Source organism: Saccopteryx bilineata, chromosome 1 (assembly GCF_036850765.1).
Source record: "Saccopteryx bilineata isolate mSacBil1 chromosome 1, mSacBil1_pri_phased_curated, whole genome shotgun sequence".
NCBI classification, from domain to species: domain Eukaryota; kingdom Metazoa; phylum Chordata; class Mammalia; order Chiroptera; family Emballonuridae; genus Saccopteryx; species Saccopteryx bilineata.
Window position 1 is genome coordinate 24,804,663 of NC_089490.1, and position 144,179 is coordinate 24,948,841.

A 144,179-nucleotide genomic window follows, 5' to 3' on the forward strand; every position below is an offset into this window, starting at 1 on the left:
ACTTTCTAGTTAGAATGCAAAATCTTTGAGAATAAGGACTGTATGACAGTTTTATTTTATTTTTTTTGGTTTGCTTAGTAGGAGACAATGAACATAATACTCAAATATTTGTTAATTGGAAAAGGCACACTATATTTATGGTTTCAATACAATACAGACAACACATATATCTTGTTTAGGTGTACATATTAAATTATTTTCTTTTCTCCTTTTTGTCTTCTAATTGTGACTGACAACTCTTGTTATAAAGAGTTTTTATGAAACATTTTTAGAAGGCATAAAAGACCCCAGGCAGGGTAGCCCAGTTAGAATGTACCCCATATGCCAAGGTTGTGGTTCAGTCCCGGTCAGGGCACATGTAAGAATCAACCAATGAATACATACAACAAATCAATGTTCCTTTCTCTCCCTTCCGCTCTCTCTTTATACAAGTAAACAGAAACCATAAAGGAATTAAAAGATGACAAAAGCAGGCCCATAGGAGATAGCAAGAATGTATATCTACAAGGCAGCTACAATGTGCCACACACTGTGCTTTGCACAGTAATGATATTTTTTTGAAAGACTCAAGAAATTGAAGTCCAGGGGTGTTAGTTAATTTAAAGGTTCCACAAAAAGTCAATGGCTGTGCTGAGTTCCAGAAACCTACATCTGCCTGGTTTCAAAGGGCAAGGCAGTTTCAATATTGGATGATTGTTAGAATTAAATGACATATTTTCTTTTAAAACAGCTCTAGACACAGAAGTTGGCATTCAACAAATGTTGCTATCACACACCTGTCTGGGGATTGGGTATACTTAAATAAAACGGGAGAAAACGCTGGCTGAATTAATTCTACTCTTTTCTAACTCTACGGAAGGCTGTCTGATTACAGTAATCGACGACAGCAAAAATATTTAGCAATATTTTAAATCATGAATAACCCCAACCGGCATCATGTAACAAATTATACTTTTAAAAGAGGGATTTAAAATTTGTCTTAAGTTGACAAAGACTAAAGCAAGTCAATAACTTATTCCTGTAAAATAAAATATATTTTGTGCTTCGCTTTTTTTGTTGTTTGTTTCTTGTTTTTGTGTTTGTTTTTCTTTAGGAAAAAATGCTTCTGATTTGTAAAGAACTTAAGGTAAACTGCGGGGTGCCCATAGCAGGCCTCCAAAGGTGAAAAGCAAGCGGGTCTATTTGGCCGACTCTGATCTTTTCGGTCCCCAGAACCTGCAGCTCTGCAACAACCGTATCGCTGCCTCGGAAAGTGGGGCAACCCAGGTTCCCTTCGCTTATCAGCAAAAACTTTGTATTCATCTGAGGCGACAAACCATACAAAACCTTCCTCCCAGCTGTTCCAAACAAACTTGAGCGCGGAGGGCTAGCCACAGTTGCTGCAGCTTCCTCCTGCCTCCGCTCGCCGCACCTGGACGCGGGCGGCGTGCGACCCCCGGCCGTGACGTCATCGCACCTGGCACCAGCCCGAGGGCCCGGTGGAGAGCCGAGCTGGCCCCAGCGGGGCGGGAGGGCCAGGGAGAGCGAGGGGTTCTCGCGAGATTTGCCTCCTCCCGGGCCCGGCTCCCGACACCTTCCCGGCCTCTGCCCGGGTCTCCACCTCAGTGTTCGGCGTCGCGTTGTAGAACCGCAGGCGTAGCAGGAGAGGCGAGGGGCGGGCTCTCGGGCTCGGCCGGCGCTCCGGGTTGGAGGCCGCGCCTAGACGGACGGGCAGGCCCCGCCCCCCTGCGGGAGCGACCCAGGGTGGGAAAGCCGCTGTCTGGGCGGGCGTGGGAGGACCCTGCCGCCGCCGGGGCTCTGGCGGAGCCCAGACGCCGGCCGCCGCCGCCTCTTCCTCGCGGGCCGCGCTGACGAGATTGTCGGAGGAGCGCCGCAGGCCGATGGAGGCACCTCCTCGCCCCGTCTGAGCTCAGGAGGGGCGAGAGCGGGGCGCAGGGCCCGCCTCCTGCCGCCAGAGCGGCGGCGCGAGCAGCTGGAGGAGGAGAGGCGGCGCCGGGCTTCTCCCCGCCGGGGCCCCCAGCATGGGTAAGAGACTCGGGGCGCTTCCCGCCGGCCGCCGGCCCTCCGGGCTCGGGAAGGCGGATCCCCTGCTCGGTCTCCGCCGCGAGGGGCCGGGGCGGGGGGCGGCCCCGCGGAGAGAGCGGTCCCGCGCGCCCCTGCCTCCCGTCCCCGCCTTTCCGGCTCCCAGGAAAGGTGAGCGCGTGGGGTGGGGGCGCCGTCCCGCCGCGCGCCCCCCGCCCCGCGCGCCCGGCCCCTGCCTCTCCCCCGTGGGGGAGGGGGGTCGAAAAACTTGACCAAGTCGCACTTTCAACTTCTTTCTCTTCTGCGAGGCTTTGTATAGATAGGCTTTTAGAGAAGTTTTATGTGTTTTTTTTTCTTAAATGGATGTAAGAAAATGCAAACTTTCCCCGGTGCTAAAACTTGCCAGGGGTGCCTCGAGGACAGGGGAGCTTGATTGAGTATTTCTTTCCTCCGCTTCCACCTAGGCGAGTATGTTGGCATTTAAATATCAAATCTCCGAGGACTGGGTTGGGGTTTGATAGGATTTCTGTGTCGAACCCTCTGAGAAGCAGTTTCCTGTTTGCAGTGAGACTTCCTTGCTCGAGGAGGGAAAAGTACAAGGCCTTATATGTTACTCTGTGCTTTTCAAGTTTCGTTGGGACCGAGAGAAAGCCGTCTGATGCCGCCCGATTTGAAAGGGAGTTTTGTTGAGCAGTTGTAACAATTCTATTGATAATGAAGTGCCGCTAGGCTCTCTCTCCCTCCCCCCCCCCCCCCCGATCCTTTAAAAGTTAAAAGCAGTTTGAAAGAGCTGCCTTTTTTTTTTTTTTTAAATCAAAGCGTGCCACCTTAAATGTGCGTCACCAGAAGGCATAAGCATGTTCTGTCGGTCATCTGGATTTTGGTTTTGTAGAATAAATAAGGAGATGCTATCACTTCTTGCTGTGAGAGTGGGTACTGCTTCATACCAACAAACTATTAACCGAAATTAGTAATTTATGAAACTACCAAGTTATTTAGAAACAGGACAGATGCAAACTACTGCTGATGTGGCACCTTCTGCCCACACACTGTTTTGTGGGAGATGCTTTAAGCATAGTTAGTGTTCGTGGACACTCGCCCTGCTCTATGTTTCCTTAGGCTTTCTACTTGTATTGTATGTTCCCCACCTCCCCCTAGCTTTCAGGTAGTTTTGTACACAAAGTGCTCTTGAACTCAAACAGTAAAACTTTTGGTATTTGGAACTTTCTTTCTAATTGATTTGTTGAGCTTACTAGGTAATTGAGGGTTTATTCTTTTAAGCATCAAACTATAAAACCATTTTAATTTGCACGGAATGAAAATCATAGTAAAATCAAATATGTAATTATCTATTGATTGATTGGTTTTAAAAAGAGAGGAAGGCTGAGAGAGAAACATCAATTTCTCATTCCATTTATGCCTTCATTGGTTGATTCTTTTTTTTTTTTTTCATTTTAGAAAGGAGAGAGAGAGGGAGAGAGAGAGAGAGGAGAGAGACAGAGAGAGAAGGGGGGCAGGAGCAGGAAACATCAACTCCCATATGTGCCTTGACCAGGCAAGCCCAGGGTTTCGAACCGGCGACCTCAGCATTTCCAGGTCAATGCTTTATCCACTGCGCCACCACAGGTCAGGCATTGGTTGATTCTTGTATGTGCACTGACTGGGAATCGAACCTGCAACATTGGAATATTGGGATGACACTCTAACCAACAGCTACCTGGCCAGCGCTGTACTTCTTTTCTGTCTTGAATAGGATACAGAATACAGTTAAACAACTTGATGACCTAGGGTCATAATTTCTGATCCCTCAGGCATTGTGCTGTCTTGAGTATCTGTTGATTGTATCATATATAGGATTGTTGATCAGATTCCTTTTCCTTTGCATTTTAAAGTTATTTAAATAAGTGCTTTTCTGCTTTGCTGTTGGGGGTGCGTGGCACTGAGATCAGTGTCCCCTCTCACCAACTCTGTTCGCTGATATTTCTACAGGTGTGGAAATCATAGTCATATTTGTAGCTCTGGATAAGGGAAACATAAAGTAGACTCTATAGACTGTGTGAGCGCCTCTCTTGACAAAAGTAAATGAGTATCAATACTTGGACATTAGAGTATCTATTTTGATTTTCCACAGGCCTTTTCTTAGTGACTTCTTTGCTATGCTCGGTTGCTGGTTGCTGTGTTGTGGTTAGGTGAGTTGCCAGACTGTCTTGGTAAAGTGTGATGGTTGCATACTCTCACCTTGATTACCCAGAATGTGTTTTCAAGGTTGATTTTTTGGGGGCATTTGTAGTTAATTTTTTTTTTAACTGAGAGGAGAGACAGAGGGACAGGCAGGGACAAACAGACAAGAATGGAGTGAGATGAGGAGCATCAGCTTGTTGCCGCACTTGAGGTGTTCATTGGTTGCTTTCTGATGTGTGCCTTGAGGGGGGGGGGCACGCTTCAGCTGAGCCAGTGACCCCTTGCTCAAGCCAGCGACCATGGGTTCATATCTATGATCCCATGCTCAAGCTGGATGAGGCTGTGCTCAAGCCAGTGACCTCGGGGTTTCGAACATGAGTCCTTGTCCTCAGCATCCCAGGTTGATGCTCTATCCACTGTGCCACTGCCTGGTCAGGCTGTAGTTATTTTTTGTAAGTTATTTGTCAGATATTTCCATACAAATGTATACTTTAAATTTATTGTTCGTGTAATAATTCATATTAAAATTACTAGAATCATTTAAAGCAGGGGAAGTCAACCTTTTTATACATATCGCCCACTTTTGTATCTCTGTTAGTAGTAAAATTTTCTAACCACCCACCGGTTCCACAGTAATGGTGATTTATAAAGTAGGGAAGTAACTTTACTTTATAAAATTTATAAAGCAGAGTTACAGCAAGTTAAAGCATATAATAATAATTACTTACCAAGTACTTTATGTCGGATTTTCACTAAGTTTGGCAGAATAAATCTTTATAAAACAACTTACTATAGTTAAATCTATCTTTTTATTTATACTTTGGTTGCTCTGCTACCGCCCACCTTGAAAGCTGGAACTAATTAATCCAAGCTGGACTAGTGGGCGGCGGTAGGGACCAGGTTGACTACCACTGATTTAAAGAGAGTTTCCTCTTATAATAGAAATTTCATTTGCTTGGTTTTGTTATCAGATTTTAGTTCTATGATTTAAGATTACAGCCTAACCTGTTTACATTGTATCTTATCTGGTTTGTCACAAAATGAAAAAAATCTTTAATTGTTTGGGAATAGTTTGGTGTCTCTGAAGTGATGGGTCCTACATTTCCGTGTTCTAGCTAGAGAGTTAGGAGTACAGGCTCTGGACTGGGACTGCTTTAAGATCACATCCCAGCCCTTCACCTACTGGCTGTTGTGATTAAGTTACTTAACTTCTCTGTTCTTCAGTTTCTTAATCTATAAATGGTATTAAAAATATCAACTTCAAAGGTTGTTGGCTACCCCTGCTTTAAATAATTCTAGTAATTTTAATATGAATTATTACATAATAAGGAGGATTGAATGAGCTAATACTTTTAAAGTGCTTAGATAGAGCCAGTGCTGATTATTTTCATTTTCAAAGGATTTTCTTAATTCTTGCACCAACTTGACAAAACCAGTTCTCAATTTTGACTTTGGTTAGAAGCACCATCTTGTATATAAAGGACCAGGTGGTTTTCTGCTAATGCAGAAATCACATTTTATGTATTGTATCTTTACAAATGTAATGTAGGAAGATACTTTCAATATTGGATACACTGTGAGAAAGTCCATTATTGATAGTAGGTTTAGTAGTTTAGGAAAAACTAAGTAGGGTGAGTATAAGTACAGACTTATGTATTTTATGTTAAACTAAAGCCTTGTGTTTAGTTTTTACATCACAAATATATCATAAAGAAGTTTGAGGTATTATGTGTGAAAGGATTTGGGGAGAGCTTTAAGGAGATAGAAAGTCTACTTATTTTTCTTATTTCAAAAGTACAGATCTGCATTTTGAGTGGAATAAGATGGAATGCAAATGGTACAAAGTGTTACTATGTGTGAACTTTTACTTTTGACTGAACCTCTTAATTTTTGTTAATGTTATGAACTTTTGGTTTAAATTATTTTTTATAAGCTTACATATATAACAAGTCAGTATGTTTAAATTATGAGATCGTTTTAATGGACAAAAATATGCAGTTGATTTAGAAATGATATAACACTTACATAATAGAGTGATTTATTACTTTATTGCACTATTTGGAGAAAGTCTTGAGTCATACAAATAAGTAGTAGCAACTGGAAATTGTGTGCTACTGGGTCAATCAAAGGGTTGCAGAATCTTTTTAATTGAATGAAGGCTTTACCTCAGTTAATCTAATTAGAACATGAAGGGGGCAATATTAGGAACATTTTGTTTCAAAGTTGGGATTTCTAGCAAATCTAATGATCAGTTGTATTCTGATTAATTGATGTCCTCAGAGTCAGGTTTTTTCTAAGTAGTTATAATTCCATAAAATCACATTAAGGGTGAAAATTCACATTTGTATAATTTTATATTTTCCCACAGAAACTAGCCTAAAGTTTGCCATGTTATCTCTCTAAATGAGAGATTTACAGAATAAAATGTTGTCATTAATTTAATAAGATCTGAATTTTAAAGCATTTAACATAAATATATAAAACATGAAATGCTTTTGGTTCATTCTATATTGCCAATCAAAAATACCTCCAAAATTTTATTGATGCATAATCCAAATTTGTGACTTTTTTCTCCCTAGCCATAGACTATCCTCCCTATTAACTGTATTTTAAGTGTGATAAATGTTTAATTTTTTAATGTATATGAAGATATGGTGTCTTGTCAAGAGCCTGAAGATAGGCAAGGAAAGAGGTAATGATTTTTGATTTGATGAAAATAGGACAGAATTGCAGATCTGCTTCTTGGGTAGACTGGTGAAGCAAGTTGTGAGAGATTAGAAAGTTTCAGTTGTATTCAGAAAAAAAAAGGGGCAAATAAAACCTAATACAGCCTAACTAGTGTTGGTGCAGTGGAGAGAGCGTCAGCCTGAGACACTGAGGTCGCTAGTGTGAGCGAGAGATCATCCAGCTTGAGTGCAGGCTCACCAGTTTGAGCACAGGGTTGCCGGCTTGAGAGTTGGATTATAGGCATGATCCCAGGGTCACTGGCTTGAGCTCAAAGGTCACTGGTTTAAAGCCCAAGGTCACTGGCCTGAGCAAGGGTCACTGGCTTGGCTGGAGCCCTTTCTCCATCAATGAACAACTAAAAGTGCCACAACCAGAAACTGATGCTTCTCTCTCTTCCTGCCTGTGCATGCCTGCCTCCCCCCACCCCCTTTCTCTTTCAAAAAAAAAAAGAAATACAGGGTGGGACAAAAGTAGATTTACAGTTGTATCCATTTTCTATTACAGTAGTTAATTAATAAGTAATAATACAAGAACAAACTCTGGCCTGGCCCGTGGGCACAGTAGATAGAGCTCTAAACTGGAACACTGAGGTTGTCGGTTTGAAACCCTGGGCTTGCCTGATCAAGGCACACATGACAAGCAACCAGTTAACAGCTAGGGTGAAGCAACTACTTCTCATCACACCCCTTCCTCCGTAAAATCAATAAGTAAAGTCTTTTTTTAAGTTTTTATTTTTATTTAGTGAGAAGAGGGGAGGCAGAGACAGACTCCCACATGCGCCCTGACCTGGATCCACCTGGCAAGCCCACTAGGGGGTGATGCTCTGCCCATTTGGGGCCCTTGTTCTGTTGCAGCCAGAGCCATTTTTTTAATAGTGCCTGAGGTGGAGGCCATGGAGCCATCCTCAGTGCCTGGAGCCAACTCACTTCAATCAAGCCATGGCTGCAGGTGGGGGGGGGGGGGAGAGAGAAAGAAAGAGAAAAAGAGAGAGAAAGAAAAGTGAGAGGAGGAGGGGTGAAGAAGCAGATAGGCATTTCTCCTTTGTGCCCTGACTGGGAATTGAACCAGGACATCCACATACCGGGCCGTCGCTCTACCACTGAGCAAACTGGCCAGGGCAATAAATAAAATCTTTAAAAAAAAAAGAGAGAATAAACTCTGTTTTACAAGTAGGTTTACTGTTGTGAGTGCATGAAATGTTTCTTTTATTATTATTTATTAATCAGTATTTTTCTTTTTAATGTTTATTTTATTGATTTTAGAAGGAGGGAAGGGGAGAGAGAGAGAGATAGGAATGTCAGTCCATTCTTGTATGTGTTCTGACCAGGAGTTGGACTGGCAACTTCTGTACCTCTGGCCAACCCTCTACCGATCGGGCTATCCTGCCAGGGCTAATATTTTTTTTTCCATTTGAACAACTCTAAACCTACTTTTGCCCCACTCTTTATATTATTGAAATTTAGGTCAATTGGGTAATCATTTTTTGTTTTAAAGACTATTCATTTTAGAGAGAGGAGAGAGAGAGAAGAGGGGGAGAAGCAGGAAGCTTCGACTCCCATATGTGCTTGACCAGGCAAGCCCAGGGTTTGAACTGGTGATCTCAGTGTTCTAGGTCAACACTTTATCCACTGCGCCACCACAGGCCAGGCCTAAATTGGGTAATCTTTATTGAGCTATGACTTGCTTAGTTGTAGGATTTGATATCCCGCTAATAGGCAGATTGACCTCAAGCAGGACGTATGTCTTTGTCAGGGGGGGAGAGGCCAGAAAATGGGTCTGGGAAATCTGGATGGGTGTTCATCCTTATTTAGCTACAGTCTGCCTGTCAGCATGAGGGCTGTTTGTAGTCAAAGGCAGTGGTGTATGGATGGAGCCGGCCACCTTGGTGTGGGAGTGGGATGTGTGGTGGTTGGTAGCAGGCACTGGGTAGCAGTTCAGATTGGCATCTTGGGGAAGTGAGGAGGAACATGGGTTTGGCAGTAGGCCTTGAAGACCTAGCCACAAGGAAGCAAAACCAGAGAGGGTCCAGATTTCTCATGGAGATAAAAGGTCGATATTTGCTTCCAGGATGAGCTTGGTTATTGGAATTGTTTAAGATGAGACAAACAGTAAAACTGACAAGATGCTGGACTCCTATATAGATCTGATCTTGGGACTACATTAGTTGTCTACATTAGTAGTTGGATCTATAAATGTGGTATAAATGGCCCTGGATAAGTGGGATGAAATGAGATCCTCTTATCTAAATGTTCGAGGATATTCCCTGGTCACAGTTTAGTCCTCCCTTTGTTTTATTCGGTCCTAGGTATTTAATGTCTGCTTTTCTTTGCTGCTTTTTTTCACCTGAGTCATGTCCTTTCAGACTCAGTGCAAAACATAAAGTTTCAGTATACCCTTCAGTTTCGGAAACAAGCACAATCCTTAACAGTGTTAAGTGTTCATAATTGCCAACATAATAAACACACAAAGAAGGCATAAGAAACTTGAAAGTACTGCTATTTGTTGGTCCGTTGGTTTCACTGAGGTAGTGTTAGGTAGGTATTAGAAAAATGTCTCTCTCTCTCTCTCAGTAGAATGGACTTGTCTTTTTAGTCCTCCCTCACACTTGCCCATCTCGTTCCTCGCAGCTGTTTTTTGGGTTTATGTTAGGTACATAGATGTTCAGCTAGTTGAGAGCCCTCTGTTACCACCAGTAAGTAGATAGAATTCCCTTCATTATCTTACTCTGGCTTTTCTGACCTGAAACTGTGCTATATGTGATACTTTTCATTTTTCAGTCATAACCTTGGCTTTTCGCCCAAGTGAGGTAGGCACTTTCCTCTGGGCTCCTAAATGCTTCTTGGAGCTAAATTTGACATTGCCTCTGTTTTGTTTTGGTTTGGATTTTGTTTGTTAGGTTCTGAAAGTCTCAGGTGTCTGGATGTTCTACTCTTTTATGGTTTTCATCCAGCCAGAAACATACCAGTTGTTTGTACTTAAAGGAGCTTTTACTCTAAGAAGAAACACTCCTTTTAAAAAATTCATTATTCTAAATTGTTATCTAGCCTAAGTTGTTGATCCAGTGTCAGGTATGGCAGCATCATTGACTCATTCTTTCCTAGAACCTACTTATGTCATATCAGTCCTTTCTAGTGCGTCCAGCAGACTTACATTTCACAATCTTTCAAATTTTATATACTTTGCTAAGCTTGCCATCATGATCCCATTCTGTTTCTCAGATTTGTAAGACAGAGATAACTAGCATGGGATCCTAAATTCTAGTGTCTATTTTAGTGCTGTTTTATCTTCAGGTCTATTTATGTTCAGGTAATTAATTGCAAGGCAATGACTGTGTGGCATCTAATCACCAGGAGTTTCTAGTAGAAAAATAATAGAGTATGGTAACAGTAACGAACAGTTACCACCAACATTAAAAGAAATGTTTTAACAAATCATTAAGAAAAGGAGCATTAGATGAGAGATTAATCAAGAATTTGCATTATTGTGAACAATGTGATTAATACCATGCTAATGAGAAGTAGGGGGTTGGGCATATTAGAATCATCTGGATTTTTAAAAAATTTCCACAACCCCTGGAAATTGTGATGTAAATGTTCCTGCCTCTCTTTTCCTCCAGTGGTTGATGAGTGTCATGAATATGATGGGATGGTTTATAGTGCTGCGATAGGATTAAAACTTAATTGGAATCCAAACAAAAGAGGAAATATGTGGTACATTGAAAGAATATATAATATGTTAAGTCAGATATGCAGGAGAAGCATAAGGAAGATCAGGATATACCGTATTTTCCATGTATAAGATGCACCTTTCCCTGAAAAATTTGGGGTCTAAAAACTGAGTGCATCTTATACAGTGGTTGTAGATCAGGGGTCCCCAAACTTTTTACACAGGGGGCCAGTTCACTATCCCTCAGACCGTTGGAGGGCCGGACTATAAAAAAAACTATGAACAAATTCCTATGCACACTGCACATATCTTATTTTAAAGTAAAAAAACAAAACGGGAACAAATACAATATTTAAAATAAAGAACAAGTAAATTTAAATCAACAAACTGACCAATATTTCAATGGGAACTATGCTCCTCTCACTGACCACCAATGAAAGAGGTACCCTTCCAGAAGTGCGGTGGGGGCCGGATAAATGGCGTAAGGGGGCCGCGTGTGGCCCGCGGGCCGTAGTTTGGGGACCCCTGTTGTAGATTTTTTTACTTGCATTTAAGAAGTGTGGCATTTCAAATGCCATAGATGGAACTGAGTCAGGCAATATATGAGACAGTGATTGGTTATCAGACACAGATGACAATCTAATGCAGGGGTCGGGAACCTATGGCTCGCAGGCCAGGTGTGGCTCTTTTGATGGCTGCACCTGGCTCGCAGATAAATCTTTAATTAAAAAATAATAACGTTAAAAATATAAAACATTCTCATATATTACAATCCATTCATTTCCTACCGCTCCTGTTCATGGTTGCAGGTGGCTGGAGCCAATCACAGCTGTCCTCTGGGACAACAACAAATTTTTATTGCATAATGCGTAATGTACACAGGTCGTTGTATGGCTCTCACGGAATTACATTTTAAAATATGTGGCGTTCATGGCTCTCTCGGCCAGAAAGGTTCCTGACCCCTGGTCTAATGTATGGGAGTTTTGACAGTGATGAGGAGTTGTATGAATTTTATGATGAATAAAACTTGAGTTCAATAACTTTTTGTAACACATTTTCTTTTTCAAATTTTGGGCCCCCAAATTAAGGTGCGTCTTATACATGGGCACGTCTTATACATGGGGAAATACGGTCAATTTCTACATTAGAAAGGAAATAGGATTTGTTCACCTCTCCTTAGTTTGACCAGTCACATAGTGAGTACTTGGTGGTAACCAAGATATTTTTTTTCCTACACCTGGCACTGAGTCTTTAGAGTGAAGCATGCCTTTAGTTGAACTAATGTCTTTAAGATCCTTTTATTTTAAATATTTAAACTCTCTTAATCTTTTTAGTATCTATGTTTTAGTGTCCTAGTACTGAGGAGGCTAAAAATGTACTGCACCTAACATTTAGACTAACTATTCTAACAGTGTCACTCTTTCTGTCTGACTCCTTGGAGCTTTAAACCCCTTTAGTAGAGAAGCAGTGATCTGGGATATCAAGCATCTTGTCAGTGGTCTGCTGATTGCCTACTCTATGTACATTACATTGATGTTAAATGCTTCTAGTAAATAAAGTGAAAATCGTCTGTGTTGAAAGATGAGACATTTCTATACGTTTAGTCTAACAGTTTATCTTGTTAAATTTAGGCATAAGAATTAATTTGCTTTAAAAAGTTTGTCTTACCTGACCAGGTGGTGGTGCAGTGGATAGAGCATTGGTCTGGGACCCTGAGGACCCAGATTCAAAATCCTGAAGTCGCTGGCTTGAGCATGGGCTCATCAACTTGAGCACGGGGTTGCTGGCTTGAGCGTGGGATCATAAATGTGACCCAAAGCTTGTTGGCTTGAGCAAGGGGTCACTGGTTCGGCTGGAGTCCCTCCTATACCACCCCCATCAAGGCATGTATGAGAAAGCAATCAGTGAACTGAGATGCTATAACTATGAGTTGATGCTTCCCATCTCTCTCCCTTATTGTTTGTCCCTGTCTGTTCCTCCCTCCTTCCCTACCTCCCTACCCCCCATTCACTTAAAAAAAAGTTTGTCTTAATTTAAACAATGTTTGTTGAACTGTAAAATTATACTATCTTCAGTGGGTGCTGTGAAGCAAATATACTATGTTCTTAGAAACATACTGAGTTGATAAATTACATGCCAATAAATTTACTATTATCTATGTTAAAAATAAAAAGAAACAGGTGAAATTAACTTTAATATATTGGACATTTTGGGTTAAAGGAACTTATTTCAACCTATATGCAATATAAAATATTAATAAGATAGTTTGCATATTCTGTTTTTGAAATCTGGCATATTTTATGTTTACATAACATCTCCGGCTATCTGCTTGCTATTCAGGTGCTTAGACTCTGGCTGCTGGTTACCAGTTTGACAGTGCAGTCTTAGAATATAAGTCTTACAGATTTGTTGTGAATCTAATGAGAGTATGTGTGAAATGATTTTTAAAATATGCAATTTTAAATTGTTATAAGAAATTGCACTATTAGCATTTTTTAATGATAAATCACTTTGTCTTTATGTGTTTAATTCTGTATTAGATATTTGATTAGTGATGATTTTCTTCTTTTTTAAGCAAGAAAGAGAGAGAGTGACAGACAGACAGGAAGGGAAAGAGATGAGAAGCATCAATTCTTCGTTGTGTCTCCTTAGTTGTTCATTGATTGCTTTCTCATATGTGCCTTGATCTCATGAGGGGCTCTAGCCAGACCAGTGACCCTTTGCTCAAGCTGGCGACCTTGGGTTTCAAGCTAGTGACTTTGGGCTCAAGCCAGCAACCTTGGGCTTCAAGCCAGTCACCTTTGGGAGCAAGCCAATGACTCTGGGATCATGTCTACGATCCTGCACTCAAGCCGGATGAGCCCGCTCTCAAGCCAGTGACCTTAGGGTTTTGAACCTGGAACCTCAGTGTCCCAGGTTGACGCTCTATCCACTGTGCCAACTCTGGTCAGGCTGAACTCTGGTCAGGCTGACATTTCTATTTCTTTTTGATCAGCTATAAGCCATATCCCACACTGATTTTCTTCCCCCAAGAAAATAATTATAATTTTTTTTTTTTTTTTACAGAGAGTCAGAGTGAGGGATAGACAGGGACAGACAGACAGGAATGGAGAGATGAGAAGCATCAATCATTAGATTTTCGTTGCGTATTGCGACACCTTAGTTGTTCATTGATTGCTTTCTTATATGTGCCTTGACCACGGGCCTTCAGCAGACCAAGTAACCCCTTGCTTGAGCTAGCAACCTTGGGTCTAAGCTGGTGAATTTTTGCTCAAACCAGATGAGCCCACACTCAAGCTGGCGACGTCGGGGTCTCGAACCTGGGTCTTCGACATCCCAGTCCGATGCTCTATCCACTGCGCCACTGCCTGGTCAGGTGAAAATAATTATAATTTTATCACATTAATAAATATTTTGTTTTAAATTTGACATATGTTTCTTTAGGTCTTATGTATCAATCAGTTAAGATAGAAGCACTTAAACTAAAAAGGTGGACCAGACCCTTGCACTCCAGTTGTCTAATCATTGCTGAGGAGATTGCAGTATAACATTGTAATAGGTGTTAATATGTAGAGAATATTAAGTAGTACTGTTTACAGAATAGTTTTAAGTATTTTATAGACATTATCTCATTTAATTCAGCAAATTATACATGTTGGGTAGTGTTATTTTTCTTATTTCACAGGATAGGAAAGAAGCACAGAAGTAGTAAGTAATTAGTTCTCAATCCTGTTTCAGTGTTTGTACTTTTAACCACTATAAAGTGTGGGACAAACTCCTACCTCTTCCTCGGAGAGGTGTTGTTGGGTTACAGATAATAGGCTGGCTTTCTCTCTCTCTCCCTCTCTCTCTCTCTCTCTCTCTCTCTCTCTCTCTTTCCTTCATCCTTCCCCTCCCCTTCCTCCTCCCCCCTCCCCTCCCGTCCCTTCTCCTCCCTTCCTTTCCCCTCCCTCCTTTCCTCTCCCCATTGCTTTCTGTGAGAAGATGAAGGATAGAGAGACAGACTGCCTCATCGCTCCTACTGAAATCTACCCAGGAACCCCCATCTGGGGCCACTGCTAAAATCAACTGAACTGTCCTCAGCACCTGGGACCAACACTTAAACTAATTAAGCCTCTGACTGTGAGAGGGGGAGAGGAAAGGGAAGAGAAGCAGATGGTTGCTTCTCATGTGTGCCCTGACCAGGGATCGAACCCAGGACCTCTGCACACTTGGTTGACGCTCTATCCACTGAGTCAACCTGCCAGGGCCAAGATGTTCTTTTATAATTTTTTTTTGTTGCACTTCAGTTTGGGAAGCTTCTGTTGACCTATCTTCAAGCTTACTGATACTATCCTTGTCAGTGTCTAGTCTGCTGATTGACCTACTAGTGGCATCCTTTATTTCTGTTAGTGTTTTTGATTTCTGGTATTTCTACTCAGTTTCTTCTTAGAGTTTTCATCTGCTTACTTTACCCACTGTTCTTGCATGTTGTTGTTTTTTTACATTACCATTCATAACATATTAATCATAGTTACTTTAAATTTCCTGCATGATTCCAAAATATGTTTTATACTTGAGTTCAGCTCTGATACTTGCTTTGTCTTTGCCTCTTTCTTGCCTTTTAAAAGCATGATTATAATTTTATTGTTGAAAGTTGGACAGTGATGTATTAGGTATTAGGTAAGAGGAGCTGAGGTAAATATATATGTCTTTAATATAAGGTTTTATATTAATCTGGCTAGAAGTTATACTTTAATATTAGCTTGAGCCATAGATGCCAAAAGCTTCAAGTTCCTTTGGTGTTCTCGTTTTTGTCTGTCTTGCTGTATTTAGGTTTCTCTAAGAACTCTTTCTTGGATAGTGTCTGCATTGTGCAGCTCTTTTAGCAGTGACTAAGTCTTGTCATATCGGAGCCCTGTTGCTGTGGTAGTAAGATGTAGGGGAGAGGAAGCGTCCTATCATGTTAGAATTAAATCTCAAATTTTTAGTGGACCTGTGTCCTGGGATTGTAACCATTACAAGTCTTTCTTAGTCTCCCCACTCCCCTCCTTTACAAGACGAAATGGTAAGGAGGAGCTGGAATCTGAGAAATGCCTTTTCCACAGATGGGATAGGTCCCTGATAACTTCTCCTCTGTTCTCCTCCATGGAGAGTAGGTTTTTGTTATGGAGAATGCTTGGTTTGGGGTTATTTCACAGTGATTCCTTTTCCCTTCCCTCTTGCCAGAACTACAAAGACATCTTTTTTCTTTCTTTCTTTCTTTTTTTTGTGGTGACAGAGACAGAGAGAGTTAGAGAGAGGGACAGATAGGGACAGATAGGAAGGGAGAGAGATGAGAAACATCAATTCTTCGTTGCAGCTCCTTAGTTGATTGCTTTCTTATGTGTGCCTTGACGGGGGCGGGGGGGGGGTTACAGCAGACCGAGTGATCCCTTGCTGGAGCCAGCGACCTTGAGCTCAAGCTGGTGACCTCAGAGTCTGGAATCTGGGTCCTCCACATCCCAGTCCGATGCTCTATCCACTGCTCCACCACCTATGTCAGGCTACAAAGACAACTTTATGGGCTCTTCACTGTGATAAACTGATGGGGTTCCTGGAACTTAAACCCACAAAACTATGGGGCCCTCCTAAGAGTACAGTCCCCCAGAAGTTTCCCACTTTGACGATATTCCACACTCAGCCTCCAGGAAATCATTAAAATTACCATTTAAGTGTGCTGCGTTGACTTTTTGTCCCTAAAATGGTAATGTTCAAGTTCTTATCCTTGGTAAGTATGAGTATGATGTTATTTGAAAAAAAAGAGCCTTTGAGGATGTAACTAAGGACCTGAACATGGTGGTGTGGCAGGGGTGTTAGACTGGTGGAGTCAGATCAGAACTTTGTTTAGCAGTCTCTGAACTTGAGTTCTGGCTAGGAAAGGATTCGGAGCCAGGACTCAAAATATAAGAGAAAGTTTAGAAAGTCACAGAGGTAGAAGAACTGGGCTTTAGGAAACAAGTTACAGATGCAGAAGAGAGGGTCCTTGGAGCTTAGCAGAAAGGAAGAACTGTGAGGGGAGGGGAAAAGCGTGGGCATGCTCCTTGTAGGGAGAGCACACATGATCCTTTGTCCTAAAGGATCTTAAGGGTGGATAGTTTAGGGGCGCTCCCACGTGAGGATCTCAAAAGAATATTCACCAGCTCTTCAGGTGTGTCCATTGATTGGTTGTGGTCTCCACTGGTTGGTCCTTAATTAATGTAGCTAGTGGTGAGGTCAGCCGTGGAGTCACTTGTCTGGTTTTTCTGCTTTTCTGGGCCTGGAGCTGAAACACAACTGAGGTGTGGCCTATAGTTCTTATTTTGGTGACCTTCTGTACCTCACCCATCATCCTTGCTCTGCTCACGTCAGTCTAAGTGCCTACGACAATATCATGGATCCTAGGTTTGGGATCGGCCATGAATCTAATGGCTGGTGTCCTTATTAAGAGTGAGGAGAGGTAGATCTGAGACAGGTATTTAAGGGGAAGGCATGTACAGATAGAGGCTGGAGGTTGGTATTATGTAAGCCAAGGAATTCCAGAGATTGCTGGCAGGTCCCAGAAGCCGAGATAGAGGTGTGGAGCAATTTTTCTGTAGTGTCTTCAGAAAGATCCAGCCCTGCTGTATACCTTGGCTTTGTGCTCTGGCCTCCAGAGCTATAACTGTAAGAAAACAATGTTGTGTTTTAACTCACCTAGTTTGTGTTAGGTTGTTACGACAGCCCTGGAAAACTGCTAACGTTCCTCCCAATTACTGTTTTCTGTGGTTTCTAGTGGAGGTGATCTTGTGACTCTCTGAATATGCCTGTCTCTCTATATCTTCTTAAATTAAAAAAAAAATTTTTAGATTTTATTTATTGATTATAGAGAGAATGTCTATATATAGAGAAAGGTGGGGTTGGGGTTGGGGGAGTGAGAAGCATCAACTCCTAGTTGCTTCTTGTATATGCCTTGACCAGGCAAGCCCTGGGCTTCGAACTGGCGACCTCAGTATTCTAGGTCAACACCATTCACTGCGCCACCACAGGTCATGCTCTCCATAACTTGAAGTGATGGTTTGCCTTTGTCTTCAGTTCTCTGATGGGTCCAAGGAAAGTCATTGATTTTCAGTTTGTTTAGCTTTTTACATGTTGGAGCTGAAACTATTGTGGTTTTTTTTGTTTAGCATTATTATTATTATTATTATTATTATGTGTGTGTGTGACAGAGACAGAGAGGGACAGATAGGAACAGCAGACTGGAAGGGAGAGAGATGAGAAGCATCAATTCTTCGTTGAGGCACCTTAGTTGTTCATTGATTGCTTTCTCATATGTGCCTTGATGGGGGTGGGGGGCTACAGCAAACAGTGACCCCTTGTTCAAACTGGTGACCTCAGTGTTTCAAACCTGGGTCCTCTGCATCCCAGTCTGATGCTCTATCCATTGCACCACTGCCTGTTCAGGCTGTTTAGCATTATTATACTCAGTTATTTTAGTGATAACCACATTCTTTTTATTTATTTAAGTGAGAGGAGGGGAAATTGTGAGACAGACTCTCTCGGGCGTCTTGAAGGGGAGCCACCTGCAACCCCTTCTAAGACTGATACTGGAACCAACCAAGCTATTTTTAGCACCTGAGGCTGACTAGCTCAGACCAACAGAGCTATCCTCAAGTGCCTGGGGCCAACACTTGAACCAGTTGAGCCACTGGCTGTGGGAGGGGAAGAGGGAGAGAAGGGAGAGAATGAGGGGATGAGAAGCAGATGGTCACTTCTCCTGTGTGGCTTGACCAGGAATCAAACCTGGGACATCCACACGCTGGGCTGACACTCTATCACTAAGCCAACTTGCCAGGGCCTCTTCTTATTTTTTAGCAAGAGTAGTGAGAAAGAAAGAAAGGGACAGACAGATAGGAAGGAAGAGAGATGAGAAGCATCAACTTGTTGGGGCATTTTAGTTCGTTGATTGCTTTCTCGTATGGCTTTGACTAGGGGCGGGGGGGCTCCAGCTGAGCCAGTGATCCCTTGCTTAATCAAGCGACCTTTGGGCTCAAGCCCAAAGTGACCATGAAATCATGTCTGTGATCCCATGCTCAAGCCAGTGAACCTGCACTCAAGCCTGATGAGCCCACACTTAAACTGGTGACCTTGAGGTTTCCAACCTGAGTCCTCAGCGTCCCAGTCCCACCGCTTGGTCAGGCTGTCTTTCGTTTTAAAACGAAGGCTAGAAATGATTCAGCTTAGTAAGGAAGGCATTTTGAAAGCCAGGATACGCCGAAAGCTATTCCTCTTGTGCTAGTTTGCCACATTATGAATGCAAAGGAAGAGTTCTTGAAGGAAATTAAAATTGCTACTCAAGTGAACACACAAATGATAAAAAAAAGCGAAAACAACCTTACTGATGTAATGGACAAAGTTTTAGTGATCTGGATAGAAGACCAAACCAGCCATAACATTCTTTCAAGTGGAAGCCTAACTCAGAACCAGTCCCTAGCTCTCCAGTTCCCTGAAGGCTGAGAGAGGTGAGGGAGCTGCAGAAGAGAAGTTTGATGCCAGTGGTGGGTCATGAAGTTTAAGGAAAGAAGCCATCTTTCATAACAAAGGAGCAAGGTGAAGCAGCAAGTGCAGATGTAGAAGCTTTATAGCAAATTATCCAGAGATCTAGCTAAGGTAATTAATGAAGATTGGTTATATAAACAACAGATTTTTCCATGTACATGAAGGAACTTTGTATTGGAACAAGATGCCATCTAGGTTTTTAATAAAGAGAAGTCAGTGCCTATGACTCTTGTTAGGAGCTAAAGCAGCAGGTGACTTTAAGCTGAAGTCATTGGTCATTTACTATTATAAAAATTCTAGGGCCCTCAGCCCTGGCCGGCTGGCTCAGTGGTAGAGCGTCTGCCAGGCGTGTGGAAGTCTCGGGTTCAATTTCCGGCCAGGGCACACAGGAGAAGTGCCCATCTGTTTCTCTACCCTTCCCCCTCTCCCTTCTATCTCTTCCCCTCCCACAGCCAAGGCTCCACTGGAGCAAAGTTGACCCCGGCACTAAGAATGGCTCCCATTGCATTGGAGCAATGCCCCAGAGGGGCTGAGCATCGCCCCCTGGTGGGCATGCCGGGTGGATCCCAGTCAAGTGTATGCGGGAGTCTGTCTGGCTCCCCGTCCCACACACTGCTTCTCACTTCCAAAAAATACCAAAAAATAAATAAATAAAAATTCTAGGGCCCTTAAGAATTATGCTAACTCTGCCTGTGCTCTATAAAAGGAACAATGAAACCTGGATGACATATCTGTTTACAACATGGTTTACTGAATATTTTCAGCCCATTATTGAGACATACTGCTCAGAAAAAAATTTCTTTTAAATTACTACTGCTCATTCACAATGCACCTTGTTACCCAAGACTTCTGATGGAGATGTACAATGAGATTAATGTACTTGCAGACATAAAAACACATGTTCATCTAGTAGGTAGCCCATGGGTCAAGGAGTAATTAAAAAAAATCTTTTTCCCCATTGATGGAGTGGGGGAGGGGGGAGAGAGAGAGAGAGAGAGAGAGAGAGAAGCATCAACTTGTTCCACTTAGTTGTGTACTCATTGATTGCTTTTTTTTTTTTTTTTTTTTGTATTTTTCTGAAGCTGGAAACGTGGAGAGACAGACTCCCGCATGTGCCCAACCGGGATCCACCCGGCATACCCACCAGGGGGCGACACTCTGCCCACCAGGGGGCGATGCTCTGCCCCTCCGGGGCGTCGTTCTGTTGTGACCAGAGCCACTGTAGCGCCTGGGGCAGAGGCCAAGGAGCCATCCCCAGCACCCGGGCCATCTTTGCTCCAATGGAGCCTTGGCTGCGGGAGGGGAAGAGAGAGACAGAGGAAGGAGAGGGGGAGGGGTGGAGAAGCAGATGGGCGCTTCTCCTGTGTGCCCTGGCTTGGAATCCAACCCGGGACTTCTGCACGCCAGGCCAACGCTCTACCACTGAGCCAAACGGCCAGGGCCTCATTGATTGCTTTTTTTTTTTTTTTTTCATTTTTCTGAAGCTGGAAACAGGGAGAGACAGTCAGACAGACTCCCGCATGCGCCCGACCGGGATCCACCTGGCACGCCCACCAGGGGCGACGCTCTGCCCACCAGGGGGCGATGCTCTGCCCATCCTGGGCGTCGCCATGTTGCGACCAGAGCCACTCTAGCGCCTGGGGCAGAGGCCACAGAGCCATCCCCAGCGCCCAGGCCATCTTTGCTCCAATGGAGCCTTGGCTGCGGGAGGGGACGAGAGAGACAGAGAGGAAGGTGCGGCGGAGGGGTGGAGAAGCAAATGGGCGCTTCTCCTGTGTGCCCTGGCCAGGAATCGAACCCGGGTCCTCCGCACGCTAGGCCGACGCTCTACCGCTGAGCCAACCGGCCAGGGCTCATTGATTGCTTTTAATAGGTGCTTTGACCAGGGATTAAACCCGCAGCCTCTGGCATACCAGGTTGACACTTTATCCACTGAACCACCTGGCTAGGGCTGTCAAGGAGTAATTTTGACTTTCAAGTCTTAATTAATACTTAAGGAGTACCTTTTGTAAGGCTATATATAGCTGCCATGGATAGTGGTTGTTCTGATGGAGCTGGGCAAAGTAAGTTGGAACCTTCTGGAAATAATTCATTTTAGATGTCATTAGAAACATTCTTAATTCATGGGAAGAAGTCAAAATATCAGCATCAACAGGAGTTTGGAAGAAGTTAACTGCAACCAACATCGGTGACTTTGGTTCAAATTTTTAAAACTTTTAAATAATCTTGTAGAAATGTTAGAAGTACAGCACAAAGAAGTTTTTTCCTGACTGATAAGTTTTTTTCTGAATATTTTAGTACGTATTTTCTACAAACCAGGACCTTTTCCTACTAACCATAGAATTTAAGAAATTAACATTTATTTATCTATGTATGGCTCATGGTTTCTGACTTTATTCAGTGGAGTATATTGTTACTGTCATTACTTATTTTGATGCTCAAAGTTTTCCTGATATGGCCAATAGGAGCCTTCTTAATATTACTTCTCTGTTCTTTGGCATCACATCATCTTTTCTTGGGACCTTCTTTGCTTTCTGGCACAACTCTTATGTCCCATGCTTATTTTGTACTTTTCCTGTCTTAGCCATAGAATTGCCCATATTCTCAAGGATTTCTGGTCCCTTTTAGTAAAAAGGTGATTAGGAACTCTGTGTTGATAAGATTTGGAGGTTTTTGTTTGTTTGTTTTTGAGACTTAGAGTTTTATTTTAGTAGGTGGGGAGCTGCCCATGGCTCTGCAGACCTTTAAGTTTTGGAAATCAATAGTTACTTCTTTAAAAAACCAGCACTCATCCTTAGTAGATATACTGGTTTCCCCAAACTATGTGTGTGTGTTTAAGTGTAGCCCTTTAGTTTTTTGCCTTAGCAGAAAAGTGCCTGCTTACTTACCATTATTGTCTTCAAGCTATTGTGGTTGATTAGTGTCAGCTCTTTCATATGAAGATTAATTTCCCTATTTTCAGTTCTATATTTCCCATGAGCTGTCCATTTCTGAATTTCTAGCCTTTCTGGAGTTCTGCAGAGCAGGTTGGTATCTCATTTATACTTAAGTTCTCTGAGCTTCCTATCCTGGCTTTATTAATTATAGATCTGTTTTCACAAATTAAAAAAAATACCTAGCTGGCTTCTTCCTAAGGTTGGGATGTTTCCAGCTGCAGATAGAAATACTGACTAAAATACACATAAATGTTAAGCTAAAGCTACTTCAACAGCAAGGTATTATAATTCTGGGGTTGGTTAATTTAGCGAAAATCAAACTCACTTTCATCTTTCTTTTTTTTTTTTTAAGTGAGAGGAGGGTGATAGTGAGATACATTCCCGCATGTACCTCGACTGGGATCCACCCAGCAACCCCTGACTGGAGCTGATGCTTTAATCAACTAAGCTATTTTTAGCACCTGATGCTAAGCTGGGACCAGCTGAGCTATCTATCCTCAGCACCGGGGCTGTTTGAACCAATTGAGCCACTGGCTGCAGGAGGGGGAGAGGGAGAGAAGGGGAAAGGGAAGGGGCAAAAAGCAGATGGTCGCTTCTCCTGTGTGCCCTGACCAGAAATCTGACCCAGGGCATTCATGTTTCAGACCAGCACTTTATCCACTGAGCCAACTGGCCAGGGCCCACTTTCATCTTTCTTTTCTTTCATCCTAATCATACCTGTTCATTATCTTATCAAATAGTTATAGCAGTTTTGGGCATTACGTTCTCACTGAAGAGCATCCAAAGTCTGCAGGAGGACATTCCTTCTTTATGTTTCATATTTAAGGTGAAATAAAACCTTTCCAAAACTCTTGCTCACATCTTTTTGTGTGTGTATGTGTATTTTTCTGAAGTTGGAAACGGGGAGGAGTCAGACAGACTCCCACATGCGCCCAACTGGGATCCACCCGGCATGCCCACCAGGGGGGCAATGCTCTGTTGCAACCAGAGCCATTCTAGCGCCTGAGGCAGAGGCCACAAAGCCATCCTCAGCGCCCGGGCCAACTTTGCTCCAGTGGAGCCTTGGCTGCGGGAGGGGAAGAGAGAGACAGAGAGGAAGGAGAGGGGGAGGGGTGGAGAAGCAAATGGGTGCTTCTCCTGTGTGCCCTGGCCGGGAATCAAACCTGGGACTCCCGCATGCCAGGCCAACGCTCTACCACTGAGCCAACTGGCCAGGGCCTCTTGCTCACATCTTATTGGTCAGAATCCATCCATCACATGCATATTTGAAAACCCATCAGAGAATGTGTGTGTGTGTGTATGTGTAACTATTACAAATCAGCTATCTTTAGACCTTTGCCTCTTTGACCAGCAGCATTAGGTGTCCTGGGATCTACTTAATTACAGTCTGCATTGAAACAAGATCCTCTAAGTCAACAAGATGGCTTCTGCAAGAAAATAAGAAGACTTGATTATACATTAGTATTTGAGAAGTACTGGTCTTGACTAGTCAAGAATCGACCCCCTAGGACTGAGAGAAGTCTCACTTGTAAAAGTACAGGGTCTCCCAATACCTGAACAGTTAGGTTCAGTGAGAAGGGAAGGCGGGGATTCGGTTTGGGAATAGCTATTCGTTTGGCAGCCGACCATGTGCCCATTCCCTTTTCCTTTTTTTGTTGTAGGTTTTGCATGTATACGATCTTATTTTTATGGGAGGAAGAAAGATGAATGGAGGTATGGCTAGTCTGCTATCTGAGTAGGAAATCAGTTACTGCTTTTTTTTATTGAGACCTATAAAATATTAATGGTATGCATAAATCATGTTCTTTAATCTAAAATCTTAAAAGGAGGTAAAAAATGGATCCTTATTAACCTTCATTTAGAGGGTACTCATTTTATATCGTTCTGTAACAATATTGCCACAACCTTAGCAGTTTGCGTGTCGAGGTGGCACTCTAACCAGCCGAGCTATCTGGCCAGGGCAAACTTAGCAGTTTAAACAATGTACAGTTGTGCCTTGGCCAGTGTCATAGTAGATAGATTGTCGTCCCAGAGTGCCAAGGTCACAGGTTTGATCCCATGGTCGCCAGTTTGATCCCGGGTCACAGGTTTGAACCCTGGTCAGGGCACATCTGAAAAGCATTCAGTGGATGCACAACTGAGTTGATGCTTCTTTCTGTCTCTCGTTTCTACCTGTTTCTTCCTTCTCTCTCAAAATGTCCATGTATTATCTCAGTGATTTTGTGACTTAGCAGTCAAGGTGTTGTTTAGGTTTGGGCTTTCCACTGGCATCATTCAGTTCCCTGCGGGCTGTTGGAATGTGGACCTCAGTGTTTTTCTGGCTTTCAGCTGTAGACCTCCCTCAGATGCTTGCACATGGCCCTTGCCACGGGCCAGCTCACAGCATAGCAGCTTGCATCTCCAAAGCCAGCAAATGAGTTCCCCAGGAACCTGGACATTATACTCTTAGGTCGTCACATTCAGTACATCCTGTTTGTCATATTCTGTTGGTTAGAAGTCAGGTCGTGTTCACATTGAAGAAGAGGGGATTACACAAGGACATAGTCATTGTGTCAAAGGATGGGATCACGGGAAACAACTTAGAATTTGTCTTTCCCTAAACACAAAAAGTATGTAAGTATAAGAGCAACTGATGACATGAATTATATACATTGTATTGAGCCTTCTACTTAAAAGTTGTACTATGCTTTATACTAAGATAATCAAGAAATTTGCTGATGTAGCCAAATATTTTAAATCATTGAGGTAAGCCTTGATCTGTTTGTAATATTAATTGTTGTTAAACAGGCTCCTTAGATTAGTAATATGGTTAATAGTATCTTATGAGTTAAGTTTTAGACATTAATTTACTTTTTTCATTTTTAGTTGACTATATTGTGGAGTTTGACTATGACGCTGTACATGATGATGAGTTAACTATTCGAGTTGGGGAGATCATCAGGAATGTGAGGAAACTGCAGGAGGAAGGATGGCTGGAAGGAGAACTCAATGGAAGAAGGGGAATGTTTCCTGACAATTTTGTTAGGGTAAGTATTTTCAGTTAAACTTTTAGCTGTTGCTTAATGAGATTTAATCTTTAACATTATAACTTAATGAATGTTATACAGATATATATGTAACTAATATGTTTTAAAAGAATTTTCACTTTGCAGAATTTTAAAAACTAGAGATCCAAGTATCTTCATGATAGATGTCCTTGTTTCTTGGTGTCCTGGTAGATAACAATACTGTGTGTCTGTATGTATCTGTATGTGTCTACCTGTCTGTCTTTTTAATAAATAAGTAATAGTGTGCATGTGGGTAGCACTTCATAATTTACAAGAAGTTTTGCTATGAAATTCTTATTTGAGCCTGACCTATGGTGGCGCAGTGGATAAAGCGTTGACCTGCAATGCTGAGGTTGCTGGTTAGAAACCCTGGGCTTGCCTGGTCAAGGCACATATGGGAGTTGATGCTTCCTGCTCCTCCCCCCTTCTCTCTCTTTCTCTCTCACCTCATTAAAATAAATAAAGAAATTCTTATTTGAGCCTTCAAAAGTCTTGTGAAGTAAGTCAGGCAGATGATAGCTCCAGTATAAATATGGTGGCATAGACTGAGAGGTTAAGTGATTTTTAAATTTTTATTTTATTTATTTTTTTGTTTACAATGTTTATTTTTAGGTAATGCAAAATTTAGGTACAGGGAAATGCATACAAAGTGGGTACTTTTACTATTAAAAATTTACATACAGAATTCAGTTGTTTTTTTTTTTAATCCCAGACTTTTTAAAAAAAAAATTTTTTTTTTATTCATCTTACAGAGGACAGAGAGAGAGAGACAGAGAGAGAGAAGAGAGACAGAGAGAGAGAAGGGGGGAGGAGCTGGAAGCATCAACTCCCATATGTGCCTTGACCAGGCAAGCCCAGGGTTTCGAACTGGCGACCTCAGCATTTCCAGGTCGACGCTCTATCCACTGCGCCACCACAGGTCAGAATTCAGTTTTTTAGGCTTACATATCTATGAGGTTTTTTTGGGGGGGTTTTTTTCTGTATTTTTCTGAAGCCGGAAACGGAGAGAGGCAGTCAGACAGACTCCCACATGCGCCCGACCGGGATCCACCCGGCACGCCCACCAGGGGGCTCTGCCCCTCCGGGCGTTGCTCTGTTGCAGCCAGAGCCACTCTAGCGCCTGGGACAGAGGCAGAGGCCGAGGAGCCATCCCCAGCGCCCGGACCATCTTTGCTCCAGTGGAGCCTTGGCTGCGGGAGGGGAAGAGAGAGACAGAGAGGAAGGAGAGGGGGAGGGGTGGAGAAGCAGATGGGCGCTTCTCCTGTGTGCCCTGGCTGAGAATCGAACCCGGGACTTCTGCACGCCAGGCTGACGCTCTACCACTGAGCCAACCGGCCAGGGCCCATATCTATGAGTTTTAACATACGCATATAAGCATCTTATGAACCACCTCCATAAACAGGATACAGAATAATTCCTACATCTAGTCAGACCCATAGCTAATATAATACACAGAATCTGAACTATAATCCAGGACTGCATGCTTATAACAAAGCAAGCTAGAGAAAACAGAATGTTATTACTAAATCATAAGGAAGAGAACATACTTTTATAGTACTTATTGAAAAAAAATGTGTGTTTAAGTGGACCTGCACTGTTCAAGTTATATTCAAATGCGTGTCGTTCAAGGGTCAGTGAATATTGAAGTAAGAGAACACTGGCTTTATGCAGTTCCAATTGTATGCTGGTATATAGTTCAACACTGGAGATGACCTATTGTGGGACTTCATTTTGACATGTATTTTACAGTCCTGTTTCAGTACAGCTAATACTAGAACTTGAGTTTATTGAACTACCTGCTAAAAGAAGACACAATTTGAGTATGCTAGGTATTAGAGGGAAGCTCAGTCTGGGATTAAAAATTAGCCACAGAATTGAGAGTTGGAGACATCAGTATGAACTCATATTTAGTTTACAATATGTGCAGATACATATGGAAATAATTTTATATGTGTGTTTATGTTTGAGTTAGTACACATACATCTACTTCTCAGCTCTTTCTGCTGAGAGGGTCTAGAAGCTGTGACATGCCAGTAGATACCCAGATCTTGATTTCTAAGTATTATTCTCCAGCCTGACCTGTGGTGGCACAGTGGAAAAGCATCATCAACCTGGAACGTTGAGGTTGCCGGTTCGAAACCCTGGGCTTCCTGGTTGAGGCACATATCAGAAGCAGCTACTGCCCTGGCCGGTTGGCTCAGCGGTAGAGCGTCGGCCTAGCGTGCGGAGGACCCGGGTTCGATTCCCGGCCAGGGCACATAGGAGAAGCGCCCATTTGCTTCTCCACCCCTCCGCCGCGCTTTCCTCTCTGTCTCTCTCTTCCCCTCCCGCAGCCAAGGCTCCATTGGAGCAAAGATGGCCCGGGCGCTGGGCATGACTCTGTGGCCTATGCCTCAGGCGCTAGAGTGGCTCTGGTCGCAATATGGCGATGCCCAGGATGGGCAGAGCATCGCCCCCTGGGGGGCAGAGCACCGCCCCTGGTGGGCGTGCCGGGTGGATCCCGGTCGGGCGCATGCGGGAGTCTGTCTGACTGTCTCTCCCTGTTTCCAGCTTCAGAAAAATGGAAAAAAAAAAAAAAAAAAAGAAGCAGCTACTACTGCTTCCCACTTTTCCTCCACCTTTTTCTCTTTCTCTCTCTCCTCTCTAAAATCAATAAATAAAATATTAAATATATATTTTATTCTACAATAAATAAAAGCAGGCTTCCTTGGTGAAATACATAATTTTAGGGCTGGAGCAAGGAAAATACAAGATGACACTAGAGCATCTAGTAGTGACAGATGCTAAGGAAGTGCTCGAAAAAGCAAAACGATGGACCCATGTCAGAGCAGCACAGGGGCCAGCCTGAAAGATTCCCCGTGCCCGGAGCTGGAGCAGGGTGAGCAGCAAAGTGACCTGCTGTGTGATTATTATCCAGAGTAAAACAGAAATATACCTGAGCCTGTGCTGATACAAAAAAATGCTTCAGTAAGTAAATAAATGGGGGGAAGGGATAAATCTACAAAGTCATTCTAAAGATGTGTCGATACTTCTCCCTACACCCTTACAACTCAACCTCTGCCCCTTCAGAGTCATCCCTCAGATGTGGGCTGGACTCAAGAGTAGGTGGAAGAAAAAAACAGTGACTGTCCAATGGAGAGACCTGCCAGATAGAACCTTCAGCGAGTGGAAAGGCTAACATGAGTTATAAATTAAGTTGATAATATATATCTCCTTTACCTCTGTGAAGTAGGTCAGGCATAAACCCATTACCCCATTCCAAACTTGAGAAAAAACATCAGACAAACCTAAATTGAGCAGCATTCTACAAAATACCTGACCCGTACTCTTCAAAAATTTCAAGGCCATGGAAAGTAAAGAAAGACTAAAACTGATGTTGACCAGAGGGGAGGGGACTAAGGAGACATGAAGACCAAATGCATTGTGGTATCCTGTATTGGATTCTGGAACAGAAAAAGAATGATACTGCCTGACCTGTGGTGGCGCAGTAGATAAGGCATCGGCCTGGACCTGAGTCGAAGGGGGGGGGGGTTAAAAAAGAACTCGCCTGACCAGGCGGTGGCGCAGTGAATAGAGCATTGGACTGGGATGCGGAGGACCCAGGTTCAGGACCCCGAGGTCACCGGCTTGAGCGGGGGCTCATCTGGTTTGAGCAAAAAGCTCACCAGCTTGGACCCAGGGTCGCTGGCTCGAGCAAGGGGTTGCTCCATCTGCTGGAGACCCGTGGTCAAGGCACATATGAGAGAGCAATCAATGAACAACTAAGGTGTTGAAATGCACAACAAAAAACTAATAATTGACGCTGCTCATCTCTTCATTCCTGTCTATCCCTCTCTCTGACTCTCTCTCTGTCTCTGTAAAAAAAAAAAAAGAAAAAAAAAAAAAGAATCAACTCATAGTTGCATCACTTCAGCTGTTCATTGATTGCCTCTCATATGTGTCTTGACCAGGGGACTCGAGCTGAGCCAGTGAACTCTTGCTCAAGCCAGTGCCTTGGGCCCAAGCCAAACAATCATGGGATCATGTCTGTGATCCCACTCTCAGGCCAGCAATCCCCCACTCAAGCTGGTGAGCCTGCACTCATGCTAGCAACCTCGGGGTTTCGAACCTGGGTCCTCAGTGTCCCCAGTTGATGCTCTGTCCATTGCGCCACTGCCTGGTCAGGGTGCCACAACATGTTTTATAACACTAGTTAGCTAATAAGTGATTGATAAATACTGCATACATAGTAGAGAAATTGCTGCATCCTAGGGCAGTGGTTGGCAAACTGTGGCTTGTGAGCCACATGCAGCTCTTTGACCCCTTGAGTGTGGCTCTTCCACAAAATACCACATGCGGGCGCTCCCTCGATAAAGAATGTACCTACCTATATAGTTTAAGTTTAAAAAATTTGGCTCTCAAAAGAAATTTCAATCGTTGTACTGTTGATATTTGGCTCTGTTGACTAATGAGTTTGTCGACCACTGGCCTAGGGTATGCACATGCTCATCTACTAAATTTTGTTAGATTTCTCACTATGTAATACCAATTTAAACTTCTGCCAGTAGTGAAAGAAGAGTACCTTTCTCAAATTTTCACTACCATTTGAATCTAACAGATTTTGGAGGGGAGGAGGGAAGAGACAGGGAGCCTAATATTACATATCTATAGTAGTATCACCATTTTTTTTTTTTTTTTTTTAAGTGAGAGGGGGTGAGACAGAGACAGACTCCTGCATCCACCCAGCAAGTTCACTAGGGGGCGATGCTATGCCCATCTGGGGCCCTTGTTCTGTTGCACCCAGAGCCATTCTAGCACCTGAGGCAGAGGCCATGGAGCCATCCTCAGTGCTTGAGGTCAACTCACTCTAATCAAGCCATGGCTGCAGGAGGAGAGGAGAAGAGAGAGAGAAGCGAGAGGGGGAGGGGTGGGGAAGCAGATGGGCACTTCTTCTGTGTGCCCTGGCCAGGAATCGAACCCAGGACATCCACATGCCGGGCCGATGCTTACCACTGAGCAAACGAGCCAGGGCCACCAGTTTTCATTGTTTCATTTTCCTAATTATTAATTAAGTTCATCATCTTTTCAGATTTAATGGCCATTTAAATTTCTTTTCTTGTGTGTATATAGGTTTGTTCAGATATTTCCGTTTTTCTATTGCATTCTTGTTCATTTTCTCATTAACTTGCTATAGTGCTCTTTTATTTTAATTAATTTTGAGAGAGAAGGAGGGAGGGAAGCATCAATTTGTTATTCCACTTATTTATGTACTCATTGGTTGATTTCTTGTATATGACCTGACTGGTTCAAACCCACAATCTTGGCATTGGATAACGCTCCCAGCCAGGGTTTAATGTTATTGTAAATACTAGTCTTTTGTTTTTTTCTGCTTATGTGTTTTTTATCCTTCTTAAGCACGTTTTGTGACTTGTTTAAGTATAACTTGGGAGCAGAGATAGCTTAAAGATATACTTCTTTGGCCCTGGCCTGTTGGCTCAGTGGTAGAGTGTTGGCCTGGTGTGCAGGAGTCCCGGGTTCGATTCCCAGCCAGGGCACACAGGAGATGCACCCATCTGCTTCTCCACCCCTCCCCCTCTCCTTCCTCTCTGTCTCTCTCTTCCCCTCCTGCAGCCAAGGCTCCATTGGAGCAAAGTTGGCCCGGGTGCTGAGGATGGCTTTGTGGCCTCTGCCTCAGGCGCTAGAATGGCTCTGATTGAGGCAGAGCAACGCCCCAAGATGGGCAGAGCATCGCCCCCTGGTGGGCATGCTGGGTGGATCCCGGTCGGGCGCATGCATGCAGGAGTCTGTCTGACTGCCTCTCCGTTTCCAACTTCGGAAGAATACCAAAAAGAAAAAAAGATATACTTCTTTGAGGTTTGTTGTTTTTTCTTGTGATAGAGACAGAGAGAGGGACAGATAGGGACAGACAGACAGGAAGTAAGAAAGATGAGAAGCATCAATTTTTCATTGCAGTACCTTAGTTGTTCATTGATTGCTTTCTCATATGTGCCTTGATGGGGGGCTACAGCAGACAAAATGACCCTTTGCTCAAGCCAGTGACCTTGGGTTCAGGCTGGTGAGCTTTGCTCAAATCAGATGAGCCCATGCTCAAGCCGGCGACCTTGGGATTTTGAACATGGGTCCTCTGTGTCCCAGTCCTTCACTCTATCCACTGCACTACCGCCTGGTCAGGCTACACTTCTTTGAGTTTATTCGTATTTTTTGGTTTAAAGCTTTAATTTTTAGTATCAGTCTTGCTTTCCTTTTTGTATATATATGATTTGGGTACTAATTCTTTCTGCATGTAAAGCTATAAAATAATTACACTTCCTCATCGATCTATACTGTTAAGCCTTAAGTCAAAATTAAGGAGAAACATGCTAGTTTATTAGATCTTTTACATTCTCAACTTCAGTGTTTTGGACTAAAGAGTCAAATGTCTGATTTATTTGCTGGTGTAAATTTTGAGATTCAATATTAGTGTCTGTGTTGATATTTGACACTGCCATTGGACTTGTTACTTTGAAATTGAGATAAATAAACACTGCAATAAACAAATAACAATTGACTATGAAGTGTTTTGTGGTATGGTGGGAAAAGTATTTCCCACTTCTTCTTTAATTGGGGGAGAAGACAGCATGGAAACAAGAGGACAAATGGTAATGCCTTACTGAGGATAGCTTGGTCGATTGGAGCATCAGCCCCAGGTGGGGGTTACCAGGTAGATCCTGTTGGGGCACATGCGGGAAGTCTGTCTCTATCTCCCCTCCTCTCACTTAAAAATTGTAATGTGTTATATGACTGAATGCCAAATGTGTCGTAAAGATGATGGGTGTTACAGGATCTTGGGAAAATATTATTTAGAAAATATTGTTAAAAGTAATGAATTGGCCTTTAAAGATATGAAGTTAGATAAATATTCATTATAGTCTATGTCTGGCAAAGGCAAAAGATGTTTTATGGTAAAAATAATTAGATGGACTATTTCAGCTCAATAAAAGTTTTCATATTGGATCGTAATGGTATTTGAGGCCAAAAGTATGGATTAAAGCCAGTGGTACAGTACACTTTGAATATTTTTTAAAGGTAATGTGAGTGAGAAGTTTTAAACAGGAGAGAGTTGATGCTATAAACTATAATAATAGAGATCAGAGTTTTTGTAGTGAGAATGGGAATGAAGAGATAGTAGGCTAATAATACCTTTTATTTGTGTTAATACTTTACATGTTCACATAAAATTTCTCATATTTTTGAGAGTTAGATAGGGAATGTATCATTCTTGCCTAAAGTTATATTGGTAATAAATAGTAGGGTAAGTAGAAGATAGCTCTATGATAGGCGAGCGTAAGGCTATTTTTACGTGAGAAATGTAGTGTATATGGTATGTGCTGATTAGTGGAGATACATAATCCTTTTATAGCTTTCTGTACTTTTGAGACTCTAGGGACAAAGTGCTATGAATCTTAGCCATTGAAATTCTTCAGTAGCGTCAGTGTAGTTAAAAGATGTTTGAAATACAAAACTAAAAATTCTTTTGATAATCTTCAGAAATGACCCTGGATAAAGAAAAATCAAAATGCTTCCTCAGATTGCAATATATGGAAACTTTTTTTTTTTTTCAAAAATAGACTTGAGATTTTTTAAAAAGGCATTTGACGTAAGGGTATTTCTAAGATTAAAATGGAATGGAAATATGCAAAAAATGTAAAAATAATATGACTTAGGAAATGAAACAGGGCTTGCAATATTCCTGTAAAATTATCTTTAAATAATTTTATAAAGTGGAATCATTCAGATTTACTCATATTCTTCTGCCATCCCTAGAAATTCTAGAGAAGTTTTTACTGTACAAGTTAAAGGAAAAGTTTTTATTGTATAAATTAAGGGAATTAGAAGGCCCAGTGTATCGGGATAGCTTACACTGTAGTGCCAACATCAGAATCTCAGTGATAGCCGACACAAAGAAAGAATACGTGCTTTGGGATGCCCATGGCGCCAGCTAGCGCATCTCTGCGGGCATCGACGCCGAAGTGGTGCTGCTGGCCGGGCGAGTACCCGCTGCAGCTGCTGCTGTGGGCAAGCAGGTCGGGACCAGGCCTTCCTCAGCGCGTGTGCTACCTGCTGCCCTCCTTTGGTCGCCTTCGGTCCCCCGTGTTCAGGCCCATGAAGGTGGTCATAAATGACAACATTATGAAAGTCAAACTGTGTTAGCACTGACCCGCTAAGTTCCAGACCCTGCGGAACATCCTGAGGGTGCAGAGGATGGAGTCAAGTGGTCCAAAGTGGGGGCCACACTGGTGCTGATGTGGAGGAGAAGAGGCTGACTCATCCAGGCCTCCCTCCACAGCACCTGCGACAGGGAGCAGGACGAGCACCGCCCCAGCCCCAGCGGCTCGTGCAGATCGTCCAGGCAGCTCTGTATGAGCACCCTGTGAGTTCAGCTTCCCCGACACGCTCTCCAGGGGCCAGAGCGTACGTGAAAAAGGAGGGTGCCAGTCCACCTTCTTTCTGGTCAACCACACGGCTACCATTGACATCATCAAGGTGAATGTGGAGCTCAATGACAAGAGGTAGGCCTGTGCCTGGCGGGCCTACGCAGACCACCTGCCCGCCGACACTCATGGAAACAGACAAATCGATTCATTGTGAATGAAGCTGGCAGGCTGCCCCTGGCTTGTGTCCCCCAGAGAAGCCTATAGAACCTGGCTGGCATCTGCAGGGGGTGACCCTGGCTTTTAAAAAGTCATTTTTGGGGTTCTGTTTTAATGTAGTAATAGATAACAGTCCTACTTCTGAACTGCCTTTGAATTTCACAGAAGCACAGACTTCATTTCAGTGTGGTAAAATCAATTCAGGTTGCTAATCTGGTCCTAAGCATTTTGGTTTTGTCTCCCCCACGGAGCATGACTCTGGGGAAGCCTTGTCGTACACCTTTCTTTAAATATAAGCACATGTCCTTCTAGGAATCTAGTAGCATAGTATTTTGGGTATTTTAAGGACCATGAGGAGTTTGATTTGAAATTATACAAGACCCCTGTTATGGATTTCATTTATTTATTTATTTTGAGAGAGTGAGAGAGTAGAGAGAGACAGATGAGGAGCACCAGTTGCATTGCTCATAGTTGCATTGCTTTAGTTGTTCATTGATTGCTTCTCATTTTGCCTTGACTGAGGGAGCTTAAGCCTAGCCAGCAACCTTGGGATCACGTTGATGATCCCATACTCAAGCCGGCGACCCTGTGCTCACGCTGGCGAGCTTGCACCCAAGCCAGCGACCTTGGGGCTTGGAATATGGGACCTCAGCATCCCAGGTTGATGCTCTGTCCACTGCGCCATCACCAGTCAGGCTATGGAATTTTTTTTAAAAAAACAAACTGATGTGTATTCTCCTGTGGTTGCATGGCACAGTCTCACAGCACTGTTATTATAGGCCCTGCTTTCTTATTTTTTCTACACAGCTTTTATTTTATAGCTGAAAACAGCCAGCAATCCTTTGATGACCGTGACCAAGGGAACTTTATTATAAAGCTGTCAAGCACAAGTTGACCAGAGATGACTATATTTACATTCTTCTGCATAATTATTTTTTTCGGAGCCAGGTTTTGCAACCTAAGAGAATACCTAACCTGTGTATTCTTTCAAGGCGCAGTGAGTCCTCCAGATGCTGAGACCCGAGGAAACGCCTCCCTGCCTTAACTGTCCTTCCTGGTGCTCAAGAGAGCAGAGTTTTTGAAAGTGTGGGGTCAGTAGAGGAACACCCAACAAATTGATGTGTGTTAAGACCCAGTAAGGAACACTTGATAATTATGCAGAAGCTAATTCTTTTTTTTTTTTTTAAAGAACTCCATTCCTTTATTTATTTATTTATTTATTTATTTATTTATTTATTTATTTATTTTTACAGAGACAGAGAGAGAGTCAGAGAGAGGGATAGACAAGGACAGACAGACAGGAACGGAGAGATGAGAAGCATCAATCATTAGTTTTTCATTGCGCATTGCAACACCTTAATTGTTCATTGATTGCTTTCTCATATGTGCCTTGACCGCGGGCCTTCAGCAGACCGAGTAACCCCTTGCTTGCGCCAGCGACCTTGGGCTCAAGCTGGTGAGCTTTTGCTCAAACCAGATGAGCCCTCACTCAAGCTCTGGAGATCTTGGGGTCTCGAACCTGGGTCTTCCGCATCCCAGTCCGACGCTCTATCTACTGCGCCAACACCCGGTTAGGCCAGAAACTAATTCTTAATAAACAAAATATCTATTTTGGAATCACACAGAAAAAGAAAGTATATGCTTACATGCAAAATTTACTCCAGTTAGTGACTTGTGTTAGATATAAGTAAACTATGAGCATTTTTCTTAATTGCAAATAAGATTAATAGTAACTTTAGGACCAAGAAGGGATATTTCTCAGTAAGCTGTCCTTGAAACATGTAGTTTTCATCAGCCACATGTCTTCTTGCAGCAATTTGTAAGATTTTAAATGTGTCCCGATTTCTAATTGTCCTTTCTTAAAAGTGATTAACATTTTAAAGGGCAATTAGAAACGTTCTACCTGATTTACCTATTTTTATTATTAACACTTGATTTGACAGTACTTGGCATATAATAGGCACTAAAAAAAATCCTATATATTTGCTAAATAAATAATTTAGCTGACTTTCTTCTCCCATTTCCCCATTCCAAATGGATGGATAGTTCCTGAGCAAGAAAGTAACAGGATGAAATAATAAACTCCACCATATAGCTACATGCAAGACATATACACACATAATCGTAGCATATGATTATAGCAGAGTTTTTTTGTTTGTTTTTTCTTTTTTTTTTTCTTCAAAGAAATTCAAGATACAGTTGTTTTTTTATTCATTTTAGAGAGGAGAGGGAGAGACAGAGAGAGAGAGAGAGAGAGAGAAGGGGAGAGGAGCTGGAAGCATCAACTCCCTATGTGCCTTGACCAGGCAAGCCCAGGGTTTCGAACCGGTGACCTCAGCATTTCCAGGTCGATGCTTTATCCACTGTGCCACCACAGGTCAGGCTATAGCCGAGTTTTTTTATTTTTTTCCATTGATGAGTCTCTTCAGTGCCCTTGGTAAGAAACTAAATTTCCATGATACCTTCTATTGAGCTATCTTAAACTAAGGTCAGTAGCAATATGGTGGCATATCTTCCCCTATACCACGCCTCTTGATTGTTTTATTCTTTTTGATTTGCTATTCATTCATTTGTTCAAATATATATATATATATATACCGAGGTTCTGTGTGCTAGGACTTTTTATAGATGCTAGGGATACAGTTGAGTAAAAGGTAATTTTCCTCTTCATGAGCTTATATTTTAATGGTGGGGGAAAACAGACAAGTGAGAAAAAATAAATGAAATGGACAAAGATAATTTTTGATAGTCATGGGTGCTTTGAAAGAAAAGAGTGAGGGGTGGTGGGATGGAAATGGCATTGATGGTTTAAGTTGGGTGTGCTGGGATAGCACCTCTGAAGTTATTTGGCCAGTAAAGCACAGAAGAGTGCAGAGGAGATACGGAATTGACTCCCTCTGAGAAGGATTCTTGAAAGTAGAGTAAGATAGGCTCAATGTGATGGTTGTGGTTGCTAACTACTGTACTGAAGGTATTTCAAGAAGATAGCATGGCACTGTGAAAGGTACGTGGCCATTGGGATTAGGATGTATAGACCTCTGTTTGATTCTTCTATCATCTCCTCCATTACCCACATGCACACACCTACCCTGTGTGCTTCCTAAAGATGCTTCACTCTAGAGCAGTGTTTTCAACCACTGGTCCGCAGTCCAGTGGCGGTCCACAAAAGAGTTAACTCCTGGCCTGACCTGTGGTGGTGCAGTGGATAAAGCGTCGACCTGGAAATGCTGAGATCGCCGGTTCGAAACCCTGGGTTTGCCTGGTCAAGGCACATATGGGAGTTGATGCTTCCTGCTCCTCCCCCCATATCTCTCTCTCTCTCTCTCTCTCTCTCTCTCTCCTCTCTAAAATAAATAAATAAAATTAAAAAAAAAAAAGTTAACTCCTGCTGTTGTACGAAGATTATAGACTTGATGATCTTAGTCGAATTCGCTTATGCTCGGTGATACCTGCCTTAGTGGCCCCAGAATAATTCTCCTATTTTCACTAGTCCCAAGTGTAAAAAGGTTGCACACCACTGCTCTAGAGCATATGTTTCTTCCTAGGTGAAAATGGGAAGTCCTACCTGTTTGGGTTGTTGGTAGGAATTTGATTATGTGTGTGTGTATATGTCTTGCATGTAGCTATATGGTGGAGTTTATTATTTCATCCTGTTACTTTCTTGCTCAGGAACTATCCATCCATTTTGGAATGGGGAAATGGGAGAAGAAAGTCAGCCAAATTATTTATTTAGCAAATATATAGGATTTTTTTTAGTGCCTATTATATGCCAAGTACTGTCAAATCAAGTGTTAATAATAAAAATAGGTAAATCAGGTAGAACGTTTCTAATTGCCCTTTAAAATGTTAATCGTTTTTAAGAAAGGACAAAAATGAAGTAATTTAAATGAGAAAATACAGGACAAGAAGTTAGCTTGATGAGCCTATGTCCCTAGGGGAATACTCTTATTTTGGTGGTAGTGATAGTGTTAGTACAAATCAAGTTTATTTAAACGTAGGCTGACTTGCTGAGAAACTAGTCAGTGGTTCTCAAACTTTTTGAAGTCGGGACATTTAAAATCTTACAAATAATTGTAGATGCACTGTATACAAACTTCTGAGAAATGTGTTATAATAATTAAGTCAAATATTAAAGAAAAATATATAAAGTCCAAGCATGCTTTTGTAATAAATGAAATAAATATTACAAAATTAAATTTATTCTGACATTAAAAAACATTTTTATGTTACATTTTTTGACTTATGCTTTTTAGAATTCATAAAAAAGAGCGGTGAGAAAAAGTTATCTTTTTATATATATAGATACATTCTTAGTAAGATTTAGTAAATTCGGCAGGTCCCAGCACAAATGTTTTAAGTTTTTTCATTCTTGTATTTATGAGAAACATGAGCCTGATGTGTCCTAGCGATTTCTTCAATGTTTTGGCATATATTTGAAAGGCAAACTCTCATTTCCTCGTCAATACATTGAAGACTTCCTCTCTTTTTACTCTTAATTTTGTTGAATGCAGAAAACCCCCCCATACATATCGTCTTAACTTTACACCAAACAAAGGATAGAAGAAACTTGCCTCCATTCTTTCCAGGGAACATGGGGTGTAGTGTAAACAGTCCAGCACCACAGTTTAACAGCCTTTTGCAACCTAATCAGGCAAGTGAGGTGCGGGGTTGGGCAGACTGTCAGCTTATAGCCAATTCCCCACACCTCTGTCCCCCAAAAATCTAAACTCCAAAAACCCTGTTGGTTTTTTGGTTCCCAACAGGCACATATTTCTCTGGAATACCATAGGGCACGCTTGAAAATCTTCTAGGGCACATACTTTGAGAACCACTGAACTAGACAATCAAAAAGCTTTGAATGTGTTAGGATTTGTGTAAGCTCTGGTTCCTTAGAGTAACACTAATTGTGAATTTTCTGTGTAAGTAGTCTTATATTTGAAGAAAAATGTTGTAGAAATGATTTTTCTTGTTATTGAGTCCTTTGTAAAGGAAAAGGTAGTTCTTAGAAGATGAGGAGGCTAAAATACAATGCCTTTGGAAGATTGCTTCAGTGACTAAGGAGATGAGAAAGCAGATACCTCTGAAAATTCATTATTAAAGCTGAGGATTGTGTTCAAGTTATGATAGAAGTGGTAAAAATGTATTTTAAAAAAATTGAGGGGGATGCATTCGGGGCGACACTAGAATCTATGTAAACACAATAAATTAAAATCAATTAAAAAATCAAGATTGGTTGAGGACCTTGGATGGAAATCTAAACTTTATATTTAACTAAAGAGGGAACCTGTGCTGAATAAAAAAAGAAAAATGAATTATGTCCACGGCCAGTTCCCCACTTGGCCTCCATTGAAACTTGGAGTGGGGCAGGGTGGGGAAGCTTCTTGTTAGTTCTGGGTGCCCTAGGAGTTCAGGCTCCAGCTGTCCTCCGCTGAGACCCTCCCTGCTGGAGGCACAGGTGTGCTTCAGTGTTGCCTTGTGGTCTGCACTGCCAGGGCTCATTCCTGTCTGGCTTGGAGCAGAGTCCTGGCTTTGCATCTGGCCACGCCCTAGCTGAGGACACGGGGTCCCGGTGGTAGTTGGGGTGCCTTGTCACATACAGCCTTGTGAGGGTGGAAGTCTAGGCTCCCTACCTGCTTTTGCTGGCGTGGGTGGGCATAGGATGATAGTTGTTTGTTTGTTTATTTTCTGTGATATTTTACTGCAGTAGAGTGGAAATTTTCTTAAGAGCTTTCTGTCTTGCTAGGCCACCCTTTTCTTGGAGCTTTTTCCCCTTTCTGCCTGTTGGCATGTACAGGTGCTAGGGTGCCAGCTTCTCCAGTACTTTGGCTGGAATATATGAGGCGAAAAGACAACTCAGTGAACTAATTAACCAGGGTCAAAAGAACTTGGTCTCTTGGCATGTGCCATCTTCTCTCTTCCACTTTTCACAACACTTTTTTTTTTTTTTTAATTTAGTGATTATTTAATTGATTTTTAGAGAGAGGGGAGAGAGAGAGAAGGGGGAGGAGCAGGAAGCATCAACTCCCATATGTGCCTTGACCAGGCAAGCCCAGGGTTTCGAACCAGCAACCTCAGTGTTCCAGGTCGACGCTTTATCCCACTGCGCCACCACAGGTCAGGCCCCACAATACTTTTATATGTATATACTTCACACACACACACACACACACACACACACACACACACACTTGTTGATGTCCCAAGTTTTTAGCTGTACTTAGTGGGAGGAATAGGAAGTACTTCTATCTTTCCATAAGGGGAACTCTGGGTGGTGTACGAATAGTTTTTTTTTAAAAGCTTTTATAAAGTGCTCAGTAAAATGTAATATTAGTTATCATTAACACAAGAATAGATTAGCATTCAGTAAAAGGGTAATAAGCACAGTGATACCTTTATTTTCTTTCATGACTTGCTTCCGAAGTTTAAGATAACAAATGAAAGTAGCTAACAGTGCAGTTGACTAGTTGTAGGCATTTAGTGAATGTTAGTGAACTCTGCACACTGATGAGTTCTGTATATGGTGGAGTGCATAGTTTGATTACCGAGTGAGTCAGAGGAAGTTGGGTGGGGAGGGAGGAGGAGGAGCACCAATGCAGAAGGCACAGTTGGTAGTTGTTACAAGTAGTGAACAGCAGGCAGTCATGGGGAAAGCAGAGAAATATTAAAGAGCATCAGCAGGACAGTAGTTTGGGTAGGGAATGCTCACCTTTGAGCTTCAAAGCAGCTATCTTGTCTAAGAAACTTTCTTGTGTTCTTTATACGGATCTTGGAGGTGTACTACAAGTTTTTGTCTGATCTGTTGCTGTTACGGTGATTTTACTTGAGTGCTTTAAAAAACAAGTGGATATGTTCATAGAAGATGTCTCAGGTGTTGGTAAGTGAATTGTTATATTTAAACATTTTAAATGAAATTTTGAACCATTTTCAAAAGTCCTTGGAACTTGATAAACTGTTTTTAGACTTTTTGATATAAAAGGAAACAAGTTATTCACTCGTACTACAGGAAGTTGATAAGTAAAATAATTTGGATTTTTTTCTTTGTTTTGACCTGAACTTCTAGCAACTTTTTTTGCATTTAGAATAAAATATTTAAATTGAATCTGCTGTTCTTTTTTTTTAAATGAAAATTTGACAATTTACATTTTAAAATGTCATTTTATTTTTAGATTCCATAGATTACGTGGTTAAGGAAACATTAGATCTATAAATGTATTTAAAAATCTTTTTTAAAGCTTCTTTAAAAATATTAGCAATACAGGATAAAATTATCTGATGTACATGGCTACTATGGAAAGGGTCTTCGTGATTTTTTTTTTAAGTTTTTCTTTTTCTAGAAGAATGATTGCATTTTTAAATCTGTCGGTAGTTCACCGTTTCCTTAAGAATTATTAGAGTGAAGGAAATGACAATATGATTTTTTATGACTTTTAATTTTTTTAATCCCTTTATGAAAACTATTAATTTGCTTAGGGAAAACCCCAGTGATGTTTTCAAGTATTAGATGTTTTGGTTTCTTTAATAAAACAACAGTTCAGGAAGCTAACTTTAAATCAGGAGAACATCATTTGGTGTTTGATTTACTTTCATTAACAGGAAACACAGTACAAGAGAAAACAACTCAGAATACTATGTAAATGCAAGACAACTTTTATTTGCTTATTGGGAATTACAGTGAAAATAGCAGATACAATGCAAAAGTTGTATGTAGTTATTTATGATAGATCATAGTACATTTTCTGTTATGTCTTGTAAAACATTAACTATACTTTACACACTGATTAAAAGCAGTTTGTTTTGTGTCAGGTTACTTTTGATGATATTATGAATCCCATATGCACTACATTCATTGAGTTAAGAGAAATAATTTTTTTTTACATTTAAAAAATTCTTTATTTTATATTTTTTTTGTGGCAGAGACAGAGAGAGAGAGTCATAGAGAGGGACAGATAGGGACAGACAGGCAGGAAGGGAGGGAGATGAGAAACCTCAATTCTTCGTTGCGGTTCCTTAATTGATCATTGATTGCTTTCTCATATGTGCCTTGACCGTGGGGCTACAGCAGACCAAGTGACCCCTTGCTCAAGCCAGTGACCATGGGCTCAAGCTGGTAAGCCTTGCTCAAACCAGATAAGCCCGCGCTCAAGCTGGCGACCTCAGGGTCTCGAACCTGGGTCCTCCGCATCTCAGTCCATCACTCTATCCACTGTGCCACCATCTGGTCAGGCTTAAATTTTTATTGATTTTAATTTATAGTGTTTACATAGATTCGAGTGTCCCACCGAATATATCTCCCTCCCACCCCCATGTTACCCTCGACATCTCCCTTGCCACCCTCCCCTTATTGCCTTCCCCTCTTCCTTCCAGGATTTGCTTTCCTGCTCTCTATAATGCTGTTGTTTATATATAATTTCGCTAATCTCTTTCCCTTCTCTGATCCCATCCTCTCACCTCCCTTCCCTCTGTCTGCTTTCCCTCTGGTCCCTTTGATCCCGCCTCTACCTCTATTCCGCTCCTTAGTTCACATTGTTCATTAGATCCCTCAAATGAGTGAGGTCATATGATATTTTTCTTTCTCTGCCTGGCTTATTTCACTTAGCATAATAGTTTCCAGGTCCATCCATGTTGTTGCAAAAAGTAAGATTTCCTTCTTTTTCAAGGCCACGTAGTATTCCATTGTATATATGTACCACAATTTAAAAAAAAAATTTTGTTTATTTATTATAGAGAGGGGGGGGGGGAGCAGGAAGCATCAACTCCCATATGTGCCTTGACCAGGCAAGCCCAGAGTTTTGAACTGGCAACCTCAGCGTTTCCAGGTTGACGCTTTATCCACTGCACCACCACAGGTCAGGCATGTACCACAGCTTTTTAATCCACTCGTCCACTGATGGACACTTGGGCTGTTTATAGATCTTCGCTATTGTAAACAATGCTGCAGTAAACATGGGGTGCATTTCTCCTTTTGAATCAGTGATTTGGTATTCTTAGGATATATTCCTAAAAGTGGGATGGCTAGGTCAAAAGGCAGTTCCATTTTTAATTTCTTGAGGAATCTCCATACTGTTTTCCACAGTGGCTGCACCAGTCTGCATTCCCACCAGCAGTGCAGGAGGGTTCCCTTTTCTCCACATCCTTGCCAGCACTTATTCTGTGTTGTTTTGTTGATGAGCACCATTCTGACTGGTGTGAGGTGGTATCTCATTGTGGTTTTAATGTGCATGGAGAAATAATACAGATAATGCTATAAAAGATGTATAAGGATTTAGATTTAGTAATGTGTGCTCATAAAACTAAGATCTTTCTAAATGCCCAGAATAATTTGACATTCAGTGCTGTTGTTATTTGTGGACACACGAAGTATTTTATTAAAAATCACTGAAGTAATAATACATGTTGAAACAAAATTCAAGCATTGTAAAAGGATCTATTATAAAAGTATGTACATTTCTTTTTTTTAACAATGCTGCCTCAGTCTCCTACTTTTAAGAATTTGGTAGCTATTTTATAGATTGTTTTCTATAGGAAATCTTTTAAGCTAGATTATTTGTACTCTCATCCCCCTTTATTTTCTACTTTTCACATCATAAATTTAAAGTTGAGACATTATGATAAAAATCATGTTAGTGTTTACCGGGGACTTAGCTGGAAAGTGAAAATTTCTCCACTTAAAGGAATGAATTTCTTTTGGTTCTGCTATTGTAATAATGTAAACCAGGAGAGCTTAATGACCAGACCGGGGCTGCAGAAGTTTTCCTGGTTTGCCTTTCGTCATTCAGATCAGTACTCAGTGCCCGCTTGTCAGTGTCATCAGTGGCCTCCAGGAGTCTATCAGCCTTGAGAGAGAGATCTCCATGTAGGCCTGTGTCTTTTTTTTAATTTTAGATAGAGAAAAATCAATTTATTGTTCCACTTTCTTTTATTTTATTTTTTTAGAGTGTGTGTGTGTGTGTTGTGTGTTAGAGAGAGAGGCAGGAAGGGAGAGAGAATGAGAAGCATCAACTCATAGTTGTGTCACATTAGTTGTTCACTGATTGCTTCACATACATGCCTTGATGGGTGTGGGGCTTCAGCTGAGCCAGCAACCATGGGATCATATCTATGATGCCACTCTCAAGCTGGTGAGCCTGTGCTCAAACCAGTGACCTCAGGGTTTTGAGTTGGGACCTCAGGGTCCCAGGTCTACGCTCTATCCACTGTGCCACCACCAGTCACACCATTGATTGATTCTTGTGTATACCCTGAGCAGAGATTGAACCCACAACCTTGGCATTATTGGGATGATGCTCTAACCAACTTAGCTGTATGGCTAGGGCAGGCTTGGTGTCTCTTGATTCATAGATAGACTGTCCCTTATCCCCTGCCATTCTCACCCTAAAACCCCTTCGTCCTAGGGCTGAAAGCACAAATAGCATTAATTTTCTTTTTTTTTTTAAGTTAGAAGTGGGGAGATAGACAGATTCCTGCATGCGCCCTGACCGGATCCATCTAGCAACCCCCTTCTGGGGATGATGTTCAAATCAGCCGAGCTAACCTCAGCACCCGGGGCTGGTGCTCCAACCAGTTGAGCCACTGGCTGCAGGAGAAGAGAGAGAGCGAGAGAGAGAAAGGGAAGAGGGAGAGGAAGAGAAGCAGATGGTCGCCTCTCCTGTGTGCCCTGACCGGGAATCCAACCCCAGACTTCCACACTCTGGGCTGATGCTCCACCCACTGACCCAACTGGCCAGGGCTAAATAGCATTTTTTTAAAAATTAAAATTAGTGTGAAAAATGTGACCATTGTAAACTATTAGGGTATTTTCAGTTCATTTCCATCAGTGTGTGCATCTGAAAGAATATGGGTAAGAGAAGATTTCCTCAGTGTGGTTTCTTCTCCACTTCACTTGGCTGTTAGTGTTTGTGACAGAAGGGAAGGAGTGGGATGCCAGTGAATGTACACAGCTCCCCCACCCCTCTCACACTCTCCCCTGCGAATGGGAGGTGCAGTGGAAATGGGGGCCCTTTATTCAAACTGGAGAGAGAGCAGTACATGAAGAATACCTTATTTGGGAGAGGAGAGAGTAAGTTGTCCTCCTTTATTATATTTTTGCTGTTTTCCTTTTTTATTTATTTATTTTTTACAGAGACAGAGAGCAAGTCAGAGAGAGGGATAGACAGGGACAGACAGGAATGGAGAGAGATGAGAAGCATCAATCATTAGTTTTTCATTGCGCGTTGCAACACCTTAGTTGTTCATTGATTGCTTTCTCATATGTGCCTTGACCGCGGGTCTTCAGCAGACCGAGTAACCCCCTGCTGGAGCCAGCGACCTTGGGTTCAAGCTGGTGGGCTTTTGCTCAAACCAGATGAGCCTGGGTTCAAGCTGGCGACCTCGGGGTCTCGAACCTGGGTCCTCAGCATCCCAGTCCGGCGCTCTATCCACTGCGCCACCGCCTGGTCAGGCCTGTTTTCCTTTTTTAAAAAATTATTAACTTTTTAAAACTGTTAGGGTTTCTATTTTTTACTTTTATTTATTTATTTTTGTATTTTTCTTTTTTTATTTATTTATTTTTTAATTTATTCATTTTAGAGGAGGGAGGGAGAGAGAGAGAGAGAGAGAGAGAGAGAGAGAGAGAGAGAGAAAGGGGGGAGGAGCAGGAAGCATCAACTCCCATATGTGCCTTGACCAGGCAAGCCCAGGGTTTTGAACTGGTGACCTCAGCATTCCAGGTCGACGCTTTATCCACTGCGCCACCACAGGTCAGGCTTATTAACTTTTTATTTAAAAAATTTTTTATTGCATTTATTGGGTGACATTGGTAAATAAAATCATGTAGGTTTCAGGTGCATGTTTTCTTTAATTCTGATATGTTATAATTAAGAAACTACACATTAATTTCATATTAAGGAGATTTTTCTCTATTGGTGATTTTACTTTGCACTTGTTATTTTATGTGAGTGTGAACATCCAGTTTAATTAAATCTGGGTCATTACTTATATACTATCACTTATATTCCACAGAGCAAAAGGTTTAGGGATGGGGTTAACAATTGTGTTAGGTTGGGCCTGACCTGTGGAACGCTGGGGTTGCTGGTTGGGAACCCCAGGCTTGCCCTGTCAAGGCACATATGGGAGAGTTGATGCTTCCTGCTCCCCACCCAACTCCACCCCATGCCCTTTCTCTCTTTTCTCTCTCTCTCTCTCTCTCTCTCTCAAAAAATCAATAAATGCTTTTAAAAAATTGTGTTAGGTTGGATACCTTTTTTTTAAATGTGGGTCTAATGTTGATGCAGTCAAAGGTGAAACAGCGTGTGGATATCAAATGCAGGGGGTCCTTGGGTTACGCCCAGTTCTGTTCCTATGACAGTGATATAACCCAAATATTGATGTAAGTTGAAATACACCCTAGCCTAAGTCACCAAACTAGTTTGCCCACATAGTAAGTACTATGTTAATGGCATAAGCTGAAATACAAGTCAATTTTTAATTTATTTTATTATTATTCTTTTTTTTTTGTATTTTTCTGAGGTGTGAAGCAGGGAGGCAGAGAGAGACTCCCACATGCACCTGACTGGGATCCACCCGGCTTGCCACTGGAGAGCGATCTCTGCCCATCTGGGGTGTTGCTCTGTTGCAGCCAGAGCCATACTAGCACCTGAGGCGGAGGCCACAGAGCTGTCCTCAAGTGCCTGGGCCAACTTTGCTCCCACGGAGACTTGGCTGTGGGAAGGGGAGAGAGAGACAGAGAGGAAGGAGAGTGGGAGGGGTGGAGAAGCAGTTGGGCGCTTCTCCCATGTGCCCTGGCCAGGAATCAAACTCGGACTTCCACACGCCGGGCCAACGTTCTACCGCTGAGCCAAACAGCCAGGGACTAACACATGTTAATTTTTTAAAGTTTATATGGGAGTGAGCTTCATAAATTCAAAACTGTCATAACCTGCAGACCCCCGTAAACATGAACTCTTACATTCCTTATTATTTAGTGATGTCACTTTCCCATATCTTCTGATTTATGCTCCTGTAAAATTGGAGGTTTCAGTTCTATGTGACACATTTTGGAAATTCTTAATGTAAAATTAAAATAATTAAGTATATTCCCTAATTTTAATCAGCATTAACATCTGTAACTGTTTAGGAATTTAGTGTTTAGATAACCTGTTTCTTTCACTTAGGAATCAAGAAGCCCTTGCCCTTTTATCTGGTTATCTATTCTTTGTGACCTTTGAGTCTATGATATAGGAGTTAATTGATTTCTATTTTCAGGTCATGGTCGTGCACTGGGCATGATCAGATAACCAAATTATTTTATAGATCTATTACAACATGAAGGAATGGTGTCTGAATTTTGTTGATCTTCTTTTAAGTACCTGTTTTGAGTTAATGCAATCAGTTAAGTATCTTTGATTATCTTAATAGATGAAGAATAATTATATTCACTTCAATCTTTTTTAGCTTCTTCATTTGCTTGTATTTCTCATCTTTAATTTGCTACTTCTTACCACTTGTCTATGAAATAAAACCAATCAATAAAGTATATTATCTGTTTGGAAATTATCCCTGTTGTATTTTTTCTTGGAGAATTTTGGACTGACATTGCTGTGTGGGAGGTTCTTCTCCTTTGTGGAATGAGACTGATAGTTCTTTTCAGTTTGCTTTTTAAGTCCTCTCTGAGGACTCTTTTTTTTTTTTTTTTTTTTTAAAGCAATTCTTTTTTTTTTTTTAATTTTATTTATTCATTTTTTAGAGATGAGAGAGAGAGACAGAGAGAGAGAGAGAGAGAGAGAGAGAGAAGGGGGGAGGAGCTGGAAGCATCAACTCCCATATGTGCCTTGACCAAGCAAGCCCAGGGTTTCGAACCGGCGACCTCAGCATTTCCAGGTCGACGCTTTATCCACTGCGCCACCACAGGTCAGGCCTGAGGACTCTTTTTATTGGATCTCCTGAAATCATTTTCAGAGTCAGGAAAGGAAGTGAAGTTGGTAGAAAATGGATGCTACAATGTTAATATGTATTTTATTTACTGGCTGATAAAGTAGAAGACAGTGAAGGGCAGAAGAAGAAAGAAATGCTGGAAGCCTTACTGACACTTCATAGATACTCAATAAAATCTGCTGTTGAAGATGATAGCCAAAGAGTAACTTGGAAGTACTGTGTGTCCAGGAACTAGAAAAGAAGAGGTTGGTAAGAGAGGGGAAAGGAAGAGAGAGAAAGAGAAAAGTGGGTGCCTGGTGGTAGATTGTATCAGGAAGAGGTGGGGGAGGAGACCAGTGCAAACTTTATTTGTAATTCTTTTTTTTTTTTTTTTAAGTGAGAGGAGGTAATATAGTAGTAAGACAGACTCCTGCATGTGCTGGACTGCGATCCACTCAGCAACTCCTGTCTGCGGCCAATGTCAAACCACCCCAGCTATCCTTAGTTTCTGAGGCTGACGCTTGGACCAGTCCAGCAATCCTCAGCACCTAGGCCAACACTTGAACCAGTGGAGCTACTGGGTGTGAGAGGAGAAGAGGGAAAGAACGGGGAGAGGGAGGAGAAGAGAAGCAGATGGTCACTTCTCCTGTGTGTCCTGACTGAGGATTGAACCCGGGACATCCGTATGCTGGGTTTATGCTCTATAAACCATTGAGCAAACTGGCCAGGACCTTTATTTGTAATTTTACTTATAGCCTCAAGGCCATTTAGTACTTGTGGGATAACAGCTTAGTTGGCACTGTGTATTTGGAACCTGAGTTTCTCCTATTTAGGGTAGAGAGAGAGAGAGAGTGAGTGTGTGTGTGTGTGTGTGTGTGTAAATATAATTTTAGTTTGCTTCTCCCTTTCGTTTTGAATCTTTTGTCCTCAGATTTATTATTTTTAATATTCATGGATATGATTGTTTCAAAAAATTTTGAAGGTTCTTAAAATGTTTCTAGATCTTGAGCAATATGTTGTAAATTGATTTTTTTTAGAAATAGGAAACATTGTCTCAGTTATATATATATTTATTTATGTAATTTTTATTAAGAGATAACATAAATATCTTAAGTTTTATAGCTTGTAAACAGGATAGTACCAAAGATTTGTACCCAAGTCATTTGTCTCCTGAACCTGTAGTTCTAATTATATTAGCTTAAAGGGCTACTTTCCTAGAATAAGATTTGATTGAAAAGCTTTTGTATTAGAAAGCAGTAATAGCTGTCAGATACAACTTATTTTTGTTTTAAATTTTTCCATTGATTTAAGAGGTAGGAGAGAGAAAGAAGCATCAACTCATTGTTCCAATTAATTGTTCCATTTAGTTGTGCACTTATTGGTTGTATCTCGTATGAGCCCTGACCCAGGATCGAACCCATGACTTCAGTGTGCCAGATCAACAATCTGTCTACTGAGGCACCTGGCCAGGGTTGACTTTCATTTATTATTTTATATATGGAGGTAGCTCATGAGATAGAAGAAACCAAAATGAATACTCTTTGACATGTTGAGTTTATAACTACCAGTCCTTACATAGATTTTGTGTTTGTTATCAGTTTGAAAAATACTCAGTGCAGTCTGAAAACTGAGATTTTCAATTGTTGATGTGTCATATAGTAAGAGCAAAATGAAGTATTTTTTCTTAAGTGCATTACCTATAAAAATGAAGGAAGCTGTCTATATTGTAAAGTATTTTGTCTTCTATAATTTATAGTTTAATAATTTTTCACAACTCTCCACCAACCTGTTTTCCTAAAATGCAAAACCTTTATTCTCCTTGCATAAATGATATGCATAGTTTAAAAAAAAAAAAAGCAAATATCAAATAGTTTTGAAATAGTATAAAGGAGTCAAAATTACTTGAAATTCTTATCAGTTAGAGCAGGGGTCTCAAACTCAACTCAGCATGTGGGCCGCAGAGCAAGATCACAGCCGTTGGGCGGGCCGCACTAGGTCTACAAAAGGCAACTGTTATGCAACACTTTTCTCACTGCAGTTGAAAACAAAAAAAAAAATCAGTACAACAAGCACAATCGTACATGCAGTTTACTCAGTGTCCCAAAACGACCAGAAACTGTAGTTCGCATCACAACTGCTGTTAACTAAGCTAATATCTAGCTAGGATGCTAGAGAAATGAAAAATACAAGTAGGCCCCTAGGCTTACTTAATTTTATCCAAAATATTTTGAACTTCGTGGATTAGTCTGCGGGCCGCACAAAATTGTTCAGCGGGCCGCGAGTTTGAGACCCCTGAGTTAGAGAGTAACATCTGGTTAGTGTTGCGATAGACACAGACACCTAGAGATAGAAATTCTTTAACTTTGTATGTGAAAAATATCTTCTGGATAGTGATTCACTTTTTTTAATGGTTAATTTTAATATCAAATTATTGATATTAAATAGAACATTAAGTTACACTATTAAATAAATTATTGAATAATATATTCAGTATTAAATTTAATGAACAATAGAAATTATTGATTCTAATATCAGATATGTGAAGTAGGAATTCAGTTCAATTTCCTCCACCCTAAATATGGACCATTAGTTTTACAAGCACCATCTATTTTAAGGTTAAGTTTTTTTCTCATTTTTTGTCTATTACAAATCAAATTTATGATTTTTTAATTTTGTTTCATTTATCAGTATATCTGTTTTTATGCTAGTACCACACTGTCTAATATACAGTGTCACATAGTTTTCTTTTATAGCCATTAAAAAGAAAAGGCCCCCTCACTTTTCCCTGAAGTACTCTGGCTATTCTAGGCCTTTTGTTCTTCTATACAAATTTAGAACCTATTTTATTACATTGCTCTCCCAAATCTGGGAGATATTTTTGGAATTGCATTGCACCATTACATCAGTTTTAGGTAGAATTGATATCTTTGTGATACTGAGTTTTTAAAATCGCCAAACATGGCATAACTTCCCTTTTGTCTTATGTCTTCCAATAAACTTAATACTTCTTTTCATGAAGATTTGCCACCTTTTGTTAGCCTCTTATGTAGAACAGGGGTCATCAAACGATGGCCCACTGACCAAATCCGAACACCGCCTGTTTTTGTATTGTCTGTGAGCCAGGAATGCTAAGAATTTTATAAATGGTTGGAAAAAAATCAAAAGAACAACTTTTAATGACGTGAACAATATGAAATTGAAATTTTAGTGTTTGTAAATAAAATTTCATTGGCTTATAGCTATGCCCATTCATTTAAGTATGAGTCTGCTCTGCACTACAAATGGCAGAGTCCATTATTTCAACAGAGATTGGAGGGCCCACAGATTTTAACGTCTTTTACTATTTGACCCTTTATAGAAACTTTGTCTACCCCGAGTTTGTTTATGTATTTCAGGGTGAATGTGTGTGTTAGGGTGGAGGTGGTGTTTCATCCTCCTCTTCTTTACCTGTGTCTCCAATTTTGATAAGACTTAAACTCATAATGAGCCACTGTTGCCAAAGTGTGCTGCATTCTTTAAATTTGTGTGGGCAGAGAAAAAGGTTGCAAACTGTTGATATGTTTTATATAATAATCACTGTACCTGTGTTTTGCTATTTCACATTTGAGAATTTAATAAAATTAACTTATTTTCATATTTACTGATTTCCCCTTTTATAGGAAATTAAGAGAGAGACAGAATCCAAAGATGACCATTTGCCTGTCAAACGGGAAAGGCATGGGAATGTAGCAAGTCTTGTACAACGAATAAGCACCTATGGACTACCAGCTGGAGGAATTCAGCCACATCCACAAACTAAAAACATTAAGAAGAGTATGTAAATAATTTCTTTACTGTTAAATTAATTCAGAATAGAGGATGTCTTGTAGCTGTACATAAATGATGTTAAGAAAAATGATCTCAATTTTTTTGCAGCCTAGTGCAGAGACTTCCACTTACTCTCATGTTACCGGGCGTTGGTCCATGTAGTCATTCTTCATAAGATGGTTAGTACGAGGTGCCGACAACTCTGTGGGAATTATAAATTAGAACATGAGGCTTTGTTTTATTATTAGTGTTATAGGCTGTGTTGAATAGTTAACACTGCCTTAAATTTATTTCAATGCATTTTATTTAATATGCTTACCCTTAAACAATATTGATAGGTGGTGGAATTTTGATAGTACTTTTCTTTAGTGGTTAGACATCTGAATATAACCATGCAATTTTCCAAGGTGATTGGCCCAGTAGAAAGACATTTACATATTTAGTACTCTGTAAATATGTTGGGGGAATAGTTTAGCCTAGAGAGCACCACATTTGAAATCAGACATGAGTTGAAATCTGTCTTATTACCTTAGATCAGTGATCCCCAACCTTTTTTGGGCCACGGACCGGTTTAATGTCAGAAAATATTTTCACGGACCGGCCTTTAGGGTGGGATGGATAAATGTATCACGTGACTGAGACAAGCGTCAAGAGTGAGTCTTAGACGGATGTAACAGAGGGAATCTGGTCATTTTTAAAAAATAAAACATCGTTCAGACTTAAATATAAATAAAACGGAAATAATGTAAGTTATTTATTCTTTCTCTGCGGACCGGCACCAAATGGCCCACGGACCAGTACTGGTCCACGGCCCAGGGGTTGGGGACCACTACCTTTGATCATTCAAATGCTAGAGTTTTACAGTATTTTTGCTGCTGGTGAGAAAAGTGGTTAATAAAACCTAATATTGCTCTTCTCAAAAAGCTTGACGCATTGGGAAAGATATAAAAAAACGTTAAACATTAAACCTGGACAAAGAAGTGCAACAGTTATGGGAACTGATAGCTTTTTTTTTTTTAAGACTTTATTGATTTTTTTTAGAGAAGAGAGAGAGAGAAAGATGGAGGAGCAGGAAGCAATAACTTGTAGTATGTAGTTGCTTCTCGGATATGCCTTGTTGGGCAAGCCCGGGGTCTTGAACCAGCAACCTCAGCATTGAAGGTGGACACTTGATCCACTGTGCCACCACAGGTCAGGCTTAGATAGCATAGTAAAGTAGTAAAACATGACACCCCTTGAGAGATTGAATACTGATTACTGTGTTTAGTTTCATTTAATAAGTAGTAAATAAATGCATTTATCAGTGTCTTTGATATTATGGTTTTCAGATTCTTTGCAGTACCAAATAGTCCACAATAAAGAAATTTTGTTTACATATACCTGTTACTTTCTATGTTATTTATTGTCTGTGAAGTTTCAGGAAACCTGTACTTTCACTCTTTGAATATTCTCATAAAACAAAACCAGATTTTCATAAAAATGAAACAAATTTCTTGACACTGAGACAGACCAATTAAAGAGTTTTATGTGTTCTTTGTGTCCCATAATTGCAATGTACAAACAATAATTAGATATTCGTACTGTTTTCAGTCCACTGGCTGAAGGTAGACAATTTCCGTAATTCTGATTGTCCTGGACCCTTAAATTGTTTGTTTAGAGATTGGGGGACAGATAACACAGTATGTCCACATCCTACAGGTAAAGCTTTATGTAGAATTTCTATTCACCAAGAGAATTTTTAGACCCTCAGAGGGCTATTTATGACCTTTGTCTACTGTAAAATCCATTTACCACTTTCACTATCTCAACTGCACTATAGAGAGACAAAAAAGTTTCTAATTAAAGGCTAGATAAAGGGCTGCAAGGTTATGAATATTTTATTTTGTCTTCTAATAGAAAAGGACACTAAATTTTACCTTTCTCGAGAACATGGGTCATAATTCTTATTCTTGTAAGGAAGAAAAACATTCTGTAGTTGGTGCCAGGAGGCTTAGGGTTTTTCTTTTTAAAATTTTATTTATTTTTTACAGAGACAGAGAGTGAGTCAGAGAGAGGGACAGACAGGAACGGAGAGAGATGAGAAGCATTAATCATTAGTTTTTCATTGCGTGTTGCAACACCTTAGTTGTTCATTGATTGCTTTCTCATATATGCCTTGACTGCGGGCCTTCAGCAGACCAAGTAACCCCTTGCTGGAGTCAGCGACCTTGAGTTCAAGCTGGTGGGCTTTTCCTCAAACCAGATGAGCCCGCACTCAAGCTGGCGACCTCAAGGTCTCGAACCCGGGTCCTCTGAATCCCAGTCCGACGCTCTATCCACTGTGCCACCGCCTGGTCAGGCTTAGGGTTTTTCTTAAGGTCCTCTGTCACTTGTTTTCATGTGCCCGGGCCACAAGGACTAAATTGTTCGCTTGGTGCTAGCTAACATTTAAAACATGGTACAGGTTGGTTTTGCTTTCAGATTGCTTTTCCAGGAAAAGCAAACTTGTTTTTGTTTTTTTAATCTGATTTTTTTTCATTACTGTTAGTTTGTATCATATCCTTAATTCACAAAATAGACTAGTTTCTTAAAATGGATAGTTGCAATGTTAAGTAGTAGTGGATACTACTAGTATTAATAAAATATATATATTTTAAAAACCTTATGGCCATGGCCAGGTAGCTCGGTTGGAACATCGTCCCGATATGTGAAGGTTGCAGGTCCAGTCCCTAATCAGGGCACATACAAGAATCAACCAATGACATCATGAATAAGTGGAACCAAAAAAAATCAGTGTTTCTCTCTCTCTCCCTCCCTCTCTCTGTAAAATCGATAAATTTCAAAAAAATGTAAAATCATTGTAAAAGTTGATGGTGATAAACACAGCAGATTGATGAATATTCTATTTAAATCTGCCGAGTCAAGTGAATCTGCATGTGTTGAATTTTGTATAAGCAGCTAAAAAGGACATGTTCAAATCAATAGTGTGATTGTTGAATATCTGGAAACTGTACTGGTAGCCTCCTTTTTTTTTTTTTTTTTTTTTTGTAATCTCCAAAGCCAAAACAGTGTTGGCATTTTTGTGAGTCTAGCCATGAAGCCATTGACACTTTGCTTTGTGTGCAAGTTAAGCATGACGACTTTGGTCAAACAAACCAGATTTTCTAGGGCTAGCACAGAGTAATGTTTTCTAGGACAAAGTTGACTCTTATAAGTTTATTAGATATTTCACTTTATATGTGAGAAAAAATGGACGTTGGATGTTAATCTACTCTTGGCAGTTGTGAGGAAATGTATCAGGGCTTGTAACTTGTATTTCTTATAGCGGAAACTGCAGAAGTGATTTTCCATCTAGTTAATAATTGTTTTGTATATAAAAGATACACTGAGGTTGATACTGATAGGTCACTAGTAGTCATGCAGAAATAAGTGATATTGTTACATGAAGAGTTAGTTGACTAGAATGCCTGTCTACACAGTGCTTAATTCCCCATAAAGTTGGTAGCAGATAATATGCCTCCTGATTTTGAGTCAGCACTGAAGAAAGTAATGAAAATTCTGAATACTATCAGAATACAATACATCTTTACAGCTTACATTTTAAAAAACAACAACAAACGATTGTATTAGTTCAGGCTCCGATCTTTGACATTAATGTTCTAACTCATAGGGAGAAAAAGTCTCATTCAAATGACTTCTTCCCAGGTACAGCCTCTCAAGTGAATGGGATAGGATGTTCTAACTTTGTTATATTTTGAAAATTTTAAAAATTGACAGAGAGTTGAAGAATAATTGTGCAGTGAATATAGTATTCATTTAAGTTTGCTGTTAATATTTTGTCACATTGGCTTTATCTCTATGTCTATATACATACATAGATACATTTTTAAAAACTGAGTCAGTTTAGTATATGTTGTAGACATGATACTGCATCCCTAGTCATTAGCTTTTTCTTCATGATAGTGAAAATAATATTTTCTAAGATTTTGATTGTCTTAATCAAAAGTCGTATATCTCAGTAGGACAGCTAGAATCTTGAACAGCTTGAATCTTTCATTTAATGGCCTAAGTATTATGATTTTTTATTGCTGAGGGTAAGAAAGAATATTTACAGAAGATTCAGCCATGTGACTAAATCATTGTGTTTTTAACTTTTGATGGATTTTTGGGGGGATTATAGAATTCCAGATAGAATTGCTTCCTTTAGAAGATCCATTGATATAAGCAAGTGTATTTTCAGGGAACAAAAATTCAACATTGCTAGACTGCATGAGCCATGTTAAAGCACTGCAGTCTGTGAAGGAGGCAACATGATGATATAGGGCAGGGGTCCCCAAACTTTTTATACAGGGGGCCAGTTCACTGTCCCTCAGACTGTTGGAGGGCCGGACTATAAAAAAAGCTATGAACAAATCCCTGTGCACACTGCACATATCTTATTTTAAAGTAAAAAAACAAAACGGGAACAAATACAATATTTAAAATAAAGAACAAGTAAATTTAAATCAACAAACTGACCAGTATTTCAATGGGAACTATGGGCCTGCTTTTGGCTAATGAGATGGTCAATGTCCGGTTCCATATTTGTCACTGCTAGCTGTAACAAGTGATATGACGCGCTTCCGGAGCCCTGACGCGTGTGTCCCGCTTCACTGGAAGTAGTACTGTACGTGAGCGACGCTGCGCTTTGCGGCACCACCACATACTGTGCTCCTCTCACTGACCACCAATGAAAGAGGTGCCCCTTGCGGAAGTGCGACGGGGGGCTGGATAAATGGCCTCGGGGCTGCATGCGGGCCAGCACCATAGTTTGGGGACCCCTGATATAGGGGAAGATAACAGGCTTCAGAGTCAGAAGTCACTGTAACTAGTCTTGCCTGTCTTTAGCTCTGTGCTCTTAAGCAAGGTATTTAACTTCTGAGTTCCTGTTTCTCTGGTAAAATGATGCTAGTACATTCATGTGGTCTGTTGTGTGGGAGATGTTTGTGAGAAGTTTAGACTAGTACTGGTGCATAAAAGACATGAAATTTGTCCCTGCTTTTGTTGTTCCTCCTTTATTCTCTTCCTTGTTAATACGTCTACTTATACTATTTAAAAAGATTTCTTGATATAGTATTGTAAGAGATCTGAAAATTTATATGGAAATTATTTGTAATAAAATACTAGTTGCGATTTTTTAAAAATTAATTTTATCATTCTTTTATTGCCAACTCTGCTATTATATGCATTGTTTTATATTTTTAGTGCTTAGCAGAAGTTTTGATACATTGTAGCACTTAAGTAAATATTTATTAATATGTGTGGGCATTGATTATGCCTTTTGAAAATGTGAAAAATCTGAAAATTCCTCTAGTTTTGCTGCCAATTAATGAGTTCTATAGAGGCAGTCACGTCAACTTAGAAGTGAACTATATGGAAATAAAAATGTGAAAAAAATTTTTTAGAATATGTGATTTGCATTTTGTAATAATAGAGGCTATTTAGAAGTTTTTATTTAATGTGGCTCTTTTCTTTGAAAAATGAATAATTTTGCAGCCTACGTTGGAAAAAAACACTTAGTAGAGAATTATGTTTAATATGAGAAAGAAAAATTAAGGTTTTTGGTTAAAATATAACTAGGCTGCTTAAAGGTAATTTATCTGCTTGGGGATGGGGGACTAATTAATACTCTTTTTTACTTTAAATTATTTTTAAAAGATACATATATTCATTAAAAAGCAAGCTACATTTTTTTAAAGGCCTAAGATTATCAGAAAGATACAAAAGATTTTCTATGACATGCACCCTGAACAGAATAGTTTTTTCTTCTTCTTTTCCAAGTGAGAGGAGGGGAGATAGAGAGACAGACTCCTCCTGCATGTGCCCCAAACAGGATTCACCTGGCAGCCTCATCTGTGGCTAATGCTCTACTGGTCTGGGACCAGGCCCCTAACTGACTATTTTTAGCTCCTGAGGCAGAGGCTCTGTGGAGCCATCCTCAGTGCCTGGGACTGATGTGCTTGAACCAATCGAGCCATTACTGTAGAGGATGGGGGGGGGGAAGAGAAGTGGGGAGGGAGAGGGAGAAAGGGAGAGAGAGAAGGGGAGGGGAGGGGCGGAGAAGCAGATGGTTACCTCTCCTGTGATTCCTGACTGGGAATCAATCCCTGGACATCCACACACCGGGCTGATGCTCTACTACTGAGCCAACTTGCCAGGGCCAAAATAGATTTTTCTTTTTAATAATATAGATCATTTTCCCCTCATTTATGAAGTGCTAACTGCAAAGTACTCATTTATAAACACATTTTCTTCTTCCTTTTTTTTTTAGTGAGAGGTGGGGAGGGGAAGGGAGGGAGGGAGAGAGATGAGAAGCATCAACTTGTAGTTGCATCACTTTAGTTGTTCATTGCTTCTTATACATGCCTTGACTATGGGGGGGGGGGGCTCCAGCCGAGCCAGTGACTCCTTGCTAAACCCAGCGACCATGGGATCATGTTTATGATCCCACGCTCAAGTCAGTGACCCCACACTCAAGCTAGTGAGCCTGCGCTTAAGCCAACGACCTAGGGATTTTGAACCTGGGACATCTTGCCAGTGCACCACCAGCAGTCAAGTTGAACACTTTTTTTTTTTTAAGGTAAGAAGAGGGGAGATAGGCAGACTCCCACATGCACCCCAACCAGGATCCTCACCAGTCAACCCTATCTGGGGATGATGCTTGAGGACCCAGCTATTTTTAGCACCTAAGGCTGACACACTTGGATCAACTGAGCTAACCTCTGTGCCAGGGCCACACTGGAGCCACTGGATGTGGGAGGGGAATAGAGAGAGAAGGGTGAGAGGGAGGGGGATAGAAGCAGATAGTCACTTCTTCTGTGTACCCTGACCAGGAATCGAACCCAGGACATCCATATACCGAGCTGACGCTCTATCCACTGAGCCACTGGCCAGGGCCAGACACATTTTCTTAAGGTCACTTCAACAACTTGAACAACTTGCAAATGTATTTTGGGAATATAGTTATTTCTAGTTTAAGAGATGAGATGTTTTCCTACAGTATACGTAAAGTCACTATATTTCAATTATTACTTGAAATTATTCTGAGATGTTGGTTGCAGTGATCTTTTGTTTTGGGAGTTCAGCTGGAGTTATTTTTTTGTGTTAATTTCTTAGCTAGCTCTGTAAATTGTCAGAGCTGAGGTAACCCCCTTCTCATGATGTGCCCAAAGAAGAACAGCTTCAGTTTTGCTGTTTTTGCCTCCAGCAATGTTTCAGGCTCTAGGACCCATTTGTTCATCGTTTTGATGGTCAAGGGACTCCATACATGTTGCTTTTCTTCAATGTCATATTTCAAATGAATCAATTTTTTTAATAGGCCTTTTTCACTGTCCAACTTTCACATTTGTAGATAGTAATTTAGAATATGAGAGTGTGGATGATCTTAGCCTTGGTTTCTAATAACACATCTTTGCTTTTGATGATTTTTCCTAATTCTTCCATTGCTGCCCTTCCAAGTCTCAGCCTGCTCTTGATTTTTTTGAGTAGCAAGAAGCAATTCTTTAATCAATCATACTTGGTCATCTACTCATAGCTGCTTTAATGATTCACTTTTAAAGATGGAGTGAATCTGAATTCTCAATTGTTAAGAGTTTAAAAGAAGTTGAGAACCACAAACCTGGATGGTTATTATAAATGGTCATTACTTGTCTGAGTAAATGAAGCCTGTTTGAGAAGCTAAGGTAAAATTATTTTTATCTTTACCTATATGAGTTTGATTTTTGTCTGTCAGAAAACAGCTATAAAAAAAGATAAATACCTTTTAGGTTTCTGCATTCCCCCCCCCTTTTTTTTAACACATATTCTTAAATTAGTGCCTTTTAAGTATTCCTTGACTTTGATCAGGAAGTAGTCTGAAAATCACTGGCTTAGAGGACTTGAATGTGATACACTTGTACAAACAAGTGTCTTTTATTGTCTGTATTTCTAGTCTCAAAACTGGCAGTGGATATGTTACTTTTGTATAATTAGTGGGATCAGATACATACATGATTTCATTGCTGTGAGCCTTATACCTTATTTGTAGTTGGTTTGAATTTATTTTGGGGTGAATTGATTATAATGTGGGAGCAAGGTGGAAAGCTAACCAGAACTGAGTATGGTTAGCTGCTTAGAATGCTTACATGTTCTGTTTTTGTTCATGTATGTAAATCCTATGACAAGCATACTGTGAAAACAAAGGTGCTTTTGTTTGTTTTAATAATCTTTCTTAACCTAACTTTTTATGTTGCTTTTCTTAGAGACCAAGAAGCGGCAGTGTAAAGTTCTCTTTGAGTACATTCCACAAAATGATGATGAGCTGGAACTGAAAGTGGGAGAGGTTATTGATATTAATGAAGAGGTGAGAAACCATGTGTTAGAGATGATGCAGCAATTAGATTGGATGCTTTGGGTATTGAGAAATTCTTTGTAAGACTATTTATTTTTTGTTAGAATTTTCTGCAAGTTTCATTGTTTTTTTATAACAATTTTAAGGTATAGACTTTAAAATGGATTTTTAATGATTTAATATCTGGCTGTCTTATCTGTAAACTAGAAATTAATATAAGTAGTTAGGAATATAAATACACGTTTCCATTGATTCTGAATTCACTTTTGGCACAAAGTAGTAAAATAGGAATACAAAAGCAGAACCTTTAAAAAGCTTTGCATTGTGTAAATTATCACATTGAAGTACTAACCAAAAACACTTTTTCCTCATCTTAGAATGATATTTAACTTAGACTGAGATTAAACACTTTTCCCTAGTATCTTTGAATGATATTTAAAAATATTTTTTAAATAACTTTCATACCTCTGCCTTTATCATTAAAGGAATATTAGAGTTTTATTTGGCAGCTGAAGTTCTCATTTGCACAGTATGTTTTGACATTATATATTCTCACAGGGATTGATACTGTGTTCTGATACCATGTGATGTAGTTTATCACTAGGTTTATGTTAAGTTTCAGTGTGTTTATACAACAGGCAATTCTGTTTTCTTTCTATTAGGTGGTAATGGTAGTTAATGGTTATGAACCTATATTATGTCAGCAAAACTGTTTCACATTTAGTATTTCCTTCGAACCTTCCTTTCCTTCTCTCTCTGTCTCTCTCTTTTTTTCTTTCTCTATTCTTTTTTCTCTTTTCTTTTTTTCCCTCCCTCCCTCCTTTCCTTTCCTTTCCTTTCCTTTCCTTTCCTTTCCTTTCCTTTCCTTTCCTTTCCTTTCCTTTCCTTTTCCTTCCTTCCTCCCTCTCTCTCTCCCTTCCTTCCTTCCTTCGCAGGGAGGAAGAGAGACAGGCTCCCACATGTACCCTGACCAGGATTCACCCGGAAAGTCCCCTACAGGGCAATGCTCTGCCTATCTGGGGCTACTGCTCCATTGTTCGGCAACAAAACTATTTCAGTGCCTGAGGTAAGGCCATGAGGCCATCCTCAGCACTCGAGGCCACCTTGCTTGAACCATTCAAGCCGTGGCTGCTGGAGGGTGAGAGAGAGAGAGAGAATGGGGAGGGGAATGGGTGGAGAAGCACATGGATTTGTCTCCTGCCTGCCCTGATAGGAATTGAACCCAGGACTTCTACACGCTGTGCTGACACTTAGCCAACCAGCCAGGGCCAATTTTCTTTAAATCTTTAACAACCTTAGGATAGGAATTTTCATCCCAATTTAACATATAAAGAGATTGCATCATAGAAGATAAGTGATTAGCTGTTCAGATTACTTTTTGCTGCATGACCTGCTATCCCAAACTTTGTGGCAAAGGACCGCTGTTTCATTAGGTTCATGGGTATATGGGTTACAAATTCAGATAGGGGATAGGCCACAGCAAAGGTGACTTGTGTTTGTTCTGTGACGTCTGAGGGCCTCAACTGGGAAGATGCAAGGTTGGGTGCTGGTGGAATCATGGGAAGGCTCCTTCGCTGACATGTCTGGTGCTTAGCAGACTCGGAGATTAGGACTGCCTGTGGAGAGCCGTTATGTAGCTTCTCCGTTTGGCTTGCTTGCTTACTGTAGTGGGGAGAGGTCTCAGGGTTATATACTCTAACTACCTAGTTGCTGCCAATTTGGGATTCCAAGTGTAGATAATAGTTTTTCCTTTGTTGTGCCTGTTCCAGTTTGGTCTTCCTACCTCCATCACACCTGGGTCGAAGAACTCCCAAACCTTGGTGCCTTCTTAAAGTCTGCTGACAACTACTGAACTTTCACAATTACTGCCTTCCCTTTTTCTCAACCAGCCTGTCTTCTAGCTACCTCATGTTTCAATTATATATGTTTCATGAAAGAGTTCTTAATTTTTATGTCACCTTCTTTTTCACATGCTTTTTTACCTGGAAAATTCTTATTCAGCCTTTACATATCCAGCCCTTTCATTGTTTTCCTCTCAGGGTAACTTTTTAAGTAGGCTCTCCCTCCTGGGAGCACACCCTCTCAGGCTCGTATCTCCGAAACCCTAAGGGTCCCCATGAGACCTGCACCTCGGGGAGCAGTGGGCAGAGGCAGCTCCTTCCCAGGCTTCTGAGGCCTCCTTTTCCTGACTTCCCGTCGCTCTTCCTACGAAGGAGCCCTTTCCTTGCTTCACTGTCTCCAGCTTTAATAAACGTACCTCCAAAAAAAATTTTCTAACAGAAAAAATAGACATGCTGTGTGTACTGCTAAGTATGTTTTGACAATGAATAGTTTACTCTTTAAAAAATTCTTTTTACCTATCAATAATGTGCTTATTTACTTCTGTAGATTAATTTTCCCATAGAAGGAAGAATTTCATTTAAGAGAAGTTTTTATTATTTTGAGTTATGAATTTTTTTCAGGTAGAAGAAGGCTGGTGGAGTGGGACTCTGAACAACAAGTTGGGACTGTTTCCCTCAAATTTTGTGAAAGAATTAGAGGTAACTGATGATGGTGAAACTCATGATGCCCAGGAGGATTCAGGTAGACTATTTAAAAAATTTTTGAATATAAATCAACATTATATATCACCTAGTGTTTATTTTGTATTTTTGGAAACTCTGTCTTACTTTGGAACTGTGAGCTTTGGTTTATCTACTTTTAAAATAAGAAATGATGACATCAGATCATTTACAACAACATGGATGGATCTTGATAACATTATGCAGGGTGAAATAAGTAAATCAGAAAAAACTTAAGAACTGCATGATTCCATACATAGGTAGGACATAAAAACGAGACTCAGAGACATGGACAAGAGTGTGGGGGTTACCAGGGTGGGGGAGGGGGGAGGAAGGAAAAGGAAGGGTGGGGGGAGGGGCACAAAGAAAACCAGATAGAAGGTGCCGGAAGACAATTTGACTTTGGGTGATGGGTGTGCAACATAATTAAATGTTAAAATAACCTGGAGATATTTTCTCTGAACATATGCACCCTGATTTATTAATGTCATCCCATTAAAATTTTTTAAAAAGCTTTTGACTAGGTCTTAAAATGAACTGAATATCTAGGAAAATAATTTGTTTTTTCCTCTGATATCTGCTTAAGTCTAAAGTAAACCTTTAGTACCTTGATTATGAAATGATAATACCTTTGTTATCTTATTTCTTCCCACTTAAGATATACTTGCTTACAGCTTTGATCTGGGCTTGCAAATGTCCTGTCTACCTCAGAAAATTTAAAAATTCCTGAAGTCAAAGATGCTGAAGTCAATCTTCAGTGTAGGTGCTGAGTCCATTGAAAGACATTGATTTGAATGCCAGGAAGTGAGTGCTTTTTAAGGACTTTAGAACTTTAATGATAAAAATACATAGTCCTTTCAGTTTTCATTCAAGAGTTTGATTTTATGCATTATGATTTCAGCAATTGATGTTCACTTTTTCTGTGTTCTAACAAACTGAAAGACAGTCATTGAGCTAGGAATAAATGGAGGAGTCATAACAAGTAGACTTACTCTTTTTTGGTGTACTTCTTTGAGAATACTTGGTACCGATTCCGAAGTCAAAACTTAATGTTTTAAGGGTGTATAAAAATCATAAGAGAACTGAAAACATTTGGCTTAAATTTTTTTTAATTTATTTATTAAATTTAATGCAGTGACATTGATAAATCAGGGTACGTATGTTGAGAGAAAACATCTCCAGATTATTTTGACATTTGATTGTGCTGTATACCCCATTTGGCTTAAATTTAATGGCACACTTATTCCTTAGCTCTTGTCCCTTGAAGATTCATGTTGGTATTTATGTTTTATAGGTATTGGATTCTATTTTATTTGTTTTATTCTTATATTTTTAATACTAAAATTTGGTATTAATTAAAGCTTATGGCGAAATGATTTTTATGATGTTACATAAATTGTGAGCCCTTAAAATATGCACTTTTTTTTTCTTATTTTTCCAAGAGGAGAGGTGGCAATAGACAGTCTCCCACAAGTGCCCTGACTGGGATCCACCCAGAGATCTTTGTCTGGGGCCAGTGCTTGCAACCAAACTATTTTTAATGCCTCAGTACCTGGGGTTAATGCACTCTAATCAAGCAAGCCATGGCTGCAGGAGAGGAAGAAAGAGAGATAGACAGACAGACAGGAGGGAAGAAGTGGTGGAGAAGTAGATGGTTGCTTCTCCTTTTTGGTTTGACTGGGAATTGAACTTGGGACTTCCACACACTGGGTCAATGCTCTACCACTGAGCCAAACAGCCAGGGCCAAAATATGTACAAATTTAAAGTCCATATGGGACCACCAGCTAAAGAAATCAAACTTAAATTTGGATGTAGTTTATTATTTTTGTAATTATAAATACTTTTGGCATTTTCTTGCACTATTTAGCCTTATTTGAATTCTAGTAACCTTGCAGGGTTGTATCTGTTAAAAATATACTTTCTTGCTTGCTTAACCCCTTTATAATAACAAGCATTCTAAATATGGAGCTTTCTGATTATGGGGTGGTAAGTGAGTGGTTTAAGCACACTATAATTTCTTTTTTTTTTTTTTACTCTTAATTTTTAGGCAGAGAATTTTCGAACATTGATTTGAATGCCAGGAAGTGAGTGCTTTTTAAGGACTTTAAAACTTTAATGATAAAAATATATAGTCCTTTCAGTTTTCATTCAAGATTTTGATTTTATGCATTATGATTTCAGCAATTGATGTTCACTTTTTCTGTGTTCTAACAAACTGTAATATTCTCTGCCTATAATTTGTATTTGACGTTCTTTTTTGTAAAATAGTGTGTGTTTCTAGTAGCTGTTACAGAAATTATAGTTGACTGTGTATTATAAAATGTTACTTTTTGTTTACAGTTTTAGAATGCCACATCTCCCACAGTTTGATTATTATAGTTTCTCCTTATACTTCTTTACTTTTGGTAGAGCTCTTATGTTCTCTTCTTTGAATCAGTAACTGAAATATATGGAATGATGTTCTTGGATTGACCATTACATTCTAGCTATTACGCTGAGAAGATAATTCTGACTCTAGACTAAAGGTGAACAATATTACCTAAGCCTTCATGGGTTTTATTTTTATGCCCTCAGTTTTCACTGAAGAACTATAGACTAAAAGTTATAAGAGCCACTGTTACATTTTTTATAGGAATGTGGTGAATTCATAATTTGTTCTATTACTGTAGATTGGTTTCTATATAAAATCTCAAGGTAAAATTTTTTTAGTATTCAATTTTACAAAATGCTTTACTTCTCAAGGCAAGTGTTATTATTCCCTTTTTATAATGAAATGACTTTTTTGCTTAAATATATGTAACTTTTCTTGTTTAGAGTATTTTGCCACTTTCACATTCTACTCACTTGCTCAGGAGGATGTGCTTTCCGTTTTCCCCAGAAAACTGACTTCCGTAGTCTGCTCAGAAGTCACGTTTCAGGGAGGCCTTTCCTGACAGCTCTGTCTAAAACAGCCAAAGCTCCCAGCTGCTGCTCTTTAACTCCCTATCTTCTTGCTTTTTCTTTGATTTATTTGTTATTCCTTATTAATTTTCTTATTGCATGTCTACCCCCCATGTTAGAGCATACATTTTGTTTTGTTCTTTGCTGCGCACCTAGTTTCTAGAACATTGGCTCAGTGAAAATTCTCATAACTTTGGAGGAAGTTAGTTCAGTCCTGTTTTTTGAGGTTTTTTTTTTTTTTATTTTTCCATTGATTAGCAAGAAAGAGAAGCATCAACTTATTGTTCCATTTAGTTGTGCATTCATTGGTACTTCTTACGTACCCTGACTGGGGACCAAACCTGCGGCCTTGTTGCACCAGATTGACCTTCTATCCGCTCACCCACCCTGCAGGCCCAGTTCACTCCTGTTTTAAAAGTGAAGAATTTAAAGTCTGGCCCTGGTTATTTGCTCAGTGGTAGAGCATTGGCCTGTTGTGTGGTGTCCCGGGTTCGATTCCCAGTCAGGGCACACAGGAGAGGCAACAGTCTGCTTCTTCACCCCTCCCTCTCCCCTTTCTCTCTCTCTCTGTCTCCCTCCCTCCCTCCCTTCCTCCTCTTGCAGCCATGGCTCGAGTGTATCATCGTCTTAGGTGCTGAAAATAGCTGGGTTACATGCATGGCCCCAGATGGGCAGAACATCAGCCCCAGACCTGGGGAGTGGGGGAGGACATTACTGGTTGGATCTGGGTCTGGGTGCATGTGGAGTCTATTTCTCTACCTCTCACTTGATAAAGAAAAAAAGAATTTAAACTCTGAGATAATGCAACCATGGAGTGGTAAAAATCACAATCGGAATTCTGTTCTGATCTTTTTTACTTAACTATGCTATTTAATATATGGGGGTATGTATATTAGAGAATTCTCACTGTTTTAGCCCATTTGTTTGCCTTTTGTCTCTTTATTTTCTTTTAATCATGCCTATACAACTGTCTTTTTGTGTACTTTTAACCCAGAGAGAGCAACAAGCAATAATATGTGGGTACAGCAGCATTTTCCATGGAATCAATACATTCTTTTTCTTTCTTTCTTTTTTTTTTTTTTACAGAGACAGAGATTGAGTCAGAGAGAGGGATAGATAGGGACAGACAGACAGGAACGGAGAGAGATGAGAATCAATCATCAGTTTTTTGTTGCGACACCCTAATTGTTTATTGATTACTTTCTCATATGTGCCTTGACTGTAGGCCTTCATCAGACCAAGTAACCCCTTGCCCGAGCCAGTGACCTTGGGAACAAACTGGCTAGCTTTTGCTCAAACCAGATGAGCCCATGCTCAAACTGGGCAACCTCAGGGTCTCGAACCTGGGCCCTCCACATCCCAGTCCAATGCTCTATCCACTGCGCCACCACCTGGTCAGGCAGGAATCAATATATTCTTAAATATGAAATTTGAAATTCAAAGCCAGGGAAGGAAAATTCTAAATATAAAGACTACTTAATTCGAAATTCATATATTTATTTATTCAGTATATTGAGTTCTTATTTTGGGGCATATTGTGCAAGGTTCTGGGAATAAAGTAATGAGCTGTTAATATAGGCTCATTACATGATTCTTCTCCAAACTTAAGCTTTTGTGCCTGACCAGGCGGTGGCGCAGTGCATAGAGTGTTGGACTAGGATGCCGAAGACCAGGTTCGAGACCCTGAGGTCGCCAGCTTGAGCGCGAGCTCATCTGGTTTGAGCAAGGCTCACCAGCTTGAGCCCAAGGTTGCTGGCTCGAGCAAGGGGTTATGCGGTCTGCTGTAGCTCCTGGGGTCAAGGCACATATGAGAAATCAATCAATGAACAACTAAGGAACCGCAAGGAAGAATTGATGTTTCTCATCTCTCTCCCTTCCTGTTTGTCCCTATCTGTCCCCTCTCTCTGACTCTGTCTTTGCCACCAACAAAACCCCAAAACTTAAGCTTTTGTACCTTTGGGGGGACAGATAACTACTAAATAAGATGTATTGGAAAGAACTCAAACATAGGGTATGAGGGAATGCGCCCACAGGAAGTTACAGATTGAGATCCTTGAATGGGTAGGAAATCCCTAGACAAGTTTGTGTCAGATTGAAGAAAGAGCACAGTATTTTCAAGATCCTTGCGCATTTTAATTCCAAGAGATTGTAAAGTATATAGTTGGGTGTTGAGTGTTGAGGCTGGAGAAATTATTGGGCCAAACTTGGAAAGCATTACTAATATGCTAAATCCAGTCACCAAAAAGCCTTTAAAGAGGAGTGAAATGATTAGATTGTTTTTGAGGTAGATTGGTTTGGTTGCATTGTTGAATGTGGGTGGGAGAAGAGTGAGACTGAAATACAGGGATTTGTTGAGAATGTTTTGAATTTTTTAAATTGATTTTTAGAGAGAGAGAAAGAAAGAAATTGATTTGTTGTTCCTATTATTTATGCATTCATTGGTTGATTCTTGTATGTGCCCTGACGGGGCATCAAACCTGCAACCTTGGTATATCATGACAGTGCTCTAACCAGATGAGCTAAATGGCCAGGGCACAAAATATACGAGACAGAAACTGCCAGAACTGAAAGAAACAAACAAATCTGTAGTACAAATAGATCTGAACATACCTCTCTCAGTAATCGATAGAACCAGTGGACAAAAAAAGAATAATGATTTAACATCAACTAAGTGGACCTAATTGATATTTACACAATAGTTAACATAGCAGCAGTAGTGTACATAGTCTTTTGAAGAATACATGAGCCTGACTTGTGGTGGCGCAGTGGATAAAGCGTCGACCTGGAAATGCTGAGGTCGCCGGTTCGAAACCCTGGGCTTGCCTGGTCAGGCACATATGGGAGTTGATGCTTCCAGCTCCTCCCCCCCTTCTCTCTTTCTGTCTCTCCTCTCTCTCTCTGTCTCTCCCTCTCCTCTCTAAAATGAATTAAAAAAAAAATTTAAAAAAAAGAATACATGAAATATTTACCAGATAGACCCTATGTTTGGGCATCAAACAACTCTCAGCAAATTTAAAAGATTTGAAGTCATACAGAGTAGATTTTTGTGACTACAATGGAATTACTTAAGAACAGATATTTGGGAAATCCTCCGATATATGGAAATTAAGCAACACTTGTAAATCACCTGTGGATCAAAGAAGAAATCATGAAGGAAATTATAATAGTTTTCGAAATGAATAAAATTAGAAACAAACCATATCAAAACTTGTGAAATGCAGGTAAAGCAGCACTCATAGAGAAGTAATTTACAGGTTTAAAAGCTAATATAAGAAAGGAAATCTAAATGTTTATCTTAATCTAGTAAAAGAGGAAATTAAACCTGAAATAATTGGAAGGAAGGAAATAAGAGACCAAAATTATGAAATGAAAAATAAATCAGCTGTCAAGGAAATGAACACATTTAACAGTTGAGTTTTTTAAAAAAATAAAGAATCAATAAAGCTATAATAAGACTGATCAAAGCAAGAAGAGAAATATTACTGATAATCAGACAAAAATGGAATGTCACTACAGATCAGACAATGCAGGGATAGTAAAGAAATAGTGTTTATAATTTCACAATTTAGATGAGATATACAAATGTCTTGAAAAGTACAACTTACCAAAACCGACCGATGGAATAAAAACTTGATAATCTAAAAAAAAGAGAAGGTTCATTGTCAAATATTCTCACACAAAGAATATTTTCTGTTTAGGGCCCTGGCCGGTTTGCTCAGTGGTAGAGCGTTGGCCTGGCGTGCGGGGGACCCGGGTTTGATTCCCGGCCAGGGCACATAGGAGAGGCGCCCATTTGCTTCTCCACCCCCCTCCCCTCCTTCCTCTCTGTCTCTCTCTTCCCCTCCCGCAGCCAAGGCTCCATTGGAGCAAAGATGACCCGGGCGCTGGGGATGGCTCCTTGGCCTCTGCCCCAGGTGCTAGAGTGGCTCTGGTTGCGGCAGAGCGACACCCCGGAGGGGCAGAGCGTCGCCCCTGGTGGGCGTGCTGGGTGGATCCCGGTCGGGCACATGTGGGAGTCTGTCTGACTGTCTCTCCCCGTTTCCAGCTTCGGAAAAATGCAAAAAATATATATTTTTTTTCTTTTTAGGTGGTTTTATTGGTGAATTATATCAAGCATTTAGTGTTAATGCAAATTCTTTGATTTCTTACATCTGATGACTTGTCACAATCTGGTGAAGTCATTAAGGGATTACAGTCCATTACCTTACAAACATAAATATAGAAATTCTTAATAAAGCATTACCACATCAAATCTAACAGAATATGATACATTATGAATAATGGGGTTTATCCCACAAATTCAAAAGTTAATATACCATATAAACAGTTTAAAAGAGAAAAACCATATGGTCATCTCAGTAAATGCAACGAGTTTTATGTCTTCAGTACTTAGGATAAAATATTTCCGTAACAGCCTCAGAGGGAATTTTTAAATTGGGTAAAGTTTGCCTATGGAAAACCTGTAGCTTACATCTTAATGGTAGATAAATAGTGACATAACTATAATAGAATACGATCTATTATATAATAAAAAGGAATGAAGTTTGGAAGCATGGATGACTTACACATATCCTGCTTAGCAGAAGCAGCAGGCAGGAAAGGTTTACGTGCTCTATGATCACATCTCTGAAAGGGACATGCCGGTAGTGACAAATGGAAGGTTTCTGGAGCTGGAGCAGTGATTGTCCATCTCTTGGCATACACAGACTAATTACCGAGATTCTGTAGCACACCAAAAAATATATTTTTTCAGATCTGACCAAAAATAGGTATAATTTTGATTCATCCATACTGGGAAGCTATTATTGTGTTGTCTGTTGTCATTTTTTTGTTTGACTGTCTAAGGATAAAGAGGCCGGTGCCCCTGACTAAGTAGTCAGGTATTGCATGTTTTAAAAATTCTTGTGGCCCACTGGCTGCAAATCACTGGTCTAGAAGGATTGACTGAGATGGTAACAAAGGATCCTTTTTGGAGTGACAGAAATGTTCTGTATCTTAATTTAAGGGTTGCATGTTACAACATCTTACTCTTTGGGGTATGTTAGTACTCAATCATTTAATTTATTATTTTTATTTGACTTTTTTTATTAGGAGGTATAGAATATAAACACTGTGGAAGGAGAATATTAAGATATTCAGGATCTTTAGATATCGTTCTTCAAAAACAACTTATTCTTTCAGAAAGTGTTTGGACTGGGCCTACCTTCTCTTTCCCCTCTCTGGGGAATGGGAATGAAACGGCACCTGGATCAGCTACACAGCCAAAGAAGATTCGAGGGGTTGGATTTGGAGATATTTTTAAAGAAGGCTCTGTGAAGCTTAGGACAAGAACATCCAGTAGTGAAACAGAAGAGAAAAAATCAGAAAAGGTAATGCATATAAACTTGACTGGATTAACTCCACTCTTTCTCTCACTTCTTATTTTAAAATGCAAAAGTTAGCCTGACCTGTGGTGGCGCAGTGGATAAAGCGTCGACCTGGAAATGCTGAGGTCGCCGGTTCGAAACCCTGGGCTTGCCTGGTTAAGGCACATATGGGAGTTGATGCTTCCAGCTCCTCCCCCCTGTCTCTCTCTCCTCTCTCTTTCCCTCTCTCTCTCCTCTCTAAAATGAATAAATAAAAAATTTTTTTTTAAAAATGCAAAAGTTACTATGCAACTCTTAATGTCCTAGTTTGAGATTGCCAGTCATTGGTTAAGAAGACTGAGAAACTCTTTTGAAGTTTACAGTGATTAATGTTTATTTTCTTTTTATAAAATTAGAATGTTTTGTGGTAAAAAAAAAAATTGCTTTTTTAGGTGCAAGAAGGGGAGATAGTGAGGCAGACTCTTGCATGCACCTTGACTGGGATTCACCCAGCAACCCCATCTGGGGCCAATGCTGGAGTACTAGGCTATTTTTAGTGCTTGAGGCTGCTGCACTTGAACCAACCCCGACCTGTCCTCAGCCCCTGGGGCCAACATTCAAACCAGTCAAGCCACTGGCTGTGGGAGGGGAAGAGAGAGAAGAGGGGGAGAGAAGCAAACAGATGGTTGCTTCTCTTGCATGTCCTGACCAGGAATCAAACCCAGGATGTCTGTACTCCAGGCCGATGCTCTATCCACTGAGCAAGCTGGCCAGGGCCATAAATTTAACACAAACTCTCCTTAATGGAAGCTTTAGAGTTTTAATTGTCACAGTGTAAAAATAGAAAAGACAAGGCCTTTTTGCCAGTTAGAGTTAAAATTATATTATTTTCTTTAATTTGAAGTAGGCCTCGCATGGGCCATTTTAAAATGGATTTGCAATGAGATATTAAGTTTACTGGGCACTTGGAAGACACTCATACGGTAAAAGACTGAATATCAATGTATCAGAGTCTTTCGTTAGCATGTGAGGACTGTCATTCACTTGTCCATCCATTTACACACTTTGCCTGTCTGCTAGATGCCCAGCCATTCCAGGTGCAGCAGGCAACCAGAGTTCTGCCCTGTAAGGTTACTTACTAATAGGGCAGACAGAAGACAACACATCGCAAACAGATATACACATCAGAGAGCGAAGATGTGAATAAAATACGCAGAAGGCACATGCACTGTTTCAACTTCAACAAAATACCTTAAAGAACCTGAGTTTTGTTAGGTGAAAAGAATTCCTTTGCAATGCCTGACCTCTAGCTCTAAAAATAATACTTGATTTATTTGTCCCATGATAAATTTGAAGGGAGTCTGTAACAAGATTGAATAAATTTCAGATATACCTGAAAAAAAAAGTTTACTAGGCACTGCTCAACTTTCCTGTGGTTTTGACAGCAATGGTGATATCTACCTATATCCCTCTTAAAAATGTGGAAAACGTTTTCTTTAGCATTTCACTGGCATTGTGAAATAATTCAAAGTGAATGTACCATAAATTATAAGCTCTAGTAAGAGTATTTTTTTTGTTTTTTTGTTCTTTGTTGTTGTTTTTTTAAGAAAGAGAGTGGCAGACAGGAAGGGAGAGAGATGAGAAGCATCAATTCTTCGTTGCAACACCTTAGTTGTTTATTGATTGCTTTCTCATATGTGCCTTGACAGGGGAGGGGTATTCGAACTGAGCCAGTGACTCCTTACTCAAACCAGTGACCTTTAGGCTCAAGCCAGTGGTCAAGGGGTCATGTCTATGATCTCACGCTCAAGACGCAACCTCGAGGTTTCGAACCTGGGTCCTCAACATCCCAGGCTGACTATCTACTGCACCACCGCCTGGTCAGGCTGTAATAAGAGATTTTAAAATAAATACCTAAGTTTTTATTTTGGGGACAAAATGGCTACAATTTTTAGAACATTTATTTTAAAGCTGTTGTTCCTGGTGTTACCTCTGGGAGCTTCATATCTAATACCTGTTTGAGATACGAGGCTGTTGCCATGACGTTTAGGGCTTTGTTTCCTTTGTAGTTCTCACTTGTATGTCTTTATTTAACTCTTAAGGGTTTAAAGTATTTCAAGAAAGAAAATATGTTCTTTGTACCTTCTCTGAGATCTGAAACTGTCTAGCCTTAAGATTATAGGGCCTAATGGATTCTTGGTTTTAAAGGTAAAGATTGAAATTCTTCTGGTTTTGGAGTGGTGTTGTATAGCCATATACCAGCTAGGAATGTTGGAGAAGCAATGTCCACTTGAGGAGGGACATTACATGATATGGGGCCTCTTTCCAATTCTAAAGCTTATGATTGTATTCAATAACTTCATATAATTAATTAATGACACTAACAATGTTTTTTTAATAAATATTAAGAATATCTTTAGCCTGACCAGGTGGTGGCGCAGTGATAGAGCGTCGGACTGGGATGCAGAGGACCCAGGTTCGAGACCCGGAGGTCGCCAGCTTGAGCACGGGCTCATCTGGTTTGAGCAAAGCTCACCAGCTTGGACCCAAGGTCGCTGGCTCGAGCAAGGGGTCACTCAGTCTACTGAAGGCCCGCGGTCAAGGCACATATGAGAAAGCAATCAATGAACAACTAAGGTCTCGCAACGAAAAACTGATGATTGATGCTTCTCATCTCTCTCCGTTCCTGTATATCTGTCCCTGTCTATCCCTCTCTCTGATTCTCTCTCTGTCCCTGGGAAAATATATATATATATATCTTTATTAAACAGAATAAAACTGCAAAAATTAGTATGTGCCTTTTTCCTAAAGGCTAGTGTGTTACTGTGTTGACTTAGCTCTGCTTTAGAAGGTCTTTCAGGACAGCTTGAGCACTCTTGTTAGGCGAGAGTAGCAGGGGCGTGTGTATGGGCTAAACCAGAGTATTGGCATTTGAAAGAAGAGGCCCAGACCTAGCAGTTGCCAGTCCAGGGGGTTCATAAGGGACACAGCAGTGGAGCTGTGATTCACATCTGTTTCTGAGTGTTGATCCTCAGGAAGTTTGAAGACTTGGTGGCACACTTTTAGCTCGTTTTGTCTTTCCTGGTGAATCCCAGGCTTCATGTCACAAGCAGTGTTTGCTCCTGGAAAAGCCGAGTCAGATTCTGCTTCTAGATATTTAACACAAGTTGTGAATGAGAACTGTTGCATTGCTTTCAGAGGTGTATTGGGGATACCTTTTGGTCTTTAAAATATTTATAGTTGACCTCATCCTTCTCTGTTCTAGCCTTTAATCATACAGTCTCTAGGATCCAGAGCTCAGAGCACAGAGATAGCAAAAACAGACACTGAAGGTAAAATTAAAGGTAAGTGTTAAAATAAAATTTTCACACTAGGAATGTAACATGCTCAAATATATTAGATTTCCTGAAGACATTTGTCAACACTGTACTACTTGATCAGAGTATTAAATCCTGCTAGATATAGGTACCTTGAAGTCAAGGATTTTAATGTGCTTTGTTCAGTGATGTTTCACCCCTTACGCCCCCCAGAACATAGTAGGATCTTAGTAATAGTTGAATGAATAATAAAATTACTTAATTTCATGTATAGTATTTGCTGACATTATTAAATTTATTCTAATAGCTTCTAGTATACATTTCTTCTCACAAAATACAGTATTTGTTGAATCAATTTATATAAACTACATTATTTACATTCTCTATTTTAGCTAAGGAATACTGTAGAACATTATTTGCCTATGAAGGTACTAATGAAGATGAACTTACTTTTAAAGAAGGAGAGATAATCCATTTGATAAGTAAGGTAAGATTTTTCTGTTTTTCAATGAATCATATCATATAATTTATTCATAGGAATAATTCTCAGTATTCTTATATCCACTCTAACTTGTGAGCTCTAGAAGAGAGGGCTGGGACTTTGTCTAGTTTGTTTCTGTGTCTTGAAAACCTAGCACATAGTGAGTGCTCATAGTTTTGTTCTGGTTTTTTTTTTAGGAAACTTTTATTGTCTGTCATTGTTAAAATTGATACATTTGGAATTACTTTTCCCATCATTTTGTGTTTTTTTCTCTTAACCTAACCCTCCTCCAGGTTTCTGTTTTTACTTCTTCTACCTCATTCCATTTTTCTCACCTAATGTTGACTGTATTGTTAATATTAAAAACAACAAAGAATAACTAAGAAAAAATGTCCTTCAACATATAAATGGTTATGAAACTTTATACTGTGGAAAATAGTACAACTATTTAAAAGGATGAGGTCATTTTATAACTTGGAATGAATTGAGGCAAAAGAAAAGCCAGTATTATTGGGTTGTGGATAAACTTCTGTAATTAGTATTTGTAATAGAGCAAAATTATAAATATTTTGGTTTTGGTATAATTCTTTTGACTAGTCTTTGAAATATCTTTCTGTTATTTTAAACTAATGATCAGGTGGTTCACTATGTATCATTTTGAATATTCATACAATGTAGAATAATTTCTCATGGAAGGATGGCGTTTGGAAGGAATTGAAGAAGAGCCTGTTAATTTCTAAAGCAATTGAATACTTTGATTAGTATTTAGTATATAAAATGTTAGTAACTAGATTATAGCTTGGAAATTCATATTCTGTCTTCACCCTTCTCCCACTTTTTTCCTTTTCCTTTCTCCTCTTCAAGAACTTTTTATGCTTATAAATCAAATTTAAAATTTCTTGACTTATTTTTTAAAAAATTAAACCCAGTTTTATTACTACTGCTAGAAATAATATGTGAGGAATATTTTCTATTAGGAGACCTCATGATCCGGTCTTTTTTTTTTTTCATGTAAAATTAATGGAATTCAATAGTTTTTTTATTTTATAATTTTTTTCTTATTTAAAGATAACCCCTATTATCTTAATTATTCTTCATTTTGCATTTTAGGAGACTGGAGATGCTGGCTGGTGGAGGGGAGAACTTAATGGTAAAGAAGGAGTATTTCCAGACAACTTTGCTGTCCAGATAAGTGAGCTGGATAAGGACTTTCCAGTAAGCTTTTGTTTTTCAATGATGGTAATAGTTTAAGGAACCCTTTGCCAGTATTTCTCTAAGAATGGATTTTTACATTGTTACTGAGTCATTTTGTGAGGGTGTTTCAGATTCATACCTTCAAGTAACTAAATTTTAGTGAAAATAAAACACTATTTCAGTTCTGTGCTTTTATTCTTGGTTCGTTTCTTCCCACTGGTAATACCGGAGAGTAACCTTAAACTCATTACTTTATTATAATTAAAGGAAAGAAAGGTGGCCATACTAACTAGACAAATTAGCACTTGCATGGAAGAAATTATATTTTTACTTAATTTTGTTGAAAATAAGGCAGTGTAGATCTTACTGTTATTCTGTCAGTGAAGTTTTGGGACGGTAAGTAATGTCTGTGCCTTCTGATAGGATTTAATGAATCTGTTTTATTTCTCACAGCGAATCAAGTGAGGCTGAGCTTTTTTTGTGATCTTTTGCTTTTCTGCAACTTGACCCCCCATTTTACCCCCATGGAGGGATGGATCTCACTGAATTTTAAAAATATGTGAGGGGAAAGGGAGTTAGAGTGCAGATACACAGCAAGACAGCCTGTTTGATTTAGGCCAGTGCAGGAATCAAATCATTTTAGTCTTTCATTTTGTTAAGTAAATTACCAGAGATTACTCTGTGGAGCCCTCTGCTGTCTGAGGCCCTTCCTTCGCTGGGTTTGATTCACGGTTGATTCAGCCTTCAGTGTGCTTCATTTTTATACTTTTCTTAATGAACACATTTTTTTGGTTTTTTACTAGATGCTTATACATTGTTCATTGTTGATTATTAGTTATTTTTAATTCGGAAAAACCAAATTCACATACTTAGAAATGTGCCTCATGTTTTTTAATGCATTAAGTGAAATATTAAATAATCGAATCCTTATAAATCTCAGAGAATTTGAATAAATTGAGGAAACAGACCTTTGCATTTATTTTGTCTTGGACGGTTCCGAAGTTCAGGATGAAAACTAGATATATGTATCTTTTTAAATGCAGAGTTTCCTTCCTTTCCTTCCCTCCCTCCCCACCCAACTCAGCTGTTAAAGACAGCGCAATGGTACATAAGAATCTTAAACTATGGGAGGCAGGACAGGACACTTTTGCTTATCATTAAGAATTTGTAGGCTTATCTAACTGATAAACTTTGAAATTTTTGAATTTTGATCAAGGAGGTATTTATTCTAATAGAATAAATTTTTGTCGGTGACCTTTTGTGGAGTTAGGATTTGATTTTATCATTTTTAGCAGGAAGGGTTTGAGGAGAAATAGTCGTATAATTTTGGTTTTTAATGATCAGGATTTATTTTAACTATACTTAATATGTAAGTGTTCATCTGCTTTCAACTTTGTTATTTTAATAGAAACCAAAGAAACCACCACCTCCTGCTAAAGGGCCAGGTATGTAAGAGTCATCATTCAGTTTGTTGTCCCCATTTGTTCTAAAATGGTAAAACTGGGTCTTATATACACCATTTATTTTTATTAGCAAACAAATATATGTTCTATATACCAATTTTTAGAAATATATAAAAATTGAGTCTTGCCCTGGCCAGTTGGCTCAGTGGTAGAGCATCAGCCTGGCGTGTGGAAGTCCCAGGTTTAATTCTCTGTCAAGGCACACAGGAGAAGCACCTGTCTGCTTCTCTACCCTTTCCCCTCTTCCTTCTCTCTTTCTCTCTTCTCCCCTCCTGCAGCCATGTATCAATTAGAACATGTTGGCCCTGGGCACTGAGGATGGGCCCCATGGTCTCTGCCTCAGGCACTAAAAAAAAGTGGCTCTGGTTGCAGCATAGCAAGGGAGGGCCTCAGATGGGCAGAGCATCACCCCCTAGTGGACTTGCTTGATGGATTCAGTCGGGGCATATGCAGGAGTCTGTCTCTTCTTCCCCTCCTCTCCCTTAAAAAAAAATTGAGGCCCTGGCCAGTTGGCTCAGTGGTAGAGCGTCAGCCTGGCGTGCAGGAGTCCCAGGTTCGATTCCCGGCTAAGGCACACAGGAGAGGTGCCCATTTGCATCTCCACCCCTCCCCCTCTCCTTCCTCTCTGTCTCTCTCTTCCCCTCCCGCAGCAAGGCTCCATTGGAGCAAAGATGGCCCGGGCACTGGGGATGGCTCCTTGGCCTCTGCCCCAGGTGCTAGAGTGGCTCTGGTCGCTACAGAGCGACACCCCCGGAGGGGCAGAGCATCGGCCCCTGGTGGGCAGAGCGTTGCCCCCTGGTGGGCGTGCCGGGTGGATCCCGGTCGGGCGCATGCGGGAGTCTGTCTGTCTCTCCCCGTTTCCAGCTTCAGAAAAAATACAAATTAAAAAAACAAATTGAGTCTTTACATGCTTTAATATGTTAATATTTTTTAAAGTTCCAGGTGTGTAAAATACTTGAAAATAATTTGTATACTTTGTCATTTATTTAAATATTTTATGGATTGATTTTTTTAGAGAGAGAAAAGGAGAAAGACAGAGAGAGAGAAACATTGATTTGTTGGTCCACTCATTCATGCTGTGATTGGTTGATTTTTTTTTTTTAAAGAGTCAGAAAGAAGGACAGATAGGAACAGACAGACAGGGAGAGAGAGAGAGAGATGAGGAGCATCAGTTCTTTGTTGCAGCTCCTTATTTGTTCAGTGATAGCTTTCTCATATGTGCCTTGATGAGGGGGGAGCTACAGCAGAGTGAGTGACCCCTTGCTGAAGGCAGCGACCTTGGGCTTCAAGCCAGCGACCATGGGGTCATGTCTATGATCCCACACTCAAGCCCGTGACCTCTCACTCAAGCCAGGTGAACCCGTGCTTAAGTCGGCAACCTCAGGGTTTCGAACCTGAGCATTCTTATCTATCCACTGTGCCACCAGTTGGTCAGGCATTGGTTGATTCTTTTTGTATTTTTCCAAAGCTGGAAACGGGGAGGCAGTCAGACAGACTCCCGCATGCGCCCGACTGGGATCCACCCGGCATGCCCACCAGGGGGCGATGCTCTGCCCATCTTGGGGCGTCGCTCAGCCGCAATCAGAGCCATTCTAATGCCTGAGGCAGAGGCCACAGAGCCATCCCCAGCACCCGGGCCATCTTTGCTCCAATGGAGCCTTGGCTGCGGGAGGGGAAGAGAGAGACAGAGAGGAAGGAGAGGGAGAGGGGTGGAGAAGCAGATGGGCGCTTCTCCTGTGTGCCCTGGCCGGGAATCGAACCTGGGACTCCTGCACGCCAGCTGACGCTCTACCACTGAGCCAACCGGCCAAGGCTGGTTGGTTCTCATATGTGCCTTGAATGGAGATTGAACCCACAGCCTCTGCATGTTGTGACAACACTAACCAACTGAGCTATTCATCCATGACCTCAGTGTCATTTTGAGTTAAAGAATTGACTAAATAAAAATATGCTGAGAGAACTTAATATATTGACCTGACAAATTATTTTTCTGTCTTTTCAGGTGAAATCCCTTTGTTAATGTCTCAGACAAATACTGTTTATTTATGTACTCTTCCTTAAGAGTGTCTAGGGATTAAACAAACTGGAAGAGGGTTTTAACAGTTGAATTAAGCAAACCTCTTAACTTTTTATAATGTGGCCCTTTGTCTATTTTTATGAATTTCAGCCTCTTTTATTTTTTATTTATTTATTTTTTTTTTGAGATAGAAGAGACAGGAGAGAGATGAGAAGCATCAGCTTGTAGTTGTATTACTTTAGTCATTGATTGCATCTCACACATGCCTTGACAAGGGATTGGGGAGGCTCCAGCTGAGCCAGTGACCCCTTGCTCAAGCCAGCGACCATGGGGTCATATCTGTGACCTCACGCGCTAGTCAGTGACCCCACGCTTAAGCTGGTGAGCCTGCACCAAAGCTGGATGAGCCCGTGCTCAAGCCATTGACCTCTGCTTTGAATCTGAGACCTCACTGTCCTGTGTTGGTGTTCTATCCACTACACCACCATTGATCAGGGAGCCTCAAATTTTGTATTTTTATAAATGCAGTACAATTTTTTTTCTTGTAACATTTGCTGTCCCTGGTGGGTTGCTCAGTGGATAGAGCGTTGTCCTGGCATGCAGACCTCATGGGTCAACCTGGTTCAGGGCGTATAGAAAAGCAGTCAGGTCTACGGCCACACCACTCTGAACGCGCCCGATCTCGTCTGATCTCGGAAGCTAAGCAGGGTTGGGCCCGGTTAGTACTTGGATGGGTAAAGCAGTCAGTGAGTGCACAACTAAATGGAACAACTAAGTGAAGCAGCAATCTGATGCTTCTCACACTCTCTCTGTCTCTCCCTCTCTGCCTCCCTTTCTCTTTTCCTGTCTCCCAAAATATGAAAACAAATTTTTTTTCATTTTCTCTATTTAGAATAATACAAGTCATTTCCTGCTCAGTTTGTTGTTATTAAATGTTTATATTGGCTTGAGAGAGAGAAAGAGAGAGAGAGAGGAAAGGATAGAGAGAGAAACATCAACTCATTGTTCCAGTTAGTTCTGTTTAGTTGTGCACTCATTGATTGTCTCTCCTCTGCGCCCCGACTGGGGACAGAACCTGTGACCTCAGCACTGGGAGGATGCCTTCTCCACTGAGCCACCAGGCCAGGGGACTTGCTCAGTGGTTTCAGCTTTGTATTTGCTGACCTAATCCCAGAGCAAGGAAAACGCAATTTAAAAGTAATTTTTGCAGAAGATAGTGTTCAAGGCTTTTTAGACATTAGTTAAATTGGTCTCAGAAAGATAATTAAAATGATATAAAATAAAACATTTAATTCCACAGTTGAGTGCCAGCATTTCAGGTCTTAATCATCAATATCAGACAGGACACCAATAGAATGTTTCCATCGTTAAAGTCAGTTCTACTGGACAGTGGTGGTGTGGAGGTGAACACCTTCATTTGACAAAAAGGAAAGGAGATTCCAGTGATTACTTGTGCTAACAGTGACAGGTGCAGCATTAGATTGAGCCTAGGGATTCTGTTACATTGTTCTTTTTGTTAAACCATGTTTTTATCTGATTTTATTTTTAAACTAACCTTTACCTTTAGTAGTATAATTGTTTTTGTGCTGTGAAACAATTAGAAAACTGTATATACTTTGTTTTTTTTCTTAGCCCCAAAGCCTGAGCTGATATCTGCGGAGAGAAAGTATTTTCCTGTAAAGCCTGAAGAAAGAGGTGTGGCTTATTTTTCTACTTTTAGAAAAATAACTCCTGTTGTCGTTCTAATGAAGAGTAGCTCTCCACACTGAGTCATTTACCCTGACATTTAATAAGTGTTCAGTATTTACTTTGCTATGTTTGGTGTTTCCTGGACGGAACTAGTTTGTCAATATCCATAAAAAAGATTTTACTCAAACTTATACCAATTTATATTCATTAAAATGCTAAATCATTTTTTTGGTAAGGATATAGTACTTATACATAGTTATATAGGAAAACTAAGCATAATTATACTTTTATTATTTTTATAGTGTCCCAGTTGAAACAAGTTTTTTAAAATTTCTTAGGGATAGTGTGTTCTTGTTTAAAAATGGAAGTGGGCCTGACCTCTGGTGGCGCCGTGGATAAAGCATCAACCTGGAATGCTGAGGTCGCCGGTTCGAACCTGGGCTTGCCTGGTCAAGGCACATACAGAAGTTGTTGCTTCCTGCTCCTCCCCCTTCTCTTCCTTTCTCTCCTCTCTAAAATGAATAACTAAAAAACAACAACATGGAATTGATTTATTATGTATTATTTAATTTCACTGCATTTATTTGTCTTATAAACTTGAAAAGTTATTCTAAGATACCATATGTGTTTTGTTTAAAAACATTACTTATTTTGAGAAGTTATTATTAATTTGGAGACTATACCTGCTTTTTACAGAAAGATCTGGAATGGTTATATCTAGTAAATAAGGCTGTGTATAGATGCAAAAACTTAAATACTGTTTAAAATGGTTTCATTTCTACTGCCTGTCTTTGTCTCTTACCTAAAATGTGACTGACCTGTCTCAATGCATTATTATATTTACCTCCTCAGAATCCTGGCCATGATGAAGTACATAACAGGGATTGAATTTTCCTTCCTGAGTTAAACAAGTAGGAAACTGGACAAAATATTTGACACAGTTTCAAATACTGAACAATAGGTAGCATAGGACTGTTAATCGTTGAGAGGAGTTTTCACTGAAACTAGTGAGGCAATTCCTAAAATTATCCCTGCTTATTGTCCAGGAGCATTTTGCAGGCAACAGAAAAGAGGAGATCAGACAGAGCTTAGTTTCTCTGCAGAGTTGAGGAGATCAGGGTTTAGGGAGGCTAAGGCAGCTCCAGTGTGTGGGGCAGAGTGTGGAATGGAGGTGACCACACACACAGAGCACTCGGAGGTCCTGTAGCACTTCCTGTGAGGCTTTCTCCGGCTGAGGACTGAATCACACACACAGCTGGAGAGATAAGTGCTGCAAAGTGTTTGGTGAAGCAATTTCTGCAACTCACAAAAAATCTGTCTTTACAAGCCACAGTGGGAAGGATGCATAAGACATAGGGTAGACTTTATGGAAGGGTATCTCATCTGAGACTGAAGGCTTATCTGAACCTATGTTGGAAATAGATGAAACTAATTTTAGAACAAAATTTAGTAGAATGTAAAAGAACACAGCCAGACCTTATTTTTTTTGTGCTTGGCTTTATTCTGATTCACAGTTATACTTATTTTTCTTTTTTTTTACAAATTGAAGGCAAGATTCTCCACAAGCAAAGATTACAACTTGATTTATTAAAATACTTGCTTTATTCTAGTGGTTTGCAACTGAACCCACAATATCTCCATGGTGTGCCTAATATAACAGAATGTAGCACCAAAATGTATAAAATTCACAGTGTCCATCATCTAATGAAAAATTGCCAGGCATGGCCCTGGCCGGTTGGCTCAGTGGTAGAGCATCTGCCTGGCGTGCAGGGGTCCCAGGTTCGATTCCCGGCCAGGGCACACAGGAGAAGCACCCATCTGCTTCTCCACCCCTCCCCCTCTCCTTCCTCTCTGTCTCTCTCTTCCCCTCCCGCAGCCGAGACTCCATTGGAGCGAAGATGGCCTGGGCGCTGGGGATGGCTCCTTGGCCTCTGCCCCAGGCGCTGTAGTGGCTCTGGTCGCGGCAGAGCGATGCCCTGGAGGGGCAGAGCATCACCCCCTGGTGGGCAGAGCGTCGCCCCCGGTGGGTGTACCGGGTGGATCCCAGTCGGGCGCATGCGGGAGTCTGTCTGTCTCTCCCCGTTTCCAGCTTCAGGAAAAAAAGAAAGAAAGAAAGAAAATTGCCAGGCATCTTTAAAAAAAATTACTAGGTATGGGAAAAACAACCAGAAGAATATAGTAATCCATAACTCAAAGACAAATCAGTCCATTTAAAGACACACAGAAATGAGATCGAATGGAAATAACAGCAAGGACATTAAGACAGCTATTATAAATGTGTCTTGGCGTGTGCAAGAAAGTAGAAGAAATATGAACATGATGGTGAGAGAAAGGAAAATAGAAGAAAACCCAAATTGAACTTTTGCAGATGAGGAATACAGTATCCAAAATGGAAAAACACTGGGTGGAATTACCAGGAAAGTGGAGAATACAGAAGATAATATTAGTAACCTGGAAGATAAAGCAATAAAGGCCATGTAGAATATGTAGAAAAAGGACTAGGAAAAAGTATGAACAGAGCATCAGTGACCTGAGAGACACTATCAGTTTGTTTTACTTACGCGGAATTGGAGCCTCTGAAGCAATGGAGAGAGAGGGAACAGGAATAAATATTTGAAAAAGTAATGGTGGAAAAATTACAGATCTGGTGAAAACTATAAGCCTACAGCTCCTTGAAGCTTAGTGAACTACATGCGGAAGAAACAAAAGAAATCACTTTCTGGCATATCATAATGAATTTGATAAAAAGCAGTGACAGAGAAATGCATAAAGTCAGGAAGAAAATAACTGTTAACCTTGAGTTCTCTACCTAGCAAATATACCTTTCAGGAAATGGAGGCAAAATAAGAACTTTTAGATAACATCTGAGAGAACTCATGGCCAGCAGACTGTATGTGCTACATAGGAAATGTTAAAAATTCTGTTCTGGGGAAGGAAAATTATGGTATATAGACATCAGGTGTAGACAAAGTAATGAGGAAAGCCATCAATGGCAAATACATGAGTAAAAAGACATTTGAATTCTCATTTTTAAATTTTAACACCAAAACTCTTCATTGAAAAGATTATGTATTTATTTAGATTGGTTTTACAGAGAGGGGAGTGGGGGAGCGGGAAGTATAGTTGCTTCACTTTAGTTGTTCACTGCTTGCTTGTTGTGTGTGCCTTGACCAAGCAAGCTCGGGGTTGCAACCAGCAACTGCAGTGTTCCAGTTTGACACTTGATCCACTGCACCATCACAGGCCAGGCTTCATTGGAAAGATTTTAAAACTTACTTAAAATTGTCAGTTTGAGTTTAAGTGTGCAAATATAAGAATTGTTTTATAAGTGAAGCAAGACAGATGTATAATGAGGTACACAATTCTTAATATTTTTGTTTAATTTTTAAAATATTTTTCTGGTCCTGGCCAGCTGGCTCAGAGGATCGAGCATCGGCCCAGTGTATGGACATCCAAGGTTCAATTCCTGGTCAGGGCACACAGGAGAAGCTATCGTCTGCATTTCTCTCCCTCTCTCTCCCCTTCTCTTCCTCTTCCTCTTCCTCTCCCGCAGCCAGTGGATCGATTGGTTCTAGTGTTGGGCCCAGGTGCTAGCTTGTTAGCCCAGGCGTCAGCTTCAGGTACTAAAAATTGCTCGTGATTCGAGCATTGGCCCCAGATGGGTTGCTGGGTGGATCCTGGTCGAGGCACATGCAGGAGTCTGTCTCTCTGTCTCCTCACCTCTCATATATATATATATATAATTTATATTTCTTTATTTCAAAATATTCTCATTAACCTTACATGGCTTTAATAGATCTCGTGCAAGGAATAGGTAAAATGGATTGGGAGACAAAGCCAGTTTCAGTATGACACTAAATGTTGCAGATTAATTTATTTCTTTTTAAATAAAAATAAGCATAAATCAAAGTTGTACCCTTGTTCTACAATCAACAGAGCAAGCTTTCTCAAATTATGTGAAGGGCTGCATTAAGGAACCTTAGCCTTCTGATAGGGAATTCGTTATATTTCACCAGTATGTGTGTTCATGACTTTTATCTCTTATGGTCTTTTTTTTTTTTTTTTTTTTTTTTGTATTTCTCTGAAGCTGGAAACGGGGAGAGACAGTCAGACAGACTCCCGCATGCACCTGACCGGGATCCACCCGGCACGCCCACCAGGGGGCGATGCTCTGCCCCTCCGGGGCGTCGCTCTGTCGCGACTAGAGCCACTCTAGGGCCTGGGGCAGAGGCCAAGGAGCCATCCCCAGCGCCCGGGCCATCTTTGCTCCAATGGAGCCTCGCTGCGGGAGGGGAAGAGAGAGACAGAGAGGAAGGAGAAGGGGGAGGGGTGGAGAAGCAGATGGGCGCTTCTCCTGTGTGCCCTGGCCAGGAATCGAACCTGGGGCTTCTGCACGCCAGGCCAACGCTCTACCACTGAGCCAACCGGCCAGGGCCTCTCTTATGATCTTAATTGCACAGAAGACATCCTTTGAAAAGCTCTGCTGTGTGGGGCAGGACAACAAGGAGCTACTAAAAAATAGACAACTGATTATTCTACCTTTTTTTATATATATATTTCTGAAGCTGGAACCGGGGAGGCAGTCAGACAGACTCCCGCATGCGCCCGACTGGGATCCACCGGGCATGCCCACCAGGGGGCGATGCTCTGCCCATCCTGGCATCGCTCTGTTGCAACCAGAGCCACTCTAGCGCCTGGGGCAGAGGCCAAGGAGCCATCCCCAGCTCCCGGGCCATCTTTGCTCCAATGGAGCCTTGACTGCAGGAGGGGAAGAGAGAGACAGAGAGGAAGGAGAGGGGGAGGGGTGGAGAAGCAGATGGGCGCTTCTCCTGTGTGCCCTGGCCAGGAATCGAACCCGGGACTTCCGCACGCCAGGCCGACGCTCTACCACTGAGCCAACCAGCCAGGGTTGGTTATTCTACTTTTGACTTGTAAATGAGGATACTTTTTTTCCTTGGGATTTTGAAATCTTAAGAATGGAGTTTTAAGTTTTCACTGTCTGTTCCTGCCCCAAGCCTCCATGTGTATCTTCTCGGACCTACTTAGCAGGTTTTTATTCCCTATTTTCTCAGAGGTACCTTGAATGCCAGCCATGCTGTGCCTCAGCAGAGCAGTACTATCAGCGCCTCGGAGTACGTGTTTTTCTCCTTCTTGGGCAAGCTTTCTTTGATGTACCTTCAGTTGTTGACTTCATTCTTGGGGCCCTTTCTCTTCCTTGGTATGAAATATGTATGACAGGAGGGGATGAATTCATGTTTATTTTGGAGTGCCAGGCAGGGAGGCATATAAATTTGTAGAATAGAGTGCAACAAAAGCTTTATCAGGCTTATAAAATCAATTAAAGGGTAACCTTTAACATGTCCTCCTCCAAGACCGTAGGCCCATGCACAGGAAGAGTGTAATAAGCTACTGAATGAAGCCTAGCCTGGCTCAACGAGTTTCTTATTGGAGACTCCCTTTTCCTTGAGGAGCATTTCTTTGAGTTTCTATTTGAGAAGTTGCAGTCAGCCTTCTTACTATATTTTTCAGTTGATTTCTATAAGCAGAACATAACCAAGCAGAAACTAAGCACCAATATGTTAATAATGGCATCTGGTTTCCTATTTAGCGATGGGAAGGAAGAGATGTGCTGATCTATAACTCTTCTTGAGGTTTTTTTGTTTTGTTTTAATTTCTGCATCTGACACAGATTTTAGCCTGACATTAAAGGGCAGCAAGTAGCTAGAATTGCTGAGAAGCTGTAGTCACAAGCTAGGATTTCACTAATGATACATAAGACTACATATTGAGGATCTAGTTGGCTGATTTCTTGGTTTTTCAAACCCAGTAAGTCTTACCCTATCTCCTTTTAAAAGGTTTGGGGTTTAACTGACTACATATTGTCTCTTATAGAAGGCCATGTGGCTATTGCTGGTTCCCTCCAAAGGGATAGGAGGCACGATTAATTCATTCACTAATTCACTGAACTAAAAATTAATAAGGAAGGTCTGTTAGAGTTGAATCTTGTGTTCTCTTGATTTTCTCAAGCATGTATGTGTATGTCCATACAAACTTCAGCCGCCATGTGAGTGCTGCAGATTCCAGTCAGTGTTTGGTTGGATTTGTGTACATTCATTGCTTTTATTTTATACTTTCTGCATATACACACATATATAATTTTCTTTATGGGGAACCTAATGGTGGAACATGTTTTGTTTGTTTGAATTTTTTTTTTCTCGTCCTTGAAAGATATTTTTGCTTTAGATTGAATTCTGAGTTGGCAAAATAATAGTTCCGGGTATATTGCTCAGCTGCTAAAACGAAAGTCTTCCAGTGTCTACTTTAGAGCTTTGATCACAAGCGTTCTCTTTGTTCAGTGAGCCAATAAAGGGAATGCTGAATTTAAAGAGTCAAACTTGCTAGAAATTAAATTGTGGTAATAAAGGTATGGATTTTCCAATTCCTATACTGGCTATAGATTCTTAAATCAGTATTTATATTGCAGAGTGTTAGAAAGCAATGATTATAATATGCTTTTAAATTATTCTGTGCTCTCAAATGTTGGTGTAATATAGTTCACTTTAGTGTGGAATTAAAATCAAGATCCATATTTTTAAGGCTCCTTAAGGTCATTTATTATTAGAGCTACTAAACAAAGGCATTTCCATCTGTGGCGCTCTGGTACACAGACACGGACTGGAGAGCCGCAGCAAGACTCTGTTGTCTTTATGTTCAGTGTGCTTACCGAAACGGAAACAGTACTTACCTCTCGTGTTCCACAAAGAACATTTTGTTGTCTAATATATCACTGTAGATTGATCCTAAAAATAATCTTAACCTCTTAAGAAATAGCAAACTGTATTCTTTATTTATAACCACATGTGAAACAGACTTACCAAATGTTAAATATACAGTGATATAAATCAGTTATTTATGTATGAGGCATCTTGCTTCTGCTAGTCACTAGGAAGATTAAAACATTTTTTTATTTTTTTAAATATGATATTCTGGCCCTGGCCAGTTGGCTCAGTAGTAGTGCGTCAGCCCAGCGTGTGGTTGCTGAGCAGTGGCCCCAGATGGGCAGAGCATCACGCCGTAGGGGCCTTGCCAGGTGGATTCTGGTCGGGGCACATGTGAGAGTCTGTCTCTCTGCCTCCCTGCTTCTCACTTAAGAAAAAGAAAAAAAAAAATTTAAAGAAAAGTTTACTTAGTTTTATTGTTCATACACCAACCCTGTCTGAGGACTGATCCTTGAATCAACTGAGCTATTTTTAGCACCTGATACTAAGGTGCTGGGACTTTCCTCAGTGTCCCTGGGGTGACACTCAACTAATCAAGCCATTGGCTGTGGGAGGGGAAAAGGGAGAGGAGAAGGAGAGAAGCAAATGGTCGCTTGTCTTGTGTGCCCTGACCAGGAATCGAACCTAGGATGTCCATACTCCTGGCTGACGCTCTATCCACTGAGCCTTTGGCCAGGACCAGGAGTTTCTTATTTTTGCATACATGCATTGAATACATTTTTGCTGACTGCTCTATTATGGATATTTAATATGTGTGCACTTGTGTCAGTTTTAATACTTCTTCTTAGTACCTTTTGGTGATAAAATTGTTTTTGTTTGTTGTTTTTTTTACAGAGACAGTCAGAGAGAGGAATAGACAGGGACAGACAGACAGGAACGGAGAGATGAGAAGCATCAATCATTAGTTTTTTGTTGCACGTTGTAACACCTTAGTTGTTCATTGATTGCTTTCTCATATGTGCCTTGACCGCGGGCCTTCAGTAGACCGAGTAACCCCTTGCTCAAGCCAGCGACCTTGGGCTCAAGCTGGTGAGCTTTTGCTCAAAGCAGATGAGCCCTCGCTCAAGCTGGCAACCTCGGGGTCTCGAACCTGGGTCTTCTGCATCTCAGTCCGACGCTCGATCCACTGCACCACCGCCCGGTCAGGCAATAAAATTGTTTTTATTAACGTGGTTTAAAATTGTCCTCAATGTCTTGTCCAGCATATTTTCTTATTTATTTTATAGAATTATTAAATGAAATGTAGTTAATAAAATTCCTAATAACAAGGTGAGGATTATAAATACATATAAACCTGTAACTTTCTCATCTTTGACTAATCAGTTTACCTCAGTTTCTCTTAATATTTGATTTTTTTCTTTGTTATTGTGTTTCAGAATAATTGTGTTAAATGACACTAGCTTTCTACTCATTTTCAGTTCCCTCTACTTCAGTTACAGAAAGTAGTCTGAATAGAAGTCTAAATAATGCTTCTCTCTGCTAAGAGTGATTATATTTGCATAGAACACCTCCCCTAAGAACAAAGGATGCTAAGAAGACAATAAGAAGCCTGCATTATTTGTATATTAGAAGCTTATTTGGGGCCCCCACTCCACCAAAGGAAACATTTTTAAGCTTATTAAATTAGAACTTTGAAACAGTACACACATAATAATGTCTCTCTTCTCTTTTTCACAGTTACCATTGTTAATAACTTACTAATATTTTTAAATAATCAGATGAAAAATCCATGCTGGAACAGAAGCCTTCTAAACCAGCTGCTCCACAAGTCCCGCCTAAGAAGCCTGCCCCACCCACCAAAGCCAATAATTTATTGCGATCTCCTGGAACAGTGTATCCAAAGCGACCTGAGAAACCAGTTCCTCCACCACCACCTGGAGCCAGGTATGTTTTACCTCATTTTAACTTAGTTTGTTCATTTACCTACCTTAGACATCAATGGTTATACTGCCTTTCTAAATCTCAAAAAATTTCTGAAAGCATTTGTTTTTCATGTTTTCTTCTGTAGACTAATAATTTTCTGTTAAATGTTATATATTCACACTTGGTGAATAGTCTTTTTTTTTTTAACCTTAGTTGAGAGGAGGGGAGATAAGCAGACTTCTGCATGTGCCTCAACCAGGATCCACCTGGCAGCCCCATCTAGGGCTGATGCTCAATACCAAGCCATTTTTAGCACCTGAGGCTGATGCACTCAGACCAACTGAGCTGTCCTCAGTGCCTGGGGCCACGGTTGAACCAACTGAGCCACTGCAGGAGGGGAAGAGGAAGCAGGGGAGAAGCAGATGGTCGCTTCTCCTTTGTGTCCTGACCAGGAGTCAAACCTGGGACATTCATATGCCAAGCTGACGCTCTACCCACTGAGCCACAGCCAAGGCTGAATATACTGATGTTAAATGTTTTTTACATTTCTTATTTTATTGGGATTAGTTTTAGGGTAGAGGTTAATATTTATGAAAATCATTTTATAGAAGCAGAAAGAAAAGCATAATACTGCTGTAACATCTTCATTGTCAATAGATTACAGTGTTAAGAAATGGTCATGTTTCACATACAAGTTAGTGATTTTTGCCTCTGTTTGATTTTCTCATTTTAGGATTAATGGAGAAGTTTCTACCATTTCATCAAAATTTGAAGCTGAACCAGTGTCAAAACCAAAGCTAGATTCTGAACAGTTACCACTTAGACCAAAATCAGTAGACCTAGAGTTATTTACAGTTAGAAGCTTTAAAGAAACAGGTAAGTTAATGTGTAGAAAGGTGGTACATTAAAAATTTGCCAATATAGTTTCCAGAAACTATTTAAAATGAGAAATGTGTTTATGCAATTTGTGTGTGGACAGGTACAGTGGAATTTAATTAAAATCTGTTTAAAATCTATGGAGTCAAATAGAAAAATATAAAAAATAAATGGGCAAAACATTATGATTCACAGAAGCTTTCTTATTGGTCAGAGGATTGAGATGGGTATTAAAAGTTTATTCATTTTTCCTGTCTCTTCAGAGTAGAATGACCACACCACCTAAGTCAGGCATCTATGAAGACATTTTAGTTTTAAAAGTTTAAAAATAAAGAGGTGAGGTATACTTTCAGTGCCAGCACTAGATTACATTTAATAAGACTTTATTTCCCACTTAATCTCAGTATACTTTTGTTTCCAAATAAGGCAGATAGGTTTTGTGACTGTCTTTATACCTATCAGCAGGCTTTACTTAATGTTTAGCTAAATTACTAAGTTTTTGGACTGTCTTTTCAGCCCATTAGTCATCTTCGTTACTCTCCAGTCTTTTTTATCTTTTAGTTCTAAAATGAAACACTTTAAACAAAGGAAGTCTTGATAAAGGTCTATCAAAGCATTGCACACTCAGAATTTTGTGGTAATTGCTATTGTATAGTACAGTGGATGTTCTTAGTTTTTTATGTTTTCAAAGCACTTTCTTATTTGTAGTCTCATTTTATCTTTATAATAACTCTTTAAGAGTCAGATGCTGATTTTCCCTATTTTTGCATCTAAACAAAGTAAGCTAAAGACACATCAAATGTTCAAGATCATATAAACCAAGAGAACTTTTTAAATCCCCTTGATATTAAATGCCCTATGAAGTACTTTTTTAAATAATATTTTAAGTATATTTTTTAGTTTCAGCATTAACATTTCACATTTACATTTAAACTCGAGGTCTGTTACAGTTCGGTTTTTTTGTTTGCTGCCTTTGTCACTATATTGGAAGATGTACATTTCATAATTTCTTAGGTGCTTTTCTTTGTCTTTACTGGTTTTGGTTTGCCAGCCTGGCCTTCCGAGTTCTTTTAATTTGAATGTTTTATAAATCCTTTTGTGTATTTTGGATCCTTCCTGCTCTGGATGAAACCATATTCATTAAAAATTTCTGGAATTTGAGATGTTTATTGTATTTTGGAAATGTTCACTCAAATATTTTCAGTATTTTTTAAAAAAAAAAATTTTCCCATTGATTAGAGAGAGAGAGAGAGAGAGAAGCATGGACTTGTTCCCTTTAGTTGTTCCACCCTCTTAGGCATTCATTGGTTGCTTCTCACACGTGCCCTGATGGGAGATGAAACCTCAGGGTGCTGGGACAACACTCAGTCCACTGAGCCACTGGCCAAGGGCTATTCAGTATGTTTATCTCATGGGAATTATTCTCACTCACTGTTAGTTAAATAATAACAAACCTCTGCGTTTTAAAAAAATACTTGTTTTTTTCTTGAGGTTAGTGGTAAAAAATAGAATTCAATCAGTTCTTATTGTTTGATGTAAAGAAACAGCTAGAAATGTGTTTTCAAAAGGAATCATAAAGATTAAGTGGAAAAAATAAATAAAGATTAAGTTGGAAAAAATAAAGATTAAGTGCAATTTTAACTGCAGGAGTCAAAAAGTCCATGGGTATTACCTTTTTAATTTCACAATTTTCTGCAATCATTATCAGAAGTCTTAAATTTTGATGAGTTTCGGAGCTGAAAGAGTAATTGGAGCCTATATATTTTCTATATTTTTCTGTTACTTTGTATCATTCTTATACATTTTACTATATTTGGTTGTCTCAAGGTCATGGAAATTGCAAAAAAATTTAAGTAAATAAAAACCATTTTTAGTTTTTTCAAAACTTTTTTTATATACAATCACCAAATGAGTTTTGTTTCCTTTGCTGCATTCTAGTAGAAATGACATGTGACAGTGTCAAACTATTGGTCGTTGAAAAGTTCTACTTTTTCCTTTGGTTTTGGCGCCAGTTCTTGTCTTATATCCATAGCCATTATTCATTCTTCAGTAAAAACCAAAGAGGCTTTATGGAACAGGGTTTGAAATTTTTCCTTTTCTTATTTTATTCAAATGAATAAAGTAGTAAGTTACAGATGCTGAGACTTGTACTATATATGGTCAAGAAGCTGACAGCTGACTTTCCAGCTGCCGCTCTTGCGTCTGCTGCCAGGCTGCCCTTTGTGCACCACACTTACACCCTGTAAAGTTCAGAAAGTAGACGGTTTAGAAATTGAGGTCATCTTAAGTGGCAAATATTTGCTAAGAAGTGTTCTTTCCACAGTACTGTTTTAGGCACAAGTAGTGTGTGGATATAAACGGCGTGGATGCCGACAGCACGATGCTTATGTCTCAGACCTGAACTCAGGGTATCCTTACTTCCTTTTTATTAGGAATCATCTGTCCTTAATTCATATAGTAGAAAGTATTTACCTCTTCAGAAACTATGTTCTATATCATATAGCTTCAAACATGGCATTAAGTTGAGGCATATTTTAATATCTACCTATTAGAATACCTGACATGGATTTTGATATAAAAAGTTATTTCTCTTTGCTCCCCTCCTGCATTGTTAATCCTATCTCATTCATTCTGTTTTTGCTCCTCTCTATAAGGGATGTACCTGATTCTGCTCTCAGACTTTTCCTATATATAAAGGCATATAAAGCACAAATGTGTATATAAATAAAGATTTCAACTTTTTTACATATAAGAAAGACATTCCTAGAACAGTTCATTTGGTTTTCTTTTTAAAAGTTCATATATATCCTCATATATAATATAAAATAGTACTATAAATTGTAGAGCTTTTCACCATGTTTAAATTCAGACACTTCATCAAAAATTGGTTACAGTAATCTCATTGCCACTACTGGTTAATTATAAAGTTTATATGATCTAAATAGTATTTATTAAATAGTTAATTTTCCAGGAAGTAAAATTGGTTTACATTTGTTTTAAAATATAAGATAGAAAATTTAGTGGTAAATAATTATGTCATGGAGAAAGCACAGCTGATGAAGTATTCTTAGAGTTTAGTATTTTATCTTTCTAAATTGTTTTTCTGTGGTAAATTCTTCTTGGGTTGCAAAGAAATTTAAAAATACATACATGATTTGATGCAAAAGCCTTTATTTTTAAATAGGGAACCATTCTTTCTCTTTAGTTCTATTTGGTAATTGATCTATGTAGTTTTGTTTTAGTTACTTTCTTATATTGACTCATTTATTTTTTCGAGAAAGAATTTATGGTGTGATTTTTCTAATAAGATGCCTACCTGTTGAGAGATAGACACCGTAAAAAGTGAGCCTGAGTCAGAACTAGGTTACAGAAATAGTACAAATCACCACACTCTAAAATGTAGAATTTAGCAGGGATAGGAGCAAAGAGTAAAATTTGTATTTTCTAATAATTTATTTTATGTCATTCTAGAGAATATCATAAAACATTATTCAGTTTTTATTTCTATATATATGAATTTTCAAGTGTTGTACTGAGTTGCATTTTTATGGGGAGATAATTAAAAAGAATATTTAATAGTATTCTTTTATTAGATCATACAGTTAAATTTTTCTCATTGCATCTGTCGTATGCTGAAAACTAACACTTGACTAAAAGGTGGTTTAATTTTAGTTACAACTATATAATGAGTTGTTGATATATTGATTTATTACTCTGACCACTAATTTTAATACTAAAACATCCTTTGGAAACTGTCTTGTCGTTCAGTGAGTTTTTTAAAAAGGCTTCTTTCTAGTTAAATGTCTATTGAAATTTATACTCATCATAGTTTTCCCTTTGAAAAACAAAAGAAAAAATCTGAAATTTTATACACATAAGTTTAGATGATTTGCGATAGGTATATGCTAAACATTGAACTGGTTCTGTTCATTCTACAACTGTTCCTTTTTCCTGCTTTGTAAAATAATTTTTTTGATTTTAGTCTTTTTTCTAGACATTTCTGTCCTTGACTTTTCTTTCCAGATTTTGTTTCCTAGCCTGTTTGCCATGTTTCCCTTCTTACGTGTCAGGAAATTATTCTACCTTTCTCCATTTTGGTAAGATAACAATTTATAAGAGAAGTCAAAATAATATATTCGGTATAAATAGGTGGTGCACATTTTTTTTTAAATTTTACTAAAAGTGTACATGTTTGTCTGTCTGTTCTAATAACCCTTTGGTTTTCTATTTTAAAATAAAATTCATGTTGGAAAAATTTTCCTGATTAAAGATAATTTTTCATAAAATTTTTTTGTTTAATTGAAAACCATAAAAGTCAGTTTATTTTTTCCCAAAGTTTGATATTTCATTGTGATTTTTGAAAGCTCCATGTCTTCTTCAGCAATGTTTAGAAATATAAATGGCTGACAGTGACAATATGATTGCAAGGAGTAAATGGTCTTCATGCCTTTATGCCACATGTACGGTCTAAATGCATTTTCATTACTCAGGGAGGTTTAACAGTGTGTGAAAACACTGCTCACAAAAATGAGATGGTATCTATCGCTTCATATTTATTTTGAAATATCCCCTAATTTTTGTGAGCTGTATATATCATGAGTTCAAAATGTGCACTATTACATTTTACTAACCTAATGGCTTAAAGGGAGGACCTGAGAGAAATTTAGAATAGTAATAATATTTCTTTTGGTGTTGTAGCTCAGAACTGGACATATAATAGACCTTTTTACATGAGCATGGTGTATAATTCTGTAAATCTACCTTTTATTTACCCTTTCAATTTCATTTGTCTTCATCCCTTCCTGTGTTTTTATTTTTTGCAAGTTGCTTAAATATGCATTTGAAAATAATCTCTACAGGCAAAACTGATTAGATTGTACTTTTAAAGTTTTTTCTTTTTTTAGGTTGTCAGTAAACATTTATTAGTGTCAAAAGCAGTTTTTCATTCTTTAAACTGCATTATATTTTTAACATTTTTTGATTATTCAATTATTTCCTTTGTAGGTATAGATAAAATGAGATATGTAAATATCTGCTTAAATTCCAGGCCTTTCACACTGTATAATACCTTTTCTATTAAAGCCACTGTTTCTTATTATGGCTTATTATATTTTATAATTATTTATAGACAACTTTTGAATGACTGAAGATAGTAATTAAATCGAGTGCATTAGATTGCCTGTGGCTATGTATAAACCCGGTGACTAGATGTAAGATAAAACACAGGGAGGCATCCCAGAATATGAAGATGGAGAAGGATTAAGTGGTCAACCAACACTTAAAATTGTCACAAAATACATATTGTCAACAGTCATACCTCTTCCTCTGCCTTCCCTTTGTGTCCTCCATCCCCTTTTAAAAATTATCTAAATGAACTACTTTGAATATGAAAGTTGATGAATAAGCTGAGGGCAATATGATTAGAATCTTTAGGTTCTTTTACAAAATAAAACAATCAGGTGGGACATCTAAATACTTAACAGAAAGCATATAAACATCCAGGCAATGGTGACAGGAAGAATGATTCTATACCTGGAAGACTAGGGCCAAAGAAACCTGCCATTTCAAGTATCTTGGCTGATTAATACTCCTATTTGCAATCTGGGCTTGAGGAAGATAATATTGACAAGTATCTGGAGTTACTTTTACAGTTCTTATAAACTTAGAGAGATACCTGGGCTTCAAAATTAAAAGCAGCTCCTTTAGGCCCTGGCCGGTTGGCTCAGTGGTAGAGCGTCGGCCTGGCGTGCAGGGGTCCCGGGTTCGATTCCTGGCCAGGGCACACAGGAGAAGCGCCCATCTGCTTCTCCACCCCTCCCCCTCTCCTTCCTCTCTGTCTCTCTCTTCTCCTCCCGCAGCGAGGCTCCATTGGAGCAAGGATGGCCCGGGCGCTGGGGATGGCTCCTTGGCCTCTGCCCCAGGCGCTAGAGTGGCTCTGGTCGCAGCAGAGCGACGCCCCGGAGGGGCAGAGCATCACCCCCTGGTGGGCGTGCCGGGTGGATCCCATTCCGGCGCATGCGGGAGTCTGTCTGACTGTCTCTCCCCGTTTCCAGCTTCAGAAAGATTAAAAAAAAAAAAAAAAAAAGGCAACTCCTTTAGCAAGGTTTTCTGGATCATGTAGTAAAAGTAAAGGCATTATTATATACTATTGTTTCAGAGCTATGAATTACTGAGATTTGTATTTACACCCATTATTGAGTTAAAAGTCAACCAGTCTTTAATGGTGGAGAAAGTAGTAGATGATCTATGTATGTAGGATTTTTCCTTACTCTCCCCATCTGCCTTAGATTTATAACTACCTTATGATTTCTAAACATGGTAGTACAGTGTGCGTCCCAGCTGCAGTATACTGTAATACATACCCCCAGGCACATTACTGTACTGCTCTTGACATTGAGAAAAGCAGTGCGAAAGCAGCTGTGTCCCAGATGCAGTTGAGTCCTTAAAATCTGAATTACCGCCTGACCAGGCGGTGGCGCAGTGGATAGAGCGTCAGACTGGGATGCCGAGGACCCAGGTTCGAGACCCCGAGGTTGCCAGCTTGAACGTGGGCTCATCTGGTTTGAGCAAAAGCTCACCAACTTGGACCCAAGGTTGCTGGCTCGAGCAAGGGGTTACTCGGTCTGCTGAAGGCCCACGGTCAAGGCACATATGAGAAAGCAATCAATAAACAACTAAGGTGTCACAATGCGCAACAAAAAAAATAAAAATTAAAAAAAAAATAAAAAAAAAAATCTGAATTACCAGGATACTACCGAAAGTTTTGTGGGGTTTTTAAGATTTTATTTATTGACTTTTTGAGAGAGAAAGAAGCAGGAGAGAGCATCAACTTGTAGTTTGTTTCTCTCAGTGCCTAGACCAGGCACCTGGGGGCTTGGACAGCGACCTCAGCGTTCCAGGTCGATGCTTTGTCCACTGCGCCACCACAGGCCAGGCACTACCGGAAGTTTAAAACAGATTAATTTTCTGATTTATATTGTCATTAATTATGACAATATAATTATGAGTTGAAATAAATCGTGTTTTTTATAAACAGGAACTTAAGATGACAGCTTTTTTTTATACAACAACCCCTTGTGGTACAGATTTATATCTTTCAAGAAGGACTTTTTGCTGTGGTCTAAATCTGTTAAAAGCACAAACCTTATATTGTTACTGAAGTCTTATGCTATAAAATGTATCAGGTAAAAAGGATGTTTGTTTCTAAGGGTGAGTGATGTTTTCTAAATGCATATGAAAAGCACAGGTCAACTTGTAAGTTAATTTATAGTTTTAAAAATCCAGAAATACTTTTTTACCTTTTAAAATGCTCATTTATCTCTTAGTGGATACATTGAATTTTATTCTCCAGATCTTGTAAATTTTGATGATATAGCTTCCTCAGAAAACTTGCTACACCTCACTGCTAATAGACCCAAGATGCCTGGAAGAAGGTTGCCCGGCCGCTTCAATGGTGGACATTCTGTGAGTCACACTTACTGCTGTAAAACAAGGAATTTAGCAGATCGAGGCCTTCTGAAGATAAGATTGAGGAAGGATTTATACCTTTACTAAATTTTAAAAATCAGGAAGATAGCTGTTATACTCAAGTGGCACATGGTTGAATTTAGAAGAGGTGGAGAGTGCGTTCTGCTCATTTAACAGAGCTGGGAATGGAAGGTTCCAGAATCAGAAATGGAGTTTCCTGAGACTGTAACCACAGTGCACCCAAAAGAGGGCAGGATATTGTATGATCTGCCTGTCCAACAGTAATCCACTTGAGTGGTACGTACTCATTTTAGGAAAGATTGAGAACATCTTTCTTCTTTGAAGTAGTCAGTGGTTTTTGTAGTATTAATCCTGGTGTTTAAATATGGAACTACTTTTTATGCTTTTTATACATTGTTCAGGATACTGTTAATACTTTAGTGCTAATATATTAGCTCTTAAGTACTATGGTGCTTTTAAATTACCTAAGTAGAGAAAATATTCGCTGCTAAGAGACAACCTGTTTTTCCCTCAAAATATGCAGTTATCTTATTCACTTTGAAACTATGTAACATTCTGCTAATAATAATGGAAAGGTGAAACAGTAGGTGCTGAGAACAAAGGTGAAAATTATTTATTATCCAAATATTAACTTTTACTTCTTCGGCATTTTGTTTCTTGATTTTTTAAAAAATCGTTTAGCCAACTCAAAGCCCAGAAAAAATCTTGAAGTCACCAAAAGAAGATGATAGTGCCAACATAAAGCCATCTGAACTTAAAAAGGATTCTTGCAACTCTCCAAAGGTAAGATTGTGGTCTAAGATTTGTATACTTAATAAGATTCTTTGTAAATATCAGAGCTGTGTGATTTGAAATGTCCTTTAAGATTTATCTTTTCTACCAAGGAATAAAAGAATACCTGCTAAAAAATTGAGCTGTTGAAGCTAAGTCCCACTATTCTCTGATGTTTTTAGATCTCACATTATTTTAAATGAGTAATATAAAATGTTCTGAGTTCTCTGTTTTTTTAAGGTATAGGTCTATACATCTGTTTCATTTTCCCCTTAACATATACTCATTAGGTCAGAAGCCATTGCTTATTTCTTACCTAGCTTGATGCTTGGCACCATAATCATTGAATACATCTGTTACATGTTGTGAAAACTCTTCCTGTTTTTATTTAAGGTAGTATTTCCACAACTGGTACTCATCTTATATTTAAGAAGGTCATCTTTCTTCCTCAAATTAATTCCAGGGCATTTGGCTGCTATTCCAATTTATCAGATACACTGCATCTGATCTGTTCAGGTTTTAGCAGTCTATTGAATTTTTTTTGCTCTTATTTTAGGGAACTAATAAAAGGGTGTCAGATCATGTATTCATTTTTTTTTTAATTTTTTAAATTTTATTTATTTATTTATTTATTTATTTATTCATTCATTATAGAGACAGAGAGTGAGTCAGAGAGAGGGATAGACAGGGACAGAGAGAGGTGAGAAGCATCAATCATTAGTTTTTCATTGCGCATTGCAACACCTTAGTTGTTCATTGATTGCTCTCCCATATGTGCCTTGACCGCAGGCCTTCAGTAGACCGAGTAACCCCTTGCTGGACCCAGCGACTTTGGGTTCAAGCTGGTAGGCTTTTGCTCAAACCAGATGAGCCTGCGCTCAAGCTGGCAACCTCGGGGTCTTGAATCTGGGTCCTCTGCATCCCAGTCCGACGCTCTATCCGCTGCGCCACCGCCTGGTCAGGCTCATGTATTCATTTTAATGTCTCTTCATACACTTCCTAGTTACTTATAAGTTAGGCTTTTTGGATATTCTAAATAACAACTTTAATATGGAGGATCAGAACAATAACGTAATGGTGATAGGGTTTTATCCCCTTATCTGTGGCATATCTATCAGATCATGTATTCATTTTAATGTCTGTTCATGCACTTCCTAGTTATAAGTGAGGCTTTTTGGATATTCTAAATAATAACTTTAATATGGAGGATCAGAACAATAACATAATGGTGATACAGTTTTATCCCCTTATCTGTGGTATAGCTGTTTCCAGACCTCCAGTGGTTAGTATCAGAATATACATTTATAATGTTTCTTTTATACATATACATCTTTTTACTTGTAGGAAGTACTTTATGGCTTCTCTTTAGCATATCTGAATTGCCAGCATCACAATTTTTGTGCTGTGGGCTCATTATTAAATGAACTAAGGGTCACTTGAACACAAGCACTGTGAGGCCGTGACCAGTGGATCTGATAACTGGGATGGCTACTGAGTGACTAACAGGCCAATAGCATGCACACAGTGAGGATACACTGGACAGAAGGATCATTCATATTCTGGGCAGAACAGAGCGAGACGACGTGAGATTTCATCATACTACTTAGAATGGCATTTCAAATATGAGTTGTCTCTAGAATTGTTTGTTTAATATTTTCAGACTGCAGTTGGCTACAGGTAACTGAAAATGAAGAAAGTAAAACTGTGGATAAGGAGGTGGAGGGGGACGACTGTATTCTTGCTTCTAGGTGTTCTAGTAGGCAAACTATTCATAATGTAAATCTAGTGGATTTTCCTTTTCTTTTTCTTTCTTTTTTTGGAGATAAAAACCCTTGACATTTCTCACAAAAACTCCCAAGTGATTGCAAGTTCATTTTTTGGTTTGGTGGTTTCTCTAGTTGTGAACATCAAACTGCTTTTAGTATTTACAAATTTACCATGTATCTTGTAGTACTGTATTCATCTCGTTGCTATAAAAATCTTTTGAATTTAAATATATTAAATTTGAATACAAATAAAATCACAAAAATTTCTGTTACGTTTTCAGCCGTCTCTCTACCTTTCAACACCTTCAAGTCCTTCCAAACCCAACGCTGCTGCTTCCGTAACCCCCTCAGAAGTCAGAGCTAAAGCAGAAGCAGATGATGCGAGAGCCAGTCCGCTGGAGGAGCTCAGAGCGGAGATGTTTGAACTGCTGTGCATCGTAGAGGCTCTGAAAAAGGATCATGGGTGAGTAGCCCTGTTGCTTCTTTGATTTCTACTTGGCCCCTGTGTAAAGAATTCTTCCAGATCACGGGGAGTAAAAATGTAATCTACCAAGTTACTGATATGAGTAACTATGTTTTCAAAGAAATTTCTATTAATAGTGTTTGTCTCCTCTTGACAAAAAACCTGAACTAGAAAACTTGTTCTAGTAGCCCCATTATAGAAAAGGTACAGACTTACCTACAATTTAAGGCTAAAAATTTTCTGACTAAAAACACAGGGGTTAAAATTAGTCTTAAAAAATTAGGGAAACCATATTTTATGTTGGATCTAGGGTGTATCTCTGTATATTTAGCTTATTGCTCAGAGGACTAGTTTCAAGCCGCATGTTTATAAAGCATGGGTTGGGATAGGTGATGTCTAAAGCCCATCTGTTACTTCTGAAAGTCTCTGATAATGGTATGTGGTGATACATACCCTAAGTGAAAGATAAGGACTTTTTCTGCCAAAGCCCTGTGGTTAAAATAGGTCTAAGATCAGATCAGCTAATCGAACTGACCTGAGGGTGAGGGTTCAGGTGCTCTATCTGCTCTCACCTCCTCCTGTAGCTGCTACAAGTTTTCATGGGATGTGGAATCTGGTGTGAAAGTCACTACCAGAGACCCTGTTACCTGTGAGCTTGAATGTACCGTTTCTTCCACAATACTCAGTTGGCATTAGATTCTTTATTAAAAGCAACATCGAGGTAAATAATATGATGTATTTGTAGTTTGTATATGTATTTTTATAAATATATATTTCTTGGGTAGAAATAAAAATTTATTTTGCGTGACTACTTAAAAATATATATTATGTGCATATGTATATCATATATATAGAGTGCTTGTAATTTGATAATTTGATACATAGTGCTCTTTCTTGAATACTTGAGTTTGTCTCTTCTGAGTCCAGAAAATTTTTTCACAGATTCTGCGATATGCATATTATAAACTAAGTTCATTGATTCAGGGAATATTTCCTGATTCACCACCCATGTACCTGAGAACTCTCCTGATTTGTTGATTTTGACATTTTACATTTTTTATATCAAATGTGCAATATTTAATTAACTAGTAATTATATATTCAGATTACCGGTAGGTGCTCCTAAATTAGCTCTAGGGTGGATAAAATATTTAGGATTTATGTGTGTTTTAACACATGAGATATTTAGAAGTCTTTACTTCCTCTGGGAAAATAAAATGGATGGCAGTAATTTAAAGACAAGCATCACAGGTGAATGGGTAAAAATATGTATGTATATTGATATGGAGAATACTATCCAATGTATAGCGGTAAAATAAATGAGTTATGGCCACATGTGCCAACATGAATTGATCTAAAAAATATTGGTGTTGGAAAAAGTAAGTTAGACACATACATACAGTATTATATCATTTATATAAAGTTGAAAAGCATACAACAGCAAACAGTATATTGTTTTATTATATATTTCTCTAAGTTTTAGAATTAGAAGAAAAGGAATAATAAATACTATAAAATTTTTTCTGTGAAGGAGAGGGGGAAATGGAATTGAGGAGGGAGGGTCACTTTTGAGTACCATGAGTATTGATTGGTAATATTTTCAAAGCTGACTTGGAGTTCTTAGGTTTTTGTTTTGTTACTCTATCTTTATAGTTATTAATATAATACATAGTGTTTATGCATTCAGTGTTAAAATCTCGAATACATAGAATAAATCAGTAAAACTGACATGGAAAGATCAATGGAAGATTATATTAGTGATGTATTTCTTCAATACAGGACAAGATATATAGTTTGATCCTATTCTTATAAAGAGAAAACAATGTTATATAAAAAGTTTATGCTTGTAAAACATGTTTTTAAAAAGCAATAAAAATAATGAAAGTGGTACTGAATTATCAGAACAAAAAGCAAATATATATAATGTAATATTGTTATACATATAGATGAAGAAAGCAGGATAAATATTCCAGGAGTAGATCCTAATTTAGATATGAAATAAAGGTATAATGAACTCAGAATTACAGAATAATTGGACACAGGAAGCATCCCTTTATTTAGTGGAAACTATGGAAATAGGAAGTTAAATAGCTTAGAAGTATATTTTACATTAATATCATACAAAAACAAGTTCTAGATAAGTTTAAGCTAAATATTATTCTTTCTCTTTTTTTTTTTTTTTTTTTTTTTAAGAGGAATGAACACCTTGACTGGGATCCACCCAGCAACCCCCCATCTTGGGCCAAGACTCAATCAGCCAAGCTATTTTTAGCACCTGTCAGATTGGAAAATGACAGTAGTCAATACAATAATAGCCATCTGTGTGAATGAATCAAAATTATACCTATTTTGTTAGATTGGCAAAAAGTTTATTTTTGGTGTGGTATGCCACACAACTTTAGTAATTTATGTGTTCCATGAGATGAAAAAGGTTGGAAATTGAATAGTGTGTCCAGCATGGGAAGTGAATAACTGAATATGGGAAATTGCTTCTAAAGGCCAGTTACTATCATATTTATTGTATCATGAGCTGTTCTGTATTCACTTAAAATTTTTTAAACTCGGGCAGTCGTGCCGTGGCTGAGCTGAGTCTAGGTGCTGTATTGAACCGTGTCGTCTTCATCTAGAGAGTTTGAAGTTGTTCTCGATCAGCAGGGCTTTTGCCTTAAAAACGTTTTCTCCGTGTTCTGAGATGTCAGTACACAGACTGTTAACATGAGTCAAATATATTGTTAATTAAAAGCCTCAAAAATAATACAGACTTTGTTTCTAGGAAAGAACTGGAAAAACTACGAAAAGATTTGGAAGAAGAGAAGGCAATGAGAAGTAATCTAGAGGTAACTCATTTCTGCCGTCGTTGACAGTGCGGTCAGCGCAGAGTAGATGTGCTGTTACCAGCCCGGCTGGGTGACTGGTTCCCCTGCAGGTTATGCCGTCCTGCTTCAGCTGGACGCTCCCTGCAGCGTGGTAACCATTTAATTCATCTCTTGTTGACTCCGTCACATTCCGTTCTGTGAGTGAGCACATATTTTTTGAGCGCTAATTCTCTGGGCATGCTGGGTGGGTCCAGTCAGACGCATGTGTGGTCGTGTGTGTGTCCAACCCCCACCCCCACCCCCGCTTCTCACTTTGGAAAAATACAAAAAAAAACACCCAAAACTTGAGCTCTCTTCTGACTTATACTCATGACTTTCAGTTCTAAACCATGTGTCATTTAGGCCTAACCCTTTCTGTACATTATCTCATTGGACACATGACAAATGTAAGGATTATTGTTCTCATTTTAAGGGTGAAAAACTGGGATTTAAAATGATTAAGTCACCAGTGGAGCTGAAACTTGACAGAAACAACCTTTGCTCATACGGATTAAGCTATACCCTTTGAACTTGAGGCAGTCACTTCATCTCACTTAGTTGTAGTTGAAGTGAAATATCTGAAGTTGTTTGGTAAATTATTTTTTGTGTGTGTGGCAGAGACAGAGAGAGTCAGAGATAGGGACAGACAGACAGGCAGGGAGAGAGATGAGAAACATCAATTCTTTGTTGCAGTTCCTTAGTTCATTGATTGATTTCTCATATGTGCCTTGACGGGGGTGGGGGGGGGGGGGGGGGGGCTACAGCAGACCGAGTAACCCCTTGCTCAAGCCAGCAACCTTGGGCTCAATCTGGTGAGCCTTGCTCAAACCAGATGAACCTGTGCTCAAGCTGGCAGACTGGCAACCTCGGGGTCTTGAACCTGGGTCTTCCACATCCCAGTCCCATGCTCTATCCACTGCGCCACCGCCTGGTCAGGCTGTGGTAAATTATTAAAACTCGATTCTTACTCATATGTGACATATCTCTTTTATTGATTCTTCTTTCCATGAAAATACTCCATTTCTTCTCTTATTCATAAAACAAAGAAAAGCTTCCTTTCAGGTCCAGCTGCCTTCTGGATCTACTGTGTTTTTCTCTTTTCATTTGGGATTAATTTGCAAAACAAAATCAGATCATACACTAGCAGTCTCTGTTCTCCACCCTTAATTAATTCAGCCCTTAACTCTTGGCCTGATGGTGACTTCAATGTCCGCATTTCCTCAGCGTTTACGCTTTAACATGGTCACTCTTTCGAAGGTTTGCTCGTTTATTACGATCTTGCATTTTTCTGTCTTTAACGTTTCCCTCACTTCTTCCTTTCTTGTCATGTCGATGCCTATGCCCTCGGTACTGTCCTTGGGCGCCCTTTCTGTGTTTCCCTCTTGCTTCTCTGTGCCCACGAGTCCCGCAGTTGGCTCGAGTGCGTCTCCACCTGAACCTCACCCTCTCCCCCAGCTGCCGTCCCGGGGTTCCAGCTACTGTGTTCGTTTCCCTGGACGGGCCACTGTGAACGTGGACATAGCATGTCCCCTACGATTCATCATCTCCCCTTCCTGTTCCGTTCTGTTTCTCTGGATGGTTCATTGCCTTTCTAGTCAAGTGGACATGGTCGTTCTGTTCTTACCAATTCCGTCCCTTTCAGACCTGTTAGCCGTATGTCCTAACTTTCATCTCCCTGTTCCCGCCATTCCCGGCCTGTTCTCATGCTCTTTATCTTCTGCTTAGCTGGCTGAAGTCTCCCTCACTCTTATCTTTAACTAATCTTTCCTTGCTCATTTTTTTTTTTTTTTTTTTTTTTTTTCTGAAGCTGGAAACAGGGAGAGACAGTCAGACAGACTCCCGCATGCGCCCGACCGGGATCCACCCGGTACGCCCACCAGGGGCTACGCTCTGCCCACCAGGGGGCGATGCTCTGCCCATCCTGGGCGTCGCCATGTTGCGACCAGAGCCACTCTAGCGCCTGAGGCAGAGGCCACAGAGCCATCCCCAGCACCCGGGCCATCTTTGCTCCAATGGAGCCTTGGCTGCGGGAGGGGAAGAGAGAGACAGAGGAAAGTGCGGCGGAGGGGTGGAGAAGCAAATGGGCGCTTCTCCCGTGTGCCCTGGCCGGGAATCGAACCCGGGTCCTCCGCACGCTAGGCCAACGCTCTACCGCTGAGCCAACCGGCCAGGTAGTTCTTTCAAGAACTTTCTATTACTTGCTGAGTAAAGGTCAAAGTTCTCAGCTTGTCGTGTGTCTTTTATGTCCTGATCCGAGTCAGTCTGCGTGTTTACTGCTGTTGTGTTTCCTGGGTTGTCCTTTCGTCTCATACTCTCGTGACCACGTTCTACAGACTCCCAGGGCCCGGCTCAGTCACCTTAAGTTGGTACCAGTATTTCCTGAATAAAAGTAATTTATATTTTTCCAAATTCATGTTCTTTAGTTTTGCAAGGGATGAATATGTAGTACTTTTCTTTCTTACCACTGTCACATTGTGTACTTCTTTTGCCTGTTTTCTAGACTGTAAGACTGTTGGGTCTAAGAACAGATGAAGTCTGTTTCGTTCTTGGGCATAGTTTCTAGCACAGTGCTATGTACATATTAGATAGCTAATAAATTTTGTAAAATTGGTAAATGTTAGCATATACATGTTAAAAAGGTCTTCTTACATTTCCAGTGTGTAACAGTAGAAATTGAGAAATGTAAAAACTTTTTTTATTTTCATTTTTTTATATAGTTTATACATACACATTTATATATATATATGAAAATAAATAGGTAAGAAGAACTAATACAGCCTGACCAGGCAGTGGCGCAGTGGATAGAGCGTCGGACTGGGATGCGGAAGGACCCAGGTTCGAAACCCAGAGGTCACCAGCTTGAGCGCGGGCTCATCTGGTTTGAGCAAAAGCTCACCAGCTTGGACCCAAGGTCGCTGGCTCCAGCAAGGGGTTACTTGGTCTGCTGAAGGCCCATGGTCAAGGCACATATGAGAAAGCAATCAATGAACAACTAAGGTGTTGCAACGCACAACAAAAAACTGATGATTGATGCTTCTCATCTCTCTCCATTCCTGTCTATCCCTCTCTCTGACTCTCTCTCTGTCTCTATAAAAAATAATAATAAATAAAAATTAAAAAAAAAAAGAACTAATACAGTGTTGAGTTTCAGTATATTATTTGATATACAATTATGACAAGGGTCAAATGAACTGTTTTTGAGAAATACCATTTGATTCAGTTTATTTAGTCATATATATCAACTGACTCACACTGACTTGTATTATAAATTTATGTTCTTAAAGGAGAACATTTTGTCTTTTGCATTTTGTATTTGTAAAAACACACTTATTCAGGCATTTGAGTTTTAGGATCATATGTTTAAAGAGAAATTATATTTCCCCAATATTAAAAGTAGAAATTATATTTCCCCCAGTGTTAAAAGTACTTTGAAGTACTATGAAGTAAACATTAAATAGTATTAAGTTATACTTAGGAGTAATAAAAAGCACTCAAAATGAATAATGGAACTCCAAAATATAAGTATTTGCCTGAGATCTAAACTTAGGACAAATAGCAGTCAATAAGGAGTGGTACTGACTGCATAGAGGATTGTTCTCTCCAACCCTTCTCCCTCTTGTACCAGTGTTTTTATTGTTTGTTTTCCCTGTATCTTCTCCCATTAAAATTGGCACAGTTGATTAATGTCTCTTTGGAATACTGATATAATAGCACATTAGGCTAATGCCTGAGTGATTTTGTCTCTATCCAGTCTGTAGACTGAGGCCTAGCCCAACCCAATGTTGCTAAAATGTTTAATAATACATTAGTTGAATAATAATATCAGGAAAGATCCTGGAATTAATAAAGCATCCTTGAATGGTTAGAATCCCTAGCATATTGTGAGCATATCGGATTATACTTTTTGAATATGGCAAACTGTTTATTGTTTAATAATAAACTAGTTTTCAGAAGTTAGCTGTAGCGTGTACTGTTTGTATGCACTATTGGGTAGAGGGGTGATGCTATCAGGAGATAGGAAGGCCTAAACATTTCCACATGCCAGAAAGAGTCAGATATACCACAGTGTCATGATTGTGAGGGGAGCATAAAAGCTGTGCTTGAGCACCTTGAGCTTACCAGTTCAAGCTCTTTGGCACTTGGCTAGCGTGAAACCACTGGCACAGTAGTTAGTGTCTTCGAGTGTCAACTTAGTTGTAATATGTCAAAATTACGTAACTGTTGTGAAAATTTAATGAATTTTTAAAAATTTTTTAAGTTTATGAATTGTGGTTTTCTATTTTATTTTGTATTTATTTCTTGAATCAAGTGAGAGACAGGGAGGCAGAGAGACGGACTCTCACATGCGACCCATCTGGAATCCACCCAGCAACCCGTCTGACTGATGTTCTGTCCATCTGGGGCCGCTGCTCCACTTCTTGGCAACTGAGCTAGTTTAGTGCCTGAGGCAAGGACATGGAGCCATCCTCAGCGCCTGGGGCCAAATTTCCCATTCAAGTCATGGCTGTGGGAGGAGAAGAGGGAGAAGAGGTGGAGAAGCAGATGGTCGCTTCTCCTATATGCCCTGCCCAGGAATTGAACCTGGGACTTCCACATGCCAGACTCTACCACTGAGCCTACTGGCCAAGGCCCATTTCTGGTTTTTAAAAGATAACTTAATCTACAACATACTATTTTTAGATATGGAAATTGAGACCAAGTGACACTGATGATTTACTAATGTCACCTGGGTTCTAAGTGAAAAATATAGAACTAAACTAGTCTTTTATTTATGTATATATTTATTAACTTTGCTGTTCTGTACCGTGTACCCTTTGTTTAGTGATAGGTATGTGTACAATTCTTAATTTGTTTTCAAGGTTCTCGTTCTTTGTAGGAATGATTCTCTTACAGTATTTTCAAACATTCACATGACTTATTCTTGTTCTGGCTCAGACAACTATAGTTGCCTTTGTGTGGTTGTCTCCTATCATTTAGAAACTTGCATTGACATTTTCTTGTTGAACTTTGTATTACACCTTTGGAGATTTTCTGTACACACCATTGGAAATTGGATTTTAGAGTGGAAATCAGCATCTAGACTTGAAAGTAGGACCATATCTTAATGACATAGGATAAAGAAACTTTACTAAAGTAAAGATATTGTGTCTGTTGGTCTAATTTATGTTTTGTATTTTAGGTAGAAATAGAGAAGCTGAAAAAAGCGGTCCTATCTTCTTGAAGATGCACAGACCCAGTATTTTTAAAGACACAGGGATTCAAAAGCAACACTATGGACTTAACTGACTTGTTACTTTAAAAAATAACAAATGCTGATGTTGTGATAAAGACACATGAGTATATGAACTATCATATCTACAGAAAACTAGGAGGAGAGTGATTTTTTTATATGTATATTTTGTTTTGCCAATATAAGAAAAAAAAAAGAGGCCTTATTTCTTATGTGCTGGGATTGCAAACTTCTTTTTTAGTTTGCTTGAAAATACTACTGAATCTGTATAAAAGAAAGTTCACAATAGTTTTTTTATTGAAACTTGTAGTATTATTTTTAAAGAGAGCTATACTATAAATATGGTGATATCTTTACAAATAATCTGTAAAATAGACTATTTGGGAGAGGCAAATTAGCTTTATAGTTACTCTAGTCACTACTTTTCCCATACATTATACATAAGGGATATAAACTTTGTATATATATATTTTTTTCTTTCACTTTTAGCTTTTTACCCTGGATTACACTGTTGTGCCTGTTTGTTTGCAGTGCTATTTATAGTCTGGGCGATGAAATAGGAGTTTCCTGGCTATATATCAGATTACTCTACCCATCGTATAGTTAATAACTAATGAAACAATGAAAATAATTTTTTTTCTTTTACAATATTTTGTATTGCTTGCACTATGGGATTTATAAAAGGAATTTTGTTAAGGTGGATTTGTTAAATATATTTGGGATATGTGTGCTATATTTTAAATTAATTGGGCCTAAAGAACTAAAAATGTCAATTTAACCCTTAATTTGTGCCTAGAAACTACAGCACATACATAATATGCAAACACCAACCTCATTGTTATACTTTTATGTTTATTTTACAGGCTCATATATAACTCACTTCATTATCTTGTCATTTCATTTTTTATGCCCCTTTCTCTGATTTTTAGTAGTGATAATATTAGGAACTCAAAACTTTCAGAAGTTCAATTTGAGGTTTCATACTTTGGCAAGTTATCATTATGTAAATACTCAGATTTTACAATGTTTAATTGACCTAATAGACCAAACTAAATGGTGGAGATATTTTGAGATGTGATTTAGAAACCAACTGTATAAAAAGTGTTTGTATATCAAAATTCTAGCTATTTAAAACCAAATATTGTTAACCATATTTGAAAAGTGTTTTACAAAATGGATGATTTAGCATTCATTCAGTTGTGAACAGTTGAACATTTTAAAAGGCGAAAGATTATGTGATCTGAAGAGAAACCAGAGCATCAGTTGAACATTTTAAAGTGTCATATGTGTAGTCTGAAAATGTCAAATTTTATTAAAAGTAGAAATTTGATATTTTTCATTTGCAAAAAATTTTCAATTTTAAGATTTTTTTATTGCAAATGACTTTCAGATTTTGAATACCCTCTATTATGCTTCCATTTTATGTTATTTTAAAGCACCAAGCCAATATTTTTTCTTTAAAGTTTTGATCTTATAATATTGAAATCTTTTGTTAATGAAATTTTGTTACGTTTCACATAAAATAACTTAAGTGGAAAATAATAGAAATTCCTATACATAATTTCTTCATGCTAGATTCACAACTTACATGAGTGTTTTTGGGCAAACCCAATTGTTTTGAGTACATATATTTTAACTCTTTAAAGTCCTTAGACTCTTCTGACTAGATCACTATTGAACACAATTGTTTCCTTCTCTTCAAATGTTTGTTGTTTTATTTTAGGTGAGAGGAGGGGAAGTAGTGAGGCAGCCTCCCACATGTGCCCTGATCAGGATCTACCTGGCAACCCCATCTTGGGCTGATGCTCGAGTACTGAGCTATTTTTAGCACCTGAGGCTGTCAATACACTCAGACCATCCTAGCCATCCTCAGTGCCCAGGGCCACGCTGAAACCAGTGGAGCCCCTGGCTGCAAGAGGGGAAGAGGGAGAGAAGGGAGAAGAGGAGGAATGGAGAAGCAGATGGTCACTTATCCTGTGTGCCCTGACCAGAAATTGAACCCAGGATGTCCAAACGCCAGGCCGATGCTCTATCCACTGAGCCATTGGCCAGGGCCCAAATGCTTTTAAAAGACTTGTCAGTCAAATGATTTCCTTCTTGTTAAATAAGTTAGATCTTATCTTTCAATGAAAGTCCTCAAGTAGAAATAAAAACAATATATCCTAGAAATAACCCTGCAGCTTTTAGTCTGGAAAAATCTAATAATGGCGTGGAGGAAGTTACCAGCAGGTTTCAGGCTGATCGAGTTTTTGCTGGTCATTTTCTCACTAGCACATAAAATCAAGATGGTCAAGAGTCCAGAAGTATAAAGTATTTGCTTATAAACTTCCTCAGTCAGAATAGAAAAGTAATTAAAATACTGTCTCTATTTTTCTGCATTTGACCAAAAAGTAAAGAAAACCAAACAAATTCATATTGAAAGGGAACACTGATTACTTTATTGATCTTTCAGTATTTTTTCTTGATATGAGAATTTTATTAGTTCCTGTTCATAAACTTTATAACACAAATGGTATGTAATAATAATAGCTTTTACTTGCAGTTAAATCATTATTTGTTATGAGTGAGCATAAATGACAGACCAGAGGTGAATAGATGGAACATGTCATTGCCAAATTATTTGTGAATGTATTTTCAGGTTTGTTGTTCTTTGGACACACAATATTACTAATTTTCCTAATTGTATTTCGATACCGGTAGTAGTGTTTGCGTATGCATGTGTGACCACAAAGCTTCTTTACAAAATTTAATTCTGAAACTTTTTTAGAAAATTTAAGTCTTAAGATAGGAAGAGAAAGTGGGCCTGGAGTAACAGATGCTTCTTTTTTATATGCTTCTTACTGTGATCAGAAAAAAACCCAAGTGCTCTCTCTCTAGACTTGTTGGTGAACATTTTATGCTTGCATTTAAACTTGAAATGTATGAACAGAATGAGACAATCCATTAAAACCAGAAATGAGATGTGTTACAAAGTTAATGGCCTTGTTTTGCTATAGCAATAAAATGACCAAGTGCAATGACTTGATTTAATAAAATTGTCTTTTAAAAGTTGCTGCTATGAATAGTTTTAGCCATAAAATTCTACCCTTGTTTTCGCCTGACTTGCCTTTAGTAACTATTATGTAATGCAGTTGGTATCGTGGTATGCTAACATGTTGGGGTGGTGGGAAAAATATATATATAAAAATCAGAAACTCAGAAATCACTGACTTGTTTACAGGTGCTGTAAAAAAGCATGCTTCTCCAAAAAGAAAAATTAATAAAGAATACTGTTGCCAGTCATAGCAGTCTTTTTTATTCTCTGCTTTTTAACTTTAGCATATGCTGTTACAGAGTACAATGCAAATTATATTTAAGTTTTCTGAATAAAAAATATAAATAGTAAACAAAGCATTTTAAGTCCCATGCCTCCTTGATGTTTACTGAATCATTTCTCACTTTTTCTCCACCTACAACTCAGATACTTTCCACGTCACAGGAATATTGAGAGTTTGAAATGACTTATAGAGAGCTTGGCACGGAGTGCCCTTTTTTTTTTTTTTTTTCCTGAAGCTGGAAACAGGGAGAGGCAGTCAGACAGACTCCCGCATGCGCCCGACCGGGATCCACCCGGCACGCCCACTAGGGGGCGACGCTCTGCCCACCAGGGGGCGATGCTCTACCCCTCCAGGGCATCGCTCTGCAGCGACCAGAGCCACTCTAGCGCGTGGGGCAGAGGCCAAGGAGCCATTCCCAGCGCCGGGGCCATCCCATCTTTGCTCCAATGGAGCCTTGGCTGCGGGAGGGGAAGAGAGAGACAGAGAGGAAGGGGGGGGTGGAGAAGCAAATGGGCGCTTCTGTGTGCCCTGGCCGGGAATTGAACCCGGGCCCCCCGCACGCCAGGCCGACGCTCTACCGCTGAGCCAACCGGCCAGGGCCTTTTTTTTCTTTTTTAATGAAAGCTGCCCTTTTTCTCTTCTCAAAAGCATTTTACAATGATGGTTATGATTTTATTTTATTTTTTTTGCATTTTTCTGAAGCTGGAAACAGGGAGAGACAGACAGACTCCTGTATGCGCCCAACCGTGATCCACCCGGCACGCCCACCAGGGGGCAATGCTTTGCCCATCCGGGGCGTCGCTATGTTGCGACCAGAGCCACTCTAGCACTTGAGGCAGAGGCCACAGAGCCATCTCCAGTGCCCAGGCCATCTTTGCTCCAATGGAGCCTTGGCTGCGGGAGGGGAAGAGAGAGAGGAAGGAGAGGGGGTGGGGTGGAGAAGCAGATGGGTGCTTCTCCTGTGTGCCCTGGCCGGGAATCGAGCCCGGGACTTCTGCACGCCAGGCCGACGCTCTACCACTGAGCCAACCGCCAGGGCCCAGTGATGGTTATGATTAAGAGGAAGAAGACCTAGACTTCCGATCAAGATGGCAGGATGGGTAAACACGGTACTTGAAACCTCCCACAACCACACCTAAATTACAGGGAAAAAACATTCAAAATCACCTGAAATTTAGCTGAAACCCTACAACTAGGAATTTAAAGAAGCCACATGAAGACTGGTGGGAGGCGTAGAGATGCAATACTAGCTGGTCCCAAACCCACATGTGGCAGTTTAAAACCAGGAGGAATAGCTCAGCTGTACAAGTTCCCCCTGAGAAGCAAAGGGTCCCTCACCAGAGCTCCAGTGCCAGGAAGAGTGCTGCAGACCAGCGTGGCTAGTATCTGGGTCCCAAGGCAGAATGGTGCAAAATTAAGAAAATAGACTCATTGAGAAAAGGATGGTATCGGGAGGCCTCTTCAAGGCTGATGGCAATATCCGCGCACCCCATAGCCCCATTTGCTTTATCATATAGCCATATGCAAATAAGGAAATCTTTGATACAAATTCACACATCTGAGGCAAAACCAGGAACTCTTAAGGCATAAACAGGAATCCCCTACCATGCATAAGAAAATCAACCAACATCTGAACAAACAAAAGGTGAGAGGAAGGGCATGTAAATTGCTTCCAGCAACTTAAGCAAGTGAAGTGGGTGCAAATATGGAAGTGGTGAGGGGGGAGAACTTAGCCTTTTGCTAAGCCTCAAATTTACAAATGCTTTTTGCCACTTGCAGTCTACCACATATACTCCTTTTCTTTTTTATTTTTGTGTGCTGAGATGTGCACTCATCTGATTTCCTAGTTTTCCAGATTCCAATTTGGAGGCAGACTGAAAAAATACAGAATAAACACAAAATCAGTATAGCCAATGCTAACATATCCAAACAAGTATTCTAGTACATTAAAGGGATTAAAGCCTTTTAGATTATCAAGCAAATTTTTAGCCAATACAGCAAGATCTATAATAGAGTCTTTGCTGTTTTAAATGTCCTTAATATGTTAATGTCACCAAGAACATGTTGTCACCATCACCATTCCACATTCTCTAGATGCAATCCAATCCCACTTCAGTCCCATTGAGAGCCATCACATGGAGCAGGAGTCCAGGAAATACATCCAGGAAAAGTCCGCATGGCACTGGAATTGTCACATTTCTACACTTTGCAGCTAGCGTTCAAGTCCCAATGAATGCTGCTTCTAGCTGGTAATGATTCAAGTAGACTGGAAAAGCCACCTGCAGCATGTGTGGAGATGGAGCTTTCGTTTTCTTTAGCCTGGAGAGATGAGAGCAGGGGTCCCTTTCCTGGAGTTTTGTAGCCAGGGAGGTGGTGAGGAGAACCTTGGGATACACTATGCTGGGTGGCAGAGGTAAATTCGTCTAAGTTAGGAGCAGGTCCCAACTTAAAATAGGCATGGGGCATTGAGGCAGGAGGAATAAAGGAGATACTATATATTAAACAAAGCTGCAGAAAATAGAACTATCAACACCCACAACAGAGATCTTCAAGGGATGAATAAAAACCTGAATATTCAGGCAAGGCTTAGTAAGTGGCCCTCATATCCATAAGAAATGAGATCAGCCTAATCTGTGGTGGCAAGTGGATAAAAGCATCGACCTGGAATGCTGAGGTTGCCAGTTCGAAGCCCTGGGCTTGCTCGGTCAAGGCACATATGAGAAGCAACTACTACAAGTTGATGCTTCTCTCTCCTTCCCACTGCTCTCTCTCTCTCCTCTCTCTAAAATCAATCAATAAATTAAAAAAAAAAATGAGATCAGTTTACCTGCTACTTGGAAGAAATACCCTAGGCTCGTCCACAGTGACATGAAATGGGGCTGACGGTCCTGGGCACCTTTAGCCTTCAGTGGCAAGTCCCAGCAGGCTGGGCAAGGTCAGGTCACAGGTGGCTGGAGCAGGGCTGGAAGAGACTGAACCCTCCCTTAGAGGAGTGAGGAGGCAGCTTACCTTCCAGTGTCCCTTTTCCCCCACAGCAAAGGCATGTCCCTATTGGGGGCCGAGAAGCCTGGCAGGCTTTAGCCCAATGACCTTTCTTTCCACTATTGAAGCAGGGCCCAGATGGAGCCCGATGATGCCTGTTTGGGGCATTGGAGCCTTTAAGGGCATATGCCAAGAGGTGGTATTTTACCCGATCTCTTTTGGGCTTTGTCTGCCTCTTGGTCATTATAAAGCTTAAAAACCATGCTCAGAACATCTCGCTGAGGGATTTGAGGGTCCTTATCTGCCTATATAAACTTTTTCCGTATATCTGGAGCTATTTGGAAAAAGACAAAACAGCATTATTAGCTGGATCAAATAAAAGAGGGTAGAAGTTTGCAGGAGAAAGAGGTTTGGCGTCTCCTGTACATCAGCATTCAAAAGAAATATTTTTTAAAAAGCATAATAAGGATATGACTCCCCCTTTATATTTTTTAAAACTGACCTTAAATATTTGCTGTGTACACTTTAATAATACCTTGACTTTAAAGATTATAAGAAATACCAGTAATTTGAAAGGTTTGACAAAATATAGTAAATGCTTTTCCTACATATGTAGGAGTATTGTCAGTTTTAATCAGTTTAGGACAGAACATGCTTAGCAGCCTCTCCTGTTCTGGCAAAGGCTACTATAAATCCAGAATAAGTATCCACTTTAACGTGGACAAATGACAGTTTGCCAGATGAAGGTATATGAGTAACATCCATTTGCCAAAAGTTGTCCTGGTAGGAGTCCTCGAGGGTTAACTCCAAACAAAGGGACAGATTGTAGTATAGGACACTTTGGACAGGATTTAACTATCTGCAGCAAGGGTATTCCCTTGTGCTAAAGCTCCAGGGAGCATAGAGTGAACTCGAATATGTCCTATAAAATATTGAGCTCTACGTTGACTTACAAGTCTTTGAAGGAGAAATTGCTGAAATAGTTCTTCATCAGCAGTTGTTCCTAAGACAGCAGTCTCTACAGTGGAAACAACCATAAGTAAATATTTGCTGCCTGTATATAGATCAAAGGAGGAACATGGCAAATGCTGAAAAGCCATGATAATGGCATGTAATTCTACTCTTTGAGCTGATTTCAAAGTGAATGTTTCAATATCAATTTGTCTATTAATTATTAAGCCTGCCATTCTTGAGCTGGACCCATCAGTAAAGACTGTAGGTGCTTCAGGAATGGACTCATTAACAATTGTCTTAGGAAAGACAAATGTAGTAATTAATGAAAACTGAACTATTTTACCAGCTGGGTAGTAAGAATCAATTTGGCCCATAAAATTTACAAAAGCAATTTGCCATTTTTGTGGAAGTTTCCTAGAGCCATTGTTGTTAATCTTTTGAAAAAAGAACAACAATAATTTGAGGCTCAAAACCTATAAGCTATAAAAGTCGCCTATGCCCCTTGATAATCAAGAAGGCAACAAGATCAAAATACAGAGATAAAACTTTCTTAGAAGGAACAGCTAAATGAATCTTGCTGTAAGGCTATTTCTACAAGCTGTAAAGCTTGCTGTCCTGCAGCTGTAAGTAGCCGAGGAGAAGCTGGTTCAGCCAAACCTCTAAGAATATCAAAAGGTGGCTTCAAAAAAAAAAGGTGGCTTTAGTTCCCCAGTAGTTAATTTCAAGGAAGGTCTAAGCCAATTAATATCTCCTAATAATTTCTGGAAATTGTTTAAAGTTTGCAAATGATCTGTCTTGATTTCTATTTTTTGTGGACAAATTTGTTGTCCCTCAATAATTTGTCCTAAATAAGAAAAAGGTAAAGATTGCTGTACCTTTTCAGGAGCTATATACAGTCCTGATTCTTTCAAAGAATATTCTAGTTGTTGCAAAATGGTCAACACAGTGTCTTTATCTGGATGAGCAATAAAAATATCCATATAATGAATTATATACGCCTTAGGGTGCTGCCTTCATACTGGAGAGATAGCTTGAGCAACATATTTTTGGGCACAAGGTAGGACTGTTAGCCATACTTTGAGGCAAAACTCTCCACTAGTATCACTCCATGGGAGCCTGGAAATTAAGTGAAGGAACACTGAATGCAAAACGCTTGCAATCATGAGGGCTTAAAGGAATAGTAAAAAAGCAATCCTTCAAAGCAATAATAATAAGGTGAAAAACCCCATGGAATGGCATTAGGAGAGGGGAGTCCTGGCTGGAGAGGACCTATAATTTCCATAGTCTTATTTATTGCTCTCAAATCTTGTAATAGCCTCCAGTTTCCTGATTTCTTTTTACTAACCAATATAGGCATATTCTATGGGTTATTAGAAGATTCCATGTGCCCAAGCTGTAACTGCTGTGTATCAATTGAGCAGCTGCCCTAAGTTTCTCCTGAGAGAGGGGCCATTGGTCTACCCATACAGGATCATCTGATTTCCAAGTAATTGGGTCTGCACAATGCATTATTGGGGTAGCAGGAGCTACCAGAGCCCCTATGCTAAATTTTGATACCCTAATCCACACCTTCTGGTATTGGGTGCCACTTCTATGGGGGTGAGAATTCCCTGTTGTTCTTTCCCTTAGGGGGCAAAAATCCCTGATCAAGCAATTTAAAAAACGACTAAATTATTAGGACTGACAAGCAACGCTCCTATATTTTTAAAAATATCTCTACACTACAATATTAACAGGCAATCTTGGGAGCATATAAGGTTGAAAAAGTCCAGAATGACCTTCTTTATCTTCCCATTGCAAAAATCTAGAGCTTTGTTGGGGGGACTTTCTCTGTCCTACGCCTCACAGCTCATAGACTGCTTTATAAGTGGGCTAGGAAGAGTGCTAATGTTGCTGAACAATAATAGATACATTAGCTCCTGTGTCTAAGAGTCTTGTGAACTTACGCCCTTGTATTGTTAGCTCTATTTCAGGGCATTCCTGACCTATCTTTTGATTTCAATAGGCAAAATAAGAGGAGTCAAACCCCCAATTTCCTCAGGGCCCCTTTTGCAGGGTGTGGCCTGAGAATCAGAATTAGCATTCTTATACTATTCTGGAACAGCTTGAGTAAGCCGGTCAAGCCCAGGCTAAACTTTAGTCCCGATACAGTGCTTTGCAGCAGAAGCACAAAGCAGAAATGGAAGAGAAGACCTCTTACATTTTGAGTCTTCAAGAAACTGAGGAAGAACTCCACTCTGCCCATGTTGCTCTAAAGAATGAAAATTCAAAGCTTCTGCAAGATAAAAGTGAACAGGCACTTCATTAAGCCCGGTCTATTCAACTACTGGAAGTTTGATAAGAATTCAACAGAGATGGAAGAATTTCCAATGATGGAGCAACAGCTCAAAGAGAAGGAGGAACTCATTAGCACTTTGCAAGCCTGGCTCAGCCAGACACAGGCAGAGCAAGCTGCTCAGTTGAGTTCCATGCAGCAGGTGGTCTGAGAGAAAGATGCCCGCTTTGAAACACTAGTTTGTCTTCATGAGGATGTGCTTCTTTAGTTAGTAACCTAGGCAAAGGTGGAAACAGAGATGCAACAGAACTTGAGGGTGCTACAGAGGAAGCTTGAAGAGGATGAAGAAGCCTGTTGGGCCGTGCTCAGGTCGTGGACATGCTTCAACAGGAACTGACTGCTGCCGAACAGAGAAACCAGACTCTGACTCGGCAGTTACAGCAAATGGAAGCTAACTATAATAGTTTTTGGAACACTATGGAAACAGAAAAAGAGGAGTAGAAGATTCTGATGGAGAAGATGGAATTTGAAAAGGCAAGAGAGAGAGTCACTCTTACACCACTTACAGGAAGAAGTGCATCATCTATTGAAGCAGCTTGAGACAAATTCTTGAAGTGACTTATTAGAGCCCTGCTTCATTTCGCTCAATTCCTTTGTTTTACCAACCTGAGTATAGCCTTACACATGAACAAGACAATTTATGCACAAAAACACAAGTATAACATATAACTTTGATTAATCCTAATACTTGAATTGTTATTTGGCTTCTAACTCTGAATACACCTCACAATGCAATAACCAAATCAGTAAGTCTTAAGGATCCACATTCTATTCTATTTCAATTTAAATGAGCGCTCCTTACAAGTTCTAAAATCATTTTATTTTTCAATATTAGAGCCAGCATTTCCAATCTTTACATGCAAGAACTTAATTCAGGCCTTAAAAACAGACATATTTTAGACAACATTAAACAAAGACCAAACAGAAACAAGAATTAGATGAATCAGACAAACCAGAGAGAAACCCGAGATTTCAGAACCAGATTAGAAAGATGCCTGCCTGATTTTGGTCAGGGCATTTTCTGACAGAGGGACTGAAGGATGGGACTAAACAAACTCTCCTTGAGAAAATTTGCTCTTGGCAGCTGCATGAAAAATTTTGTAGTCAAATCCACCAGAGGTCCCTGCCTAAATTTCCAGGCAAAGAATAGGAAAGAAACAAAATAATAGTTCAGAGGAACACATTAAAGGAAATCAGACAATAACAGGAAAAGCTATAACTTAAATAGCGAAGTCTCCTAACCATTCTCAAATTCCATAGTTGCTGCAACTGGTGGCTCAGGAAGGCCATGACAAGACTTCTCTTCTACCCCAATTTTAGCCGAGTGACAGACCAAGCACCTGGAGAGAACTAGGAGCAACCACACTGTCCCACGTTCCTTAGCCCCCAAGCCGCAAAGTACAGGACCACCTGCCATGGTCTCCTCACACCACTGCCTGCTCAGAACTTTACCTACTTGCTCCCCTGTAGCAGAACTAACCATTCCCTCCTTTGGGAACCAGGGGCACACATCTTGAATATATTGTAAAAAGCATTCTAGCTGTATAACTCTCCTTACAAAAAGGTCCCCTACTTTTTTTTACTAATAAATTTTTATTTTAATGGGGTGACATCAATAAATCAGGGTACATACATTCAAAGAAAACATTTCCAGGTTATCTTGTCATTTAGTTCTGTTGCATACCCATCACCCGAAGAGAGATCGTCCTCCCCCACCCTCCATCCAGTTCTCTCTGTACCCCTCCCCCTCCCCCTCTCCCTCCTTCCCTCCCCCCACCCCCCATAACCACCACACTCCTGTCCATGCCTCTTAGTCTCACTTCTATGTCCCACCAGTGTATGGAATCCTGCAGTTCCTGTTTTTTTCTGATTCGCCCATTTCACCCCCACACAATGCTACCAAGACTTCACCATTCCGCTGCAAGTGATCCAATGTCATCATTTCTCCTAGCTGAATAGTATACTATGGTGTATATGTGCCCCATCTTCTTCATCCAGTCCTCTATTTTTTTTTACAGTGATTAAAAGCCTTTAAGCAAACTCTTAGCCAATACAGCAAGAATCCCTAAAAGAGTAGTGTCCTTAACATGTTCACCAAGTCCAAGTTGGCCCCATCACCATGCCAAATCCCTGAAAAATGCAACCCAACCACAGTTCAGTCTGTTAGGAGCTGTCACTGGGAGCAGGAGTCCAGGAAAGTTCCCCACAGGAAAAGTCCGCATGGCACTGGAATTGTTGTCACCATTCTATACTTTGCAGCTCATGTCCAAGTCCCAATGACCGCTGCTTCTAGCTGGTAATGATTCAGGTAGACTGGAAAAAGCCATTTGCAGCATGTGTGGATATGGAGCTTCTGTTCTCCTCTGCCTGGAGAGTTGAGACCAGGTTGCTTTTCCCTGGAGCTCTGTGACTGTGGCCTGGTAAAGAGAACCTTGGGATACACTAAGCTGGGAGGCAAAGGTAAATTCATAATACAAGTTGGCAAAAGGAGGAAAGAGAGCTCTAAATTAGGAGTAGGTCCCAGCCTGAAATATGAGTGGGGCATTGAGGTAGGAGGGATAAAGGAAACACTATATATTAAGCAAAGCAGCAGAAAATAGGACTATCAACACCCACAGCAGAGATCTTTGAGGGAAGAATAAAAAACCTGACTATTCAGGCAAAACATAGTTAAGTGGCCCTTGTGCGAATGAGATCAGTTTACCTGCTTCTTGGAAGAAATACCCTAGGCTCGTCCACAGTGTCGTAGATGGAGCCGATGGCCCTGGGCACCTTCAGCCTTCAGTGGCAAACCCCAGCTTTCTGGGAAAGGTTAGGTCATAGGTGGCTGGAGCAGGGCTGGAAGAGACTGAACCCTCCCTTAGAGGAGCGAGGGGGAAGCTCACCTTCCAGTGTCCCTGTTTCCTCACAGCAGAGGCGTGTAAGCCTGGCAAGGCTTTAGCTCAATGACCTTCCTCTCCACTTTTGAAGCAGGACCCAGATGGCATCCTATGAGACCCCTTTGGGGCATTGGAGCCTTTAAGGGTGTATCCTAAAAGCTGGCAGTTCCCCTGATCTCTATTGGGCTTTTTCTGCCTCTAGGTATCTTAAAAGCCATGCTCAGAAGATCTCGCTGAGGGGTTTGAGCATCCCCATCTGCCTATATAAATCTTTTCCATATATCTGGAGCTATTTGGAAAAAAGACAGATCAGTGTTATTAACTAGATCTAATAAAGAAGGTAGTAGATTGCAGGCGAAAAAGATTTGGTGTCTCCTGTTCATCAGCATTCAAAAGAAATGTAATTTTTTTTTTAAGTAAAAAGCATGATATGGTAGACCAAGGTCCCCTACTTTTGACCCTAATTGTCCCATAATTTATTACTCCCAACTACACTCTCCCCAAAAACTTTCTTTACTCGCTGTGCACACTTGGGTAGTTCCGTCACCTGCCTTCAGTTTACTTTTCTCATACCCAGGTCCCTGTTCGGGGGCCACTTGCCACGGACCAGTGCGGCTAGTAATTCTGGGTCCCAAGGGAGAATGGTGCAGAATTAAGAAAATAGATTCACTGAGAAAAGAGGATGGGATTGGGAGGCCTCTTCAAGGCTGATAGCAATATCTGAGTGCCCCATAGCGCCCAGTTTGCTTTATCATATAGCCATATGCAAATAAGGAAGTCTTTGATACAAAGTCACACATCTGAGGCAAAAACAGGAACTCTCTTAAGGCATAAACAGGAATCCCTCCACCATGCATAAGTGAAATCAATCAACATCTGAACAAACAAAGGGTGAGAGGAAGGGCATGTAAATTGCTTCCAGCAACTTAAGCAAGCAAGTGAAGTGGGTGCAAATACTCAGCTTTATAGCAAATATGGAGGTAGGGGGGTAGAACTTAGCCTTTTGCTAAGCCTCGAATTTACAAAGGCTTTTTGCAGCTCTACCACAGAAGAGAAGTCATAACATCTGGCTGTAAAAACCAGCAGGAGTTGTGGCTGAGGAAGACAGAGAACTGCAGGAGTCCCAAGCAGTGTCTTTAAAGGGGCTTGCTTGGGCTCACTCCCTCTGAGCTCCAGTGCTAGGGCAGTAGCTTGAAAGGAACCAGGGACATGGGGAGGAACTGGATTGGCTGGCATCAGGGCAAGAGCCGAGGCTGGGGCAGCTTTCTGCCAGGCAAAAGGACTGGCAGAGGCCATTGTTCTCTTGTTGAGCCCTCTCTTCACTGAGCTGGCAGGAGGGTGTTGTATCTGAATTTCCATCAACCTGGTTCATCCTGTTTGTCCTGTCCAGGTGATTTCCTGAGACCCCTTCCCTCCCAGGCTGTTCCCAGTGATTGACATACAAATGGCCTCTCTTGCCACAGGCTTCAGACTTGAAGCAGTATCTGGCTCCTTGGTTCACAGCATGGCCTCTCCTGGGCACCTGCAAGCCCAGCACAAGTACCAGCTCTGCACATTGCTCTGTAGCTCATGCTGGGTGGCCCCATGTAGGGCATGGGCAGTGACAGACTGCACCTCCTGTTGGGCCCCAGAGCCAGTGCACGTGGTGGTAATGCTTCAGACTGGGCCAGACTACAACCCCATCACTTTCATAAGTGACACACTCAAGGGGCAGTGTGAAGCTAGTATACATGGCCACCACTACAGCCACCTGGCCCATGCAGGTTCGCATTGAATTCGGACAGTCGGTAAAGAAACAATGGAGCCAAAAACTGGTGGGCCATCATCTTTAATCCTAGCTTGCACCCAGTGGGCAAGTAAAAACACACACTGGGCTCCAAAACCCACTCATTCAGTGATCACAAAGCTACTGACTTATCCGAGTTTCCTAGAATCAAAGGTTTCTAGCTCACCAGACTTATTCACCTCTGTTCCCCATCTCCTTCCTTCTCCCTGCTCAAACTCTGCACAAACTGGCTTCTCACTCAGCACTCCATCTTGGCTACTTCTCCAGGCCTCCTCCACATGGCCTTTCTCTGCTCTCCTCTCTAATGCTAATCTCAGGAACCGAGAGAGCAAGCTCCCGTTCTGCCCCCATTTTATAGTGTAGAAATCAAAACCTTTAATTCAATATATAAAATAGGGAAGTCTCTAATACAAAGTCACTTATCTGAGGCATGATGGGATTGTACCACCCCACATCGAAAAGGGTGGGAGAGGCTTAGTCTGAAAACCAAGCCCCAGGCTACAAGGATCCTGCCTGCTCACAGCCCACCCCCAGCACACATTAATATCACCTGGGCGACAGGCTACCATGTGGGCAGTGCCATCTTTAACAAAGTGAGCATAACATATTTTCTCTGCCCAACAGGCAGACTTGGTGAGCACCAAAAATCCCACTGAAGCAAGTCTTAATTTGTAGGGTCACCTCCTGCACAGCAGCTCCTCTGCTGTAGTCACAGCTGGTCCTCAGTCTATCAGCTGGGGGTCAGTACCTCCCAGTGACACCAAGAGTATTCAAGACTTAACTACAAAAGAACAATGCACACAGCCTACACAGGGGCACACCTGGAGCACCAGCTCATTTGACTTGGGAGACTGTGCCACTGGGCCCTGTAGGACATTGACTACATAAGGCAAGTCGGTGAGACACAGCAGCTCTACCTAATACAGGGAAACATGAGAGCAGCCAAAATGTAGAGACAAAGAAACAGGTCTCAAATGAAAGAATAAGAGAAATCTTCAGAAAAAGAACTAAACAAAATGGAGACAAGCAAACTACCAGAGTTCAAAACAATGGTTCTAAGGATGCTCAAGGAACTTAGGAGATGGAAACCATAAAAAAGAACCAGTTGGAAGTGAAGGATATAGTAACAAATGAATAACTTAGAGGGGATCAACAGAGTAGATGAAGCTGAGACTCAAAATTAGCAATTTGGAATATAGGGAAGCAAACAACTAATCAGAACAGCAATAAGAAAAAAGAATTTAAAAAAATGAAGATAGCGTAAGGAGCCTCTGGGACATCTGCAGGTGTACCAACATTTGCATCACTGGGCTACCAGAGGACGAGAGAGAGCAAGAAATGGAAAACCTACTGAAAAATTGACAGAAAACTTCCCTAACCTGGTGAAGTAAATAGACATACAAATCCAGAAGCACAGAGTCCCAAACCAAATAAACCCAAAAAGGCCCACACCAAGACATATCATAATTAAAATGAAAAAGGTTAAAAAGATTCTTAAAAGCAGCAAGAGAAAAGAGGTTAGTTACCTAAAAGGAAGCTCCCATAAGACTGTCAGCTGTTGTTTGGTTCCCGTTCCTCACCCAGGGCACCACTTGTCATAGAGATAATGACTACTTGGACACCACATGGAATGCACCCAGGGACCTAGAGGAGACCGCCTGACAATCTCCTATTCAGGTTTCATGAGTTGGCCCCAACCACCAGTCCTAAAGGGGATTTATTGATACAAATAGAAGCAGGGGTCAGAATGAAGTCAGGAAGCAGGGAAGAAAATGAGGAAGTCAGGAAGGGGAACTTCTTGAGAGCAGACAAAAGGGCAAGGGAGAAGCTCAAATGTCCCCACCTATTGATTTGTCAGGGTTGCTAATTCTATCTCTATTGCACTGAGTTTAGCACAATACTACATTCAGTACGTTTGTCAGAAAAGCCATGGTGGCTTTTCCCTCAGGGCACTGACTCTGTGCCGGTTCTAGATCCTAGTCAGGGCCTCTTCAAGCTGATTTCTCAATAGAAACTTTGTAGGCCAGAAGGGGTTGGCAAGAAATGTTCAAAGTGATGAAAAGCAAGGACCTACAACCAAGATTACTCAGCAAAGCTATCCTTTAGAATCGAAGGACATATAAAGAGCTTCTCAGATAAGAAAAAGCTAAGGAGTTCATCACCACCAACCAGCATTACATGAAATGTCAAAGGGGTTTTCTTTAAAGAAGAAGAAAAGATACAAAGTATGATAATAAAATGGCAATAAATATATTGCAAGATTGAATCTAAAAAACAAGCAGAACAGAAACAGACTGATAGATACGGAGAATATTTTGATGGTTGGCATCTGGGAAGGGGAGGGGGAATAGGTATAAAAGGCGAAGGGATTAAGAAGTACAAATTGGCTCAGTGGTAGAGCATTGGTCCAGCGTATGGATATCCAGGGTTCCATTCCCAGTCAGGGCACACAGTAGAAGTGACCATTTACTTCTCCACCCTCCTCCTTCCCCTTCTCTCCCTTTCCTGCCAGCAGCCAGTGCCTCCTTGGAGCTCATTGACCCCTGGCGCTGAGGATGGCTAGGTGGAGACTCACCTGAAACACTAAAAATAACTCAGTTACCAGCATGGCTCCACATGGGCAGAACATAGGCCGTAAACCGGGGTTGCCCAGTGGAATTCATAGGGGCACGTGGAAATTTGGCATGTGAGAATCTGGCTATTTTCCCTCCTCTCACTTGGAAAAGAATACATACATACATACATACATACATACATACATATATACATAAATTTTTTAAAAAGAGAGCGGGGAAAGAAAGCCTAGTACTTTCTTTTTGGGGGAAGATACCCCTTTTATCTGTATTATGTTCACAATGGAGCTGCTACCATCCTTAGAGATTCTATCTCTGGCTCAGACAGTGATTGGCAGAAGAGAGTGGACTTTGCCCAAATTGTGTTATTGACGTAGAGACTGAGATATAAAAAACTTGAAACACAGATCTAGTCTCAGCATGGCAACTCTCCACAGTTATATTTTTCTGTCATCTGGGGAGTGGGGTGTGATGTTGATTTAAAGAATCAACTTAATAAAGCATAAAGAGATGGAAACGATCTGCAAGGATTTAAACACTGATTACAAACCAGTCCTGAGCCCCAGCTACCCATCCATTGCTTGGTTCCTTAAGCATAAACCTGCTCATGAACTTCTTGGGTTTCTGAATTTAAAACTGGAAGTCTGGCAAATACGAAAAACGAGAGAGAGTCAGGAAGACATCAAGGCCTACACACTGTTGACAATAAGCCAGGTACATGACTCCAGGCTTTCTAGAAATCCACTGTAAGACCTGAATCAGAGAAGAGGAAGTAAGACACCACCGTGAAGTTCTCAAACCTTGGTGTAATGCAGTTCACGTATGTGTGGGTAGGGGGAGGATCAAGGTCCATTGGTCCAACGGGCAGGAAGGGGAGGCTGCTAATGTGGGATGGGGATTTGGGGGAGGGCCGCAACTGCTGAAAGCCGCGCTCCCTCCCGCCAGCGGGTGGTGGTGCTGTGCCTGCCCTGGTACCTGCTGAGCGCAGGCCCGGCTGTCATCAAAAAGTGATCCCATTGCCTGACCTGTGGTGGCACAGTGGATAAAGCGTCAACCTGGAAATGCTGAGGTCGCCGATTCGAAACCCTGGGCTTGCCTGGTCAAGGCACATATGGGAGTTGATGCTTCCAGCTCCTCCCCCCTTCTCTCTCTCTGTCTCTCCTCTCTCTCTCTCTCTCTCTCTCTCTCTCTCTCTCTCTCTCTGTCTCTCCCTCTCCTCTCTAAAATGAATAAATTAAAAATAAATAAATAAAAGGTCGGGGGGTCAAAAAAAAAAAAGAGAAAGCAATTAATGAACAACTAAGAAGTCGCAACGCGCAACGAGAAACTGATGATTGATGCTTCTCATCTCTCTCCGTTCCTGTTTGTCTGTCCCTGTCTATCTCTGCCTCTGTAAAAAAAAAAAAAGAGATCCCAAGTGCCTTCTGCGTCCCGCCGCCACCCCACCCCGGGCCACGGGTCTTGGCAATCAGCAGGTACCAGTTGCCCGACCCCTGCTGTGGCTCAGGGAGGCTCGGGCAGGATGACAGGACTGGGGGTGGCAGTGTTGAGCCCGCTCTGGTAAGTGCTCAGCTGGCTGAAAACATTGTCCTCCTTCTACACACATATTTTCCACAGCCCCCCCACCCCCACCCCGGTGCCACCAGAATTTCTTGACTGTGTGGTCGACTGCAGCTTCTGCAACTTATTCTTTAGCACGATTTGGCTTTTTTAAAAAGTTTGATCTAAGGCCCTGGCCGGTTGGCTCAGGGTAGAGCGTCAGCCTGGTGTGCAGAAGTCCCGGGTTCAATTCCTGGCCAGGGCACACAGGAGAAGCGCCCATCTGCTTCTCCACCCCCCCCCCCCCCTTCCTCTCTGTCTCTCTCTTCCCCTCCCGCAGCCAAGGCTCCATTGGAGCAAAGACGGCCCCGGGCGCTGGGGATGGCTCCTTGGCCTCTGCCGCAGGCACTAGAGTGGCTCTGGTCGCAACAGAGCGACGCCCCAGAGGGGCAGAGCATCGTCCCCTGGTGGGCAGAGCGTCGCCCCCTGGTGGGCGTGCCAGGTGGATCCCGATGGGGCGCATGCGGGAGTCTGACTGTCTCTCCCCGTTTTCAGCTTCAGAAAAGTACAAAAAAAAAAAAAAGTTTGATCTAAATGTCTCTGTTGCAGAAGCGTGGAAGGTTGGTGTCATCTCCCAGTGAAGGTGACACAGGGGTCGATGGTACAAGGCCAGCTCCAGAGGTTCTCGAGTGGCTGACTTCAGCTCAGCAGGCCTTCCAGAAGTTTGACTTCTAAGTCTCTCTGCTGTAGTCCCTGTCGGAGGGGACAGTGAGCTGCTCCCTTTTTTTTTTTTTTTTTGTATTTTTCCAAAGCTGGAAACGGGGAGAGACAGTCAGACAGACTCCCGCATGCGCCTGACCGGGATCCACCCGGCACGCCCACCAGGGGGCGACACTCTGCCCACCAGGGGGCGATGCTCTGCCCCTCCGGGGTGTCGCTCTGTCGAGACCAGAGCCACTCTAGCGCCTGGGGCAGAGGCCAAGGAGCCATCCCCAGCGCCCGGGCCATCTTTGCTCCAATGGAGCCTCGGCTGCGGGAAGGAAAGAGAGAGACAGAGAGGAAGGAGAGGGGGAGGGGTAGAGAAGCAGATGGGCGCTTCTCCTGTGTGCCCTGGCCGGGAATCGAACCAGGGACCCCTGCACGCCAGGCCGACGCTCTACCACTGAGCCAACCAGCCAGGGCCTTTTTTTAAAAAATTCATTTCAGAGAGGAGAGAGAGAGAGAGAGAGTGAGAGAGAGAGAGAGAGAGAGAGATAGGGGGAAGAAGCAGGAAGCTTCAACTCCCATATGGGCCTTAAACCAGACAAGTGCAGGGTTTTGAACTGGCGACCTCAGCATTCCAGGTCGATGCTTTATCCACGGCGCCTTCACAGGTCAGGCTCTGAGCTGCTCCTTTTGAGGCTCTGACGTTTCTACTGTTCTCGATCACTACAAAGGGTTTCCAGTCCCTCATTCTCTGCTGTGAAAACTGAGTGGCTTCAGCCTGCTTCCTCTTAGAGTCCGGTGCCTCTTCCTCTTTTTCCTATTCTTTCATCAACACCTCTCCCCTGAGGTCAGCGAGGAGTGCAGTGAAGGGAGCCACACTCCACCCATCGCCCCAGAGACTAGCCTTGACAGGGCCAAGGCCACCAGACCAGGAGATGATCGCGGGGGTCATAGGACTGACCTGGTCCTCTCTGCTGAACGCGTCCAGAGCAGTGGGACAACCCTGCCAACTGTCCAGGAATTGCTGCGTGGGCGGGGCTAGTGATCCAATTGTCAGACAGTTGCTGGGCAATGACTGAATGAAGGGATGGAGGGGGGGGATGCTTCTCCGTGGAAGCACCTGGGAAGGAGGAGGTCTGGCCTGGGCGGCACAAAGGACCCTTCTCCATATGATAGGTCCCCTGTGGGTCTGCTCTGTTTCCTCTGTCTTGGAAAATAAACATCACCTTTGACTGTCTTGTCTCACAGCTGATGTTGTCCTGCAGCTTGTGATTTCCATGCCACCATTTATTTTACATTTGAGGTCAAATTCACCCAGGGACACGCGTCCATCTTAAGTAAGGTGACTGTAAAGCCAATAGCTGTGGCTACCATCACAGCCGCCTGGCCCATGCAGGTTCACATTTGATTCAGACAGATGGTAATGAAACAACGGAGCCAAGAACTGGTGGGCCATTAGCTTTAATCCTAGCTTGCACCTGGCGGGCAAGAAATACACACAGTGGGAAAACACTTCCCTTTCATTCAGGGCTCCTGTAAAGCCAGTAGCCAAGGCCACCATCACAGCCGCCTGGCCCGAGCAGGTTCACATTAGATTCGGACAGACGATAATGAAACAACGGAGCCAAAAACTGGTGAGCCATAATCTTTAATCTTAGTTTGCACCCAGTGGGCAAGTAAAAACACACACTGGGCGCCAAAACCTACTCATTCAGTGCTCACAAAGCTACTGACTTATCCAAGTTTCCTAGAATCAAAGGTTTCTAGCTCACCAGCCTTATTCACCTCTGTTCCCCATCTCCTTCTCTCTGCACAAACTCTACATAAACTGGCTTCTCCTTTAGCACTCCACCATCTTGGCTGCTTCTCCTCTCCTCTGTGTAGCCTTTCTCTGCTCTCCTCCTGCATGGGCTTCTCTGCCCCATTTTATAGTGTAGAAATCAAAACCTTTAAACCAATATACAAACAAGGAAGTCTCTGATACAAAGTCACTTAGAGTGGGAAAAGCTTAGTCTTAAAACTAAGCCTTAGCCTGATCAGGTGGTGGCACAATGGATAGAGTGTTGGACTGGGATGTGGAAGACTCAGGTTCAAGACCCTGAGTTTGCCAGCTTGAGTGCGGGCTCATCTGGTTTGAGCAAAAAGCTCACCAGCTTGGACCCAAGGTCGCTGGCTTGAGCAAGGGGTTACTCAGTCAGCTGAAGGCTCGCGGTCAAGGCACATATGAAAAAGCAATCAATGAACAACTAAGGTGTTGCAAAAAAACCCAGATGATTGATGCTTCTCATCTCTTTCTGATTCTGTCTGTCTGTCCCTATCTATTCCTCTCTCTGACTCTCTGTCTCTGTCAAAAAAAATAAAAAGAAATAAAAAATTTTTAAAAATTATATAAAACAAAAAAACCCTAAGCCTTAGGCTATAACGACTCTGCCTGCTTAAAGCCTGTCCCCCACACCCAATACAAACTATAAGCAAGCAAACATATATATCATATTTACAAAATTATTTGACCAAAGTGACCAACTTTTTTACAATAAAATACAACAAAAATAAACTGAAGAAAACAATATCATAAATAAAAAAACATTATAGTCATTGCAACAATAATATACTATAATATGATAAATGCATAATAAAAACATTTGTAATATTTATATTGTAATTATGCTTACATGTCTATTAATTTTTAATAATAATTGTAAGAAAAAAGTACTCATTTAGATACAAATATGTCACACCACACGCAATGGATCGACTCTGCATCGATCGAATATGGACATTTACAGATTAGTCTTCCAATATCAAAGAGGAGCACAGAGATGACATCAGAGTAATGGCGCAGTAGGAAGCAATACCGATAAATCTCCCCCAAAACTCAACAAGATCTTCAACCAGAAACAGAAAAACCTATCCTTGGAGCCTCCAGATGTTTTGCAATACACCCGAAGGCATGGTCAAGCGAAAAATTGACTAAATATATAATCAAACCCCGAAGGAAATAGGGAGTAAGAAATGCTCCACCTTCCTCACTAACCTAAATAGGGCTGCTTTCACTGGGAAAGTATAGAAAATACTTTCTATACTTTCAGTGAAAGTATAGAAACTAAGGCGGGCAAAGGGGGTGAATAGATCCAGGCCGCGGCACAAATGGCTGAACCAGGCTTTGGCACGGAGATCCAAGCCGAGGAAAAACTGTGCCTGCGGCAACCCAGTCAATACAAGCTAACGCTCGCGCCAAACCCAGACAAAGAAAGACAAGCAGGGCAGCCATTTTCCCTGATCTCCTGGTCGGCGGGCGCAGATATTGGGCGAGAGATTACTTTGAAAACCCCGGGAGTGGGCGCCTGTGTTATCCCACAGAGGGGCAGAGTCAGAGGCCTTTGTGTACGGAATCTCCGGGCCGCCTCAGCGCCCTGAAAAAGCCGCGCACGGGAAAGGAACGAGAGCCAATTCCAATGCTGGAACATTTCTGTGTGGGCGGGGGTTTCACTCAGAGTGTGAGACTGCCGGCCTGATATCCTGGTCTGCGCACAGATAGTGAGCGAGAGCTTCCTCCAAGTGTCCCGGGAGTGGGTGCCCGCCCATGTTACCTGACAGAGTGGCAGAGCCAGAGGTCTTTGAGTGGGCAGAAGCCCCGCCTGATTATGCTAGCAGCTCTGACTGACTGAGCCTTACCCAGAGCCCTGTGCTGAGTGGGTATAGAGTGGGGAGTTGCCAGATCTTTGAGCCTCTTACTATCCAGGCAGAGGCAGCAGCAACCCCATAGCTGGATTACCAGGCTACTAATTGAGGAAGGAAAGACTAGGAGAGAGGCTCCAGGAACACGGACTCTCTCACTGTCGAAGCCTATAAATGCTAATGAGCCTCGACTGCCAACGAGACTGAAGCACAATACATGACATCGCCATAGAGACTTATCAACTGAAAACCTCTACCTGAGCGTGCCAAAGGGGCAGAATCTAGGGTACAGAGTAACCGACCAGGAAGAGGGAGAGAAAAGAAAAAGCAAGAAGATAACCTCTCAAAATCAAGAATAATCCACAGACTTTATAACCTATCCCGTTTTATTATATTTGTTCATTTGTTTCTCTTATCTTCATTCTTGATTTTTTTTTCCTCCTCCAATTTGGTCATTTAACTCTCTGCCGATCTTACTCTCTCCTCTCCTTGAACTACACTACCCATAAGAGATAATGTACATCTCCCATTATCTTTTCTTTCCTCTTCCTTTCTCTCTATGAGGGTTGCACTACAAAACCCTTAACTCTCTCTCTCTCTCCTCTTTTTCTTTTTTCTTCTTTTAGTGGTTCCCTCTTTTTTTTTCTCTCTCTCTCTCTTTCTTTTCTCTCTCTATATTAGTTTCTTCCTTTCTCCTTTAAGTCTTCTCTCATTCAAACCTCAATAACAAACAAATTATATTATCTGGGACTCAAACTTATGTTTGTGGCATTTTGGGGTTTTTTTACTTCACCTTTTTAACTCACTAGCAGTGCTCCCATCTCTGGCTCTCCATTTTATCTAGTTCTTGTTCCACTAAATACAATAGTAATTTTTTAATTTGTCCCCCCATTTTCCTATTTCCCTCTTATTCCTCTCATCATAACTGTTAGTCAACCAACATCTAAAAGCAAATCATTTTATTCTTGACCCAAATTTTTTTCTTATTTCCTTTTTATGGGTCTATGCCCCCCCTTTTTTTCTTTTTTTTTGCCCCTTTATTACTTTTCTCCAATTCAGGCCTTCCACTACAGGCATTGTTTGTTCTATTTAGTACAATATAATTCACAGTTCACCACAAGATTTTCTCAAGAAAGAGGGGAGAGGAGAGGAGAGGAAAAAAGGGGGGGATAATTGCCTTCTTTTTTAATTTTAATTTAATTTAATTTTTCTTTATTTAATTATTAATTTTTTAAAAACCAACAATTTGATTTTTTATTTTTTTACCTTTTTATTCTTTATTAAATCTCATTAATACTATCAACAAAACCACCCTCAGATGCCATTAAGGAAGAGAAAATCGAATGTCATGGATACAAAAGAAAGAGAGGTAACACAGCTAGATGAGGAAAAATCTATGGAGAAAAAATTTAATATATTGGAAACCTTGGAGTTAAACGACAGAGAATTTAAAATAGAAATCCTAAAAATACTCGGAGATATACAAGAAAACACAGAAAGGCAATTTAGGGAGCTCAGAAAACAACTCAACGAACACAAAGAATATATTTCCAAGGAAATTGAAACTATAAAAACAAATAAAACAGAGATGAAAAACTCAATTCATGAGCTGAAAAACGAGGTACCAAGCTTAGCTAATAGAACAGGCCAGATAGAAGGTAGGATTAGTGAAATAGAAGACAAGCAACTTGAGGCACAACAGAGAGAAGAAGAAAGAGACTCAAAAATTAAGAAAACATGAGATAGCCCTAAAGAAATTATCTGACTCCATTAAAAAGAATAACATAAGAATAATAGGTATATCAGAGGGAGAAGAGAGAGAAAATGGAATGGAGAACATACTCAAACAAATAATAGATAAGAACTTCCCAAGCCTGTGGAAAGAATTTTAAAGCCTCAAATTCAAGAAGCAAACAGAACTCCGAATTTTCTTAACCCCAACAAACCTACTCCAAGGCACATCATAATGAAATTGGCACAAACCAACGGTGAAGAAAAAATTCTCAAGGCAGCCAGGGAAAAGAAGAATACAACATATAAAGGAAGGCCCATTAGATTATCATCTGATTTCTCAACAGAAACTCTACAAGCTAGAAGAGAGTGGACCCCAATATTTAAAGTCCTGAAAGAGAGGAACTTTCAGCCACGAATACTATACCCATCAAAGCTATCCTTCAAATATGAAGGAGAAATAAAAACATTCACAGATACAGAAAAGATGAGGGAATTTATCATCAGAAAACTCCCACTACAGGAATTACTAAACAGGATTCTCCAATCAGATACAAAGGACAACAACAACAAAAAAAAACAAAGCCACAAGTAAAAGCTCCAAGAAGAACACAATAAAACCAAATTTAAACTGTGACAACAACAAAAAGAAAGGGGGGAGAGGATGGAGATTAACAGTAGCAAAGGACGATGGAGTGCAAAAGTACTCACAAAATAGTGCTCTACAATGAACAGGGTAGGAACCCTTTTTATTACTTAAAGGTAACCACCATTGAAAAAACCACCACAGAAGCACATGAGATAAAAAAGATAGCAACAGAGGAAAGATGTATGGAATAAAACCAAATAAAAACAAAAGATAGAAAAATGAAAGAGAAGGATCAAACAAGACACAAAACTAACAGAAAGCAATATATAAATGGCAATAGGGAACTCACAAGTGTCAATAATTACACTAAATGTAAATGGATTAAACTCACAAATAAAAAGACACAGAGTAGCAGAATGGATTAAAAAAGAAAATCCAACTGTATGCTGCCTACAAGAAACTCATTTAATGCTGAGGTCGCCGGTTCGAAACCCTGGGAGTTGATGCTTCCAGCTCCTCCCCCTTCTCTCTCTCTGTCTCTCCTCTCTCTCTCTCTCTCTGTCTCTCCCTCTCCTCTCTAAAATGAATAAATAAATAAAAAAAAAATTAAAAAAAAAATTAAAAAAAAAAAAAAAAAAAAGAAACTCATTTAAGTAATAAAGATAAAAACAAATTCAAAGTGAAAGGCTGGAAAACAAGACTCCAAGCAAATAACATCCAAAAAATCAGGCGTAGCAATACTCATATCTGATAATGCTGACTATAAGACAGCAAAAGTACTCAGAGACAAAAATGGTCATTTCATAATGATTAAGGGGACACTGAATCAAGACGACATAACACTTAATATATATGCACCAAACCAAGGAGCACCAAAATATATAAGACAGCTACTTATTGACCTTAAAACAAAAACTGACAAAAATACAATCATACTTGGAGACTTCAATACAACGCTGACGGCTCTAGATCAGTCATCCAAACAGAGAATCAACAAAGATATAGTGGCCTTAAACAAAACACTAGAGCACCTGGATATGATAGACATCTACAGGACATTTCACCCCAAAGTGACTGAGTATACATTTTTCTCCAGTGTACATAGATCATTCTCAAGAATTGACCATATGTTGGGCCACAAAAACAACATCAGCAAATTCAGAAAAATTGAAGTTGTACCAAGCATATTTTCTGATCATAAGGTCTTGAAACTAGAATTCAACTGCAAAAAAGAGGAAAAAAATCCCACAAAAATGTGGAAACTAAACAACATACTTTTAAAAAATGAATGAGTCAAAGAAGAAATAAGTGCAGAGATCAAAAGATATATACAGACAAATGAAAATGACAACACAACATATCAGAATCTATGGGATGCAGCAAAAGCAGTGATAAGAGGAAAGTTCATATCACTTCAGGCATATATGAACAAACAAGAGAGAGCCCAAGTGAACCATTTAACTTCACACCTTAAGGAACTGGAAAAAGAAGAACAAAGACAATCCAAAACCAGCCGAAGAAAGGAGATAATAAAAATCAGAGCAGAAATAAATGAAATAGAGAACAGAAAAACTATAGAAAAAATTAATAGAACAAGGAGCTGGTTCTTTGAAAAGATCAACAAAATTGACAAACCCTTGGCAAGACTTACCAAGGAAAAAAGAGAAAGAACTCATATAAACAAAATCCAAAATGAAAGAGGAGAAATCACCACGGACATTGTAGATATACAAAGAATTATTGTAGAATACTATGAAAAACTTTATGGCACTAAATTCAACAATCGAGAAGAAATGGAAAAATTCCTAGAACAATACAACCTTCCTAGACTGAGTCAAGAAGAAGCAGAAAGCCTAAACAGACCTATTAGTAGAGAAGAAATAGAAAAAAACATTAAAAACCTCCCCAAAAATAAAAGTCCAGGCCCAGACGGCTATACCAGCGAATTTTATCAAACATTCAAAGAAGACTTGGTTCCTATTCTACTGAAAATTTTCCAAACAATTGAAGAAAAAGCAGTACTTCCAAACACATTTTATGAGGCCAATATAACCCTCATACCAAAACCTGGCAAGGATGGCACAAAAAATGAAAACTACAGACCAATATCTCTAATGAACACAGATGCTAAAATACTAAACAAAATACTAGCAAATCGAATACAACAACATATTAAAAAAATAATACATCATGATCAAGTGGGATTCATCCCAGAATCTCAAGGATGGTTCAACATACGTAAAACAGTTAACGTAATACACCATATCAACAAAACAAAGAACAAAAACCACATGATCTTATCAATAGACACAGTAAAGGTTTTCGATAAAATACAACACAATTTTATGTTTAAGACTCTCAACAAAATGGGTATAGAAGGAAAATATCTCAACATGATAAAGGCCATATATGATAAACCATCAGCTAACATCATATTAAATGGCACAAAACTGAAGGCTTTCCCCCTTAAATCAGGAACAAGACAGGGTTGTCCACTCTCTCTACTCTTATTTAATGTGGTACTAGAGGTTCTAGCCACAGCAATCAGACAAGACAAAAAAATAAAAGGCATCCATATCGGAAAAGAAGAAGTAAAGGTATCACTTTTTGCAGATGATATGATCCTATACATCGAAAACCCCAAAGAATCCACAAAAAGACTACTAGAAACAATAAGCCAATACAGTAAGGTCGCAGGATACAAATTAACATACAGAAGTCAATAGCCTTTCTATATGCCAACAATGAAACATTTGAGCACGAACTCAAAAGAACAATCCCCTTCATGATTGCAACAACAAAAAAATACTTAGGAATAAATATAAGAAAGACTGTAAAGGACTTATATAATGAAAACTATAAACCATTGTTAAGGGAAATCGAAAAAGATATAATGAGATGGAAGAATATTCCTTGTTCTTGGTTAGGAAGAATAAATATAATCAAGATGGCCATATTACCCAAAGCCATATACAAATTTAATGCAATTCCCATCAAAATTCCAAGGACATTTTTTAAAGAAATGGAGCAAAAAATCATCAGATTTATATGGAACTATAAAACCCCCGAATAGCCAAAGCAATCCTAAAGAAAAAGAATGAAGCTGGGGGCATTACAATACCTGACTTCAAACTATATTATAGGGCCATGACAATCAAAACAGCATGGTATTGGCAGAAAAATAGACACTCAGGCCAATGGAACAGAATAGAAAGTCTAGAAATAAAACCACATATATATAGTCAAATAATTTTTGATAAAGGGGCCAACAACACACAATGGAGAAAAGAAAGCCTCTTCAATAAATGGTGCTGGGAAAACTGGAAAGCCACATGCAAAAGAATGAAAGTGGACTACAGTTTGTTCCCCTGTACTAAAATTAACTCAAAATGGATCAAAGATCTAAACATAAGACCTGAAACAATTAAGTACATAGAAGAAGACATAGGTACTAAACTCATGGACCTGGGTTTTAAAGAGCATTTTATGAATTTGACTCCAAAGGCAAGAGAAGTGAAGGCAAAAATTAATGAATGGGACTACATCAGACTAAGAAATTTTTGCTCAGAAAGAGAAACTGATAACAAAATAAACAGACAGCCAACTAAATGGGAAATGATATTTTCAAACAACAGCTCAGATAAGGGCTTAATATCCAAAATATACAAAGAACTCATAAAACTCAACAACAAACAAACAAACAATCCAATAAAAAAATGGGAAGAGGACATGAACAGACACTTCTCCCAGGAAGAAATACAAATGGCCAATAGATATATAAAAAGATGCTCATCTTCTTTAATTATTAGAGAAATGCAAATCAAAACTGCAATGAGATACCACCTCACACCTGTTAGATTAGCTATTATTAACAAGACAGGTAACAGCAAATGTTGGAGAGGCTGTGGAGAAAAAGGAACCCTCATACACTGTTGGTGGGAATGTAAAGTAGTGCAACCATTATGGAAGAAAGTATGGTGGTTCCTCAAAAAACTGAAAATAAAACTACCTTATGACCCAGCAATCCCTCTACTGTGTATATACCCCCAAAACTCAGAAACATTGATACGTAAAGACACATGCAGCCCCATGTTCATTGCAGCATTGTTCACAGTGGCCAAGACATGGAAACAACCAAAAAGCCCGTCAATAGATGACTGGATAAAGAAGATGTGGCACATATACACTATGGAATACTACTCAGCCATAAGAAATGATGACATTGGATCATTTACAGCAAAATGGTGGGATCTTGATAACATTATACGAAGTGAAATAAGTAAATCAGAAAAAACCAGGAACTGCATTATTCCATACGTAGGTGGGACATAAAAGTGAGACTAGGAGACATTGATAAGAGTGTGGTGGTTATGGGGGGAGGGGGGAGAGGGAGAGGGAAAGGGGGAGGGAGAGGGACACAAAGAAAACTAGATAGAAGGTGACAGAGGACAATCTGACTTTGGGTGATGGGTATGCAACATAATTGAATGACAAGATAACCTAGACATGTTATCATTGAATATATGTATCCTGATTTATTGATGTCGCCCCATTAAAAAAATAAAATTATTTTTTTAAAAAAGGAGGACATGTAGGAGGACACTTTTCGAGGGAGTATGAATCTTACAAAAGAAGGATTGTCCTCCCTAAAGGAGGACAATTGAGCACCTTAATCTTTTTTTTTTTTTGGGTATTTCCTTTTTTAAAATTAATTTTAATAGAGTGACATTAATAAATCAGGGTACATATGTTCAAAGAAAACATCTCCAGGTTTTCTTGTCATTCAATTATGTTGCATACCTGTCACTCAAAGTCAAATTGTCCTCCGTCACCTTCTATCTGGTTTTCTTTGTGCCCCTCCCCTTACCCCTCTCCCTCCCTCTCCTCCCCCCCCCACCATAACCACCACACTCTTGTCCATGTCTCTTAGTCTCATTTTTATGTCCCACCTATGTATGGAATCATGCAGTTCTTAGTTTTTTTGATTTACTTATTTCACTTCGTATAATGTTATCAAGATCCATCCATTTTGTTGTAAATGATCTGATGTCATCATTTCTTATGGCTGAGTACTATTCCATAGTATCTATGTACCATATCTTCTTTATTCAATCATCTATTGAAGGGCTTTTTGGTTGTTTCCATGTCCTGGCCACTGTGAACAATGCTGCAATGAACATGCGGCTGCATGTGTCTTTACGTACCAGTGTTTTTGAGTTATGTGGGTATTTTCCTGATCACCTTAATCTTTAGAGCACAAGGCTCACATTTGGGCAGATGTCCATGCTTTTGCATGGTGCCTGCACTAGTAATTTTTCAACTGTCACTTAGAATGCCCACTGCTCCAGGGTTGTCATTAGTGAGAGTTGTCTGAGGGTCACTGTTGGTCAGGTAAGTTTATAAATATGATGTATATGTTTGCTTGCTTATAGTTTGCATTCGGTTTGAGGGACAGGCTGTGGGCAGGCAAGATTGTTATAGCCTAAGGCTTAGTTTTAAAACTAAGCTTTTCCCCACACCCTTGACTGATTGCAGGATGTGGGGCAGTGTACTCTTATGAGGAATCCCATTATGCCTCAGATAAGTGACTTAGTATCAGAGACTTCTGCCTGACCTCTGGTGGTGCAGTGGATAAAGCGTCAACCTGGGAACACTGAGGTCACTGGTTCAAAACCCTGCACTTGTCTGGTCAAGGCATATATGGGAGTTGATGCTTCCTGCTCCTCCCTCCTCTCTCTCTCTCTCTCTCTCTTTCTCCTCTCTAAAATAAATAAATAAATAATAATAATAAAGAGACTTCCTTGTTTGTATATTGGATTAAAGGTTTGGATTTCTACACTATAAAGTGGGGCAGACTGGGAGCTTGCTCTCTCAGTTCCTAAGATTAGCATTAGGGAAGAGAGCAGAGAAAGGCCACATGGAGGAGGCCAGGAGCAGCCAGGAGGAGGCCAAGATGGTGGAGTGCTGAAGGAGAAGCCAGTTTGTGCAGAGAGATGGAGATGGGGAACAGAGGTGAATAAGGCTGGTGAGGTTAGAAACCTTTGATTCTAGGGAACTCAGATAAGTCAGTGGCTTTGGGAGCCCTAAATGGAAAGGGAAGTGTTTTCCCACTGTGTGTATTTCTTGCCCACCGGGTGCAAGCTAGGATTAAAGCTAATGGCCCACCAGTTCTTGGCTCCATTGTTTCATTACCGTCTGTCCAAATCAAATGCGAACCTGCATGGGCCAGGCAGCTGTGAAGGTGTTCGTGGCTACTGGCTTTACATTCACCATACAAAATGGCCTTGCGAGGATTACTTTGATCCCTCATGTAGAAACTGACAAATTGATAAACATTTGTTATGCTTGCACGTGACACCAGATTGGAAGATATGGTGGTTAGAACTGTTAAGGTTAGCAAGGAGAAAGACTTGGGGCAGAGTCAGTAGGAACGATAGGAGACTTTTGGTTTGGTTTTGTTTGAGGAGGGATGATATTGGAACATATTTGCATTTAATGGAATGATGCTGTTGTAAAGTACCCGTACTTCACTTCCACGGGTTTATGTAGAGACACCAAGTCCAGATGAATTTTTTTTTTTTAATCTTTCTGAAGCTGGAAACAGGGAGAGACAGTCAGACAGACTCCCGCATGCGCCCGACCGGGATCCACCCGGCACGCCCACCAGGGGCGAGGCTCTGCCCACCAGGGGGCGATGCTCTGCCCACCAGGGGGCAACGCTCTGCCCACCAGGGGGCAATGCTCTGCCCCTCTGGGGCGTCGCTCTGCCGCGACCAGAGCCACTCTAGCGCCTGGGGCAGAGGCCGAGGAGCCATCCCCAGCGCCCGGGCCATCCTTGCTTTAATGGAGCCTCGCTGCGGGAGGGGAAGAGAGAGACAGAGAGGAAGGAGAGGGGGAAGGGTGGAGAAGCAGATGGGCACTTCTCCTATGTGCCCTGGCCGGGAATCGAACCCGGGACCCCGAATGCCAGGCCAACGCTCTACCACTGAGCCAACCGGCCAGGGCCTTGTATTTGCTTTTAAAAGAGTTTGAATGCTACTTCCCAACCACAAAAGACCCACGAATTGCCAAGGAATGGATCTGCAATCCATTTGTCAGCAAACGAGGTGAATCCAGCGTGTCTATGCACGAAGAGGATCAACTACTGGAGATAGCAAATGACGGCAGCCTTAAAAATATGTTGGAGGGCCCTGGCCGGTTGGCTCAGTGGTAGAGCGTCGGCATGGCGTGCAGAAGTCCCGGGTTCAATTCCCGGCCAGGGCACACAGGAGAAGCGCCCATCTGCTTCTCCACCCTTCCCCTTCTCCTTCCTCTCTGTCTCTCTCTTCCCCTCCTGCAGCTGAGGCTCCACTGGAGCAAAGATGGCCCGGGCGCTGGGGATGGCTCCTCGGCCTCTGCCCCAGGCGCTAGAGTGGCTCTGGTCGCAACAGAGCGACGCCCTGGAGGGGCAGAGCATCGCCTCCTGGTGGGCAGAGCGTCGCCCCCTGGTGGGCGTGCCAGGTGGATCCCGGTAGGGCGCATGCGGGAGTCTGTCTGTCTCTCCCCGTTTCCGGCTTCAGAAAAATACGGAAAAAAAAAATATGTTGGAGACTACAACTCTGCCGGTGTTCTGGATTAAAGTCATGGCAGAATACCCCGAGATTGCCACAAAAGCACTAAAAACTCTGTTGCCATTTCTGACATTCTATTTGTGTGAAGCAGGATTTTCTGCAGTGACAGGAACCAAAACAAAATTACGGAATAGACTGGACATAAGCAACACACTTCGGTGTCATTGTCTCCCATTACCCCTAGATGGGACGGTCTCATTGCAGAGAAACAAGCTCAGGACTCCCACTGATTTAGCGTTGTGGTTGTTGAGAGAAAGACTACTATCTCTTGTTCTATATAAACATTATAATAAATAACCCTTAACTTACAATATTCATAACAACGGTGAGTTGTATTTTTCATGCACTTTATATTTGTTTTTGTATTGTATCTTATTTTTAAGGCATGTTTAAACGTTACCATAGCGACTGGAAAGTGTTTGGAGACAGAGGGGATGTACTCATGTTATGTTGTTGGTGCGATGTTAAGAGGACGCTTCTAATAAAGTTGCATATGAGTACACAGTGGATTCATGTTTATTTTTGTCGTAGGTTCATGATTGGTAGCAAGCCTGAATCTATCATATTACATATTGATGCCAGACATGAAACGTTGTCAGAATAACAAATTTAAATACAGCCTGAATAATGAGGACATGCTCGTTACTCCTTTAACTTAGCCCAATAAATATTGTAAGTTCAACAATTATATTTAAAAATACGACAGTTTTTACACCAGTTGTATAATTTTATTTTGTGCATTTATCCGTCCCACCCTAAAGGCCGGTCCGTGAAAATATTTTCTGACATTAAACCGGTCCGTGGCCCAAAAAAGGTTGGGGACCACTGGATTAAAGGTTTCGGTTTCTGCACTATAAAGAGGGGCAGACCGGGAGCTTGCTCTCTCTCGGTTCCTGAGATTAGCATTAGAGGAAAGAGCAGAGAAAGAAGAGCAGAGAAAGGCCATCTGGAGGAGAGGAGAAGCAGCCAAGATGGTGGCGTGCTGAGGGAGAAGCCGGTTTGTGCAGAGAGAAGGAGCTGGGGAACAGAGGTGAATAAGGCTGGTGAGCTAGAAACTTTTGATTCTAGGAAACTTGGATAAGTAAGTAGCTTTGTGAGCACTGAATGAGTGGGTTTTGGAGCCCAGTGTGTGTATTTCTTGCCCACCGGTTGCAAGCTAGGATTAAAGCTAATGGTCCACCAGTTCTTGGCTCCATTGTTTCATTACCGTCTGTCCGAATCTAATGCGAACCTGCATGGGCCAGACAGCTGTGATGGTGGCGGTGGCTACTGACCTTACACCCTGGAACAGAGGAAGGCTGGAGAGAGCTGGCATGTTCCCAGACTGCAGGGCTGGTATGCGTGTGTGGTGGTGGTGATGGTGGTGGGGGGACAAAGGGCAGGATGGGGATATTGTGGGGTGCGACAGGACAGGTCAGAGGGGCCCAGGAGCGTGGGGAAAAGGAAGCCTTTGGAGCTGTGCTGGGACCATGGGGGCAGACAGGGGGCAGTAGACCCAAGAATCCAGCTGCCCCTCCACCGACAGGAACAGAGGCCCGCAGGGGAGAGGCCAGCACATCCTTGCTGGGAACACCAGGACACAGGCACGCTGGGTAGAACGAGACACTCCCGGCGGGAGAGAGGGGATGGGTGCTGACCGCAGGGCCCTCACAGGCTGCTGCCGCGCCTCTGCGCCCCGCGTCTGGCGCTCCCGCATCACCAGGAGCAGGAGGACAGAAATGACAATATTTGGAGGAAAGGACCGCCGCTCCTGGGGTCCCTGGCTTTCTGCGCCTGTTACATCTCCAGGCACTCGAGGAAGGCCGCCACCTCCGGGCTGGGGACCAGGAGGAGATGTAGTCCCAAGCTTCTGGGCCATCAGGGGCCCCAGACCTCTGTATACTCGGACACAGTCCGTCCCGAAGTCCACCCCGTTCCTCTTCACTGACCTGGCGCTGTGACTAGGACAAGGTGCTGTTCTACTCTTTCCAGGGTAGCAAGCCCCCTCCTTCCAGAAGTGGGCTTCGTCATCGTCATCGATCTCCAATGACCGCTCCAGCAGCAGCCTCGAGGTGGCACCGCCCTGGTTCCCGCCACAGCGGACCTGCAACCACTGCCCGGCGGCCGGCTCGGGTCTCCGGCCACTGGAGCCTGACGCGGCCGGTTCAGCCCCTGGTAGTCCCGTTTGTATTATTACCCGTTGTTATTCTTACTGTTAAACTTCAACGGACTCAGTTCAATGGGCTGATAATCATGTATTTCTCCCCATTCCTCTACCCCACTCTGAAATGTCTGCAATTTTCTTGAATGATTTACTCTAGAACTTTATTTCTTAGATCATTGGGCTCTTTGAGAATCAGGCCCTCCTCTCACTTAAAAAAAAAAAAGAGCAGAATCAATATAAGCGGTCCCACAGCCATTGTCATGATTAGGAGAAAGACCTGGAATTACTTCAATTCTGACATATGTGAGTTTTTGTGAATGAAATTTAAAATAGGGAAACAATGAAATGTAATATTTTTGTTTGATAACTACAAATTCAGTTCACAGATGAACTGTTTTACTGGATTTGGATAATATATTTAACATGAAATTTAGTTTTTATTCATTTTAAAACTAAAGCATGAATCAAGAAAAGA

The 144,179-nt window shown here is 40.6% G+C and overlaps 1 protein-coding gene across 3 annotated transcripts; it reads left to right on the plus strand.

Moving 5' to 3' along the window:
• The first annotated feature begins 1,649 nt into the window (after positions 1–1,649).
• CD2AP (CD2 associated protein) lies at positions 1,650–112,165 on the plus strand. Of its 3 annotated transcripts, none has more exons than XM_066252252.1 (18): positions 1,650–2,025; positions 24,933–25,093; positions 51,291–51,444; positions 59,697–59,797; positions 62,248–62,368; positions 70,469–70,656; positions 73,898–73,976; positions 74,342–74,436; positions 75,541–75,645; positions 77,033–77,069; positions 80,737–80,799; positions 89,291–89,456; positions 90,169–90,311; positions 97,663–97,775; positions 98,481–98,582; positions 100,618–100,799; positions 103,572–103,635; positions 108,833–112,165. In XM_066252252.1, the coding sequence occupies exons 1-18, from the start codon at positions 2,022–2,024 to the stop codon at positions 108,872–108,874; spliced, it is 1,920 nt and encodes a 639-aa protein (XP_066108349.1). In that variant the 5' UTR covers positions 1,650–2,021; the 3' UTR covers positions 108,875–112,165. The 3 variants fall into 3 exon arrangements, with proteins under 3 accessions (XP_066108349.1, XP_066108341.1, XP_066108359.1); XM_066252244.1 differs by lacking the exon at positions 1,650–2,025 and adding an exon at positions 23,734–23,780; XM_066252262.1 differs by lacking the exons at positions 1,650–2,025; positions 24,933–25,093 and adding an exon at positions 40,358–40,618.
• Positions 112,166–144,179: the final 32,014 nt, after the last annotated feature.

Coding starts and splice junctions, on each gene's coding strand:
- CD2AP (XM_066252244.1), top strand. CDS start 23,756: ATGGGAGGAAGAAAGATGAATGGAG. Junction 23,781..24,932: donor AGGAAGAAAGATGAATGGAG/GTATGGCTAGTC, acceptor TTTCATTTTTAG/TTGACTATATTGTGGAGTTT. Junction 90,312..97,662: donor TAGAAGCTTTAAAGAAACAG/GTAAGTTAATGT, acceptor TTTATTCTCCAG/ATCTTGTAAATTTTGATGAT.